The 144,179-nt window shown below is 38.2% G+C and overlaps 2 protein-coding genes across 3 annotated transcripts; both read right to left on the bottom strand.

Annotated features, from left to right (window-relative positions):
- Window positions 1-38,686: 38,686 nt before the first annotated feature.
- LOC120523897 (zinc finger X-chromosomal protein-like) lies at window positions 38,687-58,025 on the bottom strand. Of its 2 annotated transcripts, none has more exons than XM_039745597.1 (8): window positions 57,473-58,025; window positions 51,914-52,008; window positions 50,855-51,412; window positions 49,141-49,290; window positions 48,906-49,046; window positions 48,643-48,777; window positions 46,220-46,363; window positions 38,687-40,884 (listed from the first exon to the last, which is right to left on the bottom strand). In XM_039745597.1, the coding sequence occupies exons 2-8, from the start codon at window positions 51,978-51,980 to the stop codon at window positions 39,698-39,700; spliced, it is 2,382 nt and encodes a 793-aa protein (XP_039601531.1). In that variant the 5' UTR covers window positions 51,981-52,008; window positions 57,473-58,025; the 3' UTR covers window positions 38,687-39,697. The 2 variants fall into 2 exon arrangements, with proteins under 2 accessions (XP_039601531.1, XP_039601530.1); XM_039745596.1 differs by having other exon boundaries at window positions 57,478-58,025.
- Window positions 58,026-81,821: 23,796 nt separating this feature from the next.
- eif2s3 (eukaryotic translation initiation factor 2, subunit 3 gamma) lies at window positions 81,822-135,734 on the bottom strand. The gene is made up of 12 exons (XM_039745595.1): window positions 135,624-135,734; window positions 123,453-123,516; window positions 111,410-111,537; window positions 110,188-110,309; window positions 108,928-109,022; window positions 105,770-105,928; window positions 104,779-104,913; window positions 100,583-100,677; window positions 90,115-90,259; window positions 88,656-88,825; window positions 87,917-88,089; window positions 81,822-82,158 (listed from the first exon to the last, which is right to left on the bottom strand). The coding sequence occupies exons 1-12, from the start codon at window positions 135,690-135,692 to the stop codon at window positions 82,095-82,097; spliced, it is 1,419 nt and encodes a 472-aa protein (XP_039601529.1). The 5' UTR covers window positions 135,693-135,734; the 3' UTR covers window positions 81,822-82,094.
- Window positions 135,735-144,179: the final 8,445 nt, after the last annotated feature.

Genomic DNA, 144,179 nt, shown 5'->3' with positions numbered 1-144,179 from the left:
CACCAAGAAACGATGAAGTCAAACAAATTAACGCCAAAAATGTTGATCAGTTACAAGACAAATTGGTTAAATGCGTATCAATAGACTGTGCTGAAACAGCTGATGGTGATAGTGCGGGAAATGAAAACATCAACTTACAATATCCTGAAAAATAACTACAACCGTTAACACCGTTTGGTCTTCCTCTGCACGAATTAATGTAGAAAGAAGTATGTATGCAAGAAAAGTAATGTAGTACATCTTCAGGGGATAACATTAGATAACAAAGGAGATCTTGATATGCCATTCATATTAAAATGTTAACAGTTTCCCGTTAGAATAGCTTTTGCAAAGCCAATTAACAAATCTCAGAGACAAACATTCGAAAAAGTCAGTTTATTTAATAGAGAGAAAGAAATTAAATTCAATCACGGGCAGTTATACGTTGCGTTGTCACAATGAAAGTCCAAACACAACAATGTGATATTGACGAAAATTTTATTAAAAAAAAATTGTAAGTTTAAAAGGTTTTTGTGTGTTAATTTCACAGCCAAACAGAACAAAATCGCATTACTCAATAAATAACTTTAATGCAACATGAAACATAATTTACTTTCAAACTATTATGTTTTACTATTTTTTTAATATGGTTAATTACTCGCTGTAATGTAAAATAGTTAGTAAATTGTACATCCACATCCCCAGACACGAGCGGCAGAACGGCAAAGAGGCTAGCGTGTAGTGCAGGCAAGGGGGTTGGCAAGCAACAACAACATTTATTTATATAGCACATTTTCATACAAAAAAAATGTAGCTCAAAGTGCTTTACAAAATGAAGAACAGAAAAATAGACACAATAAAAAATAAACATAAGTCAACATTAATTAACATAGAATAAGAGTAAGGTCCGATGGCCAGGGTGGACAGAAAAACAAAAAAACTCCAAAGGCTGGAGAAAAAAATAAAATCTGTAGGGGTTCCAGACCACGAGACCGCCCAGTCCCCTCTGGGCAATCTACCTAACATAAATCAAACAGTCCTCTTTGTATTTAGCGTTTTCATCGAAGGACCTGATGATGATGGTCACGTAGACTTCTGGCTTTCAGTCCATCAATGTTGGAGCATCATGATGCTTTGAGTAGGTGGTGGTGGTGCAGGCCGCCACCACAAAGAAAACGGAAAAAGAAACAGAAGAGAGAGTTGGGGTCAGTACGGATTTTAGAGCCACCATGAATAATTATTATGAAGAATTGAACATACAGAGTATCAGGATTAAGTTAAAGTGAAGTTATGAGAAGGCCATGTTAAAGTAATGTGTTTTCAGCAGTGTTTTAAAGTGCTCTACTGTATTTGCCTGGCGAATTCCTATTGGCAGGCTATTCCAGATTTTAGGTGCATAACAGCAGAAGGCCGCCTCACCACTTCTTTTAAGTTTAGCTTTTGGAATTATAAGGAGACACTCATTTGAAGATCTATGGTTACGATTTGGAATATAATGTGTTTTTTAAGGCTTTATAAACCATAAGCAGTATTTTGTTGTAATGTGTTCAGATTTTCTTTTCATAGTTAGGATTCTAGCAGCTGCATTCTGCACTCGTTGCAAATGATTTATGTCTTTTTTGGGTAGTCCTGAGAGGAGTGCGTTACAGTAATCTAGTCGACTGAAAACAAAAGCTGTGAATTAATTTCTCAGCATCTTTCAGTGATATAAGAGGTCTAACTTTACTTATGTTTCTTAAGTGGAAAAATGCTGTCCTAGTGGTCTGATGAATATGTGATTTAAAATTCAGATTACAGTCAACAGTTACCCCTAAATTTTTTACTTCCGTCTTAACTTTTAATCCTAATGCATCAAGTTTATTTCTAATAACCTCATTGAATCCATTATTGCCAATTACTAAAATTTCAGTTTTCTCTTTATTTAGTTTGAGAAAATTACTATTCATCCATTCTGAGATACTAGTCAGACATTGTGTTAGTGAATCAAGAGAATCGGGGTCATCAGGTGCTCTTGATAAGTACAGCTGTGTGTCATCAGCATAGCTGTGGTAACTCACGTTGTAACCTGAGATAATCTGACCTAACGGAAGCATGTAGATTGAGAAGAGCAGCGGACCCAGGATAGAGCCTTGTAGAACACCATATTGGATATCATGTGTCTTCGAGTTGTAATTCCCACAACTCACAAAGAATTTTCTCCCTGCCAGGTAGGATTCAAACCAATTTAAGACACTGCCAGAGAGGCCCACCCATTGACTAAGGCGATTTCTAAGAATGTTGTGATCAATGGTGTCAAATGCAGCACTCAGATCTAAGAGGATGAGAACAGATAAATGGCCTCTGTCTGCATTTACCCGCAAGTCATTTACTACTTTAACGAGTGCAGTTTCTGTGCTGTGATTTGTTCTAAAACCTGACTGAAATTTATCAAGAATAGCATGTTTATTGAGGTGGTCATTTAACTGCATAATGACTGCCTTCTCTAGAACTTTACTTAAGAAGGGCAGGTTAGAGATGGGTCTAAAATTTTCAAGAGCTGAGGGGTCAAGATTATGTTTCTTAAGCAGGGGTTTAACTACAGCAGTCTTAAGACAGTCTGGGAAGACCCCAGTATCTAATGACCCTAATGACCGTATCAAAGCCCCCTAGTTTTTAATATTCTTCTGTAATTTCCACCGATTTTCTTTATTTGTTGGTTAATTATGTACTTGTACAGCATCTTTTTATTTACTTATACTCCATGTTTCTGGTGGGTGGAGGCGGGGCCACACTGATGTCACCTCTTCTGAACCCTCCTTCAGGTACTTAAACTGGCAGAGAAGGCTCAGAATGTGGGAACCGTTTGTCGTTTAAAGAATTGTTCTGGTTTGTAGATAGATAGATAGATAGATAGATAGATAGATAGATAGATAGATAGATAGATAGATAGATAGATAGATAGATAGATAGATGTGTTGATTAATTTTTTATTTTGAATACATTTGCAGAATTTCAAAAATTTCTTGATGTTTTTGTTTTGTCATTCTGGGGTATTAAGTGTTGTTTGCAGAAGTGTAAAATGACTTTAATTGATTTTAACACAAAACTGCAAGATTGCAAAATGATTGTAACTTTGAGGTGTGGTGAATATTTCAGATAAAGAAGATAGACTTTTCCAGGTAAAGCAGATATACTCATGAATCATATCAAGACGTATTGCCAGTTAATTAGCACATGCACTCTGTGCACGCGACAATGAGGACCCCAGGAACTCACAATATTCATATAAAATAGGGGCAGCTGATGAGTGTTGGCTCCATTTAGTACGTAATCAAACAAACAGTGCAATTCAAAGATATAAAAAATGACTTGCTTACTAATGATAATTCAAACATTTAGAATGAGCAGGACACAGCATATTGTTGTACAAGCTCAGGTGTCCATTACATTTGATCTTATCTTTTTGCTAACTGACCAAAAGAGGAGCTCACAATGATTAAGGCGGAAATTAGATGGACTGTAGAAAGTACTGACTAGAAAGTCCTGAAACTCACAATGTCTGTGCAAGAGGCAGAGCGGTCTGTAACTGTCTAAGTGGAAATAAAAGCCTTGTGAAAATATTTATTTGTTACTTAGAGTAAACAGCAAGCAGACATCTTAGTTTTTGTTATTTTGAAAAGGTCAGCCAAGGAGGATGTGATGTGCATTTGGAAATGAAGAGTGAAGTGAAATGTTCTGAAACTAAAAGAGCAATTGCTCTAAATTCAGGTTTCATGCGTCAAGAAGTCGATAATCTCCCAGTAGCTACAGGGGCTATTAAGGAGACATTCAATCAAGGCTAGTATTTAGAGTGAAGCAACAAAGTGTTTGGTAAGGATGGCAATTTCATGCAAAACGTTTTATGAAATAATAATGCCAAACAAAAAGAGTTAAGAAAGAACCTTATGAAGTACATAGAAATCCAGTGTATTATTTACATAATACCTTCAAAAACTGTGAAAAATATTTTTAGATAAGGATAAGTCAAAAAGTAAAAGCAAACTGAAAACTATGCAGTTACCACAATGGATAGAAGCTGACACAGTACAACATATTTGCAGTGGCTTATGGGTAGTTTGAACATTCACATTGAAGCTCTCTGCCAATACCCTGGTTGATGTCAAATTTTTCTGATGTTTGCACCACGCTTGTTTAGTTAAAAATGCCAGCAGCTTTTAGTTTGCAGGATGAAATTTGAAACAGATGAGATTATTTAGTAAATCGTGCAGTAGGAGCAATAAGCCAAGTGCCATTACACATTCAATTGCAAATGCCTCGGCGTGAACTCCTACACCTTTTCTCCTCATCATGCGTCTCACAATTGCACTTCCTCCCCGAAGCCAAGCTGACCAATCAGATTGCTCCGAGGGACTGGGCACACAAACAGACTTTAGTGTTTTATTATATATATATATATATATATATATATATATATATATATATATATATATATATACTGTATATTATATAGTAGATTTTGTGCAACAGAGGAAGCGATAAAAGCATACAATCATAGAGGTGCACATGATATTATTAATCTTAATACGGTCCCACATGGGAGACTATAGGCATCAAACTGAAAGAAGTGGAACTTCAGGGCATTATCTGTTTTTAGGTACAAATGTGGCCTAAACACAGGAAGGAAATGGTTATAGTGAGGGGTACTTTTTCAGAACAAGGCAATATTAAAACATTTTTGACTTTCTCACAACTTTAATCCTGTCTGCTTTTAAGGGCATCCGCACCAACACATGGAGTTAGACCACCTTGATCCCTCACACACAATTACGCACCCCAGTGTGCTAAAGAGGCAATCGGCCAAACTGTGTGTGTCTGCATGATACTCCACCAGGCTACCACACACCCGCATGCTCACCCCTGAGCTTAACAGCACTTAACAGCACATTTGCACCTCCACAGACCTCACCTCATGACATGGAAGAAAGTTTAGAGAATAGCAACTTGGCTGATTCCAGAACTAAGAGGGATGAGCCATGAGGGGAGACTGATGAGGTTGAACCTTTCCAGGGTAAGAAAACAAGAATTATGAAAGGAGTTACAGCAGTGGATGCCAGCCGCTGGTTTAAAATGACTTCTTCAAATTGGATGTGGATGCTGCTGAAGGGTAAAGTTTACACAAATGTTAGCATGTTTATCTTCACCCAAGGAACCATAAATGTGTGGAAGTATGGAGGTAAACAGTAGAACTTTAGGGATTTTCAAAGCTCTGCTTGACATGATTGTGAAGGTGGATAGGATTGACAAGCGTTACTTGGGGTGTAAAGCCTGTTCTGGTCAATTTGCTCTTGTCAATTGATCAGTGAAAATATAACTGATTTCACAGAAGTGCAGCATTGAAGGGCTTCTCCTTTTTACAGTACAACACTGCAAACTTCAAATTAGAGAACAATGCAAATTGAAAGCTGTCAGGCTGTCAAATGAAAGTTAAAATAAACTTTCCTGCTGCAGACATTTGTTGGTTGGTTTCTCTTGCAACACTCTCGCCTCCTAGGGCTCCGAGGTCGTCAGCCCAGTGCTCTTGGCTTTGTTACCTGTCACTGCGTAAGGGAAGAAAAAAGATTATGAAATGAATTTAAGGATGTGGATTATAGCAGTAAGTGAAAAAAAATAGATTAGTTTGAAATTATCTAATTAAGAAAGGTTTGTAATAAACATCAGTCCTTAAGTTCAAACGTATCCAAATATATTCCTAGATACAGTAGATAGATAGATAGATAGATAGATAGATAGATAGATAGATAGATAGATAGATAGATAGATAGATAGATATGAATAGTAATATATAATAGATAATGTATATTAATGATAGTGTGATAGATGATAGATAGATAGATAGATAGATAGATAGATAGATAGATAGATAGATAGATAGATAGATAGATACTTTATTCATCCCCCAAGGGAAACTGAAGAGTCCAGTAGCTCAAGCACATCACTAAACAATTGTTACAAATTATTAAAAAATGCAAGAAGAACAAAACACAAATAAATAAACATTAAAAAGTACAAATGATTCAGTTGTTACAGTGTTAGAAGATACAGTGATAACCAGGATGGAGAACCATGGATTATTTATATTGACAACAGCTTTACAAAATTGCATGGCAGTAGGAACAAATGATCTTCTAAGGCGTTCTGTTCTACAGCACAGTGAAAGAAGACGACTGCTGTGTTTACTTCACTGATCCACCAAAATGTTGTAGATAACATGACTGCTATTGTCAAAGATGGCCTGCACTTTCTTCCCCATACACATTTCCACCACAATTCCCAGTGAGTCTACAGTCCTGCCCAGTACCGAGCCAGCCTTCTTCACCAGCTTGTCCAGCCTCCTAGTGTTGTCATACTGCCTCCCCATCAAATGGTAGCAAAGTAGAGGATACTAGCAACAGCTGTCTGACAGAACAAAGACAGTATTTCGCTGCATACATTGAATGATCCAAGTCTTCTTCAGCCTGCTCTGCCCCTCCCTGTAGAGGATATACTGTGTTCACTGACCAGTCCAGTCTGTCATCAAGGTGGACACCTAGATATTTATAAGTCTGCACCACCTCAATGTCCTTCCCTTGGATGTTAACATACTAAAGGGGGAGCTGAGACCTGCAGATATCCACCGTCATCTCCTTGGTCTTTGTTGCGTTCAGAACCAGACATTTCTCATTGTTCCAGTCACCGAAAGCTCCAATCAGATCCCTATATTCCCCTTCCTGCCCATTCCTTATATAACTTTGCATATCACGTTGATCATACTCACACACACACATTCCTAAAATAAAATTTGAAGAGACAAAAAACCACCCAGAAGTTCATAATTTTTTCACACACTTGTAAAACTTGAAAATGAAAACTCTTGTGGATTTTGAGCTCAATCCGAAGCTGAAGTTTGGAGCTTTTAAAGATGAACATTTTCATACTGAGCAGTGCTACTGCTGGTCAGCCGATTCTTAAGACTGTGCCAGAAAGTGAATCTCGTAAGACCAAACCTGCACGATGTCTGATTGTGCACACATTGAGCTGCCATTGATTACATTTTTGAACCATGTTTTTTGGATCACAAAGAGACGGACATTATCCCGGTGATAAAGGACACATAGCACTCTATCATACACTAACTCGATTCAGCCTGACTCCATGTATGGTAGACAATGATGAGGCCAGAATTCATACCAGAACAATAACCAGTGCACCGCACCCTGATTTTCAAAATGCCATCTTAGCTTGTTGGGTGCAAATTTTGGCTCCAAATGTGCTGAATGTTGGCTCGTATTTTACTGAAGGCACAGAAACAAAGTCACATATCTGAATATTACTTATCAGATAAGAGCCCTTATTATTATCCTACAGCCATGTTTGTTTGTGATTTATGGTTATTTTTGAGTTACCATCTTTCATGTGCTTCTTGTATTTGTGTAAATTTTGTCCATTCATCCATTATCCAACCTACTATATCCTAACTACAGGATCACGGAGTCTGCTGGAGCCAATCCCAGCCAACACAGGGCGCAAGGCAGGAAACAAACCCCAGGCAGGGTGCCAGCCCACCACAGGGCAGTCAATTTTGTTCATATTATTATGTTTATTTATTATTTAGTAATAATGTACTGTGTATAACTTCGAATCCATCTGAACTAGTGTGGTTCTGAGGTGACACCCGTTAATGGCAGCACTCGAGTCCTAATCTGGGTTCCTGAGTTGATTTGTCATGTGCTGGGGGTATCCGCACGTTCACCTAACCTCTGTCTAACTTGTTTTCTTGTATTCCTTGTGTTCTGTGGATGGAACTCCCCAAGAGGTGGAGCCACACTGACATCACTACTGCTGGGACCCCCCACCACCCTTATATTCTGGTGGATAAGTTGGTCTCAGAAGAGATTCATTGAAGTTAGTGACTGCAGTGCTTTCATGTGACTATTGTTTGGGTTTCTTCCGGTTTTTAGAATTTTGCTTCTGTTTTTGTGGATATCAACAACTTAGGTATAGCATGTGAAGATCCTGACGCTCTGGAATCTCTGATGTCTAACTTGTATTTCTGAATTGATGAGTAGTGATTTCCTCAGGCTTAACAAGGAAAATGCAGAAATCATAGCTGTTGGCAAAAATGGAAATAGTGAGGGTCTTAGAAATAAACTTCATCCCTTAGTATTGTAAATCAATGAGACAATAAGTCATAAAGGATTGGGACACCTTGGTGATCCCTGTTTAAGTGGAAGATGGCAATTATTTTAAAAAAAATACAGACAGTAATTGTGGAGATGTCTTCTTCAAACGAAAGCCTTGATATGGCTGTGTAGAAGAGGGAGGAAGAGACGTCTATCAGACACGTGACATCAGACATGGAACGTCCATCAATCATCCAATCTGCAGAGGGAGAAAATGAAAAGACATTAAGCAACAGTGCCACCCTCTGGTTTGCAGTTCAATTACCAGTACCAAAGCCCTGAAGTTGTCTCCCATATGCACATGTGTGACAGAATTAAAATTCTAGGTTAGGCATAATCTTGCACTCTGACCTTAACTTTAAATTGCACATTTTCCAGATTACTAGGACTGTATTTTTTTTTTTCATTTTAGGAACATTGCAAAAGTTAAACCTCTTATACCATTGCAAGGTGCTGAGAAATCCATTCACCCTTTTGTGTTTAGTTGTCTAAATGACTGTAATGCCCTTTTAAGAGGACTACTTCAGAAAGACATCAAACAGGTGCCATTTGTACAGAATGCAGCAGCCAGAATCTTAACCAGAAAAAAGAAATTTGAGCACATCTCACCTGTCTTAGCATTGTTACATTGGTTATCCGTGTCATTTAGAATTGATTTTAAAATGCTCCTAATGGAATTTATAGCTTTAACAAATCTTGCCTGTTCATATACTTTGGAGCTCCTGCTCCCCTACATTCCAAGTCATAACCTTAGATATACCAATGGTGGTCTACTTATTATTCCAAGAGCTAAGCATACAGTAAAAGAGTGGTGAGGCGTCCATTTTGCTGTTATGCACCAAAAATCTGGAATCCTTCACTAATAGAGACACACCAGACTAATAGAGTGGTACATTTAAAAATACTGGTAAAGACCTGCTATTTTATTTTGATGTTGGATAGAAGTGTATCAATTCTTCTTCTAACTGACTATATGAAGTGAGACACAAAAATAACCGGATTGGTAAAAAAAATATATATTTATTGATGAATTACAGAATTCTAAACATTGTCAACTTCTACTGTATATACTCCTCTCCCGATCTCTACACCGCTCCATACGTATCTTCCATTGATTAAAACAGTGCTGGTAGTCTTCTTGCTTGTGGCTCTTCAACAAGCTTGCCGTTTTTGTCTTTACTTTATCCATTCAAGAAAAATGTGTTCTCTTCAGGCCAATTTTGTAAGTAAAAATCACAGGAAGCTAAAATGAGGCGAATAGGGAGGATGATTAAGGACAGGAATGTTTGTGTTAGTCAAAAACTGCTTTACGGAAAAAGCATTGGGCGCGGGAACATTGTCTTGGTGGAGCACCCAGCCCTCTCTCCTCCACAAATCAGTCCTTTCTTTCTTGGCTCTCTCTCTCGAAGGGTTTTTAGGACCTCCAAATAGTAAGCCTGATTGACAGTTTGCCCTTAAGGAACCCACTCTTGGTGGGTGATACCACGAATGTCAAAAAAGACAAACAGCATTTTCATTCTTGGTGATGTCTGGGTTTTCCAGTGCATGGACTGTCTTTTGGGTCGTATCGGAAAGTCCATGTCTCATCACATGTGATAACATTTTCCAAAAACTGTCAAAATGTCAGCACAGATGTTTTTCCAGCACTCTTTTTGTTCGGGTGGAAGAATTTTCGGCACCGGTTTTGTACAAAATTTTTTCATGTGAAGTTCTGATTCCCTGTCAATACCAGCCAACTCTGAGATAGGTTGAACACCTAGGCGGCAATCATTACGAACAATTTGATTCACCGTTTTGATGTTTTCATCCATCCGAGATGACCGTGGACAACCTGAGCGTTGAATGTCTTCCACATTTTCTTGTCCTTCCTTGAAACGTTGGTGCCACTCAAAAACTTGTGCGCGAGACAAACTGTTACCACTGTACACTGTTTTTATCATTTTATAAGTTTCTGTGGTCATTTTATTCAATTCCACGAGAAATCCGATGTTGATTTGCGGTTTGATTTTTTTCACCCGACATTATCACGGCCTAGCCAGTCGGTGGTTTGAGAGGGTGTGTAGGAGGGGATATAGTTCTATGATTCAAGTCCGGGCGACCTCCAGACCATTTTCCAGGAAAGCCCCAAGCCCAGTCCAGTCTTTTTTTGTGTCTCACTTCGTATATACATAAAAATGTGATATTCTTCATGAATTTTCAAAGATTATTAATCACTTTTCTGGAAAACATCACCACCACCTGATCAAAGTGCTGGCCAGTCGAATGATGGTGGATGCCCCAGCTGTCCACGAGACCCACTGTATGCAATAAGGATGACTTAAGTTCATTTATGTTAGGTAGAATGCCCAGTGAGGTCTGGGTGGTCTTTTGTCAATGGAACCCTGCAATTTTATTTTTTTCTCCAGGTTATCTATTTTTAATTTCCTTTCCTTAAAACCTTTTTTCTTCCACATCTTGTAAAGCACTATAAGCTATATTCTTTGTATGAAAATGCCTTCCAGAAGTAAATATTGTTATTAATATTTGGATTACGGTTTGGACTTGTTAGCTTTGGATTGCATTTGTAGACATATCTCTGTTACCCTGTCTTTGGTATTTTTGCCTCTTTTGCCAGTTTTGTTTTTCTTTTTGATATTAGTAAATCCAACATTTATAAAGATTCAGCACTGAACTTGTCTCTCAAGCCTGACGTTTTATGGATTTCCTCTCCCTTGAAGGGCACTTTTGGGTGTATAAAACATTTAAGTTATATTTTTAAAGGTTGAAAGGCAGACTCCATTTTGGGCCTGTGTAGGCCATTGCCTGCTTGTGGAGTTTGGGGTGAGGCTGCCTTTTGCGAGGCCTGTATTTAGGAATATCAGTGAAGATCCTGGCCTGGTTTGTGGTGGGTTTCTTGAAGACCTTTCACCCTTGTCACCATTTTGTGTTGCTGCTATTTTGTTACATTTATATTAACTAATAGGACTGGAACAGAGCAATGTGGCGATTAAACATGTTAAACCAGTGGTTCTCAATCTGTGTAGTGGGCCCCACTAGGAGGTCGCAAAGTAACAAAAAGGGGGGCACAAAGATATGAAAAAAAGAAAACTAGAATCAAAAATATGAAAAATACATCTATTGAAACCAAAACAAATTAAAAAAAATAAATATAGAGTTAGATAAATGTCGATAAAAGTTAAGTAGTGTTGCAGGTGGCTGGGTGTGGTAACCAATCAGCCACCTACTTAAGGAGCCGCCGCCTTGTAATCAAGGCTGGAGTCGGGTGAGGAGGAGGAGGAGGAGGAGGACAAGGCAGAGGAGGTGAGGAGAGGCCCGTGTGTGTGAAGAAAGTGGCTATTGAGAGCCTAGACTTTGGGGGGTTTGGTGGCGGTGCACTTGACTTTGTATATAATTGTGTAAATAAACGTGGGTGATGGAGCAAATGGTGTCCGTCTGTGTGTGTCCGGGCCGCTATCTTTCACAGTAGGTATAATATAATATGCATCTATGATGTATCATTAATTAAAAAAGAACAAATTGGTATTAGTGGGCTCCTTTCAAAAAAACGTTAGGGGGGCGCGATTAAAACTGTTATGAAAACTCGGGTCGCAAATACTTAAAGGTTCAGAAACGCTGAATTAGACAATCTACAAGTCTTAAAAACTTCACCCTGTTAGGCCAGACAAACTCTATGCGATTGACATGCTACACCATGAGTGATCAGACAAGGACAATTTTTCCCAATGACATTTTACAATAAATTCAATAAAAGTAATATGGTCACAGGTTTCTCAAATGCCAACACAGAAAAGAGCAGCAGCACTGAACATGTTAGATTTCAGCATAGGGTCCTCCCCTAGCTGGGGTTCACTGCCTTGTTTTGTGTCATTTATTTATGTTAATGTTATTTTTGTTAATTACCTGCTTTCTCCTATGCCTGTGTTATGTGTCTTGTGTCTTTGTGGTAGTTCCTCAAAAGGTGGGACTACCTGCTCATCACCGCCAGGGACTACCCTTGGCCCTAGTGGGCATTTTTAAGCATTTTTTGGGACACTCAAGTCATAACCAACTCTCGCTGTAGTGTGCTGTGAAACTACAAAGAAAAGAAAAAGGTGTAACTGGACATACGGATGGTTGAGGTGCAGAGAACGCAGTCTGTCGAATATGCAGAGAGAACTCGAGGTACAGCTTTATCTTCTTCATCTTTTCCTACTTCTGTGTCAGATTAATGAAGGTACATAATTTATATAATTTAACACTGTGTGGGTTTATTTCAGGTATTTCCACTTCTTCTTCTTCTTTCGGCTGCTCTCGTTAGGGGTTGCCACAGCGGATCATCTACGTTGTCTGCATATTGACTTGGTAAAATTTTATACCAGATGCCCTTCCTGACATAACCCTCCCTATTTATCCGAGCTTGGGACCGGCACAAAGAAACACACTGGTTTGTGCATCTCCTGTGGCTGGGTTTTTCAGGTATTTCCACTTAACCTGGAAATTCCTAAGATGCTTTTTTTATTGGCCATAATTAGCATTTTGAAATCAAAGAGGTTGATAAAGGCAATACCCAATGTACAATGTCCAGCTACTGCACTACAACCTGCTGAAATTCAATACCAGTCATTTTTCACGGCTTCTATAAACATCAAAGTCAGATTCAATATGGCATCTGGCCAACCTGTTGAAATAATGGTGGTCATTTCTTTTTATAACTGTGATATAGATGGGAGATATGAAAGGGTTTCCTCCAATGTCATTTGAGGACTTTGACCAACTTGTGGAAAATGTCACTCCTCAAATCCAGAAGCAGGACATCTAGGCATGAGGTTTGCTGCCAGCAGTCGGTTAATCTGGCCTCCATGTTCTGTCTATTGTTATTACTGTAGCCACATGCACAATCCCAGTGGCTGCTACACAATGAATTTCAGGAAGTTTGATGTCGACACCAGGAAACTGAGATTTCAGACTGCTCAAACTACAATACATCCGACTAACATTTCTTTTTTTTTTTTCTTTTTATTAATTTTATTAAAATCCATACAAATCAATCAAGTTTTTACAAAAAGAAAAATTGAGTTAAGAACAGATCGGTCCCCACCCTGAGAGAGAGAGCAAGCCAAAGGCGTAAAATTTAAGACCTGTAAACATACCTAAATTAATAAATTCTCTGTGCTTTATAAACTTATTTTAAAATATTACTGATTAGATCCTGCCATGTTTTGAAAAAGTCTGCACAGATCCTCTAACTGAGTATTTGATTTTTTCCAATTTCAAATAGTATAACACATCAGTTTCCCACTGACTTAAAAGAGGAGAGTTTGGGTTCTTCCAGTTTATCAGAATGAGTCTGTGTGCCAACAGTGTAGTGAATGCAATCACAATTTGTTTGTCCTTCTCCACTTTAAACCCATCTGGAAGAACCCCAAACACAGCTGTTAATGGGTTAGGAGGGATTGTGAGTCCAAGGCTGTCTGAGAGGTAATTAAAATTTTTGTCCAGAATAATGTTAATTTGGTGCAGGCCCAGAACATGTGACCTAGTGAGGCTGGGCTTGGTTGCAACGTTCGCAGGTTGGATCATGCCCTGGAAACATTTTGAGAGTTTTAGTCGAGACAGATGTGCTCGATATATAATTTTGAGTTGTATAATTGTATGCTTTGCATATGGAGCTCGAGTGAATTCTCTGCATTGCTACTTTCCACTCCTTTTCTGATATATTAATTGAGAGATCTTTTCCCAGTGTCCTCTTGGATCTTTGAAAGGAAGGGATTGTAAAATGATTTTATATATTGTAGAGATGGAGTCTAAGTCCTTGAGATTGAGCAATATTTTTTCCAGCATGGATGAGGGTGCAAGATGAGGAAAATCTGGAAGGTTCTGTTTAACAAAGTTCCTGATTTGAAGATAGTGAAAGAAATGTGTAGCTGGAATGTTAAATTTGGAATGTAATTGTTCATAGGATGCAAAGACGTTGTCTATATAAAGATCTCTAAGCAAGTTAATTCCAAATTTTTCCAGATATTAAAACTGCATATGTTTGTGAAGGTTGAAAGAGGTGGTTCTCTTGCAGGGTGCCACAGATAGAAGCTTCTCCGTCTTAAAATGCTTTCTACATTGGTTCCAGATTCTAAGTGAGTGGAGCACAATTGGGTTATTAGTGTATTGCCGATAACGTGTGTTTATTGGAGCACAGAGCAAGGAATACAAAGAAGTACTGCAGGATTTTACTTCTATTGCGGTCCAAGCCTGTGTATGTTCTTCTATTTGTGTCCAGGTTCTTATCGCCTGTATATTTGCTGCCCAGTAATAAAACTGGAAGTTAGGTAGAGCCATGCCGCCTTCTGCCTTTTGTCTTTGTAGGGTCGCTCTTTTGATGCGTGGATGTTTTGAATTCCAAATAAATGAGGTTATTGTTGAATCTAATTGCTTAAAGAATGATTTATTAATGTATATTGGATGTTTTGAAATAAAAAGGAGCTTAGGAAGAATATTCATCTTAACAGTGTTAATTCTTCCAGCTAGTGTGAGATGAAGGGTTGACCATCTATGCAAGTCTTGTTTAATTTTTTCCATGCAGACGAAATTTTGTTGATAAAGAGCTTTATGTTTACTTGTGATGTTTACCCGAGGTATTTAAACTGTTCTGCAATGATAAAAGGTAGGGTGTCTAATCTAATATTATATGCTTGAGAATTCACTGGAAAGAGTACACTTTTATTCAGATTAATTCTGAGACCAGAGATCTTTTGAAATTCTGTGAGTGCTGCTAAGACTGCAGGCACAGAATTTTCTGGGTCCGATATATACAGTACCATATCATCTGCATATAATGAGATTTTCTGTTCCAGTCCTTCTCTGCTAATCCCCTTTATCTGATCAGTATTTCGACAATGTATTGCCAGTGGTTCAATGGCAATTGCAAACAGCAGCAAGGGGCATCCTTGTCTAGTGCCACGTTCTAGTTTAAAGTAGTCTGAGCAAATGTTGTTGATGCAAACTGAAGCTTCTGGGTTAGTATACAGTAATTTAATCCATGCACAAATGTTCGGGCCAAACCCAAACTTCTTCAATGTAGTAAAAGGTATTTCCATTCAATCATGTCGAATGCTTTTTCTGCATCCAATGATAATAATATTTCTGGGGTGTTTGATTTAGTTGGTGAGTATATTACATTAAACAGGCTCGAAGATTTGAAGATAAGTGTCGGCCCCTAATAAATCCAGTTTGGTCTTGTGATATTACGAGGGAGCACTTTCTCCATCCTTCTAGCTATGATTTTAGAGAGTATTTTAACGTCGTTATTCAGAAGTGAAATTGGTCTGTATGATGCACATTGTAATAAGTCCTTATTTTGTTTTGGAAAGACAGTGATTAGTGCTTGGTAAAGGTTTGTGGAAGAGATTGGTTATCTCTGGCTTCTGTAAATGTTGCTAATAGGAGGGAGCTAGCTGAGCGGAGAATTTCTTGTAAAACTCTGCAGGGTAGCCATCAGGGCCTGCTGCTTTCCACCTTGGAGTGACTTTATAGCATCTAGTAATTCTGATAATGCCAGAGGTTTATCAAGTTCCTCCACACTAAAAGCGTCTATTTGTGGTATCTGTAATGTATCCAGAAATGCATTAGATTGTGTATTGTCTTCTTTAAACTCAGTAGTATATAGGGATTTATAGTAGTCTCTGAAAGTGTGCATTATATTTTTGTGTTCGATGATTTTATCTCCGTTCGTGTTAGTGATTACGAGATTGCGTTGCACTTCTTGCTTGTGAATTTGTTGAGCTAAAAGCTTATTAGCTTTCTCTCCATGTTCATAGTAATGATGTCTGGATTTGTAAATTAGTTGTTCAGTTTCTTTAGTTGTCAAGAGGTTTAATTCTGAATGTAGAGCCTGCCTCCTATGTAGAGTCTCGCTTGGTAGTCTGGCATGTTCTTCATCTATTTTAGTAATTTCGCTTTTATCTCTGCTACTTTCTTGGCTTCGATTTATTTCTGTGGGAAAGATATGAGATAATCTGTCCTCTTAAGAAGGCCTTAAGAGTTTCCCAGAGTATTCCTGCAGAGATCCTGGGGGATGTATTTGTCTCTAGAAAGAATTTGATTTGTTTGGATATAAATTCAGTACAATTCTCGTCAGCTAATAGAAGCGGGTTGAGGCGCCATCTGGGGTGAGTGTATGGGGCTTAGTAATTTTAGCTCCAAGATCATAGGTGCATGGTCAGAAATAACAATAGCATCGTATTTGCAAGATTTAATCTTAGGCAAGAAGTTATTGTCTATAAAGAAGTAATCAATCCTTGAGTAGCAATGATGTACTGGTGAGTAGAAAGAATATGTTCTTGAATTTGGGTTTAAAAACCTCCAGGGATCTGATAAGTTGTGATCAGTTATAAACTTTGTAATTATCTTTGCAGTGTTAGATGCCGTTCCCCCTGTGGAGGAAGTCCTATCTAAAAGTGGATTTAGAACACAATTAAAGTCCCCAGCCATTATAACTTTATGAGTGTTCAGATTGGGAATGGATGCAAATAAATTTTGTATAAATTCCTTATCATCAACATTAGGTGCATAAACATTTATCAAAATCATTTTACAGTTAGATAAGTCTCCCATGACCATTACATATCTCCCTTCAGGATCCAATACTACATCTGATGCTACAAATGGTACTGTTCTATGTATGAGAATTCCCACACCTCTAGTTTTCTTTGTAAAACTAGAATGGAACATTTGGCCAGTCCAGTCTTTTTGCAGCCGGAACTGATCCTTGCTTAGTAAGTGGGTTTCCTGTAAAAATACTATTTTAGCATTTAGACCTGTTAGGTGAGAGAGTACTTTCTTTCTCTTTAATTGTGATTCAGGCCTTTAACATTCCAGCTTACAAGTTAACTGTCCCATCATGTAGACACTGATTCTGAGTTTTTGATGTCATTTTATAGTCTTAACTGGAAGTGAGACAGTTTAGGTCTTAATTTCCTATTTCCCCTAGAGTTGTTGCCATGCAGCTTATTATTACGTTGGTAGTTATAATTATAAAGATTAGAGGATAGATTAGGTATAGATCAAGCCTGCTCTCTTTCTCTCCCCTTAACCCCCACCCTCCTTTTTGCCTCCCCAAGTGAGGCTAAAACCCACTTCACAGTCCCAGTCCTCTGACATACCCAGAGACAGAGCACGTCCAAAGCACAACAAGCCCCATGCAGCGCGCTTTAGGGTTAAAAGATAGAGATATCTATTACCAATATAGTTTAAAAAAAAAAAAAAATTTTGCACTTAAAATATATATATATCTTCAGCAATTTTAGTGCATTAAGATGATACACCCAGATAATAAACCCGGGATGGTGTTAAAATGTGTCCAGAATAAGCATAACAAGTCTTAATGCAGTAATAGCAATAACAATAAACCAAGGGTATGATATTGAACAGTCTCGTTTAGGGTAGAGATGAAATAATTAGAAAAGAAAAAGAAAATAAAAAAAGAAAAAAAAAAATAATTAAGCACAATAAAACATAAACAGATAGCGCCCTAGTAATACTAAGTAATAATGAGAATATATGAGATAAAACCCGTATTTTAAAACAAATAGATCAGACAGTAGATTATTAATCCTTGCTTTATCATTAACGGCCATGACTCACTATTATGTATCAGAATAGTCCCGGGATCAGCTTTCTTAATTCCTTTTCTGCTTCTTCCTTGCTAGCGAAGACATAGAATTGACCCTGCCATTCCACTTTCAGTTTTGCCGGATACAAGAGGCTGTATTTGACTGGCTTGCGTAACCGCTGTTTAATGTTGTAGAAGGCTGCACGTTTAGTAGCTGTTGCTGGAGAGAAGTCAGGGAAGATCGAATGTGGTTATTTTTATATATAATATCTTGCTTGTTTCTGAGGAGTGTCATCCCCTTTAGCTTAAATGATAATTTCAAAGCGAACTATAAAAGATCTGGGTCTAACGGTGTTTGATCCAGCGTCGCGTAAGCGCTGCTATCTCAGATTCTGCTTTAAAGTCCTCCCGATTATTTTAGAAAAAGTTCAGCTGCGAATTTCACAGGGTTTGAACTTTCTCGATTCTCAGGCAGACCTTCAATTCTGACATTATACCTTCTACTTCCATCTTCCAAAGCAGCCAGTCTGTCTCCAAGTTTTTTGCATTCGGAGCTGACATTTACTGCTTTTTCTTCGGCACTGGCAGCTAAATTTTCAGCTATTTCAATCCGAGTCATGAATGTCTCCTTGAGATCCTCCAATTGATCAGTAAGCGTGCTCAGTTTAGCCGAGTTTTCCTGAATGTGTTCTTCAATTTTACCCAGCACCTGTCGCAGCACCGGTTGCATTTCGTGTCACAGCTTTTCATTTGCCTGTTGCAGCATCAGCCGCTGCGTTTCGTTTACTTGTTGCAACTCCTGTTTCAATTCCTGTGTCAGTTTCTCATGTGCCTTTGCCCTTGCTTTCTCATTTGCCTTCTTGCTTTTCTTTATATCTTGCATGAGCTCAGCGAAACATCACCTGCAGTTTAGACATTTCAATTGTGCTTTCTTATACTGTCGGTGAAGTGGCAGGCTCTACTGTAGCCGGTGTCCCCGCTATTCCCGGCTCGCGTGGAGTAATTGAAGCCGCGGACTGCAAGGCCGTTTCCAGTTTCAGGTGTTCTTCACCGATCGGCAAGCTATCGAGATCTGCGCTCACGATTGTACATCCGCTCCCCTTTTCGCTCTCAGCCGGTGACGATGTAGCGGACCATGGTCCCGAGGAGTCTGTACTTTCGCCCATCTGATCCAGGTCTGTCTCTGAAAGGCCGTGTCTTGAACTAGGGCTTGCTGATCTTAGCTTGGGTGCAGCTTTAGCTTTCGATTCTTTCGAACCCCCTTTCTTGTTAGCCATGTTTAGATAGATAGATATATTTTATATGCTTACATATACTGTAGCAGTCTCCTTGGGTTGAATAGATACAGGATATCTCAGGATAATAAGCAAATAATATGAAAAATAACACCGCTGCTAGCGGAGCTCCACTTCAGACGTCCATCTCTCGCATCGGACGAGACCAAATCCAACTAACATTTCTAATATTACAAAAAATTCTTCTGATCGTACGACATCTCCATCATAAGATACAATTTGGCATCACAACCCCTCTCGTACTGCATGTGAATGGTAAAGAAAGGTGAAATTCGGGCTTAACATTGTGCCAAAAATGCCCAGCTAAAGAGACTTGGATGTTGGAAGTCATGTGGCAGTAATTGCTACTCATTGTGACTCTTCGTTTAAAAATGTGTTGGGATTTCTTCTGGGCACTCTGGCTTCATGGGAATGTGCCATTGATTAGCAAGTCCTAGTTCACCCAGAACAGAAATGATGGAGCGGGATGATAGGGTTAGTTTAAGGAAAGGCGTGATTTCGATAGGTGATGGCGGAGAGGCTGATAAGGAAACAGAACCCCACAGGTGACCACTTCTACTGCATATTCTTGGGGTACATACAGTGCATCCGGAAAGTATTCACAGCGCATCACTTTTTCCACATTTTATGTTACAGCCTTATTCCAAAATGGATTAAATTCATTTTTTTCCTCAGAATTCTACACACAACACCCCATAATGACAACGTGAAAAAAGTTTACTTGAATTTTTTCAAATTTATTAAAAATAAAAATATTGAGAAAGCACATGTACATAAGTATTCACAGCCTTTGCCATGAAGCTCAAAATTGAGCTCAGGTGCATCCTGTTTCCCCTGATCATCCTTGAAATGTTTCTGCAGCTTAATTGGAGTCCACATGTGGTAAATTCAGTTAATTGGACATAATTTGGAAAGGCACACACCTGTCTATATAAGGTCCCACCGTTGACAGTTCATGTCAGAGCACAAACCAAGCATGAAGTCAAAGGAATTATCTGTAGACCTCCGAGACAGGATTTCTGCTGCTTTGAAGGTCCCAACGAGCACAGTGGCCTCCGTCATCTGGAAGAAGTTCGAAACCACCAGGGGCCTCATGTATAACGCCGCGTGTAGAACTCGCACTATAACATGGCGTAAGCACAAAAGCCGAAATGTGTTTACGCACAGAAAAATCCAGATGCAGGAATCTGTGCGTACTCCATCTTCCACGTTCTTCCGCTACATAAATCCTGATCAGCGTGAAAACTAACACTCGTGCACGCGCATTATGTAACGCCCCAAATCCTCCCAGAATTACGCCATTTGAATATGCAAATCAATATAAATCGCCCTTAAGCGCAGCCTTCTGTGAAAAGACAATGGGAAAAGCACGGGGGGAAACATAAGAATTTCAGCGAATACCAAGTGGAGGCAAATGAAAAACATACTATTTGTTCAAATAAACCGTGGTATAATCAACAAAATGAAGTTGATCGAGTGACATAGCGTGTTGGAGAAACTTGAAAGCTCACATTCACAAATCGCACAGTGCCGGAAATAAAAAAGAAGTCACATATCAAAGTCGCCGTGAAAAGCCAAGTTGTAGCCCACTGTCTGAGTGTCATATGAAAGCTTATTAGGGTACAGAGAAAAAAAGGCACACAGTGGGGAAAAAGCACGAAATGTCAACTTCAATCTCGAAATTTTCACTTTAATCACGTAGTTTATTTTGTCATTAAAGTAGAACATCATAAACTTCATCTTAAAATCGTTTAATTAACCAGTTTCTCAAATCACATCGTAATTAAAGTAGCACGTTAAATGCTTTGTTTTGTATTTGATCTTCTACTCGTATGTGCTCTATGTGTGTGAATCACTACTTGCTTTTTAAACCGGCTCTCTTCCTCCAACTGGACACAGAATCCATTACATTCGTAATATTACAGTTCTCTGAATAACTAAAATACTGAGATGTATACGTGATATTATTTTCATGATGATAGGAGTTAAAGCACGTTATTAAACATGTTTCACTTCGATGAAATAATTTATTGCAGCAGTACTCAGAGGTGGCTCTAGGCTTGTGGTGGCACCGGGCAGAGGAAGAATCGGTGGCTCCTTCGCCCGCCTGTCAGTAAGGTAGCTAATGCACAGTGAATGGCTACGTCCGTTGCGGACACTGCATAGCCGCCTCGTGCTCATGACACAAGCATTTAACTTTTGCCGAAATTTGTCGCTGTGTTTTTAGCTGTGTTGTTATTTTCTTTCTGTTTTATATTCAATATATATTGGCGTAGCCGCCACTGCAGTCAGTGCTTTTCTTTTCCCAAGTAACCGATCGCCATACAATCAGCTCTGTAATAGACGTTAAGCCATCTGTAAGCTTAGCGCCGATTCTTCAAAACGTTTAAAGAACATTGAAATATCTTCGTAGTACATGTTTAATTATTCTATCCTTAACGACACTCCCAGTGAAGAATATAGATTATTTAAATGAAGTTAAAGTTTTATCTGTATAATTTAATAAACATATTTTGCTGAATTTCACCTGATAAATGATATCGTTTCTGTTTCTGAACCGCGAGGTCCATACAGGAAAGACTTTAAAACATTTTGCAGTGGCTGAGACAGCGTGTCTTTAAAGCTGTATACCGATAATTCCCTTTCCGATCAGCTGCTGCTGTGATTCACACTCAGATACAGTGATATAAATACTCTGAGTGGTGCAGTGAGAGAAATATTGAAAAAGATGATCCGCTGTGGCAACTCCTAACAAGAGGAACTGAAAGAAGAAGAAGAAGAAGAAGAAGTGAGAGTAACAACGCTAAAGCAGTTATGGTATTTGCAATACTATGGCTGTTCCCTCTACCATTATATTGTTACAAGTTAATTACAATCAGATGCATTACACTAATAAACAATATGCGGTTAGTTTCTGTGTATTTATAAAGCCGCGTCAGGAAAATAAGGTGTAACCACACAGGAACAGTAGCATTGCTTTGACGCTGGGTGCCGCCAGTCTGCAAAACCTAGCAGAGAACTTGTGTACGACAAGGTATGAGGTACCGTGGAAAAGTGCGTGGATTTACACCAAGTGTAGGTTTTATACATCGCGATTTGAACGTGGAAAGGTTCTTACGCAGCGTTTCTGTGCGTACACACCGTTTATACATGAGGCCCCAGGACTCTTCCTAGAGCTGGTCAGCCATCTAAACTGAGCGATCGGGGGAGAAGGGCCTTAGTCAGGTCCTCTGTGGAGAGAGGAGAACCTTCCAGAAGGACAACCATCTCTGCAGCAATCCACCAATCAGGCCTGTATGGTAGAGTGGCCAGACGGAAGCCACTCCTTAGTAAAAGGCACAGGGCAGCCCGCCTGGAGTTTGCCAAAAGGCACCTGAAGGACTCTCACACCATGAGAAACAAAATTCTCTGGTCTGATGAGACAAAGATTGAACTCTTTGGTGTGAATGCCTGGCGTCACGTTTGGAGGAAACCAGGCACCACTCATCACCAGACCAATACCACCATCCCTACAGTGAAGCATGGTGGTGGCAGCATCATGCTGTGGGGATGTTTTTCAGCGGCAGGAACTGGGAGACTAGTCAGGATAAAGGGAAAGATGACTGCAGCAATGTACAGAGACATTCTGGATGAAAACCTGCTCCAGAGCGCTCTTGACCTCAGACTGGGGCAACGGTTCATCTTTCAGCAGGACCACGACCCTAAGCACTCAGCCAAGATATCAAAGGAGTGGCTTCAGAACAACTCTGTGAATGTGCTTGAGTGGCCCAGCCAGAGCCCAGACTTGAATCCGATTGAACATCTCTGGAGAGATCTTAAAATGGCTGTGCACCGACGCTTCACATCCAACCTGATGGAGCTTGAGAGGTGCTGCAAAGAGGAATGGGCGAAACTGGCCAAGGATAGGTGTGCCAAGCTTGTGGCATCATATTCAAAAAGACTTGAGGCTGTAATTGCTGCCAAAGGTGCATCGACAAAGTATTGAGCAAAGACTGTGAATACTTATGTACATGGGATTTCTCAGTTATTTTATTTTTAATAAATTTGCAAAAACCTCAAGTAAACTTTTTTCACGTTGTCATTATGTCAAATGTGGAAAAAGTGATGTGCTGTGAATGCACTGTAAGTGAGTAGCAAAGCTGTGGAGATACAATGCTAAACTTTTATGTATTTCCAAAATAAATTTATCAACGTCTCTCACCTCTTCTGTGGATCTTAAGTGATGGTTGGTGTATTAAGACAGCCACCCATACATTTTTTCCACTGAAGTCAACATATACTTGCTTCAAATGACTTTAAACATCTACCCCATGTTACTCTCGTTTTGATCACAGCTGTCTTGACGTTTGACTATTGGACTTTTTGGGGTTATGGCTGTTTTCATCTGCAGAATTTTCTTAGGTTTAATCATTTGTGACCCATCTGTTCTGTCAAGTATGATGTACAGCAGATGCACACCATGATAGGAAGCATTAGACACTGCGTATTTGGGAGCAGCAATGGCTTCTGGCCAGACCTATATTGAACCCAGCTGTGTTGGCCTAAATCCCAGCTTTTAAAAAAATCCCAAAAGGACAATTTTAATATTTTTGTGTGCCCCCTTGTATGCACTGACTAAATAGCCCTACAAATGATGCTTTAGTTTTTATTTTTAAGAAGGGTGTGTTGTGTGGGTGTGTTTGTGTGTGTCCTGCGGTGGGTTGGCACCCTGCCCAGGATTGGTTCGTGCCCTGTGTTGGCTGGGATGGGCTCCCGTGACCCTGTGTTTGGATTCAGCATGTTGGAAAATGGATGGATGGATTACCACAGTGGATCGAGACTTGTATTCTAAAATGAGTTCATCAAGAACACGGAGACACAGTTGGAAACGTATTGAAATTTTTCTTCCCACGTAGACTAATCTACCAAGTAGTGTGATAGACTGTAGGACTTTAGGGACTTTTAAAACTTGACATGATTTTATTTTGGACAAATTAAATGGATAGGACTGGTAAGCTTTGTTGGGCAGAATTGCCTGGTCTCATCTAGAGTGTTCTAATATTCTAATGTCCTTGGTCAGTTTGCCTTTAAAGTTTGCTGTAAGGATAACAGGAACCTCCATAACTTTGCCTTGGTTGCCACCAGCCACGTTTGCTTCACGATATAAGCTTTCAATTAAGATCAAGATTAATTTTCTAGCTCCCATGGCAGGTGAGTAATTTAGCAACAGACAGGCGCAGCACTTAGCATTTTATATTCATACTAGCTGTGTCATCTTAGATGGGTTGAAATCTAAGTAAGTAATCTAAGTAATCCCCATAGACCTCAGTGCTAATGTTCGCAGTGCACCATACAATGCATACGTTCCTGATATACGCTGTTAGAGCATTCATGTAAATGAACAAGTGTAGTTTTAAAAATTGGTAAAACTGGTCTGTGCTTCCAGATGTGGTGGAGGAAGAGCTAGCCTGTGTACAGAATGCAGCGATAAAGACTATGAACGTGTCTTTTACAAACTGAGCTATAAGAATATTTGGTTATTGTTGTTCAAAATAAAGTTGATGAACTGTTAAAAGAAAGTAAAGCACAGGGTGTATCCCAAGGCCCACCAGAGCCGAATGATTAGTGAGTCATTCTGGGCCACTAATCATCCCCTGTTTCTAACTATCTCTCACCACTTCACCACCAAACAGCTCATGTGTGGTGAGAATACTGGCACAAAAATGGCTGCCATTGCATCATCCAAGAGGATGTTACACATTAATGGTGGTTGAAGTGGATTCCCACTCACTGAAGTGTCTGAATATTGAGAAAAGCGCCATATAAATGTTAGGAATTATTTCTTACTAGCCGAAGCCCGCCATAGCATACGGTGGTGTAAGAATAGGAACGTGAAATGGTGAGAAAGGAATTCAGTATAACAAAGGCTTAGGAAACCACCGTCGCAGTATAATGAAAACAGCAAGAAGCGAAACCAATGCCAATGGTCGAGAGAGTACCTTCCTGTAGCAGGCTACGGAAAACATAGACATATATAGATAGACGCCGCATTCACTGTGTTGCCCAGTCGACACGATAAGCCAGCGCGTCCGCCCTATTGCGAGAGATAAAAGTGCCATTTAAACTAATACAGGTAGACGTGGAAACCGGGTTTTCTGATGAAAAAACGTTTTATCGTTTAAAGCAGTATCATTTACATACAACAGATTTTGGCGAATCATTTACATGCAATTATTTATATCCATTTATTCACTAATAATGGCAATTAATAATAATAATAATAATTATTATTATTATTATTATTATTATAATTATTATTATTAATATTATTAAATAATTCCTCCCATATAAGTAACATTTCTTGGACTGCCTTCTTCCATCTCAGAAACATTTCTAGACTTCGTCCTGTTCTTACGCCACACAGTACTGAAGTATCGGTTAATGCCCAAGTCACCTCAGTTATAGATTACTGTAATGCTATGCTATCTGGCATCCCATAAAAACTTATCCATCGCTTACAATTTATTCAAAATTCTGCTGCCAGGATAATAACCTGCTGTTCTAAATCCACTGAACATATTACACCTACTCTCTCTCAACTTCACTGGCTCCCTGTTAACTACAGAATACAATACAAAATACCGCTCTGAACATTTAAAGCTCTCCACAACCTCACTCAAGCGTCTCTCCTAGTGCTCCTCAACTTGGGAATTCTCTTCCCTCTCATATTCATCAGCCCGATTCAATAACACATTTTAAAACTACCCTCAAAACTTATCTTTTCAAACTGGCAAACCAATTGTGAATTTTGCACTGTTACTGCCAGCTACCTTTGTTTGTTTGCTAATTATTGCTATTTGATCGAGAGCGATGGTGGACACGGAAGTAGGATTAGAAATGGCGGCCAGGGCTCTGTCGTGCGTATCCCATGACGCGATAGGAGGGTTAGAGTTGGCGAGCGGGGTTCTGCCGAGCGTATCTCATGGTCTTAGAGTTAGCGGGCGGGGTTCTGTCTTGCTTGCCCTTGGTGAATTATATATATAGATGATTATGCACCACCAGTCCTCCACGATGTACCACACAGTGATGCTAGCCGTGCCACATGTTCTCCCTGTCTGGAATTCTGTTTATAAATTGACTCTCTCTTGCACAAAGGCCTGTACGCAGACAGCCGCACCAACCTGTGCACTCTCTCCCTCTCTCTCTGTCTGTTCTTCCCTCCCTTCAGTAAGCATTTCTGGAAACCATTTACTTGGGCCTTACAAAACATGGAATGAATGCCGGCTCTTTAATAATTTTTTACCTTCTCCAAAGTTGCAGTAAAGCACAGGCTGCCATCTCCTCCTGACCCAAGGCCCATGTATTCCATGTAATACTCCATGAACCTCCAAACCTTGCATTTGCTCCTGTGCAGCCATGTAGCCATTGACTTACCGGAGTCCCAGTCGCACTTCCTTCTCTGCAATGTACTGTAAGGACTGTTTATTAAGGTCACGCAAAGTAATAAGTAGTTTTCATTCTTTGAAAAATACATTTTGTGATGCAACCCACGGGTCCACCATGACAATCAGCCGGGGGACCACCTTCTGTGTATTTATTCAAGGCATTGCAAGTATTTCTGTGACTTTTACACTTCTGCTTGTTGGATTTTACTATTGGTGTATTGGCTGAACTTGTTTGCCTTGGATTTTTTTTTTAATCTTACCTATTTGTCTTATTTTCTGCCCTACAAATTCTTGCTTCGCTATTGTTGTTCTTTTTTGTTTAATATAAATCTTTCATTAATAAAGATTCTTCATTAACCCTGTCTTTTAAGCCAGAGGTTTTATGATCCAGAGGCAGGGTCTTATGCCCAGGGTGCTATCCTGGAGAAGAGAGCAAGAGGCCAATAAGGAACCAAGGCCTCAATCCGGAAAATACCAAGCCAGAGGTCTGACACAAGCAGAGTGGTCCAGAAGGGAGCACAGAAACATCTTACACCATAGACATAGAATAACTAGATGCCTCATGACCAGCATAATCGTATATCAACGTCACCGCCATATTGCAAGTGGCACTGCTGTGAAGTGAAGTAATGGATGAAGATGCCACACGCATGTGCTGCTTGGGATTGTACAAACCTCTGTACGCTTCAAACCAGATCCCGGAGGATTACATTTCATAGGTAAGTCTGAACAAATGTTTTGGTTATATTTGGCCATTTGAAAATCCCGTTTTATAATCTTTACTTTAGCTACGCCAGGCTAAGCTAGCAAAGCTATGCATTTATGTGCTCAAGTGAGCCTCCAAACAACATTTTGGCAAAATGTATTTAATCACTAACTATGTAGATTGTTGTTAGCTGTTAACATTTCTCAAACTTGATGATGTGTTTTTTCTCAGGGAGCACATTGAGGAAACACAGTTTGAAATTCACAACCACCATTTTATGCTCATGTCTTTAATTGTGTCTGTCTTCCACAAACTAATGCTGCACCATATTGCCAGACTGAATACTCTCAAATTAAATCTGTAGGAGATCAGTGAGGTTGTGGAGAGCTTTAAATGTTCAGAGCGGTATTTTGTATTGCATTCTGTAGTTAACAGGGAGCCAGTGAAGTTGAGAGAGAGTGGGTGTAATATGTTCAGTGGATTTAGAACAGCAGGTTATTACCCTGCAGCAGAATTTTGAAGAACTTGTAAGCGATGGATACGTTTTTGTGGGATTCCAGATAAAATAGCATTACAGTAATCTATACGTGAGGTGACTCGGGTATTAACTAATACTTCAGTACTGAGTTGCGTAAGAACAGGACGAAGTCTAGAAATGTTTCGGAGATGGAAAGAAGGCAGCCCGATAAATTTTACTTATATGGGAGGAATTACTTAATAATAATAATTATCATTATTTAATAATTGCCATTATTTGTGTATAAATGGATATAAATAATTGCATTTAAACGATTCGCAAAATCTGTTGTATGTAAACGATACTGTTTTAAACGTTATTGTTTTTTCATCAGAAAGCCCGGTTTCCACTTCTACCTGTATTAGTTTAAATGGCACTTTTGCCACTCGCCATAGGGCGGACTCGCAGACGTATCGTGCCGACTGGGAAACACAGTGAATGCGGCGTCTATCTGTATATGGCTATGCCTTACACGGCTCAAAGTCCTAACCTAAAATACAGGGAGGACCAGCACAGAGACGAGCCCTGATGTCCTGCAGTGTTAAGGACAGCCAGTGAAGTACACAAATAAAGAATGCGACCAAGAGAAAGAGTTCAGAGTCAAACGGCTGCGGGACAAGGGTCAGGACCCCTTTCAAGTCTACAGGAAAGCAACCCCCAAAGGAATATTGTTGTTATTGTTGTTGAAGGGCATTTTTTAAATATATTTTGGACCTTTAGGATATTTTTGAACTTTAAAAGCCTGTTACCCATTTTTAAAGTGTGAACAGGCCAAGAAATGGCAGTAGAGCTTAGGGTTTGGCTGTCAGAGGCGAAGCCTATTTTGAGAGGCAGCCTGCAGTTTTATTCCAAGAAGTACAATTATGAATTATTCATTTAACTAAGTCTTGTTTTTCCAATTGAGGCTCATTCAGTTTCACAAATCAAAAATGTTTCTCATTAACTTGAGACAGGCTTCAGCAATCCATGATTATGCGCACGTGCGTGAGATTTCACAACATAGCTCAAAACACCCAGAGGAGAGTGCATTATTAAATGTTACTCAAATAAAAACTTTCCTCTCCGGTTTGATTTATTTTGTATACATCATACTTGAAACTCTTTAAAACAAGTAAGTATTCACTGGTAATTTGAAGTGAATTTAGCAGGAAATGATAGCTATCAACAAGATCATACTGTAGAATTACTGGAATAAACTGTACATTTACAGACGTGGACAAATGTGTTGGGCCATTTGCCTCCTGAAACGAGATGAAAGGAAAAGCAGTTGTTCCCTGTGTACCTGCACGCCTTAGAGATGTCATCGAGCAAAGCAAAGCAAGCGTGAAATGAGATCAAGCATCGCTTATTCTACAAAGAGATTCTAAAATGGCCTGGACACCTTTGTTGACACCCCTAGAAAAGATTACAAGTAGTAGGATTAGTGTAAGAGCCATTTTCCTGGTTCTATAAGATTCATAAATATCTTACTAGATGACAATGCATAAACTATGGAAGGTTCCGATAACCCCCCATAAGTAGAATTGTATTGGTATATTCTTGCCATTTCTAACAGCTTTGAGTAAACATTATTCTTCAGTTAGTGACAGCCTTGCCATGTGTAAGGTGTAGAGGCATACAGTTTTAAACCGTGCCTATGATCGTGCTTTATGGCCTACGGGCTCTTTGAGTGTGTGAAGTAACACGTAACGATAACGCGCTTATTTAAGCATGAAGCCGTACGCTTATAACGTACAGAAGAACCACCTTTAAGTATTGAAATAACTAAAGTTCCTCAAGAAAAGCTAAATTTAGACAAGATACATTTTTCTTTTTTGTTCCTTTTATTCTACGTGTGTAACTATTTTTTCTTTTATTCTTGTGTGGATTATTTGCTTTTAACTTTCACTAAATATTTTTTAAAACAAACTTTTGGACTGTGAGATTTCTTTTGGCACGTGTTTTGCCCGTGCTCAACTTCGCATTACGCTTCGGCAGCTACAATTAGAGTCATTTTCCAAACTAACTGCTTTCTTTAATTAGATTCACACGTCTTTAATTGAGCAGTCAGTCATTCAGCCTCTTTAAATGGAGAAAAGCAGTCACTCTGCTGTTTGGTATCCTTGTGCATCTCAAACTGAACTTGGACCAGGAAAGGCAAAGGAGAGAGCTGTCTGAGGAGATCAGAAAGAAAATTATTGACAAGCATGTTGAAGACAAAGGCTAGAAGACCATCTCCAAGCAGCTTGATGTTCATGTGATATCAGTTGTAAATATTATTAAGTTTAAGTTCCTTGGGACTGTAGTTAACCTCATTGGACACGGCCATAAACAGAAAATCGACCAGAGAATGGGCAGAAGGATAGTGAGAATGGTAAACAAAAAGCCAAGGACAACCTCCAAAGACGTACAAGCTGATCTCCAAGGTCCATCAATGTCTGTCGCTTTATGAGGTACAATGTGCTCAAAGGATGAAGACCCAGTAGGACCCCACTGTTGAAAGACAAACATAAAAAAGCCAGAGTGGAATTTGCTGAAATGCACATTGACAAGCCACAATGCTTCTAGGAGAATGTCCACTGGACAGACAGGACAATCTGGAGCTTTCTGGCACATCACAACGGCTCAATGTTCACAGATGAAAAAAATGAAGCTTTTAATGAAAAGATCACCATAGCTGCTGAGAAACATGGAGGAGGCTCGGCTATATTTTGGGGCTGCTTTGCTGAATGTAGTACAGGGGGGTGCCTTGAGTCTGTGTGGGGGAAACAATGAAATCTGAAGATCATCAAGCCATTCTGGAGCAAAACGTACTGCCCAGTGTCAGAAAGCTCAGTCTCAGTCGCAGGTCATGGATCCTCCAACAGGATAAGGACCCACAACACACAGCTAAAAGCACCCAAGAATGGCTATGGTTGGACTATTCAGAAGTGGCCTTCTTTGAGCCCTGATCTGAGTCCTATCGAGTAATTAAGGAAAGAAACGTGCAGTCTGGAGAAGGCGCCCCTCAAACCTGACACAGATGGAGCAGTTTGCTCAGGAAGAGTTGGCCAAACGACCAGCGGACAGGTGCAGAAGTCTCATGGAGAGCGCCAGGAATCGCTTGTGTGCACTGATTACCTTTAAAGGTTGTACAAAAATATTAGGTTAAGGGTCCCATCATTTTTGTCCATGCCACTTTCATTTGTCTGATTATCTGAGAACTCTAAAGCAAAGTCTGATTTCTGTTAAATACGGAATAAGCAATGATGGCTGCCAATTACTTTTGTCAGTTTCAAGAAATTTCAGAGACAATTGTGGGCTTTTCTGTTTTCATGGAGGGGTTATAACAAATCTGCCCACATCTGTATATGCAGACCTACTGTACAGTGCACATTTAGTAACTGCCCCAGTGTCACTCCTGCTGATTAGTTTGACTTATCAGAATGTCTGATTGCACAGTACGACTGGCCATGCACGTCAGTGTCACTTCAAAGGGCCGCACTGTGCTCTGATGCTGCAGAGCGATTCGTGTTTTACATAGTGAGCCTTTAATGAGCTCGCTGGAGCCATTATTCACACACAAGAGCAGTCTACTGCGTCTATAACGTATGGGAAACCTGGAGAACATTATCTAGTGGCACTGGTGTAACCTTCAATAAATGCATTTTACACTGATTGACTTATCCAAAAAAATCAAATTGATGCAAACAGTTTGCACAGAGGTCGGGCATTCGTTGTGGCAAGTTGACGTCCCAATATATGGCTTCCGCTGGTTTATACAATTCTACAGCCGTCAGGAAATGCCAAGAGGTCTGTGCTCTCTGCTTACAATTTTTTGTTCTAGACAGTCCAAGCTCCCTCGTTCACTGGACACTCCATGGACGACACTACAGGGCTATTGACACTTGACTTTTTATTCATTGAATGTAACTACAAACATCGGTTTTAAAATCATCATCACGAGTGCCAGACCAGGCCTGCTAATTTTTATAGTGAGTGTTTCTGTTTTACTGGTAGATCCCCAAATGCAAAACATTTTTAATGTCTTGGTTTAGTTGTTAAGACACAACTCTCAATAATTTTACTTCTTTCAATTATCTTGCCACTACTATTAAAAGTGATACAACTGTTCTTTATGAGCCATCTGTCTTTTGCCTAAATATTAAAATGCCTCACTTATTCGTGAATTTTCAGATTTATTATCATTACTAATTCCTACCTATAAGAGAATTATTATAGGTAGTGATTTTAATTTTCATGGAAAATAATGGCCACCAGGGGGTGCTGCAGCTCTCCAAACACCTGACAAAACAGGCTTGCACACAAGTTGCCGATAAACACAGAATTTTTATTTGTGTGAAACTCTTTCAGGGAAAAGCTTCCCACAGCAAACCCTCTTTGTCTTCTTCTCTCTTATCCTCCTCCACTCCTCCCAACAAGCTTCATCCTCTTCCTCCTCCTCCTCCTCCCAACTCTGGCTCCTTGAGATGAGGCCAGCAGCTTCTTTTATATAAAACCCGGGAGTACTTATGGTGTCCCATAATTATGGCCCTGGGAGCAACTCTGGGTTAGGCTGGAACCCGATAAAGTAGGGCTCACCAGTCCCCATCAATCCCCCTAGTAACACCAAGTGAACCCAACAGGGCTGAGCCAAAGAACTCCAATTCCCATGATGACCTGAGGCAATCCGAGTCACTGCCACAACCCAGGGGGGCTTCTATCTAGTGATCTGAGGGAAAATAATGCCCTGTGCTTCCAGACTGACAGCATCCCGGCCACGTAAGGTTCCTGCATGTACTTCACATTTTGGACTGCTTTGATTTTTATTCAGTATGGTATGGAGGATAAGACAAATCATGGTCACATGTTGGATCTACAGTGCCCTCCATAAAGTTAGGGACAAAGGCACATTTTCCCAGGATTTACAGCTCTGCTCCACAGTTTAAAATTACAAATCAGATAATTCAGATCTTGCCCTGCGGTGGGCTGGCGCCCTGCCCGGGGTTTGTTTCCTGCCTTGTGCCCTGTGTTGACTGGGATTGGCCCCAGCAGACCCCCATGACCCTGTAGTTAGGACATAGTGGGTTGGATAATGGATGGATGGATGAATAATTCAGATCTGCTTAAAGTGCACATGGCAGACTTTTATCTAAGGGGATTCGCATACATTACGGTCACACCATGTAGAAATGATGGCACTATTTCTGCATGTTCCTTCCATTTCAGGGCACCATAATGTTTGGGACAATTGGTGTCACAGGTGTTTGTGAGTTCCATGGCTTCATAAGATACCTAGGCTTGCTTCTACCCTTTGGAGCCTGTAGTTGCCATTGTTCAACATGAAGACAAGAGCTGTGCCAATGAAAGTCTAAGAAGCCATCATGAGGTGAAAAACAAGAATCGAACCATTAGAGACATTGGTAAGACCTTAGGATGAAGTAAATCAACTGGAATATCATGAAGAAGAAAGAATGCACTGGTGAGCTCAGTAATTGCAAAGGGACTGGTAGGCCAAGGAAGACCTAAAGAAAAAGACCTAAACGCCTGCTCGACAGATCAGAAACAGTCTTCAGGTGGCAGATGTGTATGTGTCAGAGACTACTATCTGCAGAAGACTTCACGGACAGTAAAAAAAGAGGCCACACTGTACTAGTTAGCTAAAGACAGGATGGACAGATTATTTTGTGAAATAGTACTTCAAAGAGCCTGCAGAATTCTGGAAAAAGGTTGTGTGGACAGACAAGACAAAGATGGACCTGACAAGAGAAAAGTGTGGAGACAAAAAGGAACATGACTAGGACCCAAAGCAGACCACCTCATCTATTAAATATGGCGGTGGGGGTCTTAACACTTGGGCATGCCCAGCTGCCACAGGTGCTGGAACTCTTATCTTCATTAATAATGTAACTGCTGATGGCAGTGGCACAACAAATTCTTTAGACATTGCTTCAGCCTACAACAAGATAATGTCCGAAATACACTCACCTAAAGGATTATTAGGAACACCTGTTCAATTTCTCATTAATGCAATTATCTAATCAACCAATCACATGGCAGTTGCTTCAATGCATTTAGGGATGTGGTCTTGGTCAAGACAATCTCCTGAACTCCAAACTGAATGTCAGAATGGGAAAGAAAGTTGATTTAAGCAATTCTGAGCGTGGCATGGTTGTTGGTGCCAGACGGGCCGGTCTGAGTATTTCACAATCTGCTCAGTTACTGGGATTTTCACGCACAACCATTTCTAGGGTTTACAAAGAATGGTGTGAAAAGGGAAAAACATCCAGTATGCGGCAGTCCTGTGGGCGAAAATGCCTTGTTGATGCTAGAGGTCAGAGGAGAATGGGCCGACTGATTCAAGCTGATAGAAGAGCAACTTTGACTGAAATAACCACTCGTTACAACCGAGGTATGCAGCAAAGCATTTGTGAAGCCACAACACACACAACCTTGAGGAGGATGGGCTACAACAGCAGAAGACCCCACCGGGTACCACTCATCTCCACTACAAATAGGAAAAAGAGGCTACAATTTGCACGAGCTCACCAAAATTGGACAGTTGAAGACTGGAAAAATGTTGCCTGGTCTGATGAGTCTCGATTTCTGTTGAGACATTCAAATGGTAGAGTCAGAATTTGGCGTAAACAGAATGAGAACATGGATCCATCATGCCTTGTTACCACTGTGCAGGCTGGTGGTGGTGGTGTAATGGTGTGGGGGATGTTTTCTTGGCACACTTTAGGCCCCTTAGTGCCAATTGGGCATCGTTTAAATGCCACGGCCTACCTGAGCATTGTTTCTGACCATGTCCATCCCTTCATGACCACCATGTACCCATCCTCTGATGACTACTTCCAGCAGGATAATGCACCATGTCACAAAGCTCGAATCATTTCAAATTGGTTTCTTGAACATGAAAATGAGTTCACTGTACTAGAATGGCCCCCACAGTCACCAGATCTCAACCCAATAGAGCATCTTTGGGATGTGGTGGAACGGGAGCTTCGTGCTCTGGATGTGCATCCCACAAATCTCCATCAACTGCAAGATGCTATCCTATCAATATGGGCCAACATTTCTAAAGAATGCTTTCAGCACCTTGTTGAATCAATGCCACGTAGAATTAAGGCAGTTCTGAAGGCGAAAGGGGGTCAAACACCGTATTAGTATGGTGTTCCTAATAATCCTTTAGGGGAGTGTACATTGCTAAGGTAACACAAGAGTTTTTCAAACCTTAAAAATGGAAAATTCTTGACTAGCCAAGACAATCCCCCTATTTGAATCCAATTGAGCAGGCCTTCCATATACTGAAGAGAAAACTTAACGGGACATTAAGCCTCCGAAACAAGCAGGAGCTGAAGATGGCTGCATTAGAGGATTGGCAGAGCACCACCAGAGATGTTCCTCAGCACCTGATGATGTTTATGAAGTTCAGACTTCAAGTAGTCATACAACAAACGTGCAACACAGTTCTAAATATGAGAGATATAATAGACCGGCCACTGCTGTGTCCCAAGCATTATGGTGCCCTGAAATGGGTGGGGGAACGACGACCATGTAGAAAAACTGTCATCATTTCTGCATGATGTGACTGAAACGCACGCAAATCCCCTTAAATGAAAGTCTGTAATGAGCACTTTCATCACGTCTGAATTGTTTTATAATTTTAAACTGTGGACCAGAGGCATAAATCAAGGAAAAAACATGTCTGTCTGAAACACCATGGAGGGCACTGTTGTCATATCAAAAGGCCATAATGTGGCTATGACACAGACTGGATACAAGCGTCTCTGATCTTTGTGTCTTCAATACAAGAAGGTCTAAAAAGAAACAGGAACATATTATTAAGAAAGTATTATTCACACTGAGTCAGATTTAAGTACACTTGTTGATCCTGGTAGTGATATATTTACAGCTATTGCTAAAATAAAATATCCAATCATTATTTGCAAAAAAAGGAGTGGGTTTTCACCAGTGTTTAATTTATTGTGCATGCTTTGTTGCTAATATTATTTCAGTGCCACTTTACTAGTCATCTGTCTTTATCATCCTATAGTGACTGACAAGGAAATCTTTGCATGAAGTTCATCATGCTCCATTTAAAGTTTGAAATGTGATACATAAACATGATATTAATATTATATATGCCTACAGTATTCATTTTACAACTTCCTCAGGAATCTGGAATTGTGTAAGCACATTCGGATATCTTGAGCTGCATACCAGGCAGCAAAATAAAATGTGAAAAATCCTTCTATATTATTATGTAATGTGACGCAGTGGTACCATGTTTAGTGCCACTGCCTCACAGCTCTGGAGGACTTGGTGAAAGTCGTCGTCTGTACTTGTGCCCTCTTCTTTAGGTTAACCCTAAAGTGACCTGGTATGAGTGTCAAAGCCAGACTTTGGCCTCTGCCTTCCACTCAGCAATGGACTTCAGGAGCCTCACTTCTAAAACGATGCATGGATTCAAGTGTGAAAATAGGTGCATGAGCTATGCATCCAATAAACTTCTTTCAGCACCACTCTGCTTCAAGTCAATTCAGAAGACTTTTTAATCTGCACAAGTCGTGCAAGCCTGTAGCGTTTTCTCAACAATCCTTTTGTAACTAGAGGGTGGCATTCCCTCATACCCACTTCAGTGGTGCTTCTGAACTAGCGCACATCTTTGGCTTTGTCTAGTCTCTCTCTCTCTCTCTCTCTCACACACACACACACAGAGTACCTAGCCATGAGCTTTAAATATCACTATCTATATAGACTGTTACTGACTGGGCCAATAAACTTGATAATTAAGTAAACATTTACATTATTACATCTTTGAATAAATGCAGGAACATGATTTTGTGAGTAAATATCTTCCATGTTAAATATATTAGTCATTTAGAAATTTTAGGCAGTGCAATGAGCATGGCCCTGTGTAAATAAAACACATTCTTATCTTTAACATAACATGCTCAGATACGTTGAAGTAAAGCATATGTGTGAATAGAAAATTGTTTTTTTTGTTTCCAGTTGACATTGCATTTTTGTTCGGCTTATAAATCTGAATTTATAAACATTTCACCATAGTTTTGTCAAAATTTGCTGTTTCAGCAACACAGATCCTCAAACATTATGATGCAATACGTATGCGTGGTCAGGTCAGAGAGCATACACTGGTACTGCACGTTGCTGCACCCACCACACGATGAAACAGCTTGGGATCCTGGTTGGCAGTCCCCCAGGCAGATACGTAGTACAGCCTCACCCTCCACAAATGACCCTCTATCTGCCACAGCCAGGTGTTAGATGGGTGTCATCTTGACCTGGTCCAGCCACTTGGGCCCTCAACAATGAGGATCATGCGAGCCGGATCACCATCAGGGAATCACACCACACGGATGCAATGCCATAATTGACACTCCCTCATAATTCAGGACTCCGTGAGCAACCACTCATTCGACACAAAGTCAAACCAGCAGTACCCCAGGATTTACTGGAGAGACTCAGTCATAAAGGAGTCCAGTCTTCATCTCAGGTCACTGGATAGCATCCATGTCTCGCAACCATATAGCAAGACAGGAAGCACCAGGACTCTAAAGACGTGGACCTTCGTCCTTTTGCACAGGTAATAGGAGCGCCACTGATAACTCATGCCCGATTTTCAAGGGCATTATGAAGGGATATTTCATACTGTTAATAATAAAAAGCATGAATTTCAATTGGTAACAGATTAAACAAGTCACAAAGTTAGAGCTGTCAGTTATCCATCCTGCAGTCATTGATTTCACATTATGTCCATTTTTATGAATTGTTTACTGGTATACTAAACTTGCTGTGTAAGCCTGTGCTGTAAAAAGCCCAGGGTTCTAGAAACTATTGAAATCGTCAGAAAAAAAAAATGAAATGTAGAGATGTCAGGTAATCGAAAGGAACTACTCTGGGCATCTCACTCCTAGGAGGATTGGTTTTGCAGACGTGTTCATTTCGCTTGTGCATCAGCGGCGGGAGGAAAAGTAAAAGGGATACCGTCTTGCCAATGTTGGTGGCTAAGCAACTTTGTCTGTCTTTCTTCTGAGGTTTCGTTTTGCTGATGTGCTGGACTCGCTCGTGTTATTAGCGGCTAAGTGAATTTTCTGTTTCCTCGGAGGCAGAGCCCTTACCCCGTCTCCACCTGTCACTTCCGGGCCAGACAGACACACACACTTCCACACGTAGACGTTTATATATAATATGAACAATCAAGCGTAGGATGTAGTTAAGATGTGTCACACTTACTATAAACAATGTATTCAGAACAATTAGATTACTCCAGATAAGTAAACTTCAGAGGTATATACATAAATATCAAAATATCATTCCATTTTCGGTTATCTTTCTCTCATTCGCCCAATGAAAAACAAGTGCCATATATTACAGTTGTTTAAGAATTAATTAATAAAGCATGTAAGCTGGAAACAATAAAAGCAAACAGCAAGAGTATATCATTAAGTGTGACACTGTCAAATGATTGTTAAAAATTTTTTTTTAAAAAAGTATATATATTTCAAGAAACCAAGACCGTTTATCGAACATAGTACAGCTTAGTGTTAGTCATGTGTTTCATCACAAAACTTAAGTTTTATGCAATGTAGAAGACTTTACTACACCACTATGATTGTTTTTTAATAAGCAAAAGAGCTTCTGATGCAGAGCCACATCTACATATTTACTGCATCTACTGCTGAATATTGTAATAATACTGATATTTTCCTAATTATCCAGGTTGATACCACAAACTACAATATACCAATGGCTGTCCCCTACAGTGTTGTGAATATGGGAGATCTTGCCAGTTTAGCTACGTTAATTTACATCAAGTATTTGCAATCAAACTCCAATGATATTATGAGGAGGAAAAAAAATCCTCCTCCCTGGTTATTTCTTCGGTACATTTTTTACAAACTTTGTGAATTCCATCACAATTCTAGAGAACTATTACATGGTATGCACCATCTTTTATAGAATACTATAAACGAATCTGCAAAATCACTCACACAAGTGAAGGAATGATTTTCTTTATTTAAGCTAGAATACCAAGCTAGCTGTTGCACAAAATGTAAATTACACGTAACTACATGAACAAGTACATTTGTTATATATACACACAAATAACAAAAGCAGTGCAAACAGAAAGCAGATTTTAAGTGCTAATACCAGGTGTTTGTTTTGACAGATCGCTCATTATTGTATTCTCATCTTTTTAAACTTTAATTGCATTTTGTATATGGATGTTTTTGGGTAAATAATCATTTTGTGCAGCAGATGGCAAGATACTCAACAGCACACAGAGAAAAGCAAACTATTATCATCTCTCAAATACAGCGGCCCAGTTTCACCACTTTATAGTCCACTTTGCACGGTAGTCAAGAAGTAGAAAAATGAGGGTGTAACAGAACAGAGTGTCATATGAGAAAAATTATTTCACTGAAAGCTTAACCACATGTCTAATAATCAAGAGAAAACAATTGGAAGATAAACCTGTATTTCACAATTTTTTAATGGTTTCTTAACACAGTACCTGTTTGACCATGGATGAGACATGTAAAACAGGTAAAACAAGAACTACTTTATCAATTTTAAAAGAAATTACTGTTTTTGCCAAACTTGTATGAATAAATACCCCGGCCCTAACTTACTCTTAAAAATAATTTATTACTGAACTTTTTTGCTAGGTTCTCCAAAGTTCACAATTCATTTATTTTACTGGAACATAAAGGATGATGTAAAAAAATAAAAAAGGGAGACAAGAAATAGCCCAGTGAAATAATAGCAACTCTTATGACTCCAAATTCTAGCTGTGCTCCAGACTGATTCAACTCAACATCATCTGTCATGAGGATTTTTTTGTTTGTTTAGAATTGCTTTTACATAGTAATAAAAGGAACTCGTGGCATGTGCTATATTTCCTTCCTGGCACAGAACCATCTTCTCTGCGTGAAATTAACAAACGACTAGAGGAGGTCAACGCGTCAGAATCCAAATCACTTTCTACAGCTGAGCCTAAGTCTTGTCATTCAGCTGACAACACATCTTTATGATGTCGCATGATGTGCTGGTTCTTTTCAGAAGGTCTACGGAAACCTTTTTTGCAGTATTCACAGCGGTGTGGATAATCCTTTGTGTGAATAGAAATAACATGTCGCTTGAAGCCAGAAGCATCTGCAGTACTATATTCACAGTATTGGCACTGGTACATTCGCCTTCCACGGTGAGTCTTCAGATGCTTTTTAAGTTCATTTCGCTGGGCAAAATGTCTTTTGCAGCGTTTACATGCAAAGGGCTGTTCTTTGGTGTGTACAGAAAGTATGTGACGACTAAGAGTGAATGGGTCAGAGATTTTAAAGTCGCAGTGCCTGCACTGATGTATTTTTTTGGTTTTGTGGGACATCTTATGCTTCTTGAGTTCAGATGGTCGATGAAAGCCTTTTTCACACACATCACATTTATGAGGATAGTCTTTTGTGTGAACAGAAATGATGTGCCTTTTTAAATCACTGGAGTTGGAGCTTTTGTGATCGCAGTGAGAACACTGGTGAGTTTTATTTTCTTCATGAGTAAAGTTGTGCTGCAGCAGCTCTTCAGCCTCTGAAAATGTCTGAAAGCAACGCTCACACTTGTATGGCATTTCTTTACTATGCTTAGTCTTTATATGGGTCTTAAGGTTTGATGAATCAGCAGATTTATATTCACAGTACATACAATGATACGGTTTTTCTCCAGTGTGTGTTCTCATGTGTTTTTTGAGCTCTGAAGGATGACGAAATCCCTTGTCACAATCTACACAAATGTGAGGAAAACTCTTGCTGTGTACTGCAAGAAGATGACGATTCAACAAACCTTGCTCTGCAGTTTCATAATCACAGAATTTACATTTGTACATCTTTGTAGATCCTTTATCCCTGTGGACCAACTTATGCGCAAACAACAAAGCAGCATTGGAAAATTCCTTTCCACATTCCTCACATTCACTGGTTTTCTCAGCTTTGTTCATCAGCTTGTGGCTCTCCATGTGATTATGCAAACTAATCTTCTTATTTGTAGTAAAATCACAATCTGTGCACTGATACTTCTTTCGATTCATAATTTCGGGATGATTTTTCATGTGCCTCTTTAGAAATCCTCTAGACTTAAACTTCTTCCCACATATTGCACAAGGGTAAACAGTCAATGGCTGCCCATAAGGACCAATTATAATTGCTGGAAAGAAAAAACAAAGTTTACAATGAATATATAAGGAATTTTCTAATATCTTTAAGTGGAAACTAGAATCAGAAAGTAGAACTGCAGTACATACAGGTAATATCTGTAAAAAATATTTTAAACCATAGCAGTAAAATTACATACACAAGAGATATAAAACAATCTACAGCATAACATTCTTAAACCTGATGAATCCAATCTAGTGTCATGGAGGGCCAGAACTAGGAGCAGGCATCAAGTCCATCCTAAGGCCCTCACACACACATCACCCAATAACCTATCACAAGTGTCCCTGAGATGTGGAAGGAAAACCAAACTGCCAAGAGAAAAACCCTTGCAAACTCAAAATGAGAATTAACTAAAGCTATGAAGAAAATTTACATAGCATAAAGTTTGGGGTATTAGAATTTTTACTGGTAGTACACATTTTTATTATTTTTTAAAAAATAAAATACGTAGCAGATTTCAAAAATCAGACCTAAACATTAGAAAATAAAATATGCAATTTTTAATTAAAAATGTTGTAAGCAGGAAAAATATTAAAACTATAAAAATACTAGAAAGTATTAAAAAATTACTGAACTGAAAAATAGTAATCATTTGTAATATTCAATTGATGAAAGTGCTGCCACCACCTGGACATTTGTGAAAAAATTAATCTATATGGAAATATACAGCCTTACTCCAAAATGGATTAAATTCATTTTTTTCCTCAGAATTCTACACACAACACACCATAATGACAACGTGTAAAAAGTTTACTTGGGGTTTTTGCAAATTTATTAAAAATAAAAAACTGAGAAATCACATGTACATAAGTATTCACAGCCTTTGCTCAATACTTTGTAGATGCACCTTTGGCATCAAATTTTTGAATATGATGCCTCAAGCTTGGCACACCTATCCTTGGTCAGTTTCGCCCATTCCTCTTTGCAGCACCTCTCAAGCTCCATCAGGTTGGATGGGAAGCATCAGTGCACAGCCATTTTAAGATCTCTCCAGAGATGTTCAATCGGAATCAAGTCTGGGCTCTGGCTGGGCCACTCAAGGACATTCACAGAGTTGTCCTGAAGCCACTTCTTTGATATCTTAGCTGTGTGCTTAGGGTCGTTGTCCTGCTGAAAGATGAACTGTCGCCCCAGTCTGAGGTCAAGAGTGCTCTGGAGCAGGTTTTCATCCAGGATGTCTCTGTACATTGCTGCAGTCATCTTTCCCTTTATCCTGACTAGTCTCCCAGTTCCTGCCGCTGAAAAACATCCTCATAGCATGATGCTGCCACCACCATGCTTCACTGTAGGGATTGTATTGGCCTGGTGATGAGCGGTGCCTGGTTTCCTCCAAATGTGACGCCTGGCATTCACACCAAACAGTTCAATCTTTATCTCATCCGACCAGAGAATTTTGTTTCTCATGGTCTGAGAGTCGTTCCGGTGCCTTTTGGCAAATTCCAGGTGGGCTGCCATGTGCCTTTTTACTAAGGAGTGCCTTCCATCTGGCCACTTTACCATACAGGCCTGATTGGTGGATTGCTGCAGAGATGGTTGTCCTTCTGGAAGGTTCTACTTTCTCCACAGAGGACCCCTGGAGCTCTGACAGAGCGACCATCGGGTTCTTGGTCACCATTCTGACTAAGGCTCTTCTCCCTGATCACTCAGTTTAGATGGCTGGCTAGCTCTAGGAAGAGTCCTGGTGGTTTCGAACTTCTTCCACTTACGGATGATGGAGGCCACTGTGCTCATTGGGACCTTCAAAGCAGCAGAAATTTTTTCTGTAACCTTCCCCAGTTTTTTGCCTCGAGACAATCCTGTCTCAGAGGTCTACAGACAATTCCTTTGACTTCATGCTTGGTTTGTGCTCTGACATGAACTGTCAACTGTGGGACCTTATATAAAAAGGTGTGTGCCTTTCCAAATCCTGTCCAATCAACTGAATTGACCACAGGTGGACTCCAATTAAGCTGCAGAAACATCTCAAGGATGATCTGGCGAAACAGGATGCACCTAAGCTCAATTTTGAGCTTCATGGCAAAGGCTGTGAATACTTATGTACATGTGCTTTTTCAATTTTTTTTTTTTTAAAAAAATTGCAAAAAATCTCAAGTAAACTTTTTTCACATTGTCATTATGGGGGGTTGTGTGTAGAATTCTCAGGAAAAAAATTAATTTAATTCATTTTGGAATAAGGCTGTAACATAACAAAATGTGGAAAAAGTGATGCGCTGTGAATACTTTCCGGATGCACTGTAAGCAAAATTTGTACTTCATAAACTTCTTCTGTTTCATATTTCAGTAGAAACATCTATCTGAACAAGATTATATAGTTAAATGTGTCCCTTAAAATAGAAGCTATACTAAAGCTGTATAGGGCACTTTCAGACATGCTCTTATCTAAAAATATTTTCTTATGTCATTTATTTCAAAATACAATTGTTTTCACCACAACTACTTTTGCTCTAGAAAGAGAAATACTTTCTATTTCCCTCTAGCTAAGGTAGGGTTTATGTTGAATGGTTTGCGAACAGCTACTTTCTTGAAGAGGTTTTACTGAGGTGTTGATTATGATTTTACTTCTATGGCTATGAGCCTTTAAAGTTTTCTTTCATTTTACAATCATGTTGTTTACTTCGTTATCTTCCGGATGCTCCTGTTAGGGGTTGCCACAGTGGGTCATCTTCTTCCATATCTTTCTATCCTATGAATCTTGTTCTGTTACACCCATCACCTGCATGTCTGTCCTCTCTCACCACATCCATAAACCTTCTCTTAGGCCTTCCTCTTTTTCTCTTGCCTGGCAGCTCTATCCTTAGCATCCTTCTCCCAATATACTCGGCATCTCTCCACTTCACATGTCCAAACCAACGCAATTTTGCCTCTCTAACTTTGCCTCCCAACCGTCCAACTGGAGCTGATCCTCTAATGTACTAATTTCTAATCCTATCCATCCTTGTCACACCCAATGCAAATCTCAGCATCTTTAACTCTGCTACCTCCAGCTCTGTCTCCTGCTTTCTGGTCAGTGCCGCCGTCTCCAACCCATATAACATAGCTGGACTCACTACCGTTCTGTAGACCTTCCATTTCACTCTTGCTGATATCTGTCTGTCACAAATCACTCCTGACAATCTTCTCCACTCATTCCACCCTGCCTACACTTTCTTTTTCACTTCTCTTCCACAATACCCATTACTCTGTACTGTTGATCTCAAGTATTTAAACTCATCCACTTTCGCCATCTATACTCCTTGCATCCTCACCATTCCACTGACCTCCCTCTCATTTACACACATGTATTCTGTCTTGTTCCTACTAACCTTCATTCATGTCCTTTCTAGAGCATATCTCCACCTCTCCAGGGTCTTCTCAACCTGCTCCCTATTATCGCTACAGATCACAATGTCATCAGCAAATATCACAGTCCACGGGGACTCCTGTCTAATCTCATCTGTCAACCTGTCCATCACCACTGCAAATAAGAAAGGGCTCAGAGCCAATCCCTGATGTAATTCCATCTACACCTTGAATGCATCCGTCACTCCTACCGCAGACCTCACCACGGTCACACTTCCCTCGTACATATCCTGTACAACTCTTACGTACTTCTCTGCCACTCCCGACTTCCTCATACAATACCACAGCTACTCTCGAGGCACCCTGCCATATGCTTTCTCCAGGTCCACAAAGACGCAATGCAACTCCTTCTGGCCTTCTCTATACTTCTCCATCAACACCCTCAGAGCAAATTTCTCATCTGTGGTGTTCTTTCTTGGCATGAAACCATACTGCTGCTCACTAATCATCACCTCACTTCTTAACCTAGCTTCCACTACTCTTTCCCATAACTTCATACTGTGGCTCATCAATTGTATCCCCCTGTAGTTACTACAGTCCTGCACATCCCCTTATTTTTAAATATCGGCAACAGTACACTTCTCCACTCCTCAGGCATCCTCTCGCTTTCCAAGATTCCATTATACAATCTGGTTAAAAACTCAACTGCATTCTCTCCTAAACACCTCAATGCTTGCACAGGTATGTCATCTGGACCAATGGCTTCTCCATTCTTAATCTTCTTCATAGCTCTCCTTACTTCCTCCTTGCTAATCCGTTGCACTTCCTGATTCACTATCTCCACATCATCTAACCTCTTCTCTCTCTCGTTCTCTTCATTCATCAGCCTCTCAAAGTACTCTTTCCATCTGCTCAACAAAACTCTCCTCGCTTGTGAGTACGTTTCCATCTTTATCCTTTATTACCCTAACCTGCTGCACATCTTTCCCAGCTCGGTCCCTCTGTCTGGCCAATCGGTACAGGTCCTTTTCTCCCTCCTTAATGTCTAATCTCTCAAAGTTCTCATCCTATACCTTTTCTTTAGCCTTCGCTACCTCTCTCTTCACCTTGCACCTTATCTCCTTGTACTCTTGTCTACTTACTGCATCTGACTATTCCACTTCTTATTTGCTATCCTTTTCCTATGTATACTCTCCTCTACTTCCCCATTCCACCACCAGGTTTCCTTTTCCTCCTTCCTCTGTCCAGATGTCACACCAAACACTCTTCTTGCTGTCACCCTTACTACATCTGCTGCAGTTTCCCAACTATGTGGTAATTCTTGACTACCACCCAGTGCCTGTCTCGCCTTCTCCCTAAACTCAACCTTGCAGTATTCCTTTTTCAACTTGCACCATTTTATCCTTGACTCTGCCCTCACTCTCTCCCTCTTCTTGATCTCCAACGTCATCCTACAAACCACAATCCTATGCTGCTTAACTACACTTTCCCCTGCCACCACTTTGCAGTCTTCAATCTCTTTCAGATTGACCCTTTTGCATAGGATGTAATTTACCTGAGTCTTGTACGTAACCCTATGTTCCTCCCTCTTTTTAAAATATGTATTCATCACAACCATGTCCATCCTTTTGGCAAAATCCAATATCCTCTGACCTTCTTCATTCCTCTCCTTGACACCATACCTACTCATCACCTCCTTTCACCAAAATGTCCACTGAAATCAGCTCCAATCACCACTTTCTGTCCCTTGGGTACACTGTTCATCACTTCATCCAACTCACTCCAAAAATCTTCTTTCTTTCATTGTACAGCCAACTTGTGGGGCAGCATATGCACTAACAACACTCATCATGACACCTCCAATTTCCAGCTTCATAATCATTACTCTGTCTGACACTCTTTTCACCTCCAAAACACTCTTGAGCAAAACATTTTTATATATTTAAAGGTCTTTGTTTTATATCTGTACTTAACACCATACTAAAACATTAAAATGTATATAGGATTTTATTATGAAATGAAATTTTAAAAAAATCCATAACTACCTGTCTGAAATTGTCTAGCATCCAGCCTTTTCCTCCTCTTTGCTTTTTGTTTTAAAAGCTTTTCACCATCATCTGATTCATCAATATGAAGTAGTACACTGGCAGCCCCATTTCCATTTTCTACAGTTTTGATATCTTCGTGGCCTTAAAAATAAACATTTTTATTTTTTTTAATGCTGCATATCAGTTCAAATTTCACATTTGAAAAAAAAACTTTATTTGCCGGATATATACCTTTACTGAACCAACAGCTTTCCATTCAGCAAATACAAACTACACCTTTTTTACTGTATGCATGATAGGTTACATCTCAAACATACTGAAAAATATGAGGTACCTGCCAATCTGTTTACTAAAACTTAATGAAGAAATATTAACATTTTCTAGATTTCTGTCTGTTTCTACCCCTCTCCATTTTCTAAATTTATGACGTGTCAAGTATACAGTACTGTACAGTGTATTGCATAAATAATAAATATGGACCCATAGTAGACTTTAAGACTGTTACAGAGAAGTGGTAATGAAATGTCCTGTGGAACAAAAGGAAGGTCATGGCAGGCCAATTTAGGCCCACGGTTTGAGTAGATATTTTATACTTTTCAGACTCGGTATGACACTTTGTAAAGTTGTTCTTTTTCCAAAATTATGGTTACCTGAATAAAAATGTAACATTTGTCTTTCACTTACCACTCATTACCATAGAACACATATTTGGCTTTTAAACAAATGTGTGATGACTGATGTGCAAATATTGTTTGCTTTTAGTTAACTTTTAAACTATCATGGGTTATTACATCTGTGAAAAATAACAACTTGTATCACAAAGCATAATTTCAGCCGAACATTTCTGCTTCATGGCATTCTCTTTCCCTCTCTCTTTCTCAACAAATTCTACTTACTGCCCTTGCTTTCAGCATCCACATCACCACTATATCTAAAAGCGCTAACTTACTGTCTCTAGTCTGTTTGAAATTTGACACTATTTAACTTCAAAGTGTAATGCTTCAAAAATAAGCTGATTTATCATTCAGCAAAATAAGCCTCAAATATCTGTTGAAATACCTCTTTAAGACATTAAACTGAACACTGTTATGAAGACCTCATGAGACAGCATAATTAATTAGTGTTAGAAGAAACATCCATTGGCTGAGCTTTCAAAGTAGAAACTTCCTTTGAATATATGACATGCCTTATGGAAACAGTAGTATTTCAGCAGTGATATTACGTTTATTGGATTAACAGAAAATTTGCAATATGCATCATAACACAATTAGACAGGTGCATAGATTTGGGCACCCCAACAGAGATATTACATCAGTACTCACTTGAGCCTCATTTTGCAAATATAACAGCCTATAGATGCCTCTTATAGCCTTTGATGAGTGTCTGGATGCTGGATTGAGGTATGTTTGATCATTCTTCCATACAGAACCTCTCTAGTTCAGTTAAATTTGATGGCTGCCGAGCATGGACAGCCTGCTTCAAATCATCCCATAGATTTTCAATGATATTCAAGTCAGGGGACTGTGACGGCCTTTCCAGAACATTGTACTTCTCCCTCTGTATGAATGCCTTTGTAGATTTCGAACCGTGCTTTGGGTCATTGTCTTGTTGGAATATCCAACCCCTGCGTAACTTCAGCTTTGTGACTAAAGCTTGAACATTATCCTGAACAATTTGTTGATATTGGGTTGAATTCATCTGATTCTTGACTTTAACAAGAGCCCCAGTCCCTGAACTGGCCACACAGCCCCACAGCATGATGGAACCTCCACCAAAATTGACAGTAGGTAGCAGGTGTTTTTCTTGGAATGTGGTGTTCTTCTTCCGCCATGCAAATCGCTTTTTATTATAACCAAATAACAATAAATAATTTTTGTCTCATCAGTCCAAAGCACTTTGTTCCAAAATGAATCTGGCTTGTCTAAATGAGCATTTGCATACAACAAGCGACTCTGTTTGTGGTGTGAGTGCAGAAAGGGCTTCCTTCTCATCACCCTGCCATACAGATGTTCTTTGTGCAAATTGCACTGAATTGTAAAATGATGTACAGATACACCATGTGCAGCAAGATGTTCTTGCAGGGCTTTGGAGGTGATCTATGGGTTGCCTGTAACCATTTTTTTTAGACCTTAATAGAAATACCCAGTTACCACTTAGTTTGAGAACCATTATTCAACACATATGCAAATACCACATACCTCTAATATAATTCTGTACTAAATGCAAAATTTGTAGAAACACAATCAAAAATACTTGAAGAATCACATTTTTTATAACTTTGTGATGAGTGGTTGCATTGAGTAACTCAAATTTATTTTTTCTCTTTTTGAAAGAATCATCACAATGAGTATCAACTTTAAAATAGATTTAAATTTATATAGCAATAGTCATAAATTAAAATTCATTGTCATAATACTAACCATAAGCAGCCGCCCAGGCTACGGGTATGTAGCCCTTATTGAGCACTGCTGCATCATGTTGCCTTTCTTGTACAACTGCCTCTTCTCCTCCAACAACCACTTCCATATACACCTGATCTGCTATTTCAGAAACATCTAAGAAAAATAAAAAGTTATGTTACTTTAAAAAAATTATCATCTCAACATTTTAAATATCAGTTAGTGGTCAGAATAAAAAAAAAAAAAACACACATGGTAATATTGTATGATGCTGGGATACATACTTAGTTCATCATCTTGCTGTGGTTCACCAACAGTCATATAAACCATTTTTTCTCTGCAAATTCTTCCAGTATCACCTTGATCTAGTAACCCAACCTCATGGTCATTCTCCCCTTCACTTTCTTCTATATCTACTGTACCTCCTTCAAAAACAAACAAACCAATAAATAAATAAACAGAAATAATGTATATGTTATTCTTAATACTAATACTATACAATACTAAGGCTTCCCTTACCAAGATCCTCATCCCCAGATTCAGCTTTAAAAATATAGACCTTAATAACCTCATGTCCATCTTCTTTTGAAAGATCTTTAGGTTCTGGAATTCCAGTGTCAGCAGAAACATCTTCATTTCCATGACGTACAATTTTATCTTCTTCATCCACTAAGAGAGTAAAAGGGCGATAAATGTTCTGTCAAAATGATAGCCACATAAATCTTAGGATTTAAAAGGATGTTGAAAATATTTTGTAGTACAAAAAGCCATTTTAAATCTGTTCAAAGATGCATCATCAAAAGAAAAATGCAATTGTCTAATATGTTCTACAGCACACTTATTTTACTTTCACTAGTTTTCCATCATTATTTTTCCCCCAATAGTCATTTAGTTAATGTTGATATTACATATAATAATTTAGAGTGTAAACAGCAAATTTAAACATATGATTTTACGTTTACTTTTTAAACAGAACAACATCTGCATTTTCTGCTTCATTATATATTTATATTAAAGAACATCAAGTAAAAAGCCAATCCTGACATATGAGCTAGATTCCTCATATAATACATATCTAAGAGTATTTCATAAGCATACTTTTTTCCCCCTGCCCAGAGTTGGTAATAGTATTTGTGTGTTTATATCTCTGACCCATGATTGTTACAGGCAATGTTAAACTGTACCAAAAATCTTAATTTTAATACATATGCAGAATACATGAAAATGAAACTCCATTACAGTAATCAAAACTGCAACAATGTACATATCCAATACTAATCCTGCATTGTCTTGGTTCAATGTGCTGATTATTTTACTTTGTGCAAAGTAAAATTCAATCCACTTCAAAGAAAAAACAAGTGTTTCATTATATTGTATTTCCACCATTATATTGAAGAATAAAATATTTTTACATAAAGTGATGCATCTACTGCTCATTAGTAATAAGTAAACATTAAATGGTTATAATTAAAATAAGGAAGCAGATTAGCATTTTTGCTTATTTTCAGATATCTCATGTACTTGTTAAAAAACAAACATTTAGTAAAGAATGAAGGGATATCTTTATAATAACACATATTACAATTTTAATTTAATATGTGGATTGAAGTAATCTAGTTTTTATATTATATCTATTAAAGGTTAACTTTTTTAATGTTCAATAGCTTACAATCAGCAAATGAACTATGTTTCACATGATAGTTTTGCAAATATGGGGCAGAGCTACTGCCAAATATTTGCATCGATGTCAATTTAACTTTAAAAAAAAAAAAACTTTGTTCAATGTCAAATTATTCATGCAGGGCAACAAGTAAACATGATTAGTACTGGTGCTGCAAAGAACACATTATGCAAAGTTTAATAAAATAGCAGCTCTTGTAAAAAATCTCAGTACTATAACAAATAATCAATATATTTATATATAATGGCAGAATTAACTTTAAAATCACGAATTTATATAAACTTGACTTGATTGTATGGAATGTTATTTTCTCCCAATAAAATTAAAAAAATAAAACGAATAAATAACATCACAAATTTCAACTGCTTTAATGTTCCAGTTAAATGTTGTGTAAAATACTGAACACTGATTTTGAGAAAAAAGGAAATCCTGGGTGGCATGTTGTTTTTGTTCAAACAAATGACAATGACAAAAAATAAGAAAACCTGCTGAAATTTGTTATTTTGGCCAAAGAGATATTGTAAATGCTAATTCACTACAGATAACACTTACAGGAAATCATGAGGTAATCTCCACAGTTACTTTGATAATCTGGCACTGGAATTCCATCAGCATCAATCACAGCTTCAGTGGCATTATTTGTCACCAGTACATCTGGGATAACATCAACCTGCAAAGCACTCACAGGAATTTCCATTTCATTGGTACTGTTATGTAAAATCTTCTCTGCAGATACAATCTCAGAGATGTGCAAATTCTGATCTACCAGTAATTCTCTCTGTGTGTCAGACAAAACCTCTGATGAAACATCTGGAGATAAAACATCTTCTGGAACAGTACAGTGATCCAAAGAAATCTCTGCTTTTATGTCAGTTCCAAGAACATCACCAGTATGTACAAAGTTTTCAGGATCATCAGCCTCTGAGCATTGCACATACTCTGCAACAACATCCTCAACTGCATCTTGTATAACAACAGCATCCAGATCTTCAGAGGTAAAATTATGCACTGTTACATCAGAACCAATGACATCAGAAACAAAAACGGTTTCTTGTAATTCCAGCACGATTTCATCTCCATTTAAATGGGCTCCAGAAGTTGCATCTGTGTCTAAAAATAAAGATTACATATAAAAACAGTTTAAAATAATTTACAGAAAAGCTGTCAAAATAAATGTGGAAATTTAATGGTAATATCTTTGATGATGTTCAGGTCTATTATTAGGCAACTATGTTTCTTACCTAGAATGACAGCTACAACAGATCTTAAAATATAATACAGGATATTTTCTGATTGATACTTCCTCAGTATAAACCACGTTATGTAACTGTAGCTTTTTTGCTTTAATTGGCTGCAGTCAAAATATATTTTGGAATGCACAAAAAAATAAAAACAGACAGATAAACAGACTGACTGAATATACAAAGTACGATAAGATACAGAGGAGTCCAAATCTCAGCCAGATCTGAGTAACCTGTTTGCCCCATTAAAATAGGTCAATCAAAACAGTCACCCCTTAAGAATGCACAGGCATAAAACCAACCATAATATTTATTAAAAACACCTCAATATTACTGAAGAAAAATTGTTTGTACACTACAAAATGCTCACCTGATGTGTCAAATATTATATTTGCCTCCGATGGATGCAATTCTAGTTCAGTCACATCCTCATCCATTGTCTTTATACCTCATCTGAGACCTTTCCTTTACATACATGAATAAAAAAATAAATTCAGTTATTTGATAAAAGACTTTAGCAGACTTTTAAAGATGCCATGACAGCTACATTGCATGGTAAGATAAATATGGAATCAATACAGCAATACTGATCCTAGATCATTCTAAGACCCATTTATGAGAGTTCTAGGTCTTAAAATTTCAATCTTTGTACACATCAAGATGTAGATAGTTTCCATACCAAATCTTTCAATTGAAATCCTTCAAAATATGACTTTTGAATTTGTAACTTAATATTGATCTAGACCAATGATTCTTAACCTCCATGGACCCCTTGAAGAATCTGATGAAAGCTATGGACCCTCTTCTCCAGAAATATTCACATAAACACAACTTTGCATGCAATGGACATAATGCACTTTATTTATCAAGATTTGATTGTCTTGTACATATGACACGCAAAGTATTATTAAACTTTAAAATAAGCAATCTAAAAAAAAACACTCCTCTTTTTGCAAAAAGTAATGGCCACTCGTTATAATTATGAAATACAATCCTAATTAAAATAGATCTACTACATTGGTTCACAAATGTTTTGGAACATGTACAAATCGGGTTACGACCAAAAAGTTTGAGAAACTTTTGCATCTGTTCACGACCACACACTCAGTATACAAACGAGTCAGTTTCCCTTTCGGTTTGTGAGCGACGATAATTTCCGCACGTGCTGCATTGTTCTCGGTCAGACGTGCGTGCTTGCACATCCGTGCGTGCTTTTGCTGTGAACTCTTTGTGCTCTACTTCGTTTCCCCTCCGGTTCATACACGCCAATTACTGTATTTAAGCACGTGTTCAGGCTCTCCCTGTGCATTGTTCTCCGTCAGACATGCATGCTTTCAATACAATCTCTTTTTACCCTACAGTATTTACGATTTTGACTAATCTAAAGCAGAAAGAGGCCATTAAAGCAGCTCATGTTGCAAAAAGAGTTACAGTGTTAACCAGGCAGAGGCCTCAAGTTCTGGAAGAGGCGGAAAAACTGTAACCTCCTCTCCACCCAGTTCCTCCTCACTTTCATGCCAGAACTCAACTCATGCAAGGTTATTTTTCTTGGTGATTTATTGTTAGTTTTCTATTATGGATTTTTCAAATGTTAATTTTTCGATTTGCAGCGTGAATTGTTGCAATGTAACTTTTCTTAGTGGTTTATTAAATTACGAATTTTTCAAATGTTCATTTTTTTCCCTGCGCTTAAAACTCATTAAAAAATAGTTTTTACAGTGAGCGGTTCGTAAGGCTATAGCGCAAACTCTTGCAATGTTAGTTTTCTCTGTTGTTCAAGGTTTTCTCAGTGTTATTCAATATTTTTACATTTAGTTTACTATTACGCTGTGCATTCTATGTTATGTACAACTATATTTGTGCTTAAAAATCTTTAAAAAAATATATATTTACATACAGTTCGTACAGTCTGGAACAGATTAATTGTATTTACATACAATCCTAGGGGGGAAATTACTTCGGGTCATGACCAGAGTTTTGGAACAAATTACAGTCGTGAACCGAGGTTCCACTGTACTATGTTTCTACTACCATTACTACTACTAATACTACAACATCTACTCTAAATCAACAGTACTGGGCTATACAGTGAATATATAAATGTTAATTTTTATCTGATCCTCACAGACCCCCTGAACCCATCACCTCAGGTTAAGAACCCCTGATCTAGACTATAAAAACAGAAAGCAATCCAGATCTACTGTAATATTTCTTAATGAGGCAACACACAATCAAAAAGAGCACAAACTGAATATAACAAAGTAGTTGTGTTTAAAAACAAAAAAAAACAAGAGAAACATGTCCAAAACTACCCTGCTAAGATTATGACAGGGCTACAAAGGATAAGAGACATTTTAAAATTACTGGTCTTTCCAAAATGAATCACTGATCAATCATAGATAGTAAATACTTCCAGATAGTTACACTTAAAGCAGAGAGGTATCGAGGATGATGTGTGTGTGTGAACAAGAGAGAGAGAATTTCAGAAAAAGAACAACAAAACTAAACTACACTTAGCAGCATGCTAATCACGCATATGTGGGAGATTTAAATTAGCTAAAGAATGTGGACTGTACTGAGAGCAAATGGGACACTAACGGAGCATTAAATTAGAACAACTAATGAAGCATCTAATAAATAAAGATTAGATGCAAAAACTATAAATTAAGGCATTCATCTAATTTTTGAACTCTAAGGCACGGTTACAAGAAGCAAATGATGTTTATTTGCAAGCACCCAGGAAAAACAGATTTTTCTGATTTTTTTTTCCCCTAAACATTGCTGCATTATTTTGTGTAACATTTTCTTTTCATTTAAAATCAAGTATAACAGAAATATGACAAAATTCAAGCAAGTACTGTCAATGTTCCACATAATTTGGAAAATTCTGTCCACAGGACAGAGCAGCACACATATGAATACTAAAGTTCACAGAAGAAACCACAATGGAGAAAATACTGAAATTTGGAAAAGAACATAAAAAGCAACAAAATTCATTTAAAGTTCTCATCTGTAATGGAAAAACACTTGCAACCAGTCAGTCGGTCTTGTTCTACTTCCTTTTAGCCAAAAAAAAAAAAAACATATTCGTGGCTGTTCGTTTGTCTGTCCAGAATTTTAATTCACCTATAGCTTGCAAACCATTTGATCTATTGACCTGAAATTTGGTACACATACAGTACAGGCCAAAAGTTTGGACACACCTCCTCATTCAATGCGTTTTCTTTATTTTCATTACCATTTACATTGGTAGATTCTCACTGAAGGCATCAAAACTATGAATGAACACATGTGGAGTTATGTACTTAACAAAAAAGGTGAAATAACTGAAAACATGTTTTATATTCTAGTTTCTTCAAAATAGCCACCCTCTGCTCTGATTACTACTTTGCACAGTCTTGGCATTCTCTCGATGAGCTTCAACAGGTAGTCACCTGAAGGTTAAGTACATAACTCCACATGTGTTCATTCATAGTTTTGATGCCTTCAATGTGAGAATCTACCAATGTAAATGGTCATGAAAATAAAGAAAACACATTAAATGAGGAGGGGTGTCCAAACTTTTGGCCTGTACTGTATATACTACATGATGTCTACTATCTGCTTTCGGGGTGATAATTGACCTTCAACGTTATTCCTCTTTTTCTTTTTATTTTACTTTATTGTAGAATCAACTCTCAGCAGAGAGAAGCAGGGAGATCGTGCGGCACATGAATACCGGCGCCATTCTCATCCCTACCACCTTCGCCGTCACTTCCCCTACCTCTTCATATCTCAAATCATTCTTGAGGCAGATTGAAAACTTAAGTGCCAGCTTAAGTGAAAAAATAAGGAAAAAGTACTAAGCAATTGCAACACAAACACTGACTTAATCAGTTTTAACAAGAAAAAGATGCAGACCAAAGAAGTGAAGTGGCAGGCCACTAGGGTGGACAAAAGAAGAGCTGCTCAGGAAGCAGCAAGCACATAGAGAGAAAGAGTATGAAAACAATGACTGCTCAAGTCAAGTGTATCCACTGCACGTTATCATGCAGTGCGCGGTTACTGGTGTAAGATATTGGGCAACAGTCACAGAGGAGGCTAGGACCATGGAGCCTGCAAATTCTGGAAATACTTTTGGCCGACAGCATCACTTTAGTCTTAATGGGACTCCTACGAGCTACTACATTGTAATAAACATTCACATACACAGACTTTGAAAGGGGACTCCCCCGCTCCAAGTCATTTACATTTATATGCACATCTGCTTACTTTGAACGCCCTGCCCTTCGCCACGGTGCTACAAAACTCTTTACATATACATTTACATCACTGGACTTAAGGGAGGCCCCATACAAATGACAAAAAACACAAAAAGAAATACTTGCATAAACATACATGGAAATTGAAATATATCTAATAATCATAATACATCCTCAGATGTTACATCATTCCTATAGATTATCCGTTTTGTTTCAAAAGAATACACTTTCCTGTATAAATGTATGTTTTCAATGCCCATCAATAAAAGCCAAGACAGTAGGAAAAGCAGGAATTACTGTAATGCATGGATAATTGGGCATAGTATGTTTAAGATTAAGCAGCTCCAGTGACCTAATAATATTATTACTTTTTTTGACTAGTTCCTTTATCCAAACAGACTTACAGCGTTTGAAATACAATTAGTTGATTCTTTTTGTCTGTCCTGTTTGAGTACACAGGCAGGTGAAGTGACTTCCTTGTGGTTACAATGTCTACCAGCATTTGAACCCACAACCTCAGTCTGAAATCCAAAGCCTTAACCACTAATAGGGCGGTCTTATAACAGCATCATGGGCCCCTGGGGCAAAGAAGTCTGCAGGGGCCCCTAGTTTTGCCAGCAAAACAGAAACATACATAGGCATCGGAAACATTGCGGGGCCCCCGGCCAGTGCCCATACCTTAAGACTGCCCTACCCCACTACACAGCACTGTCTACCAGCCATTATACTGGCATATAAATATTATACATCTGTAAATGATAATCTGCAGAAAGGCACTTAGTTACAAAGTACTTCTGGTAGACCTGGTTAACCAAAGGCAATCTAAGTGACACCCATTGTCTTATGCAACTTCCCAGGTAACAAAGATTGTGTAACAAACGTGTCACACATTTTCTGTTTTTTTTTTTTTTAATTACTATTGTAATGCCACCGTCAAAAAGGGTTAATCCTCGCAAATGGACTGAATACTTCAAATTCTATTCGTTTACTTGCATCCCAGCCAGCCAACAAAGGAATAGTAATTCTGCATCAGGGTAGCAAGCAGGTTTCTTGGTTCGAGCAGTGTGTAAAATAATAATAACTGGAAAAAAAAAAGACGAGCTCGTCCACTTAAACACGAAAACGTGGGACCTCAGCAAACTGCCGAGTGAAACATAGTAAAATTGAGTTATTCGAACACACAACCGCCGCACGAAAGAGCGGCACGTTTCTTGCTCCGCCCAATCTGTTTCACTTTTATTTTTGCCCCAATTGCGTAGTTCCTCCTTCTTTTCTGTGTAAGTTATTAAAACGCAATAAGAAGGAGCCAAGATGGCGTTTAATCCCTCCTACTTTTCGTAATTCCGTTTGAAAAAAAAATCGCCATTGTGTTAAACACAAGCACCCAAGACGTTTTAAAAATACCAATAAAGACAGTAAAACCGACGTTTCCATGCCCATCGCATTAGCCCCCACAGACCACAATACGTTATTACTGTGTATTAACTGTAAATTCGTTTATTTCACGTTAACAATGCACCCAACCCGAGGCCTACTTGCGGCCTCCTCACGGCCTGGGCCAGCACACAAAGCCTTAGGCCTACTAAGCGAACGCGCTGCACTTTTCAGATTTTAAATAAAATTACAACAACAAGACACAAGACAGAAGTGGCAGCTTTCCCAACTCGAGAAGTTCCGATTAAGCCCACCTTACCAGCCAGCCGCTTTCCTTGTTATCGCTCACCGGCAACTTTGTATGTTTATTTTGGATTTTTATTTTCCAACAAACCGCAGTGTTCAAGGCCGTTCGAATGCCCCCCAGTGTCGGGCCTGGCTCGATCGGGAGCTCGTCAGTGGCAGGGCGGGCCGCCGAGACGGGAGGGACCGGGGAGAGATACAGAGAGGGAGGGGCCGACAGCCTTTCCGAGCTGCACTGACACGCACAGAAAGACGAGCTAGCGGCCCCCAGCTCCTCCAGTGCCGAGCCCGCCGTCAGCGCGCCACGTCACAGCCACAGAGCCGCAGGAAAATGCGGAAGGAGGTTTAGCGTGAGCAGCTGTGCGGCGCTGCTCAGGCCGTGGGGCTTCTCGAGGCTGGCAGTGGCATCTCACGGACAAATTAATGCGGTTGGGACTTAGGGCTGCTGTGCCCCGTTCTTAGAAACGCATCGCGACAGTTGTATTGGGAGACATTTCTACCCGCTTGTTCGTTTGGCATCGTTAACGGCGGTTACATGTTAATAAGGCTCTTAGACTGACGTTGCCGCATTTTAGACGTCTGGCTCAAGAACTCCCATACTGCCGAAACTACAAATCAGCTTTGTTATTTTATTTTAAGGAAAAAAAAAATTAGATGATTTTGAACAGTAATATTTGTTAGAGCGCTAGACGGGCAGGTGAGAGCGGCATTATTCTCGATTAAAACACAAAAGTCATGTTTTTAATTGCAAAGTTAAGTAAACGCTCAGTTTCTTTTAGAATATTTAAAAACAATAACCATACCCTCGATATGGTCTAACAGTATCGATCAATCAATTTTTAAGTTCAAATAAATCACACAGCTGTGATGTGTAGAATTTAAACAAAAGATGGCTGAGGTGCTATTTCAAATTAAATGGATCAAAAAGATGTTGTTGCATAATGAGTCAAACTTGACCCCTATTCCAAAAATAATCTTTAAAATGATTACTTTTCTCCTTTGGTATGACCAACCCAGCTCACCTTTAATTTTATTATCCCTTACAGGGAAATTCATTTAGATTAGATACACTTCATTAATCCAAAGGGGACATTCGGATGCATATAGCAGCATAAACGAAAGGTACATACTTAAAAGACAAATAATACAATCAATCAATAAATAAATTTATAATTATTAAGTATAAACACTTAGTTTGGGATGTCAGGAAGAAGCACTGAATTGCCTGATAACAGTGGGCAGCAAGGATCCCCCATAGGCTAAGGGTACTCAGCTTTGATCTAGAGGTCTCCAGTGGCTGCAGGTTTTTGCTTTACCGATTTTTTTTTTTTTAAATTAGAAACCATTTATTCACTACTAAAGCAATATGTTTTCTTAGACTTAGTTTTAGTTAACTGGTTTATTATAATTCAGAATCCTTCGGTGCCTATTTTAATTTTACACAGTTGCATTAAAGCTTTAATTGTTGCCTGTTCCTGCTTTGTTCCCTATGTTAGCCAGTAGACCCATGAGACCCTGTCCAGGACTTAGCAGGTTAGAAAATGACAGACTGTTTTCTTAACCAGCCATCAGTTAAGTTAGCTGATAAATGAAAAAGAAGCCACCAGCTCTCCAGCTAATGTAATTCCATTGAAACATGTTATATTATGCATCATGAAGTATCTGTGTTAATAAAATATTTTGAAATAAGTGAATGAGAAAGGAAAGTCCAAGAGGTACAAATCTATTCCAGACCACAAAACATATGGATAATGTTCTAAGAAAAATGAAACTCTACAATGTGATAAAGATTTGTCTTGGAGGAATGAAAGCACTAACCACCCATATAATTAAATACCAAGTTTCATTATCTGCCAGGCCTAGATACTAATATCAAAACTGGTAAGAATGAAAACCTGCGGCCCACCAGGACTGGAGTTGAGTACCCTCGCCACAGGTGCTTTTTAGCACACCACAGAGCAGGGGTGGCAAACTCCAGGCCTGGAGTGCCGCAGTGGCTACAGGTTTTCATTCTAACCCTTTTCCTAATCAGTGACCAGTTTTCACTGCCAATTAACTTTTTCCCCATCACTTTAATAGCCCTGTTAGAAGAGTTCAGCCCTCTGACTTGATTCCTTTCTTCATTAAATGACAGCCAAGCAGAAATGAGATGTGAAACGAGCTGACAGATGACCAGCTAAACTGGGGCTTCAAACTCCAACCAGTTTCACTCCAATCACTTTCTTAATGAGAAGCCAATTCTTGCTGTTAATTAAACCTGTTATTTAATTCCATGGCTTGTTGTTGCTCTCATTCTGCCACAGCACAAATTTTGAAAACTGTTGTATTTCTGTTCTTTCTAAGAGTGCTTTCAAAATGTTTTGGTTACCTGAGAGATCAACCTTACCAAGACCATCACCTCTCTTTAATTTCAGATATTGTGTAATGACACAGGGGAGCTGGTCATGTGGTGGCTTGTTTTGTTTCTCATTGTTTGGCTGCTAATTAAAAAAAAGAAACAACTATGGGGCCTGAGTTAAGTTAATTAAAATAAGTAATCAGCAGAAAAAAACTGGTCACTAATTAAGAAGATGGTAAGAATGAAAACCTGCAGCCACTGCGGCACTCTAGGCCTGGAGTTCGCCACCCCTGCCATAGAGCAAGGGACTTCAGCTCCAGTCCTGTAGCGCTAGTGTGGCTGTAGGTTGTCATTCTAACCCCTTTCTTAATTAGAGACTCTTCTTTTTTACCTTAATTGTAATTGTCTTGGTATTTAAGGCTCAGAATCATCAATTGTTCCTTTTTTCTTAATTAGTGGCCAGACAAAAATGAGATACAAAATGAGCCGACAAAAACTACCTGCTAATTACAAAACTGGTTAGAGTGAGACCCCAATTTATCTGGTCATCTGTTGGCTCACTTCACATCTCATTTTTGTTTAGTTGCCATTTATGAAAAACAATAATCAATTCAGAGGACCATGTCTTAAAAAAGAAAACTATTACAGTAAAGAGAAAAGAAGTCAATTAATAGCAGAAACTGGTCACTGGTGAAGAAATTGGTTGGAAGGTAAACCTGCAGCCACTATATTGCATTCCAGGATCGGAATTTGACACCTCTGATCTATAAAATGGCTTATATGAATTTGCCATGTCAGTGATGGACGTGTATTGCAGTTACCTGTTCTCATTAAAGAGACCAGCTGCTGATGGTAGAAACCTGTCTTTTATGTGGAAGTTTTTATTTGACATTCTAAAAATCTGTTTTAATGCCACAGAGCTGAAATTAAATTTACTATGTAGTATGCATGTGGGATCACTGAGGATTTGATAGAGCTCTGTAGGAAGCAGGACCTCATACAGCTGTTGCGCTGATTTTTTTTTTCACCCCAGTGACCCTACTCACTGCTTTAATGAGGCGCTGAAGTTTGACTTTGCCTCAGGCATCCATGTTGAAAAAGACGCAGATTAAGCCAAAAGAAAGAAAGCTCCACAGAACAGATAAGTAAAGCATATGGTAAATGTGACAGTTCACACTAAAGTTGTTCAATTTATGCAAGAAATCAACCTTTTCTGGAATTTTTTAGCTGTATCCAAAAAACTTTCTTTGATGCATAAGTGTCTTCAGTCTTCAGCGTTAAATATGTGTAAGATGTGACTCGTTCTACCAGTTTGCTATTTATTTCTATAGATGTGGCCTCATCTTTATTTTCCTACAATCAAGGATCATCCTTTTGGCTTTTTTTTGCATTCATTTACAGGTCATTTGTCAGATTTATTCTGAAGCATAAGGGCAGCACATAACTAATTGTTCACCAAATAAATTGACATTTGGAATAATAGATTTATTTTGGATTAAATTAGTCTTTATTTGTTAGAAGCTGGTGTTAAAAACAATGTTATTTTTATTTTAGGTTTATTTTGACATTGATGGCAATATTAGATTATCACAAGTTTATATCAAAATATGATTTCTATGTATATTTTCTAGAATTTATTTAGTTTTAAATGTTATTCCAGTGAACTTGTTGTATTTATGTAAGCGTTATCACACAAATGTATTGGCACTTTACCTATTTTGGAACAAAAATGCAATAATACATTTATCAGGATTCATATCCCTTTATTAAATGAGATTAATCCATTATCATATAGTTTATAAGATGGCAATTATTAAAGGAAAAATGAATTGGCAGAAAACCTGGTTAACTGCTAAGAATTATCCTCTGTTACACTGTGAAATCCAGTATAAAGCTCTTCATTAAATTTACCCAGTTATTGCTGATATAAGTAACATGTTTGCAGATGTAGGTATTAATTGCATAATTACAACCACAAACAGTTCAGCAACTTTTTTGATAGTCCCATCTCCAGAAATTGTTTTTTTCTTCTGTTTTTTAATAAAATATATTATATTATGAGAATAACTCTATGAATTATACCACTTCATTTCTGATCATTTTTTATTATTGGGGAAATATTTAATTCATAAATGTAAATCTATCAGATGCAGCCCTTTGTTTAACCTGGATGTTTAGTATATGTAAAGCTTCTTGATTTAATTAAGCGTTACAAAGTTAAGAAGTCTGGTTAAAGTATTTATGTCTTTTATTCAATGATTTCTATTCTTATGAGAATATTATTGTTCGTGTCTTTTTTTGTGTTCATAAGAAGTACTTAGGAGTGCTTTGAAATAACTTCAATTTTATTTTGTCCAATGCCTGCAGAGTCACCAGTAAGAGAAAGTCTCCATGTATGATAATATCATTCAACTCGTCTTGTTGTTTAGTTATGTAAAATGTTGCTTTTTGGGGTTCCCCCATATTTTTGACCATTTAGACCCCCCCAAAAACCTAATGTTTAGGTCATTTTTAGAGCATATTTTGTGCAGGAAATGACACCCTTATGATAAAGTGTAAACATATAGGTGTCTTCAGCAAAAGTGATCAGAAAGACATGAAGATGTACACGCCACATCGATAAACCCCAAATAGGATATGAGAGGTCAAAGTCAGTCTTTTTCACAAAACTTGGCGAAAAAATGGGAATCTGTAATATATGAATGTGGAGTGAATTTTCATGCCATTTTATGGTTACTGACCTTGAATATTGCATCTTTTATATTTGGTTCTTTACCGGTAGTCCTGTCCCTTTAATAGCCAGTCCTAGAAGGTTAAAAATGATGACTTTCAAACATAAATCTGTGGGGTATGGTTTCAGATTATTTCAATTGCCAGTGATTATGAATATAATGTTACTTTTGATGCTTTATATGGGATGTAGCTATCTATGTACCTCTATCAGAGGGTGAACAATGACAAATTTAAATTATAATCAAGAATATTTAGGCTGTGAACATTTAAAGCACACATTTCAATATTTAAAATAATTGACACAACTATCCTTGTTTATTATGTATTTCTACCCCATGAAGTAAACTATTACATCTCTCATGAAGAACCTAAATTAAGGCGGCTTATGGTGATTCAGACTTTTCTTTGTTTACTTTATTTGACTTTAATTATTGAATATATTATTTGTATTGTTATATATATATATTAAAATGTTTTTATAATGTTGCATGTACAACTTGATTATTCAACTAAAGAATTAAAAAGATAATAATAATAACCAGCATAGTAGATGATCTTTAATTACAACTTTCAGTAATGTAAGTGAATGCTAATACAGCTAAAGAAGAATTAGCCTTGAAATTCTGTAACCGTTTGTTATCTGTGCTGACTAAAACTTGCAGTTTTGATCGGCAATAAGAATAAAAATAAGATCAATCCACATGACATTAACAGAGGCCTTTTGGCTAACCATCACCGGTTTACTTCATACTTTATGGAGACAGTCATTTTACCCAATAACTTAACAACAACAACAACACCCTACAAACAAGAGCACACATCACAGGTGAACTTCAAACAAAAATACTGACATGGGTACAAAATTGAAACAAGGACAGTTTTTTTTAAAAAAGCTTAAACAATTTAAATTAGGATTAAGTCTTTACTACTTTCATATTTTTACATTCTAAAATAGTCTGTGAATAGGCTGTCATATCCATTTTAAAATGTTTGGTGTGTTTTCAATCTGTGTATATTTTAATGTGTCAATATAATACGTTAATTACAAATTACTTTTTTATTTTCAGTGGGGTGGTAGTTACTTTATATATTTCTTCAAAACCAATATTCACATTAGTCTTTTTTTAGTGTAAGTTTGTAACTCTGTCCAGAAGGGACATGAACAAAATAAATGCTAAATAGTTTCAGCAAGAATGCTGTTGCAAAAAGTATTGTTATCATCCAAATTTAAATTTAAATCAATTTGATAAATTATCGCGTATGTGAGCTCTGTAACTTTATTACGTATGTAGTATTTACTGTGTATCATTCATTTTTCCAATCAAAGAATTTCAATATACTGTAGCAGCAAGTATGAGGTTATCTTGCAATAATGACCTTAAAAAGAGATCATTACATCCATAATGCAAATATCATTTCTCTGTAACTTAATACAAGCTGTAAATCTTTAAATATTTTAATTAGACTATCAGCACCATTTTTTAAAAGTCATTATTTCTCAAGGAATTGTATTTATTACAGTACAATATCATCAAGATCAGCACGAATATTATATTTTAAAATAAACTTATTATAATTATATAAATCACCATTATCATTTAGTATTTCTTAACCAAAATGATACCATTTTTAACCAAATTTTCAAAAAATGAAGGTTTATTTCTAATTTTAATAAAGCTGTTGTTCCAAATAGTAAATTTACAAGGGAAAATTGTTTCCAATGTCAAAATTCCATTTAAGTAGAAATTGTATACCACTGACTTTTTTTAAATACTAGATTATGAATTATATGTGTTATGTGATGCTTTTCTACTATATAATGTAATGCTGAGGTTTGTGTGTGTGGCTTGTCCTTTCATGCAGTCTGATTGGTCAGTTTGGCAACGTGAACAAAAGAAGAAATACAAGTGTAGGATACACAAGGAGGAGTAAAGGTGTAGGAGGCACGCCGAGAGCTGCTTTCAAAGGCGGCAAGTATAAAACCGGACAGGAGATGAGCAAGGCACATCGAAATGACAGAGTCGGAGAAGCAGGCCTTATGGGAACACACCATCAAGAGAAGGACTGCCAGTTTATACTATTACCTGTCTTTGACAGGTAACATGGTCTAATTTTTCAAATAATTTAATTCAATTTTATTTTAAAAATAACAATTGCAGTTTTAATGTCTAATTCACTGTACTCAGAAACTAGTGTGCCAAATTTTAGGCTTGCATCACCATTAGTGTCTGAGATATGAAGGCTTTAAAAAGGGGACATGGCACTAATTTTACTGTAAAAGTGATTGCTACTAAAAAATGACAATGCTCCACAAGTCATAACTTATAAACTTTTAATGCTAGATGCATGGCATTTTTTTTGAGATTGCTCATTTTTATTAGATGTCTTTAATGGCTAAAATAATTGGGACAGTGACATTAAAATTGAAGATTGTCAGTCAGGAACATTTTCTAAAATTTGTTGATTTGATGCAGATTGACTCAATATGAGTTGTTTGATGCATATTTAAATATAATAGATCTTATAGAAATATAGAACTAAGTTGAATTCTACATTCTAGTGTAAAATCAACCATTTAACAAACTTAATGAGTTTTGTAGTCTCACCCACTTTTATATTAATAATAATAATTAATTACATTTATATAGTACTTTTTTAACCTACTCAAAGCACTTTACATAGGGATTGGTGGGTGTGGGGGTTGCATTTCAACCACCACCTGGATGATGCAATGGCAGCCACTCTCATGTCAGTACAATCACTACACACTACCTATTAGACGGTGAATGGGAGAGAGATCATTAGCCAATTAAAGACAAGGGGCATCGAGGTACACCCTACAATTAGATGAATGCCCAGGGTTCTTTTATGACCGCAGAGAGTCAGGACGTCAGTTTTATGTCTCATCTGAAGGGCAGTGCCAGTTTTTACAGCACAGTGGCCCCTGTTACTGCACTGGGGCTTTGAGATCCACACACAGGCTACAGGGTAAGTGCCCCCAATGGCCTCAGCAATGTCTCTTTCAGCACCAACCCAAGCTTTCCTTGTTGGTCTCCCATCCTTTCTGCATGTATACAGGCGGTGCCCTAACCAGAACAGTACCTGAGATAGGCTCAGACGCAGAGCCGGTCAATCCGTTAGATGTCATTGGCCGAACACCACCCTACCTGACTACACTCTGTACACCTGCCTAGTGCTCCATACTGTATGAGCTTTGATCAGCAGTGCTCAGGTGCCTCATAATCCTGTATGAATGTTATGTCTTAAATAGCACATAACAATTTTAAAAATGTAACAGATCTTACTAGCTGCATGAATAAGTCATAATTTATTTATTTAACTCTGAAAAAAAAACAAGATACAAATGAGCTGGAGCCAGTCCCTTCAGAAATTGACCTGAATATGAACATATTGTTTGAACCATATCATTTAACTTTTACACAAGGCTCTGGATTTAATAAAGCTGCCATTGTTGAACTTTTAGATATTCATAATCACAAAGCTTTGTGTGTTTACACAGCAGGCAGCATAGTGGTTAGTCCTGTTGCTTTATACCTCCTGGGGCCTAGGCTTGGTTTCGAGCCCAGCCACTGTCTGTCAGTGTGTGTTTTCTCAGTGTGCTCTGCTTTCCTCTTACATCGTGCATGAGCATGTCAGGTTAGTGTTTGTGAGTGTGCATGGCAGTGTTCTGCTTCCCATAATATAAAGCATTCATTTTTGCCTGTCTCCTGTTACTGCTGTGGTAATCTCCAGTTTATCATTATGCCATACTAAAGTAAGAGGGCTTGGAAGATGGCTAGATAGGTGGCAGTCCCGTCACACACCTATCCAATTGAAAAGTCATGTCTACGCTCTGGTGTAAAATGTTAATCCAACTTGCTCTTTCCTTGTTCTTTTTCCTTCACTTCAAAACATCTCTGTGTTTGACTAAAATCACATTCATTATTTTTAGCATTGCTTAAAATATTCACAAGGAAAAAGTATGTATGATGTAATATAAAAAGGATGAGATAGTCTTTCACAATTGCTTTTTTTGTGAAGAAATGTGTTTAATAAGCATAAGGTAATGTTCATATGCCATATGGACTGTGACAGTGTTGGGAAATGAACACTGGGGCTGTGAGACAGAGGCACTAGCCACTTAGCTGTTGTGCTGCACTACGCAACAAAGACCATTTTAATGCTGTGGCAGATGGCCAGGGCCCTTACCCAGCTGGGAGAGGGCTTATTTTGGAGACTATCTCCCCTGGAATGCTAGATGGCAGCCCCCCTGGCTTGCAGCGGGGTCACGGGTTTGGAGCATAGAAGCTCAACCCTGCTGAGGCGTGGCCACCGCCAAGGAGTGTTTGAACATTTGCCAAGCCCTGTTCGGCAGCAAATCCGCCACACCCAGAAGTGCTGCTGGAAGACGCTCATTGGACACCTGGAGTGCTTCTGGGTGTCCTATAAAAGGGGCCGGCCGCCACTACTTGAGAAGCCAGACGAAGCTTGCTGGGAGAGGAGTGGAGATGGCAAGACAAGAAGAAGAGGAGAGTTTTGTGCTGGACTGTGCACTTGGTGCTTTCTGTACTGCTGTACTGTGGTGAGTTATAGGAAAGCGCTTCCCCATGTGAATAAACATGTGCTGTGTGGCAAACTCATGTCTCTGCCTGTCTGTGTCGTAGTTGGGGTGGCTGGAGCGCCCCTGGGTTTCACAATGCTCATCTACATCGTATTTATTAAAATTTTACTTATTATAGTACTGAGTCACTCTTGGTGCTAGTCCATCACATGGCCAATTTAAAGATGGCAATTTACCTTCAGATATTTAAGTTTCTGGGAGAAAGACAGAGTACCTGCGGAGAAAGAAAAAATAAAACACAACTGGAGAACATCAGAACTCCATTTTGATCGCATTTGTGACAGAATTTAAACTGAGGATTCTAAACCTACAGGTTTCCATTATAAAACCTATCCTAACATCAGACACAAAGTGTGAAATAACTCCAGAGGGACCACAAGACTGTGTTAGTGTTTAACATTTTCTTCACTGTAAATCACTCTCTACACAGGTCAAGTGGGCAGCTTTTTATACATGATGCTATTTATTGTAATAAACATCACCTGAAGTATTCTGCATGAGTATATTGCATTCATAAGAATTACTTATGAACACTTTGAAATCACTTCAGATGTTTTATTCAGCACCCACGCCTCCTGATGCTTCCTGACTTACCGATATGAAAAAAACCCCAAATGATATACCGTTTGATGCATCTTATGCCGAGTGACAAGCTTTTTGGATTTCCCACTATTATTGGCCATCTAATTAAAAAAAAACAACAAATTTTTGGACCATATTTTGTGTAGGAAATTATGCACTTCTGATAAAGATCAAAGCAATAGGTTTCTCCAGCTAAAATGAACAGAAGGACTTAAAGCTGTGCAGGCCACATCAACCAATCCACGAGAAGTCAAAGTTACTCTTTTTCATAAAACTTAGATAAAAAATGTCGATCAGTAATAGAGGCATGTGGAGTGTCATTTTATGCTATTTCAAAGTTGCTGATCACAAATCATGAGCATGAGATATACTATCTATGGTCTAGTGACCCACGTCCTGCTTACAGAGGAATCAAAGCATTATGCACATCTTAATCTGTTCCTCGGAGAGTCGCAGTCAGGGCAGCGGATGGAACGGTCCTTACGGATGACACTGCAGTTGTGACCCGCTGGGCTGGCTACTTTGAGCAGTTGTTCAAAATTGATTCCCCTGCTAGGATGTTGGATATATCTGGGTCTACAGTTCTAGAAGCTGATCCTCCAATTAGCTGTGAACCACCCAATCTCACTGAGATTGCACAGGTGGTGAACCAGCTGAGGGGGGGAAAGGCTGCAGGGATCTGTGAAATCCAGGATGAACTTCTCCAGGCTGGTGGTAAGTCTGTCCTCCTGGCATTGCAAGCAATCTTTGCTTCCATTTGGGAGAGTGGCATCATCTGAACTGACTGGAAAACGGGACTGGTCGTCCCTCTCTGGAAAGGGAAGGGTGATTGCCTGGATTGCAGCAAATTCAGGGGGATAACACTGCTCTCGGTGCTGGGTAAGGCCCTTGCTAGGGTCGTCCTCAATAGGATCCGTGATCACTTGCTCACCTAACAGCGACTGGAACAGTCTGTTTTTTATGCCCAAGAAGTCTACCATCTACCGCATCCTGGCACTAAGGATTCTCATGGAGCGCAAACGCAAATATCGGCAGAGTTTCTTTGCAGCCAATTGTCAATTTTTGTAAACAGTTTGACTCAGTTCATCAGGCTGCCCTGTGGGACATCCTGAGGGTTCACGGGATCCCTTCGAGGTTGCTGGATATCATGGCCGGCCTGTACACTGGTAATGTGAGTGCTGTGCAGCGTGGAGGCAGGACCTCTGTGTTTTTTCCAGTTGATTCTGGGGTTCATCAGGGGTATGTTGTTGCTCCTACTCTGTTCAATGCTTGTATGGACTGGGTGTTGGGCAAGGTCGTGGGGTCCAGTGGTTGTGGGGCATCTGTTGGTGAAGAAAGATTCACAGATCTTGACTTTGCTGACGATGCTGTGATCTTCACTGAGTCAATGGAGGCCCTCAAGAGACTGAGCGAGGAGTCTGAGTGTCTGGGCTTGTAAGTGTCCTGGGTAAAAACCAAGATCCAGGCCTTTAATGACCTCTTGGGTACAGCCATCAGCAGTGTGTCTGTTTGCAGAGAGAGTGTCGACCTTGTCGAGAGGTTTACTTACCTCGGCAGTGACATTCATGTCTCTGGTGACTCTTCTTATGAAGTCAGTAGATGGATTGGGAGAGCATGGGGGGTCATGAGGTCGCTTGAAAAGGGTGTGTGGCGCTCCCGATATCTATGCAAAAGAACAAAGTTACAAGTCTTTAGAGTCCTGGTGCTTCCTGTCTTGCTATATGGTTGTGAGACATGGACGCTATCCAGTGACCTCAGACAAAGACTGGACTCCTTTGGTACCGTGTCTCTCTGGAAAATCCTTGGGTACCATTGGTTTGACTTTGTGTCGAATGGGCGGTTGCTCGTGAAGTCCCGAATGAGGCACATTACCTGCATTGTGAGGGAGCATCAGTTACGGCACTACAGCCATGTGGCGCGTTTCCCCAAGGGTGATCCAGCTCGTAAGATCCTCATTGTTGGGGACCCGAGTGGCTGGACCAGGCCAAGGGATTGCCCATGTAACACCTGGCTGCAGCAGATAGAGGGTCATTTCCAGAGGCTGGGACTGGACCGCGTGTCTGCCTGGGTGGTTGCCAACCGGGATCCTGAGTTGTTTCGTCGTGTTGTGGGTCCGCAATGCACTCTACCAGTACATGCTCCCCGATTTTACTTGACTTGATCACAAATATATTTGATATTTGAGGTCCTGGCCCTCTAAGAGCCACTCCAAGATGGTTAAAAATGACACATTTCAAACATAACTATGTGGGATATAATTTTAGACTATTTCAGGGTCAGTGATTGCGAATATGGTGTTATTTTTGATCCTTTGCTTAGCATCTAACCGTGTAAGGACCTCTATCCGTGGGTGAAAAAATAACAAATTTCAAATGCAATCAAGAATATTGAGATTTTAAATGTTTAAATTGAAGCACACATTTTAGTATTTCAAATATTTGACACAACTATTCTTGTTTATTATTTACCTCTACCTCACAAAGTAAATCATTACATTTCTTATGAGCTCTCCAAATTAGGGTCATTCATGCAAATTCTGACTTTTTAATTATTGGGTCTTCAGTCCGCTCATTTCTTTTTGGTTCCGAGCTTAAACTTCAAGGGGCACTATCAGGATGAAGTGCTGGGCTGTTGTTGCAGGGCATGTTAAAATCATTAACAGTCTCACTCTAAAAAATGTAGAATTGTTAATTGGCCTAACTGCACAAATGTGAAATGAGGGGGCAAATCTATAAATGCAAGAATGAGAATATTCTGCACAGAATATGTCCAGCTAGTTACTAAATTGAGATCTGCAGGATTTAGGGACACCCCAAACACTGTGAATTACTACTGCAGTGCTTGATCTGGTGGATTTGTGATTAGTTTTGCATCATTTAAAATGAAAAATAACAGGTTTTGTTAATCCAGTGGCGTTAGTTATAGGGCTGCTTTGGTGTGCATCTGCAGTGTGTTTGAGAAGTATGCAGGCACTGTAGCTCTCAGTGAACTGAGTTCAGTAGGTGGGTTCTAGAATCTTCTCAATCCATTTCAGGGTTGTGGGAACCAAAGGCTATCTTGCCAGGATTGGATGAAAGGCTGAAAACAGGACTGGACAGGACCTGAGTCCATCACAAGGACCACTCCAACTCAGACAGGCCTGTAACCACACACATTACCAGTTAACTTAACCTAAATTAAAAACAAAATGTAATAAATTCCTTCTTTGCTTGAGTATTTCTGACCATTGTAATTTTCATGAAATGGGACTTGCAAAGCTATTGAGGTATGTCAAATATTACAGAATAACAGAAGTGAAAGGCAAAGTTTATTACAGTAGTTGACCGTTATGAATATCAGGTGAATGCAAAATTAAGGGTCACCAGCCTCTGATGTTGCGCCACTGTAGCTGGTTCACTTATGTGAAAGGGTGAAGATCGGAGTGTTACATTCATAGGTATGAATCGAAATTTGATTATTTGGATGGGCTACCTATCAGGTAGCGCTTGTGGTTGGTCAGCCAGTCGTTAAATATCTGATCATAGATATGTGATACAGTACATACATACGTTTTGTTTTCCTTGCTTGCACTTTATAATCTTACGGTTAGGAAGATCATTCAGCTTACCTGCTACAAGTTAAAGCACTGGGAGGACTGAGATGCTGATGCACTGCTCCTTTTCTCCTTGTGTTCAATCAGCCAGTGGCAACGACTTCCTACCCACACACGCAGTCAGCAGGCGTTTCATGAACTTGTATTGATGGTCTGTTAGCAGTCATGAGCTGCTGTTGGAGATGAAAAACAGCAGCATGTTTAAGTTGGTGTAACTGCTTTCTCGATTAAAATTAAAACAATAAACTAATTTGTAGTTGAAGTGGCATAGAATGTTACTTCGTTTTAAGTTAGACAAGTACACAAATTCGTTGATGCTCTTCAATGGGAGATTTTGAAACTTTATAAATGTGTACAGTGCTATCTGTTTAAGATAATATCAACAAAAGTTGAACTGTCTTGTCAAATTTCTTTGAAGAATAAGTGGGCCATGTTTCAACAAAATTGGTCCATGGAGGGTTGGAGGAATGTGGGTTGCTTCATGCTGACAGACAGATGTGGGCTATTACAATATGGGCAAACACACCTACAAAGATAAAAGTTATTCCTACGCTGAAAAGGAAAGAAGGTCAAAGACACTTATTAAAGATAAAGAAGCAATATAGGACCTCTTTAATGCTGAGAAGCTTTTATTTGTTGCTCCTATATACACTGATCAGTCACAACATTAAGTCCACTTGCCTAATATTGTGTACGTCCCCTTCTTGCCCCAGAAACAGCTCTGACCCGTTGAGGCATGGACTCCACAAGCCCTCTGAAGAAATTTGCAGCAGACCCTTTTAAGTCCTGCAAGATGGGGCCTCCATGGTTACCACTGATATTCCCAGCACATCCCATAGATGCTTGATTGGATTAAGATCTGGGGAATTTGGAGGCCAAGTCATTACCTTTGTCATGTTCCTCAAACCATTCCTGAACAACCAGCACAGTGTGGCAGAGCGCATCATCCTGCTGAAAGAGGCCACTGCCATTAGTGAATATTGTTGCCAAGAAGCAGTGTTATGTGGTCTGCAACAATCTTTAGATTGGTGGTACGTGTCAAAATAGCAGCCACATGAGTGCCAGGACCCATGGTATTCCAGCAGGACATTGCCCAGAACATCACACTGACTCCAATGGCTTGCCTTCATACCATAGCTTAACCTGCTTCCATCTCCTGACCATATAAATGATGTACAAACTCTCAGCTGTCAGCTGTTCATCACAGCAGGCCACCTTCTTTTGTTCCTCCACGGCCAGTTCTGACGCTCACATGCCCATTGCAGGTGCTTTCAGTGGTAAGCAAGGGTTAGCATGGGCAGTCTGCTGCTACAATTCATTGTATATTCTGACACCTTTTTCTCATGACCACCGTTGTTTCAGCAATTTATGCTACAAAGTTAGAGAGATGAGATTAAATATGTGCAGAGGAGAGATGCTGGGTATATTTTGAGAAGGATGTTAAGGATGGAGCTGCCAGGCAAGAGGAAAAGAGGAAGGCCTAAGAGGAGGTTTATGGATGTGGTGAGAGAGGACATGCAGGTGATGGATGAAACAGAACAAGATGCAGAGGACAGAAAGATATGGAGAAGAATGATCCGCTATGGCGATCCCTAACGGGAGCAGCCAAAAGAAGAAGAAGATGCTATGGTAGTTCTGTGGGATTTGACCAGAAAGGCTAGCCATCGCTCCTTACACGCTTCAGTGAGCCGTAGGCACCCAAGACCCTGTCGCTAGTTCACCAGTTGTCCTTTCTTGAGCAAATCTTGATTGGTACTAATCACTGTATGCCAGGAACACCGCTCAAGAGCTGTCTTTTTGGAGTTGTTCCCACCTAGTCCAGGGCCATCTTAACAGCATTATAGGCCTCCAGGCAAGGCAGTGCACTGGGGCCCCTACCTGCACAACCACTCACAGAAATAAAAATGTAAATGGTCGATAAAATTAAACATATATTTATTGTAATGATACTTCCAACAAAATCAGTGTTTAAACATGCTGTACAGCAAAGATTAATGAACACAAACATTTCAACATATAAATGAGACTCAATTGGTAAACCATATAGATGGCACAGTATGAAATTACTATGAATTATTTATTATTATTCAAGTGTTCAACACAAACATTTGCGAAATTTCTTTGCAGAGAATTGAATTGAAATGACGTTAATATATATGCTTTTACTTTATGTAGTGTGTGAGATCTGTACACTGTCAAACATGTGCGCATGGGAGGTAGCTAAAGGGTCGAAGAGTAATTCCACACCAGACCAGGGGGTGGCAGAGTGGACTGACCTCTTTTCTTACTTTCCTGCAGACCGTTCACGGGAAATCCCGCCTGCCCCTTATGATGTGACTTCCGGTTTCTGGGCCCTTGGTATCACTTATGGTGGAAAAAAAAAAAACACACATGACTGAAAAGATCACGGGTGCGAACCTATGGAAGAGGACCCTTCCGCCCTTGATGACTTCACTTCCTTTTCTGGCCTTTAAAGCCGCCATATTTGACTAACCTAATCATTTCTGTTTTTTTTACTCCATTCTGAGCACATCAGTGCTAGTAATTTACCCATTTGCAGCCAGGGAATATTATACGGGTGGCTGCCCCAAACCTTTTTATGACTCTTGAGTCTGTTTTTTGTGACGACACATACATGCATGTGAGGTTGCAGAGGTGACCATGATACTAAATCAGGCGAATGCCAATGTCCACTTGTAACACAATAACAAATTTATAGTTTAGTATAGTATTTATACACTGCTCAAAAAAATTAAAGGAACACTTTGAAAACACATCAGATCTCAATGGGAAAAAGAAATCCTCCGGATATCTATACTGATATAGACTGGGTAATGTGTTAGGAACGAAAGGATGCCACATCGTTTGATGGAAATGAAAATGATCAACCTACAGAGCCCTGAATTCAAAGACGCCCCAAAAATCAGAGTGAAAAATTATGTGGCAGGCTAGTCCATTTTGCCAAAATTTAATTGCAGCAACTCAAAATTGTACGCAGCACTTTGTATGGCCCCTGTGTTCTTGTATACATGCCTGACAACATCGGTGCATGCTTCTAATGAGATGACAGATGGTGTTGTGGGGGATCTCCTCCCAGATCTGGACCAGGGCATCACTGAGCTCCTGGACAGTCTGAGGTGCAACCTGGTGGCATTGGATGGACCATAATGTCCCAGAGGTGTTCTATTGGATTAAGGTCAGGAAAGTGTGGTGGCCAGTCAATGGTATCAATTCCTTCATCCTCCAGGAACTGCCTGCATACTCTCACCACATGAGGCCAGGAATTGTCGTGCACCAGGAGCCACTGCACCAGCATAGGGTCTGACAATGGGTCCAAGGATTTCATCCTGATACCTAATGGCAGCCAAGGTGCCTTTGTCAAGCCTGTAGCGGTCTGTGTGACCCTCCATGGATATGCCTCCCCAGACAATCATTAACCCACCACCAAACTGCTCATGCTGAATGATGTTACAGGCAGCATAATGTTCTCCATGGCTTCTCCAGACTCTTTCACTTCTGTCATGTGCTCAGGGTGAACCTGCTCTCATCTGTAAAAAGCACAGGGCACCAGTGGTGCATCTGCCAATTCTGGTATTCTATGGCGAATGCCAATCGAGCTGCATGCTGCTGGGCAGTGAGCTCAGGGCCCATTAGAGGACATGGGGCCCTTGGGTCACCCTCATGAAGTCTTTCTGGTTGTTTGGTCAGAGACATTCACACCAGTGGCCTGCTGGAGGTCATTTTGTAGGGCTCTGGCAGTGCTCCTGTTCCTCCTTGCCCAAAGGAGCAGATACTGGTCCTGCTGATGGGTTATGGACCTTCTATGGCCCTCTCCAGCTCTCCTAGAGTAACTGCTTGTCTCCTAGAATCTCCCCCATGCCCTTAAGACTGTGCAGGGAGACACAGCAAACCTTCTGGCAATGACACGTATTGATGTGCCATCCTGGAGAAGTTGGACTACCTGTGCAACCTCTGTAGGGTCCAGGTATCGCCTCATGCTACCAGTAGTGACACTGACTGTAGCCAAATGCAAAACTAGTGAAGAAACAGTCAGAAAAGATGAGGAGGGAAAAATGTCAGTGGCCTCCACCTGTTAAACCATTCCTGTTTTGGGGGTCATCTCATTGTTGCCCCTCTAGTGCATCTGTTGTTAATTTCATTAACACCACAGCAGCTGAAACTGATTAACAACCCCCTCTGCTACTTAACTGACCAGATTGATATCCCATAAGTTTCATTGACTTTATGCTATACTCTGATTAAAAAGTGTTCCTTTAATTCTTTTGAGCAGTATATATTGACAGCAAGTCACAACATACATAGATTAGCAACTGCCCAGCGTGCCCATGCGCTAAGACGGCCCTAACCCGTTCATCTAACAACCACAATTTGTCTTTGTCAAAGTCACTCAGATACTTACTCTTGCCTATTTTTCCTGCTACCTGCACTTGACCTTCTAGAACTGACGGTTCACTTGCTGCCTAATATATCCCACCCTTCGGGTGCCATTGTAGCAAAATGATCAAAGGTCTTCATTTCACCTGTCCATAGTTTTAATATTGTAGCTGATAAGTGTATATTGTAGTAACATATTCGACCGTCTTTAATCCATTCAGTATTCAACCTCTGGAAAATATCTGAGACAGTTGACATTTAGAAACCTGTATATTCATAATGTATTTGTATCCTTTGAACAATTGTGCTTCCAGGTTAACACTTCCAGGTATACACTTTTTTCCCTAAGGTGATATCGCCTAGTCTGGATTAAGATTAAGACAGCATTTTTAAGGTTTATCAAAATATTTCCAGGAATTTACCCTTTAATTATGCTAGACAGTATTGGGAAAAGGGATCTCTCAAATAAAAGTTCAGAGAAGGATTCATAAAATACATTTTAGCTCAATATGTTATATGCATGGCATAATTCAATTACGTTTTTTATTGATCATCTATATCTCGTTTAAAATTTTCAAAAACATAACTAGGCCAATATCCCAATTATGAGTGTTACCATCACTAGAGCACATGTTTCGAGAATGTCCTTAATTTAAACCATTTTGAGCAAACATTTTTGCCCATCTCTTGAATAGCCTTGGATTTAATATCATCTGTAACGCATTAATGGAGGTATTAGATAGACTACTAGATAGGAAAAAAATGTGCTTTGTAAAATCAGTTGTAATGCTGCACTACTAGCATGCAGAGATTACTCAACTGTAAGAATCACAATCCAGAGAGAAAGCAACATATCATGTTACCTGAACTTGGAATAAAAATCAAAATCTCTTTAAGATGGATCGGTTCAGAAACCTTTTCAAACTGTGGCAAGAACTTGTTAATATGATCTTAAAATTGGCACTCTGGGCCAGTGCTTACCTTCCCTTGCCATTATATCATATATAGTTACATGAAAAAGTATTTTTCCCTCTTCCCAATTTCCTCCATTTTTTGCATATATGAAGCACTTAATTGCTTCTAATCCCCAAACAAATTTAGCAAAATACAAAAGACCATCTGAGTAAACACAGTTTTAATGTAAATGATCATTTGATTTATTAAAGGAAAAAAGTTCACCAATACCCTTTAATGATGCCATTTGAAAAAGTAATTGCCCCCATTAAACACTTGGCTGTGCCACCTATAGCAGCAACAACTGCAATCAAACACTTCCGGTGACAGGAGATCAGTCTTTGGCATTGCTGTGAAGAAATGCTGGCCCTGTTTTCTCTACTACAACTTTTATTATTAATTCAGCCACATTGAATGTGCAATTCATAATTGAAAACCCTCCAAGGTCCCACCACACCATCTCCATAGAGTTTAAGTCAGAACTTTGACTAGGCCACTGTAAAACCTTCATCTTTTTTTTTTTTTCCCTCAAGCCATTCAGAGGTGGGCTTACTCTTGTCCTTCAGATTGTTGTGCTGCTACATAACCCAATAACGCTTGAGCTTCAGATCACAGATTGATGACCAAGCATTCTCCTTCAGTACTTTCTGGTAGTGAGCAGAATTCATGCTTCCCTCAGTTATGGTAAATCATCATGGCCCTGAAGCAGAAAAGCATTCCGACATCAAACTACCACCACCATGTTTGACTATGGGCACGATGTTCTTAATGGAAAATTGTGTTAGGTTCACACAAGATGTAACAGGACTATTTCTTCCAAAACATTTAACTTTTGACTCATCAGTCCACAGACTATTTTAGAGGTAATCAACGAGTTTCTTGGCAAATGTTAGACATGTCTTTATGTTACTTTTCTTTAGCAGTGGTTTATGCCTTGCAACTCTCCCAGAGATACCATTTTTGTCCAGTCTCTTTCTAATGGTGGGTTCACGACGCTGAAATTAAGTAAGCCGAGAGAGGCTTGCAGTTCTTTAAATGTTTGTCTCCGTTCTTCTGTGACTTCCAGGATGACTCTTCTATGCACTCTTTTTGCTAGGCCAGCCATTTCTGTGCAGATTTACCACTATCCCAAGTTTTCTCCAGTTGTAGACGAGGACTATCATGGTGGTTTGCTGGAATGCCTAGGTTTTAGAAGTTTTTGTAACCTTTTCCTGACTGGTATATTTCAGTAACTTTCTCTCTCAGGTTTTATGGAATTTCTTTGGATTGAGGTACATCCAAATCTGTTACTTGGAGGGTCGCAAATAGGGTGAGTGATGGAATGGCGCTTATGGATGACACTGCAGTTGTGACCCACTGGGCTGGCTTCTTTGAGCAGCTATTTCAAGCTGATCCTCCAGCAAGGATGTTGGACATCTGTGGGTTCATGACGCTGAAGCTCCAATTAGCTGTGAACTGTGCAGTCTTGCTGAAACTGCACAGGTGGACAACCAGTTTAGGGTAGGGAAGACTGCAGGGATCTGTGGTATCCAGGGGCAAACTTCTCCAGGCTGGTGGAAAGGATGTTCACTGGACATTAAAAGCAATCTGCTTTGATTTGGGCATCAACACATCAGACTGGAAAATGGGACTGGTCATCCCCATCTGGAAAGGGAAGGGATATTGCCTAGATTGTGGCAACTACACAGGGTAACACTGCTCTTGGTATCGGGCAAGGTCCTTACTAGGGTGGTCCTCAATAGGAGCTGTGATCACTTGCTTATCTACCAGCGACTGGAGCAGTCTGGATTTACTCCTAAGAAGTCTACCACTGACTGCATCCTGGTACTGAGGGGATTATCATTGTAAAATATTGGTGGTTTCCTTACAGCCTTTGGTGATTTTCATAAAGCATTTGACTCAAATATGTGGGGGGATATCCCGAGTCTTTGCAGGATTCCCCTGAAGTTGTTGCATATCATGTCTGACCTCTACAAATGGTACTGTGCAGAACCTCTGGTTTTCCCCACTTAATTCTGGGGTTCGTCAGGGGTGTGTTCTTCCTCATACACTGTTTAATGTTTGCATGGGCTGGGTGTTGGGCAGAGTCATGGTGTGCAGCGGCTGTGTGGCATCTGTTGAAGAGAGATTCACAGATCTTGACTTTGCTAACGATGCTGTGATCATTTAAAGTCAATGGAGGCTCTGATCAGGGCGATTGAGAGACTGAACGAGGAGTCCGAGGGTCTGGGCTTCTAAATGACCTGGATAAAAACCAAGATTCAGATGAACTTTTTCCTTCACAAAACAATTTAAAAACACTATTGAGTTTACTCAGATTGTCTTTTACAGTATGTTAGCAACATCCAGCTAACACATTACTTTACCTCATTTTCACAAGTGCTGTTGCATTTGTGGTTAGTAACTGCACATTCAAATATATTTGGGAAGAGTATGCAATGGAAGTAATCTGACTTTATCCATTTTCTAACATTCTCACTGCAAGAAAGCTATATCTACATAAAGACTTGCAATTGATGTATGAATATTTTGAATTAAATGTGTGTATAGAGAATGTTTTGTACAGAAACACTAAAACAATAAAATTTCAGTAAAATGCTATTGAATGCAAGTAAACCAAACTCAACAGGTACAATACAAACGTTCTACTGCTGTTGTGAAGCAAATAGAAACAAAGAGAAAACAAAAGCGAGGCCACCTGCTAACAATTAGAATTATGAGTTAAGACAGATTTCCAAACCTATTTAATCCAATTAAACTTTGCAAGGAGCCAGACCCTATATCAGTAAGACAGGAAAATCTCATGGCGAAAAAATGAAAACATCTCACTGTACCAAAATACATCCATCACCTAACTAACAAGTTATTGTTTTAGTATTGGACTATAGACTCTTTCCACTCAAGAGATACAGATAATCTCTCTCCTCTAAATTTCAATCTCTGTTACATTCACTGCTTACGTTCACCTCCAAGCAGCACATAATTTGTGCTCTGGCCCTTACCGGGTGTAGATTGAATTTTCCTCCTGGGTTTGTTTCTACAATCCAAAGCCATACTGATGGTCAGCATGCAAACACTGAATTGGCCTGACATGTTCAGCATCCCATTCGAGAAGTGCCTTGTAACCTCCAAACCGGGGACACATCACATGCTTCTCTAGGATCAAAGCAGAATACAGAAAAGACCACAGAATATATTTGGATGCTATAGATGCAACATGCAAGGGAAAAGTATGACAAATTTTCATATTTACTCAATGGCACAGTTTCACATCTTTCACCCAGTATATAAAAAAAAAAAACTTTTTAAGACATCCCCCTGTCCTCAACAGTGCTGGTAGAAAATCTCATTCACATGTTGTGTAAAGGAAAGAAGCACAACCATTCAGCCATAGAGCCTTCATGGCAGACCACTCAACTTTCCAGTCCTTCCATTTCTTTAGCATGTAAAATAACCTCTACCTGTTGTATTCCCCCAGTTTTCACAGGTTTGTTCTGATGACAAATTTGGAAGTTTGGTAATAAGTCTGAGTGAATGCAATTTAAGATAAAAAAAAAAAAGTGTATTCAAGTTTAACATGCAGGAATTTTTATAACAGATATACAAATAAAATGGTTTCTCATTTAAAAAGTAAACAAACTATAGAACAATGCAGCAGATCTTTATTTTACATATACTGTTCATTAAAGCAATGAATCACACTTTGAATGCATTTTTTATGTAACATTTAATCTCTAATTACCAAAGTTCTTGTGACTGTAAAGATTTGTAAATATAGTGACTTACAAGTGGTTAAATACAGAAAATAATTTGTTGCCAGGTTTGTTACAGTAAGCAGTATCAAAATGGACAGGACAAACAATGATTAATATAATGCCTTAGACATTTTTCCTCACAAGATTTTTAAAGAAAAGGAAAAAACTGTCTTTTATAGAATGCACAACTTCTTGCACAGTGTCATTTACCGTGAGCAATATTAATGCCACTGTGCAAAAAAGTTTTAATTTCAAAGACAGACTACGTAAAGTCCTGTAAAAAGCAATTTAACACAAAAACACACACCCAGTAAAGGTCATTCACAGAAGACACTATTAAAAGGCACTGGCCCCCACCCCTCAGGTCCCATCCCAGAAAATCGTCAGATCAAGAAAAAAAAAAAATGTAACAGTGCCAACTTATGCTTGGATTCATTCAAGGTCTTGCTATTTGGAAAGGACAGGTATAGTCTCTGCAAACAAATCATTTACATACCTCACTTAAATATCCCATGTTACTGTCTCTTAACAGAAAAGGTACACAACTTCCTTAAAGGTTCAATTCAATGATGTTAACAATTACATTTTTCACTTATCTAAAACACCCATCAGTTCATTATTAACTGTAAATAAACAAATAGACAAGGGAGATCTTCTGTTGATTACCCATGAAATAGCACATAGCTGGGCAGTGAAGTACATAACCAGAGTAGAGTTTAGACTGAAAAAGAGAAACTGACACACACAAAGGTCAGTGAAGGATTAACTTGAAGGATAATGAACTGGTAAATCTTAAATTAATACTTAAAAAAAAAAAAAATTCAAAGTTAACTCAAACAAGGGAAGTACATGGGGGGAAGGGGCTCACCATAAAAGTAACCCCAAATATTGAACAAAAAATTAATTTTTTTTTTAAAAATGTCTTCTACGTTAACTATAATACTGCTGGCGTAGACCTCTTTTTTATTACTACATGCTTTTCTATTAACGAGAAAGCAAAATTAATTTTGCCGGATTCAAATTTAGAAGGAAAGGAATTGCAGCATGAGGTGGTCTTGAGTTCAGAAAGGTGATCACCACATCCATTTCTGCAGCAAAATGTCAATGATCTAACCTTTTTGCCCTACAAATATTATTAAGGTCTATTTACTGCTTGTGGAGATTTTTTTTTTTTTTTAAACATTAAAAGCCATATTTTTACTGTTTAATATTTGACATATACAGTATTAGAAAGACAACTCACCTGAACATGTATGTATTTCCATTGAAATTAATTTCTACTGCATTCTTAAATATTCCACAGGGTGGCTACTTCAAGAGTGAATACCCAAAGTGTTTTTTTTTTTTTATTTAAAACAAATACACCAAAAATGAAGACAAAGCCTACAAATTTGTTGAAAACATTTTAATAGGTATTCCTTGACAAGTGTGACAGGTCTATCAAATGTCCACGGTGATGTCAAAAGTATTTTGAATATAAATTAGACCAACTGGTAAATTGAAGATATGGTAACTTCTTTAAAATGAAAAAAATTTGGTTCCAGGTCAAATTGCAATTGTATAAATCTTTGTTGCACTAATAGGACTGATATGGCAGCAAAACCATACACAAAACCAAATGCAGGCAACGTAGGACTCTCCATTGTTTTTTCTTTATGGGGGATTAATCGTCATCCACAGTTGGCTTAATTGTCACACCTCTTCTTATTTGACCCCAACCAATCAGTCTAAATAAAAGACAAAAATATACATAAACAAAAATAAGACTCACCTAAAGACATCAAGATTAAATGTTTAAAACAATTTTATACAACTCAGAATCAACCATGGAGAAATGTAATTTTGCTTATAAAAATCTAAATTAAAACATACACACACAAGTATGCATTGTTAATACTAAGTTTACCTCCCACAGAGAGAGGTATAGGAATTAATACAAGTTAAAAAGCGATATTTGTCTCAGCTAAACGAGATGGCCAAAAAAAGCTGTAAACTAAAATGTGCCATACACTGCCAAGTTTTACATCTCTAGAAGGGCTTAGACTGTTACACTGTTAACATAAATAGTTCCAGTTTTGCAACATTACTTTTGAATTGTAACCATTTTGAAAGTGGAAGAGTTTAGTTATAAAATATTCTCAAACACATTTAATTCAGGGAAGTGGAAAGCCTAGGCCTATTTCACCAACATCAGGCACAAGATAAGAACCAAAGAAACAATTTAAAATCGTTTGTTAACATACACACACATTTTGTGTTTACCGATATCATCCCCCACTGGTTTAGAGACACTTCGGAGTGAATGTAGTTCTTGATGTTGGGTAGGTCCACAACTGATCACATTATATCCTGTCAGTCTATGGAGGCTGTATCAGAGTTTCAAGAGAAACACTAAATGCATTTCAATTATATACTGCTAATTTGCCAACGTAAACAAATTCATATGGATTTCTACCGATTATAAAACTGGCTTTGAATGAGCGGTGGAATCAGTTTGCCATTTGACTTGATATGACCCTTCAGCATGCTACATGTTCTATTACATCAACATGGCCAAAAATCTTAATACTACTAAACTAGATTTAAAATTCTTGTTTCACTTTGCACACACATTTCCCAAATCAGCAGTAGTAATACACACAAACTTGGAAACATTTAAAATTGATGAATATTTTTCTCTATACTGTAATTAGCAGCAAAAACTGATCACTAACTATGGAGATGATTAGAATGAAAACCTGCACCCACTGCGGCCCTCCAGGACCGGAGTCCGACACCCCTGATTTAACATGATTATTGAAATGTTGTCTACAAAAAAAAAAACCTAGCTTGAAATGGGTTTTTCCATACTATTTTTGTCTTTGGTTTAACTGACATGACTCAGACCCCTTAGTTGTTTCTTTTCCCTTAAGTAGCAGCCAAACAATGAGACACAAAACAAGCCACTACATGGCCAGCTAACCTGTGCCCATCACACAATAGCTGAAAATAAAGAAAGGTGAAAGTCTCCGTAAAACAGAAAATCAACAGTTTTGGAAATGTCTGCTGTGGCAGAATGAAAGCAGCAACAAGCTATGGAATAAAATGACAAGTTTAATTAACAAGAATCAGCATCTCATTAAGAAACTGGTTGGAGTGAAATTGGTTGGAGTTTGAATCCCCAGTTTAATTGTTCATCTGTTGGCTCGTTTTATGTCTCACACCTGTTTGGCTGTCATTTAATAAAGAAAAATCAATCCAGGGGACTGAAGCCTTAAAAACAGGGCTAAAGAAAAGAAGTTAATTAGCAGTGAAAACTGGTTATTTATTACGAAAAGGGTTAGAATGAAAACCTGTTGCCACTGCGGCCCTCCAGGGCTGCAGTTCGACACCCCTGTGTTAAATACTGATGCATGAGTGTTTGAAGAATTGTTAAGTAGAAACAGTATTGGTAAAGAAAGTACTGAAACCACAAGGAGTGCTCTAAATGCCTAAAGGAGATGGATCCATGGTCTCAAGGTGGAGGTTGAAAGATGACCTGAAGAGGGTACAAGAGGGCACTATGGCTGTTCTAAGGTAGAGGCTGTAGAAGTGAAAATGCAACTTTCATTTCTAGCATACACTACTTTAATTTCCTTGGAACTGGTTAACATTTCTCTTTGACTAACATTCATATGATACAACAACATTTATTTATATAGCACATTTTCATACAAAAAGTAGCTCAAAGTGCTTTACATAATGATGAATAGAAAAATAAAAGACACAGTAAGAAAATAAAATAAGTCAACATTAATTAACATAGAATAAAAGTAAGGTCCAATGGCCAGGGTAGACATAACTGTTAACAGGAGTACAGCTTGAACTGAACAGGAATTTTCTTATCTGTAATATATGGAATGCTTCCAAAAGCCTAAAGGTAATAAGGAGATGTTAACATGCTTTATACACATTTGCAAACTGACTAAATACCATTCAAGTGTAGAAAATACTTGTCTGCAACATGTCCATCCTTGTTCTTTCTATACTACAGCTCATGGTTCAGTTTTCATAAAGTTGTATTAACCCTTAAACCGCCACAAACTTGGGGGTTAATGCACCCCTGGACGCCAAATACTTTTTTGCTGCACTGTTTAAGTAAAGGTCACAATTCACAAAGAAAATGTAAAATTTTAATGGAACACATTTTCTTTCATGCAAGGAGCATCACAATTACTGTAACACTGATCATTTTACACACTGTCAATGAACGGTAAAAAAACCCACTGCAACAACCAATTATTATATGTACAAGGTGCAACTGATGCCATTGATGAAATTCAGTAAATCACCGAGCCATCTGCACTTGAACTGGCTGCAACACAAGCACACAGAGGTAAACACTGATGCTTGCAGTCTAGTCTAGTGCAGCTGCTAAATCCAAGGGACAGTGATGCTGCAGGGCTGGCAGTGGTCATGAGCTGGCTGCTCAATGAATATATGGCTCTGACTGATCAGCTCCGATGTGCTGGCAAATTGCTCTTTGAAGAGACTATAGCTGGTTGCAGCATTCAATGAATATATGTCGCCGAATATACTTGGCTCCAGCATGCAGACAAATTGCTCTGGGAAACAAGTTTAGCCAATTGCAGAGTTAAATGACTGTACATCGCTGAATGTTTGTCGCCAAATATACTCGGCTCTGGTGTGCTTCCAAACTGCACTGGAAACCGACTTCAACTGGGTGCGGCGTTCAACGAATATACTTTGCCGAATATACTCGACTCCAGCGTGCTGGCAAACTGCATTGGGAACCGAGTATAGCTGGTTCCGGCGGTTTAAGGGTTAACCGAGAATGGAGATTGGCTCAATACCTACTAATGCAATTTAAAGGAATTTACAATTGCTAAAGTTTTTATTTATTTTTTTTAACTTGTATATCCTTGGTCACTAATGGTATTAGTTACTCATAATTAGAAGTCCAATGCAGCCTTATAAAACAACATCTACAGTGTACCCGGAAAGTATTCACAGCACATCACTTTTTCCACATTTTGTTATGTTACAGCCTTTTTCCAAAATGGATTAAATTCATTTTTTTCCTCAGAATTCTACACATAACACCCCATAATGACATGAAAAAAGTTTAAGGTTTTTGCAAATTTACTAAAAATAAAAAACTGAGAAATCACATGTATATAATTATTCACAGCCTTTGCTCAATACTTTGTCGATGCACCTTTGGCAGCAATTACAGCCTCAAGTCTTTTTGAATATGATGCCACAAGCTTGGCACACCTATCCTTGGCCAGTTTCGCCCATTCCTCTTTGCAGCACCTCTCAAGCTCCATCAGGTTGGATGGGAAGCATCGGTGCACTGCCATTTTAAGATCTCTCCAGAGATGTTCAAATCGGATTCAAGTCTGAGCTCTGTCTGGGCCACTCAAGGACATTCACAGAGTTGTCCTGAAGCCACTCCTTTGATATCTTGGCTGTGTGCTTAGGGTCGTTGTCCTGCCGAAAGATGAACCGTCACCCCAGTCTGAGGTCAAGAGCACTCTGGAGCAGGTTTTCATCCAGGATGTCTCTGTACATTGCTGCAGTCATCTTTCCCTTTATCCTAACTAGTCTCCCAGTTTCTGCCACTGAAAAACACCCATACAGCATGATGCTGCCACCACCATGCTTCATTGTAGGGATGGTATTGGCCTGGTGATGAGCGGTGCCTGGTTTCCTCCAAATGTGACGCCTGGCATTCACACCAGAGTTCAATCTTTGTCTCATCAGACTAGAGAATTTTGTTCCTCATGGTCTGAGAGTCCTTCAGGTGCCTTTTGGCAAACTCCAGACGGGCTGCCATGTGCCTTTTACTAAGGAGTGGCTTCCGTCTGGCCACTTTACCATACAGGCCCGATTGGTGGATTGCTGCAGAGATGGTTGTCCTTCTGGAAGGTTCTCCTCTCTCCACAGAGGACCTGACTAAGGCCCTTCTCCCCCAATCACTCAGTTTAGATGGCCGGCCAGCTCTAGGAAGAGTCCTGGTGGTTTTGAACTTCTTCCAGATGATGGAGGCCACTGTGCTCGTTGGGACCTTCAAAGCAGCAGAAATTTTTCTGTAACCTTCCCCAGATTTGTGCCTCGAGACAATCCTGTCTCGGAGGTCTACAGACAATTCCTTTGACGTCATGCTTGGTTTGTGCTCTGACATGAACTGTCAACTGTGGGACCTTATATAGACAGGTGTGTGCCTTTCCAAATCATGTCCAATCAACTGAATTTACCTCAGATGGACTCCAATTAAGCTGCAGAAACATTTCAAGGATGATCTGGGGAAACAGGATGCACCTGAGCTCAATTTTGAGCTTCATGGCAAAGGCTGTGAATACTTATGTACATGAGCTCTCAATATTTTTATTTTTAATAAATTTGCAAAAACTTTTTTCAAGTTGTCATTATGGGGAGTTGTGTAGAACTGTGAGGAAAAAAAATGAATTTAATCCATTTTGGAATAAGGCTGTAACATAACAAAATGTGGAAAAAGTGATACGCTGTGAATACTTTCCGGATGCATTGTATATATGCACAGTCAAATTAAAATGGTATAGTAAAAAAATACTTTTCCAATTTTATAACTTTAGTACCAATCAGGTGCTAAAGTTATAAAATGGCACACTAAAATATGAATAATTCAAAGTATGTTTTCCTCACTTGTCACCCTGCTGCTGTTTAAGCAGCTGTACTCAGAAGCTCTTGATACAGGTGACTGTTGAACTTTCACTCCACCCTCAGACACTGTAATATGTAGATGTGTTGTTTAGATGAGGATATTGCTAAAGTTGTGCTTTTCTATGCAATGATTGGGATGCATTATTCGGTCTCTTGTTCTCAACTTATCCACCGGGCTAGAAGAATGCCCAAATGCTTAGTTTTTGCACTTGTTTATATATACTATATTATATAATATATTATAATATATAAATAAATAAATATAAAAACAGTTCCAGCTATGCTGGGTTTAAAACTGTTTCACTGGCTCTGACAGAACTTTGCTAAAGAAAAAGAAGCAGGATTATATCTATCTGTGGGGAGTAGGGAATATTTATGACTCAGCAAGAATGCAGTATGTGGTTTCAACTAAGTTGTTGGAATTTGAATATCAGATTTGCTGTGATCAATTATTTCCAATTATTAACTGTTATTATTTAATAGGTAACCCAGAGCAAGCCACTTAACGATCTTTGAAAAAACATCTCAACAATTGTCCTTTACGCTATGAGGGTCTCTCCACAGATTAAAAGATAAACCAAACACTGTTTACCACTTATTTGCCCCCATTATTAAAATATCTTCTGATTTGGATCACAATTAAAAACATTAGCGTGGGTACAACTGTTAAAATTTAATTTATTTATTTAAATAGCAGCCAGTTCTAGTACAACAGTGCTATAGTATTCTCTATTTCGACCAAAAAAAGTGAGGGAGGGGAGAAAAACCAAAACAAAACAAAAAAAAAAAAAAAAATATTACCGCCAATGTTTTTCCACTCTTCTGCTGAGGGCAATCTTTTCTCCTACTTCAGTGCAGACTGGGTTTGTGAGGACAATCTTTCCCAAATCGGCTTTGACTGCACTTACTCTACCACCAGTTGATAATGAGCCTATATTTACCATCAGTACTTCATTCTTTGACAGCTTTTGTACCTATAGAATAAATTGGAGAAATATTTCATTAGAGGGGTCAAGTTTACAATATTTCGAAACAAAAGAAAGTAGTTAAGAAATCGAAGCGGCATCTATAATGTTGCTAACTTTAGAACTTAAGGAAACAGTTCAACATTTGACAAGAAAAAACAATTGGTTATGGATAAATATTTTCAGTGTCTCTTTTTGATTAGTATTTTGAATACAGGCACCAATAACTCGTCATTAAAAGTGGGTTGCCGTTAAGAATAAAATAATTTTAAGCTCTTTTGTGGTCTATACACATTCACTGTTTAGCATCAGACAATAATTTTCACAAATTCCATACTTCACTTAAACTGAACTCTTACCTTTCCAATAATAGAAAAAATTAGCAAAAGATGATAAATGTATTTGATTTTCCTGCCTATTCTTTAATAAAATGAACCAACTAAATCACTCCATATCAAATCACGTTTATTATAAAATTTCAGTACTGTGATATATAAAGTTTGAATTAGCAAATTAAATCAACTTCTCACATTTGAATCATTCAGAGACAAAGAGATTCAGTTTTAATCACAAACCTTTGCTGCCTTCTTGTCACCTTCTGTACGAACACCAAGAAGTCGTCTGAGAAGAAAGTAGGAAATTTCTAACTCTGTAAAAATCTCTGGCAATGCTCCAACTGCCCCTAAAACCTGCCCCACCATACGATCTGCACGGCAGAGAGTAGGATCAATCTTTGTCCCGACACCTAGACACAAAATGTGACATTTACTTTTATCAGATGATTAAATCACCCACAAAAAAAAAAAAAGCATCAAATATGAAAAACATTAAGTGATTAAAACCATAATTATGTTCCAACCTTTGTAACAATTTGCACTCTTAACATATTTGTAATAAAAAGCGCATGGCAGAGCACCACCAGGGAATATACTCAGCACCCAGTGAGGGCTGAGTATTGCAGACTTCAAGCAGTCACTGCAGGCATAAATGTAACTTCTTTAATACACCTACAATTGCTATCTCAAACATTATTAAAGACCATGTATAAAAAGTGTTGTAATTTGTACATGGTGAAACAGAAATAATTGCAAATACATTAAAGTCTACAATGTGCCCTCTAAGAACATCTGCATTGTTTGACTAGTAATTTTAAATTGTGGAGCAGAGTGGTAAATCAAGGAAAAATGTGTATTTGTCCCAAAAATTAGGGAAGGCACTGTAAGGCACATTTTTTTTTTTTTTAAATACAGATGTTGAGGGAAAATAAAATCCTAACAAAGAGAAGCAACAACTCAAATCTCACTAAGCATCCAAGATATTTTAAGGAATTCAAACGGGTTATCATTTTTCTTACTTTAACTGTAAATGGTATCTGATAAGACAAAAAATTGACATATCACATCATAGAACTGACTTCTTACATTAGTACAAGACAGAAGGCAACAGATGATAGATAATCTTACAGTAAATGGTTACAGCATTCCATTTTTTGCATATTGGAATGTATTATAACCATAACACAAACAGCTTTTTAATGTGGGACAATGATTAACATGATTAACACTAGGTCACAATGGGAGTTTAGCTCCCTGCCCTGAACTGACTTATTTAAGTATTTAATGAAAATGTATTCTTAATTTTCAGTTGTATTTCAAGTAATCAATTTTATTTATTTAGTAACATATTTTACTGCAAATGCACTGTTGAGCTGCAAGGAGTCAACATTGTGTTGTTTTTTTTTTTCTCCTGGTAGAGATTTGAGTGATTTGATAATGAAGGAGCCAACATTAGTTTATAATTAACAAGGTCCTTAACCTGAAAATTGCTCCAGGGACTGTGTACAACAGCTGAAGTAAATGATAGCAACACTACATTTTTACAGTGCCTGTGCAATGACCCTACTCTCTGACACTAAAAAACAGTTATGCCAAAAAAATAAAACTTCACACAATAGTGTTTGTTTTATGACAAGAAATAAAAACAAAATTTCATGCAAAACAAAAAATAGCACAGCTGAAGTATATTGCCTCTTACCAATAAGGCCACCAGGTGCACCATACAAAAGATCATTGTGTTCTGCAAACAATGACACAATCTTGGAGAATATTGGTTTACACATAAGCTTGCCTTCATGGTCCTTTGAGACAATACCAGGCCTAACTTCGATTTCTTGTCCAACCTTAAAATTAGAAGAATTTAATTAATATGGTCTGCATAACATTTTAAAATCATACTCGATACAAAAGGTACAGTATATACAGATAATAACATAATGAACATAATAGTGAAAATAAATGTAGATAATTACAACTTTTTACAGATCTACTAAACTGTAAATAATAGTTAAGCAAAGGTCTATTAACACAGCTCACTAATTAAAACTGATATAAATAAGTAATAAGCACTATTAATAAAATCTAAAGTGCTTAACATTCTAAAATATTAAATTTCAAAAGTATTTTTAAATGTGTTCTATCAAAGCAAAACACTGTACTTTAAAGCTGCATCAACAATAGCACCGAAGTATGCACACTGCTCCTACTTGATAGGGACAATTTTAGAAGGTGCAGAAATAGTGGTAGTATTATGGTTAAGTTGCTGAATATAGTTGGGTAAATTCAACCCTGGACGATCACTAAGGCTGTAATTTTTTTGTGGACAAACTCATAATTAACACTTGATTGGAACCAGTGATGCAACTCCTAGCTTATTTCAACCACCCATTTACAGACTTATATCACAGACTATTTTTTTCTACAGAAAACAACATACTTGTGCCTCTAGGTTTCAGTCAAATATCTGCTGCAAGTAGAGCTGGCACCAGTATTGATAATGGGAAGTATAATACCACGAAAAAATAAAAAAGCTGCATATAGGATTTTTCCCATGTAAGCCCTAGTGTCATTTACAGTTGACTCACATCTTGGAATTTCGCACAGATTGGAATATCCTTAGACAACTCCTTACACTGACCCTTTTTAAACACTGTTTAATTTCTACCCATCAATAAGTATCTTATATAAATACACTAGTCACTTCATTTATGAATATGCATCAGTAGTTAAAAATACAATGCCCTGTGTACTGTAACATTTTATTGTGACTTGGGCTACATGCAGGGAGCCAGAGCTGAGCCAGGCACACCATCTTGCTTCAGTTCAATATACAGTAAGTAGAGCACCGTTTAACAAAAATGACAGTCTGTTGACATCTAGACATGAAAAGATACACAGTGAGCAAGACTGAGGAACTACATGTGCCACATTATGTTAAATGGTTGGGAACATGAGAGGTTCGGGTCTCATTCCAACTGCAATTTATTCAGCGGTGTGAAAGATAGGGATACAACAGGCAGACAACTTGCTTGTTTGTACACCAGAATGAGGGAGAGCACAAGGGCACACAAGGATCACACATTTCTCCTTTTTGTCTTACTGTACACTTACTTGGTCTTGTCCGTAGTAAGAGCAGATTTCGCTTTACCTCACACCCTCGTGTACAACAGAGAATGACAGAGAGCTAAATTGGCTTTGGCAGCATATTTTACTCTCTCTCGTGCCAACATACAGTATGTCACAATGCATAAATCACAGTGGGAGTATTTGGAATACTTTTTTGCATTGATGGTGGGATCTGAGAGTACCCAGTGGGCGTTTCCTTCTGCCTGGCACCATATGTTATATTTTGCACATTGAGAAAGTTATGCAGCAGTGACTGAAACAGATCGACACAACTAAGAGGTTCCTCTTGCATGATATAACAAAAGCAAAACAAAATAATGCACCTGTGTGCTGCATTATTTTTGCATTCTTTTCCTTCAATTTTAATTTTTGTATTCTGCACCACCTAGCATAAAGTTACATTTTCATAAGTTAACACTAGAATTACCAGAGCCTACGAAAAAAACTCGTAATTCCGTCCCACCTTAAACTGCTTCTTAAATCCCTTCACACCTCTCCGCCAGCGTCCTTTGTTCTCTAAATGTACTGATAAAGAGAAGCTAGGAGAAGCCGGCTATTCCATCCCCCCACCAATTTAGAACGTGCACGAACTTCTCTCAGCTCATGCCTTGATTGAGTATCTGGGAGTGAAGTGGAGTTTTAGAGTGGAAATAATAGATCGTTGTTTGGAACACACGCATTTCATGTCTGTTCCGTTTCTACAGTAATCTGTGTCAACACATTGTTAAAACAGAAACTTTTTTTATATTCTAGTAGTAGATGACAAAATGTAGGCATAAACTATATAATGTATGAAGCCTGAAGTCCAAATAGCAAAGAAACATTTTCACAAGAATAACACAATTGCACTTTTATTCAAACATATAACTGCAGAAAGAAAAAGCCGCCTTAACATGCGACATTGACACCAGTTTATATACTGACTCTGTGGTTCAATAGATACAGCCCCGCTTGGGAATCAAGGAGTCACGGGTTCGATCCTGCGCCCCTCCCTTTTGAGAAGTAAACTGTTCTTAGTCTTACTGTTTTAGAATAAAAACATACATTTGATTTCAGTCTGTAACAGCCGGTGCAATTTATGATCTTTGTAAAGGTTAGCTTTTTTTTATTCACTTTTCACTCTCTCAGTCGCGTTCAGAATCAATCCATACAACCCCATCTGACACGGCTGTTTTCACTAAAGACGCGCTATAGCTCTGCAGTGTACCACGATGCATACTAACGCCCCCCCCCCGGTTCTGCACACAAGCTGCCTTCTTCGTATCTCACCGTCACTTGCTTTTCTTTTTATTCAGTTTTATTGAGTGTTCCTGCCAGTCCCGCATGTTGCTGTATGCTTTTCTTTTGCACCCAGGACATGCAGAAGAAAGAATGGTAAAGACCAACTTCGGCGCTATATGCAATCATCAGACACTCCCCATCTGCCCGTGTCGTTCAAACACAGGAACATATATTGGTGTAAAAGTATAACAAAAGTGCACTTTTATTCAAGTGCACTTTTTCCATCGCCTTTTCCTGTAAGAAGCAGTGTACACACTTCTCTCTATGCTGTGGTTTCTATTACACACCTGAAAGAAAGAGACAATACATATGAACATATCCAGCATACAGCAACATGCGGGACTGGCAGGAACACTCAATAAAACTGAATAAAAAGAAAATCAAGTGACGGTGAGATACGAAGAAGACAGCTTCGCCAGCGTCTGTGTGTCAGAACCGGTGGGGGCGTTAGTATGCATCGTGGTACAGCACAGAGCTATAGCGCTGCTGTATTCTGTTTCTTTTGTACTCCAGGGCACGCAGAGGAGAGAATAGTAAAGAGCAGTAAGTTCGGCGCTATATGCAATCATCAGACACTCCCATCTGCCCGTTGTTTTGTTATACTTTTCAATACTTTTATACTGCTCAAGCGGGCATGCTCAAAAATACACGTGTAATGCCACGAAAAGTGCACGCAGACACTTCATTTCGCAAACAAAACAAGTGCACTTTTATTCAAGACTACCTGTATAACCGAAGAAAAAAGAAAGCAAGATACAGTAGGCGATTGATCGACATCTTGCATGGTGCAATGCTAAGAAGTGAAGATTTTCATTCCGTGCTATATAAAATCATCACATTCAAATATTAACAGTTCCCACACACCCAAGGACCGTCCTTCCTACATTTACGACACGTGTACTTGTTGCCGTGTACACACCTCTCTGTGCTATGGTTTCTATTACACTGAATGAGCACCTGACACTGTACTTTCTTCCCTGGGGAAGGTCCCGATCAGAGAATTTCCAGTTCCTGCATAAATTCACACCGATCTGGCGCTGTTCGTTTTCAAATAATATTGCATTAGTGCGATTATATTTTCACATATATTGTCTCTTTCTTTCAGGTGTGTAATAGAAACCACAGCATAGAGAGAAGTGTGTACACTGCTTCTTACAGGAAAAGGCGATGGAAAAAGTGCACTTGAATAAAAGTGCACTTTTGTTATACTTTTACACCAATATATGTTCCTGTGTTTGAACGACACGGGCAGATGGGGAGTGTCTGATGATTGCATATAGCGCCGAAGTTACTGGTCTTTACCATTCTTTCTTCTGCATGTCCTGGGTGCAAAAGAAAAAGCATACAGCAACATCGGGGACTGGCAGGAACACTCAATAAAACTGAATAAAAAGAAAAGCAAGTGACGGTGAGATACGAAGAAGGCAGCTTCGCCAGCGTTTGTGTGTCAGAACCGGGGGGTTAGGCGTTAGTATGCATCGTGGTACACTGCAGAGCTATAGCGCGTCTTTAGTGAAAACAGCCGTGTCAGATGGGGTTGTATGGATTGATTCTGAACGCGACTGAGAGAGTGAAAAGTGAATAAAAAAAAAAGCTAACCTTTACAAAGATCATAAATTGCACCGGCTGTTACAGACTGAAATCAAATGTATGTTTTCATTCTAAAACAGTAAGACTAAGAACAGTTTACTTCTCAAAAGGGAGGCGCAGGATCGAACCCGTGACCCTTGATTCCCAAGCGGGGCTGATCTATTGAACCACAGAGTCAGTTATAGTAAACTGGTGTCAATGTCGCATGTTAAGGCGGCTTTTTCTTTCTGTAGTTATATGTTTGAATAAAAGTGCAATTGTGTTATTCTTGTGAAAATGTTTCTTTGCTATTTGGACTTCAGGCTTCATACATTATATAGTTTATGCCTACATTTTGTCATCTACTACTAGAATATAAAAAACGTTTCTGTTTTAACAATGTGTTGACACAGATTACTGTAGAAACGGAACAGACATGAAATGCGTGTGTTCCAAACAACGATCTATTATTTCCACTCTAAAACTCCACTTCACTCCCAGATACTCAATCAAGGCATGAGCTGAGAGAAGTTCGTGCACGTTCTAAATTGGTGGGGGGATGGAATAGCCGGCTGCTTCTAGCTTCTCTTTATCAGCACATTTAGAGAACAAAGGACGCTGGCGGAGAGGTGTGAAGGGATTTAAGAAGCAGTTTAAGGTGGGACGGAATTACGAGTTTTTTCGTAGGCTCTGGTAATTCTAGTGTTAACTTGCCACAAATTGAGGTTTTACTAAACTTTACCCATTGCCTGCATTACTCCCACTCCTGTTGTCACAAACATAGGACACTCCACCAAAACAAAATTCTGCAGTATCCCTGCAACTTGTTTGGAGCCTGACCTTTCTGCCAACCTACTGTTCCTTCTTTAAACCATTCACTCATTCATATTTCTGCACTCCTTTAAAACTTGCAAATAAACCCACACACACCAAGCCTCTGCTCAGTAGAAACAGGTTATTTCGCAGAAAAGCAAGAAACTAAAATTAGCCATTTCTTATCTGAAGATCAAAAATAAAAAACTTTGGACAGACACATTCATGAGTAACTTAAACCTATAGATACTTGGGTCTTCCACAACTGTTACCAACAAGATAGGGACAGACATCCGAGCCCTTATTCCACTAATATCAGCAGCCATGACTATAATGTTGACGTGGAAAAGTGTTTTTTTCATAAATAAAAAACACAAACACCCATACAGCACAATGTGGAAAAAAAGTTCCTACACTGATCACCTATATTGAATAGTTGTTCATAGTGTTGTCAAGTCAGGTTGAGTGCAGAGCTGTTCAAACAGAATGAACTTTGAACGGGTAAGGGGGACTACAATTTTATTAGCTGTATGACAAATTGTCCTGAAACCAAAAGGCGCATCTCAGCCATGCACTGCGTTTTTTTTTTTTAACCAAAGTAAAAATTACTAAACAAATGATAAAATTAAAGCATTAAAATAGGTCTACAAGTTACACTCAACCATCTCCAATTTAAATGGGAGGCTAATATTTTGTCATATACACTTGGTAGGGTACCTGGAAATTAGGGATGTTAAAATCCAAGATATGTACTAAATGCCTGGCCTAAAGAACCAATATTGTGTAACAATATAAACAGAATTCTGAGCTTAATGTCAAATTACAGCTGCTCAATATTTGCAGATTTTTTTTTTAGTATGTTTGTGTATATTATGGTGTTTGCTGGAAGACCATTCCAGGTACTTCATGTTTTATGCTTATTTAGCTGGCTGATGCTTAAATGTTGGGAGGTGTGCTTTCAAATGTGCAGCATGTGTTCTTCTGTTTGCTATTACTATACTTTTCTTAACCAACAATCCCTCTCTCTTTTTTGCTTGTTCTCTCTCTCTCTCTCAGTTGCTCCATACCGGAAGTCACCAACACGGCAAACACTTAAGTGGAGGCTTGTGAGTCACCTGTAGATTGTCGGTTATTTTTTATGCCCTTAAAAATCATTTCAGCTTGTTAAAAAGGTAACAAAGTAAAAAGGAATTTGAATGGTGGTTTGAGATATACCTTATTAAAACTAAAGAAGACATATTTACACAACACAGAATACACCAGCTTTTAGTTCACACACCTTGCATTACAGCAAACTTGAAGTAATAAGTGACCTATGTAAGCAAGGGCTACACTTACAAATATATTATTCTAAAGCTATTGCACAGGGAAATTTGCTTATCGAACAAGGGAACAAAAACTAATCATCATAAAAACACATTAGGAAATCTAAAGGAGAGCAATTCGCCAAAATGCAAGAAATAAACAAACCTGTAAAACTAAACGCGTCATTTAATATGCTTTTGCTAATTTACTATCTGTAACACAACATTAATGCTTTTTTTTAATATATAAAGTAAAAAGAATGTAGGGTTTTGAAAGCAGTCAAAGTAAGTGTAGAATTACAATAAGCAGTTTAATTTCCTTTAATAGCGTAAACACGAAAAACACTCACAGGCAGAGAAGTGCAACTCTGCTAGTAACAATATGTGAACGAAAACTGAAGGAGTACAAACGCTTCAGATTTAGATGCAATGCTCAAAAATAAATAAATATATACACTACTCTGTGCACCATCAACCTAATCTTAAACAGAAAATGCAGCCTGGCTGCAAGCCAAGCTATCAGTGGTTAAAACTGGAACAACTCATGGACATCAACAACTGCTACAGGATAATAAAGTAATGATAAACTTTCAACATGTTAGCATGCGCTTCAATAAATTACTTATTCATAGAAACCAGATTTATAAAATTCCATGTAAACTCTTATTCTGGTTAGAGAAATCAGAAACCAGTGTAAAAGAAGTACTGTAGATTTCTCTAGTAATATCCCAATTATATTGTCAAGTAAACACTTAATTGGGTTATTGTTAAGAATTCTGTAGTACATGCATGTCCGTTGCACTCGGTCAGCGTGCACATGTATTTTCTTTTAAAAAAAAAAAAAAACCCTTAATCTTTACTGAAATACTATACAATGCTAAACTCAGCAAAACAATCTTGAGAGCAGTAGGGTAAAATATTAAAAGAACGATGCATTATACGGTCTGATTACTTTTTAAAGTAACTGTAAGTAATTACTTATCTTACTGAAGTAAAAATCCCTGCATTACTAACATCCAAACAGCACTAGGTGCAAGGCAAAAAGCACATACTAGGTTGTTTGAAAGGCTCGCTCAAGCAGCCAAGCAGAAAAGAGTGCTGTGCGCATTCTGCAAACAGAAAGCTATTGTCAAATTGACATTTTGTTTAAACACATTTATAAAAACACAAGAAATCTGAGGTCTCATGCTTATTTCGAGATTCATGGTGGCCAATTACAACATTTACCTTTTGGTTTTTTTTTTTTGGATGCAGTTTAATGATGTTGGTGCATTGTTGACAAAGGACAACTCAAGAAGACTACTTGTTCATGTAAAGATGGATTTTTAAAAAAGGCTTCTGCAGTAACTGGGTTATTCACCTTAATCCAGTTGTGTGTGCACACAAGTAAATCACTCATTGTCTGCATCGAAAAGATTTGAAAATTTTCTTAGTGTGCCCATAGTACTCGCTCCAATAACTCAAACAGCGAGTGTACAAAGTACAGCCCCTCATGGACCCCGTGATCATCAGAGGTGACAATGTGCAGAGGTTACAGACCTATAAATACCTGGGAGTGCAGTTGGATGATAAATTGGACTGGACTGCCAATACTGATGCCCTGTGTAAGAAAGGTCAGAGCCGACTATACTTCCTAAGAAGGTTGGTGTCCTTCAACATCTGCAATAAGATGCTGCAGATGTTCTAACAGACAGTTGTGGCGAGTGCCCTCTTCTACACGGTGGTGTGCTGGGGAGGCAACATAAAGAAGGAGGACACCTCACACCTGGACAAACTTGTGAGGAAGGCAGGCTCTACTGTAGGAATGAAGCTGGACAGTTTAACATCTGTGGCAGAGCGACGGGCGCCGAGTAAGCTCCTGTCAATCATGGAGAATCCACTGCATCCACTGAACAGTGTCATCTCCAGGCAGAGGAGCAGCTTTAGTGATCGTTCCTCCCCCCACACTCTTCAATTCCACCCGGCGGGGTAAACGCTAACATTATTCAAAAGTTATTGTCCGTTTTTACCTGCATTTGTATTACTCTTTAATATTGTTTTTTGTATCAGTATGCTGCTGCTGGATTATGTGAATTTCCCCTTGGCATTAATAAAGTATCTATATATTATTCTTTATTACAGATTCTTCATGTTTTGCTGTGTGTTTCATGGATTAAAAATGATCAATCAGTTGTATTTTAACATTTTTGGCAGATGCAAACTCCAAGAAATCAGATGTACTTTGCCATCTTCCTTTTAGTGTATTCTGAAGTACATTAACTTTGCATGTTCTTTTAAGCAATTGGAAAACTGACCAAATGCTCACGAGCCACCACAGGCCGTTAAACTTCAAAATGTGAAAAAGGGCCATATCCTTAGAGCACCTTCTCTAAACCAATGCAAATTTGTGTAAATTAAAAGCCATATGAAAATTTATACAATCAGAAATATACTTCCAAATGCCAGGTAATTAATGGCAAAGAACATTTCTAAATACGTGGTTGTTTTTACTCAACAAAACTGTAGTCTTGTGGCCATACATAAAATTTTAAAGGTACATTTAGTTTATTGATTTACTGCCTCTGGAAAGACTCAATTAGTGCTTAACTTCTCCCAATTATAGAAATGAATTCCTACAACACCTGTTTTGATGGTAAAATTTGTAAAAAGTACATCATTTTTCTGTGAAAGCTACTCTTTCAGTCTGCACCTGGAATATTTCCTTTAATGATATCACATAAATTACATATCTTGGTGTGACAATTACTTAAATCTTCAAGTATCTACTATTCCAAATAAAAGTATTTTTTTTTAATTATTTGTTAAGTTCTTACATAAAAGCACCACCACATAACTCTCTGGGCAGGTACATGAGCTTTGTGATTCTGGAGTGAGTAACACTACTTTGTATAAGAAAACATTATTGTTATATCAAATGGAATCTAGTTAGCCTTTCTCCTTGCGTTCTCATGTGGTACCCAAACAAATAAAAGAGAAGTTAATTAAAACCATTGGTTTAGTCACAGAAACAGCCCAGCCTCTAATTAATAGAGTAGCTACAAGTGAGATTTGCAGAAACAAAGAACCCCCTTATCGAGTACAGAGTATCAATTCCTTAAAGCAACTGTAGTAATTGTAAAATGCTTGTGGTTGAGAATTCACTGAACATCTATCTTCAGTGCATAGTGGCTAATTTTCAGTCTTACAATCAATTTCACCAACATATGGCAAATTTAAAAAAAACCCAAAAACACACACACACACACACACAATTGATCCTCTTCTATTATTAAGTTTCTCTTCTTAGTAACCTGTTGAACCACTTGGAAATACTATTTTGTCATGCTACTGCTCTTGCAAATGGAATGAACACTCACAGCAATTTTACAACCTTGGAATTCAATTGATCTTGATGCAACATCAGATCTCCTGTATGTACAGTTGTAGAGATTCGTACATGTCTATAATGGAGAATACCTTAAGGGAGGCAGCTAGTTGGCATGCATCAGCAAAAACGGTGACCAGTCATAATCAATAACCAGAAATACTGTACTTTTAACTGGAGCTTTAATGTTCTATTGCCAATTGGTAATGCTAATTTTTTCTTTTTTCAGAACTTAATTTACCGAAACAATTTCACCTCTATTTTTACAATTTGTTTCTGTGTGTGTGTATTTTATTTATATATATATATATATATATATATATATATATATATATATATATATATATATATATATATATATATATATATATATATATATTTTAGATGTTGTAAAGTTTTGTACTTATAACTGCAATGTATTAGTGTAAGGTTCCACATTTAATGGAAATACCCCATTGCCAACACAAACAGGCTAGGGTTTTTTAATATCTTTCTTAGAGATTTAAGTTTAAGTTTACTGTAATATGTACAGCAAGATTCTTACTTGCAAGTCTGACGTCAAGACTTTTGCTACTTAGTATGTAGTAAATTAAGAGCTTTTTTAAAATTACTACTAACTCCAAGTTTTTTTTTTTTCTAGTAAATAAACAGTTACTTAAAACTTGAGATTTCTACTTTACTGGGTAAAGAAAGCTTTAATGTAGTCTTACCTTAAGAACACCTTTCAAAATACTGCCTCCTGCTACACCCCCTTTAAGGTCATCAACCTCACACCCAGGTTTGTTAACATCAAAAGATCGAATTACTATAAGAGAACATTAAAAAAAAAAAAATTACATAATCATACATTGGTGTAAAATAGACCTACTGAATATTTATTGCTATCAATGCAAGCATGTCTCAAGGAGGATTTATTGTACTCTTGCTTGAAAAACCAAGGGCAGAGGTAGTATAAATATATATTTTCTTTACTTCATCTATCAAGGCTACATTCAATAGTAATCAGCATTAGACCAGTAAATCTGGGAGGTGGTTTTCCCTTCCTTAAGAGTTAGAAAAACAAATTTAAAAATTGTTTTGTCAAAGCCATAAATGGGAAAAACTATAGGAATGTTAACATATTTCTGCCAAAATAAGATTTTTAGGCTTGTAGCCAAAAATGACAGACAGCTGAAAATCATTCAATTTTAATTTCCTAGCAATATACAAGCTGAACAGAAAGTTATTTTACCTGTACTTCAGGCCTAATCTGCTTAATTCACATATTTCTGTATTGTAAGCTAAGTTGTACAGTTAGCTAAGAATTTGGACTTATTTCATAAAAAAACAACAACATGGACATACAGCTGACAAGTATCCTTCTGCACACCAATGAAGCATTAATTTACACCATTGTGCCACATTGTTTTAATTTCACAAGTCATTACCAAAAACTTTTAGTATGACCACATTCTTCAGTATCACATCAAGATGTCAGGTATAGGAGGAATTTCCAGCAGCTAATAATAAATCATTTAACGTTGTTTATCCACAGTATACCTGAATTAACGTATGGATTCAAGTAAGTAAGTTAAATTTTTATAGAGTTCCATGTAAAAGCTGGGACACTCATGGCCAAATCACCTATTTGGTTGACATCTTAAGTGAAATAAGTAAATACAACTTTGACAAACAAATTAAAAATAATTTCATTAAGAAAATGTTACTATATATTTACAATTTATTTTCTATTGTTTACTTCAAATGTCAACAAAATAAGTAAATTTGGCTAGGGTGTCCATACTTTTGTTTGGAAATTTAAGCTTAATGATTTCAAACTGCTTACATAAAAATTTCTTGTACACTGTTAAAATGGTCCTCTGTAACTCACAGCTCTGAGTAAAAGACAGATAGAGACTGCTAACAGCCTTGTGTGTCTTCTACACCACACAGAACATAATATAGAAAGTGCTGGATGAGATATGGGGCTACATCAATGAGCTACATTATCTGCTTCTTAAAGCCAGTGAGCTTCAGCAACCTTGATATGTCTAACAGCTATAAGCAATCTAAAGACAAAGTTAAGGAAGGGTAAAGTAGGACCTATCCTAAAAGTCAGCATTACTGTCTTTGCTGAGAGAAAAGCAATAAATCTCACTTTCCACACAATTTCTTAAACCTTTTCATTAAAAATAAATAAATTCAAGTTTCAAATAAATAGACTTACATTAATTCAGGGGTGTCAAACTCCAGGCCCATGGGCCAGATCCTGCCACTGGACCTCTTTAATCCAGCCAGCATCATCAATGTTCAAAATATGTTACAAATGGCCCATCATGACCATTGGTTTTCTCTAAAAAATGCCTTTAGTAGACATATTTAGTAGAAATTATGTCCGCAATTGACATTTACATTTGGTTTTCAAATACTTCCAAGTGGCTGTCGCTTTTATGCACAGCACAACACACCACTAACCAGTAGTTACAATGAAAGACTGCTCATAACAACCCAACATGAACAAGTGAAAAGAAGGTGATGGTACAGTGCCATGAAAAAACTTTACTCGTTTAACAAGATGCAAAAGATTTGGCCATCTCATGAAGGAAATGTGAACTTACAGGATGCTGCATTCACTTTTTAAAATGGCACAGGGGTCAATGCTGGCTGCTGGTCCTTCCACTGCTTACCTGACTGCTACCACCACCTAACAATTCCTTTGTCTTTTCTTCCTCCCGATTGCTATATGTGGATTGAAATTGCATTTGCATTCTCACGTGTTAAATGTGATCAAAAACGGTTTCTGACCAACTCTGAATGGGGTCTGTGTGCCGCACCACTGGCACATTTGGAGTACATCAGTGTTCTAACAAGGTCAGGTGCCATCGCTTGTGATGCATAGAACAATGCTGACATAAACAGGTGTACTTTGCTTTTGTAGTAGTAGTAAGGCGTTATACCGCACTAGCTATTATGGGTGAAATGAGAAGTCAAGCAAAATTACACCTTTCAAATCGGCTAACCAAAAAGATTACAATATGCACGCTTTCATGGAAGCTCAGGCACCTTCTTCAGGCAAGACGCAATCAATTCTCGTCTGTGTCCAGGCTGCCACACTCTCTTGACTGTATGTTCTGACCAGGACACCCTTTACAAGTGGTCTTCCAGATTCCATGGAGCAATGGTACTAGGCTTCACAGAGGCACTCTTTAGCTGAACATTCTTCATTTTTTCCAGGTGCAAGTCTGTGGTTTTATTTTTGTTTTACTACAGTATACTTTTTAGCATGCGTGTCCTTTACCTTCTCATCTACCCTTTAATCATTGGCTTGATATAAATTTTGGATACATAAAGGAGGAAACATCTATGTTCTGTATTTTATTTTATTATTTATTTATTTGGGTGTTTTTTTTTTTTTTTAACCACAGTGAACCTCCAATAGGAGTGGTTTTAGGATTTATGTGCCCATTATAAATCCTCAAAATACTCTAAGGCTGTGGAGTCCTATCGGATAACTGAACTTGACAGCATACACTTTACAACTTTAGCATTTCTTGAACTGCACATTTAATACATGTATATTACTCCTATATTATCATCATTTTTAATATTTTTATTATATATCTTAGTATTAATTTGAGCAATTAGTGAAATTAATGAAAATTATACAAAACTCTTGACAGCATTGCCATCACAGGTCTCCTTTCTAATTAAACTTTTACTTTAAAAAGCTGGTATTCTGCTTGTAAAATGGAACTACAATCAAATAACCTACCTATTATGTTACATCGTTATATTCATATTTTATTCACAATTATATATTATGTAAATAATACTCATTTGTTAAAATGCCAAGTCAAATTTATATTTACCTAATATATTCAGTAAAATTATACTTTTTCTTAAGTATCAATTATTAATTTATAGCTTCGCCCAGGGCAACAAGAGAACTGGCACTGCAGCTGGTGTCATTTTGTGCACTCAATGCAGATTTTGGTCTAATGGCCACTTGTATCTTTTCTAATGCAATGCAAAGTCAAAGGAAGGAAAAGGTGATAAAGACGGCCATGAGGCAGAATATATGATTGTGATGAACACATAGGTTCCACTGTGACTTCTAATTCTAAATTGTCCTTGAATTGAGATGGTACAGTCATTCCTCAAAGTCCTCAGCTTTCGCATACTGAAAAAAAACTGTAAATGAATTCTGCTTAAACAATGTTTATATCAGGGTTAGCAGAATGCATTATAGTAATCAAATGTAATTAAATTAAAAATTATATACAGAAAGTAGATGGCTAACTAAAGTACCTCCAGAACTCCTAACATTTTACAACATTGCAAAAATTAGAAGTCCAACATCTCATATTCAAACATCACTTCTTGTAGTGAAGGGACTCTTCGTGTTGTTTTTTTTTGTATAGCTACACTACCTTTCAAACAGATTAGTCAGCCAAAATATGAATTTCGCCTCAGAGAAGAGCTTAAATCTTAAAGCAAGACCAATTTTAACAGCTATGATGCATTTTTTCACTATTTTTAATATTTTGCTGTACAGTAATATGATTATAATATGTAGTTGAATGTTCAACTAATTTGATAAAGAGCATCTCAATAACCGATCAACTGGACATAAATCGAAACATTACAAATTTGAACAAAATAAAAATGCTTGGATAGTAAAGCATTGCACATAAATATAAATATTTCAGCTCCAAAGTCAAATATGAGAAGTTTCATAATTTCTGAGGTGCAACAAATTCATGATTTTAAAAGTAGTATACCAAAAATAAAAAGTAAGGTAAGTGATTATAAATAATCTGATAGTCAAGCATGCCTTATATTTATATATCTTTGAAATATTGCATAAAATGTACCACAGAAGAACTTTAGTGGATATCAGTTCTGAAGGATAATGCAGCTTTCTTACCAATGAGTCTTGGCTCAGAAGTGAAGTCACGAATTGGAACTGGAATTTTCTTAACAATGTATTCACAAACCACCTCAATGTTATATTTCAGCTGGGCAGAGATTGGGATAATTGGAGCACCTTCTGCAACTGTACCTGTTTAAAAAAAAAAACATGTTATGAGCAATTCAATGAATAATAATGATAAAAACAACAAAAACTTTTAACAAATGAGCCAAAACAAACCACAAATGAAAGTGACCATGAATAAAACGTTAATATATCTAGGTTTAATGAATTTAATGTAATTAACAACAGTTAAAATGACTTCATGTTCATAGAACTTCATGCTTTTGTTTCATGACATTTTGTTAAAGTAGTTTAGGGTATATTCTATGTCTGTAAAAATGTATTATACTAAAAATGTCCAGAACACAGTAAACATCTTCCTTCAATAAACCACTTTGATTTGATGATCTAAAAATTTACTTCAGGATAAATGTAGAAAAACAGTCTTATACACATTAATATTTCAGTGGGTATAAAGGATATAGATATTTTTTTTCCCCCCCCAACTGAAGATGGATTAGACAATAAAAGCAGGACTAATCCAGTCTATAAATTTATAGAGTTTAAATCATTCTAGGAATACCTTTACATTATTTGCAAAGTATTAGAAATGCACTAAATCGTATATTCGACATATTCTTTAAAAAAAAAGTACACATGATCTTAAGTACAACTTACATTAATTCTTATTAAGTTTGACTGCAAACAATCACTATCCTAATTAAGCCAGAAGAGAAGTAAAATGTTAAATAACACCATCACACAGCATGATAAAAGGGTACAGGACTGTACTTTACACAACAAACACCTCTCCCTAACAACTGTAAAGCAGTTCATCTATAAACACTTAAACCAAGGTGTTAACATTATTGTGAAAAACAGGCATGAAAATTTTGTAGTCCAAAAAGAACACCACTACTAAAGTAACAAACCAAAGACATACCTTGTACAAATGCAAGAATCTGCTCATACTGTTCTTTTGCTTGGCTCTCTTTTACCAAATCAATTTTATTTTGCAATATCAATATATGTTTCAGCTTCATGATTTCAATGGCAGCCAAATGTTCAGATGTCTGAGGCTGTGGGCAAGACTCATTACCAGCTGAAACGGTAAAGAAAAGAAGACTATCCTACAATTACTTGTATATAAATTCAGATTTAAAAAAGAAAAATTAAACAACTAATAGAAAAAATATTTTAAATTATTTACTCGCATTCAGGCAACAAACAAAACAGGATTTAAATCAGAAGCAAGTTTGGAGGAAGTCAAAGTGAATGTTGACCTATAATAGCTGAATTTTAAATTCAAAGTTATAAATTAAATACTCCATCCATCCATCCTCTTCCGATTATCTGAGATCAGGTCGCAGGGGCAGCAGCTTGAGCAGATACACCCAGACTTCACTCTCCCCAGCCACCACTTCTAGCCCTTCCGGGGGAATCCCGAGGCGTTCCCAGGCCACCCGGGAGACATAGTCCCTCTAGCGTGTCCTGGGTCTCCCCCGGGGCCTCCACCTGGTTAGATGTGCCCGGAAGACCTCACCAGGGAGGCGTCCAGGAGGCATCCTGATCAGATGCCTGAGCCACCTCATCGGACTCCTCCTGATGCGAAGCAGCAGTGGCTGTATTCCCGGATGACTGAGCTTCTCACCCTATCTTTAAGGAAAAGCCCAGACACCCTGCGGAGGAAACTCATTTCGGCCACTTGTATTCGCGATCTCATTCTTTCGGTTACTGCCCATAGCTCATGACCATAGGTGAGGGTAGGAACATCGATCAACTGGTAAATTGAGAGCTTTGCCTTACGGCCCAGCTCCTCTTTCACCAAGACAGACCAATGCAGAGCTCGCATCACTGTAAATTAAATACATCACTGTAAATTAAATACATATATATATATACATATATATATATATATATATATATACATATATATATACATATATATATATATATATATATATATATATATATATATATATATATATATATATATATATATATATATATATAATATATATATATATATATATATATATATATATATATATATATATATATATATATATATATATATATTGTGAATCTATGATTTAAGTCCAAACAGCTATGCTCAGACTTGAACCTTTAACATCAATGTAAAATAAAAAAAAAACAAGACAGAGATGCATTCTTGATGTGAATATATAGTATATGAAGGTTAACAGAACATGTACAAATTTTCGTGCAAGGATATATTTTACACGCACACACGAAATTTAAATATATTCTAAAGCATTCTTTCATACTTCTGAAGTGTTTTTCTCAGTGCACAGAGTTTGGAAAGTGGTTAAATAAAGTTATATGGGTATATTTTGCTGTATTATAGTCAAAGCACAGTATCACTTGAATAACCAGACTCTGAAATATTTAGGCTACTTCTTGCATGCACTTATTAAATTGTGGTTCACTCAAGTAGTTGCATTAAACATATTTCTTGTCATCTCTGTATTTTGTTTTCAGAAAATCTTTTTTGACCCTGCAACTTATAAATGACAGTTTAATGGGGGGATATTTTGCAAGGGAAGCATACACGCCTGTAGAAATGAAATGTTAACACCAGCAGTATTTAAACTTCTATTGTAAGATGTCATATTGTACACAGATTCCTGTGCTACAAAAAAAGACTGCTTTTTAAAATACTTTATGAAAAGACTGGCAGTGCACTTCAACAGTAAGAGAACACACATCCCAATAACTAATCACCAATAAAAATGCCATATGATAGTAAAGGGTTCTATAAAGCTTCAGTCCTGAGAATGAGATTTAACCTCCTTAGCATTAGACTCAAGCTGTAAAAACAGCGCTAAAAGTGTTAGTCCCAAATGTCACTCGGGCAACAGTATAGGTGTGTCTTGCATAAGCGTCAGGCCTGAGCATTACCCAAGCAATGGCGTAGGTGCATCTTCTCTTAGCCTCCTAATGGTGTCTCATAAGAAAGGCCTGTCATCAGCAGTGATGACAAGGTGAAGCTGTCTTCAGGCAGCGAAACTGAAATGGTCAGTGAAACCAAAAGCTGATTCTGATGAAATCAAAAGTGATGCTTGCATCACTCACACATGTGCAGTGCCCAGCTCATTTTATTATTATTATTCATTATTAGTATTAAAAGAAAAAGTATAATGATACACATCTGACTGTGTTTTGTTATACAGTTGACAGATGAGATTTAACCCTTAAATATTCGTACTATTTCTCATAAGTACTTGCTCAGTGTACTTTATGCACCAATGTTAAAATGGCTATTTATATGCCCGCTATGAGGTTGTAATATAAATAACAATAATTTATATTGTACATGTTTTTAATGTAATTTAATACCAAATTACTCAATAGTTTAGGACTATCAGAAAATACACCTGAACCACTTCTCCAGTGCTCATTCGTCACTGGTCACACTTTCATCCACTGCAGGATTTGCACATATATCACATTTCACTTCAGTTATTGAATGTTCTTTGCAGACATTGTTGTCATGCATACTTAAGTACCTGCACGGCATACCAAATGCACCATATGGAAATTGCAATTGTGCATCCACTCATAAAACCAGCGAGGGGCACATTGGAGAGTAAATGTACTTGTAGTGAGTCAAGTTGAGGACAGATGGCAGATGCTGCCAGTAGGTTCAAGTAAAAGGATGTTAGACAAAAATAACCAAGATTGGTGTACAAAATACACCAGTGCAAGTAGCTAAGGGTTAATAAAAACGTAATTTGTCAATACAATAAAAGCAAGACCTAAATAAAAATCCCAAAAAAATGCTTGGGGACTCTATGTTAATTATTTCAATGGTATCATACCATGACACTAATTATTTGCTACAAGAAATCAAAACCAAATTTGAGAGATTACTAGAAAAAAAAATCTATTTTTTAGCACAATAAAGCTAGTCAAGTCTAAATATGAACATTTCAATCATAACAAAACTAAAGTCCACACCAACTTTTTGTAACTGTACTAATCATCTTTTGTTCTGCTGAAATGGAATAATATATCTTTAGACTATTCTTACACCATGACAAACTGCTGTTAGAAGAAAAACAACATATTATACATTACCTATTAGTAGTAGAGCAGCATCCATTACTGCGGCACCGTTTAACATGGTAGCCATCAAAATGTCATGGCCAGGACAATCCACAAAGGACACATGTCTAAAAGGGATGAGAAAAATGCAGATTTTTTTGCTTTTAAGAAATTTATAATAAAACAAAATAATATATATATGTGTGTGTATATTACATACATACATACATACATACATATTATATAAATTTTCCCCACCAAACTGTTAAACGTTATATCCACCCCCCCACCCCTTAACCTTGTAAAACTAAATTAATTTTTAGATAATCAAAATAAGGTGGAAAGCTAATAGTATAGTAAAAGATTATGAAAATTTCACTGTAACACTACTACATGACAAACAAACAAGAAGCTGACATTTCACTGAAAAGGGCTATTTAGAAGGTAAGGATTTATGAGGAGTCTAAATGTGATCAACAAATATGCATAGCTTTCAAATTGAACATTAGGTCAAGGAGAAAGAGTGAGATTGCAAGCATCACATTTTATTTACAGTTGTGAACTGAATTAACTCTTGTCTGGCACTGATTGAGAAAGAAAAATGTGTTATTTACATGTCTGATAGAGATCTCATTCCTAATGTATTACATTATCCAATGTTTAATTTTAATGGAAGGACTGGGATATATTTCACCTAGTTACCGTACTGCTGGATCAATTTCACAGAAATATGTAAAATTAAACATAAAAGAAGTTTAATAAATTGAGTAATACAGATTCAAGTAAAAGCCCAGCTCACAATTAAGTAATTTCTTTTAGCTTTACCAAAATGTCTATTAATACCATATGCAACTGGACTCAGCCGATGCCTTTATGCAAGGCGACTTACAACATTTATGATGCAATTGGTTACATTTCATTTGGTTTTCCAATTGGAGCAGAGCAAGGTCAAGTGACTTGCTCATGGCCACACAGTGTCAGTGGTTAAGGCTTTGGACTTCACACATTGAGGTTCAAGTCCTGCTGCTAAGCCACACTGCCTGTGGCCTGCCAGTACATCACAGTACATAGATTTAAATTAAAGAGTGATTGTCTTCTCTTTAAGAAACCAGTCTGATTATGTGGTACAAGGGATGGCAATTTTTTTCAATTGTACTGACAAACGTCTTTGCCAATATCCTGGCATCTATGGTTAAAAGTAAGTACGGACTAAAAGGTTCACAGCTAAAAATAAAGATTGAGATAGCAAAGTACACTATTATTAATGTACAGTTAAATTTCTTATCCAGGTACCTGACCAGCTTAAAATTTCCTTTAGTGCCAGGAATGTCTGTAGGGAATTCATCAGGTGTGCTGCTTCCACATGATCTATAGCACTCTGGTCTGGGACAGCCGAGGTCGTCTAGTTTGTACACCTGTGCAATAGTTAAAAGTAAATTAGTGAAATTAATGGAAAGCAATCAAAACACTGTTCCAACAGATTACCTGGAAACACTGCAAAGGATTTGTAAATACAATAACTTGTTTGTACATGACTGTATTGTGGATGGAGATACACTCAAAGTCCAACACAATTTCTAGTAAATAAAATCAAAACTATGATTAAAGGAGACCGATTTAAATATTGTTCAAGAGGTACAAAGCTGGCCTACTTACGGTACAATAGGTAGCTGCTCCCTTTTACAAAAAAATAATTTTTTTTTGCTGAACAAAGTTCAAAACCATCTGGTAATATACTAACCATGTGGGGACAGAACCGAATGATTACACTTTTCCATGCAGGTTTAAAATTTTGCATAGTAAATAAAGTGTTTTAAAATCAGGATTGTTGAATGTATCATAAATTAAAAGAACAAATCTAAAAACATCCATCCTTGTGTGTACCAAAAGGTCCTGTTTCACAATCTAGCACTAATACTCATCCCTATAAATATTTTGTTTTTCCATAATTATGCACTCATGAAACTCTACTGGAGGCATCAATGCCTTTACAGCAGACAACGCAACCAGATTCTGCTTGAGGAAAAAGTTGTTTAGTACAGACTAACTTAGCCTGCTGGCCAAAACAAAAACAAGCACACAGATGAGGGGCCTTTGTTCCTGCAAAACTTTGTAATATGTATACAAGTTGTGATTTGCTCCAAGAACATCCATTAACGAAAACAGAATAAAATGCATTTTTGCCATTATTAAAAAAAAAAAAATCTAAAATTACTTACAAGTATGTTCCAATACTCGGCTAAACTGCACACTCTCCATCAAAATGTCTACCTGTGACAGAACTTGTAGTGTAGCTATTAGTTGCATTAGAAAGCAAAAATGCTTGAAAATGGTGGCAAAGACTACAGTGTGCAGGGGTTATTTCATATTATATATAAACAGTTGAAATTCAACTGAAAGGAAAAAAATTCTAGGATTTTATGTGATTACTTGTATCTGTGGAACCCAAGACCCAGCTGTATCCATTTGCCTTTTTGGCTTTTCTTTTGGTAAATTAGCCAGCACTGCAACTCACCTTGGCATTAGCATAGCCGAGTTTAATGGTAATATTTCTCTCAAGTTCATTTTTAAACCGGACAGTGTGGACACCAGAGATAGCTTTCACTACTGTAGATTTGCCATGAGCTACATGACCAATTGTACCTGAAAAAAGAGGAAAAAAATGCAAATTTAAACATGAAACCGTCATGAATAGGAGGCTTCCTTTAAAACTCTGCGGGTAGCAGACATTAAGTGACTTGTATACAATGCATAATAAAAAGGAAACATTAACATCAGGTCACATTTTACATAAATATTTACTGAGGAAGAACATTGGATATGGAATAAAACATCAGGCCATTAGACAGAACGCCATCATCAAGAAATGAAACAAAATAGTTTAACAATAAAATAACCCCACCAAAAACCCAAATTTATGGATTATATTGCATTTACATATAACTTACATAACTTTTTAGAACTTGCTCTAATAAAACAGTTTTTAAAACATCTACTTTAACCCCAAGAATGCAGAACGGAAAATACATAAAATGTACAATTACAAAGTATATTTCTTTTAACTCTTTAACAAAATTAATTCTTAAGCTCACTTAAAAGACTACTTTTCAACATAAAAACCAAACATAATGAAATCAACTTAGTCCTATTCAGGTTCAAATGAGGCAGTCCAATCCCAGGCAGCACATAGCACAAAGCAGGATCCATCCTGTTCCAAGTTCGATTTCCATCTAGTACTCCATGCTGCCAGTACTGGCATTAGCTCCTTTTGAATGGCTTTACAAAATATGCATGTATACTGTATATGTTGCCTACTTCTACAAATAAGGAATAATTTACATATCTATTATAATAAAAATATCCTGCGACGAGACAAGAGTTTTGGAAGATTTTTTCAAGTCCAGCAAATTGAGACCTTGGCCATGAGAGTTTTTCCAGTCATGCCCTCCTGTCAACCATTTTCAACCATACCTCTCACTTGTGTGAATGCTTTTGACAGACACAGTATCTGCTCTCTCAGCTCTTATACAGGTGCTGGTCATAAAATTAGAATATAATGACTAAGTTGATTTCAGTAATTCCATTCAAAAAGTGAAACTTGTATATTAGATTCATTCATTACACACAGACTAATGTATTTCAAATGTTTCTTTTAATTTTGATTAAAATTAATTTTGAAATAAATCAACTTTGTCATGATATTCTAATTTTATGACCAGCACCTGTAAATTAACATTTTCTTTACTTTAAGTTCCCAATTAAAGATGATGTCCATCCATCCTCTTCCGCTTATCCGAGGTCGGGTCGCGAGACTTCCCTCTCCCCGGCGACTTCTTCCAGCTCTTCCGGGAGAATCCCAAGGCATTGCCAGGCCAGCCGGGAGACATAGTCCCTCCAGCGTGTCCTGGGTCTTGTCCTGGGTCTTCTCCGGGGCCTCCTCCCGGGTTGGACGTGCCCAGAACACCTCACCAGTGAGGCGTCCAGGAGGCATCCTGATCAGATGCCCGAGTCACCTCATCTGACTCCTCTCGATGCGGAGGAGGAGCGGCTCTACTCTGAGCCCCTCCCGGATGAATGAGCTTCTCACCCTCTCTTTAAGGGAAAGCCCAGACACCCTGCGGAGGAAACTCATTTCAGCCGCTTGTATTCGCGATCTCGTTCTTTCGGTCACTACCCATAGCTCATGACCATAGGTGAGGGTAGGAGCGTAGATCGATTGGTAAATTGAGAGCTTTGACAGACCGATGCAGAGGCCGCATCACTGCGGATGCCGCACCGATCCGCCTGTCGATATCACGCTCCATTCTTCCCTCACTCGTGAGCAAGACCCAGAGATACTTGAACTCCTCCACTTGGGGCAGGATCTCTCCCCCAACCCTGAGAGGGCACTCCACTCTTTTCCGGCCGAGGACCATGGTCTCGGATTTGGAGGTGCTGATTCTCATCCCAGCCGCTTCACACTCAGCTGTGAACCGATCCAGAGAGAGCTGAAGATCACGGCCTGAAGAAGCAAACAGGATATCATCATCTGCAAAAAGCAGTGACCCAATCCTGAGTCCACCAAACCGGACCCCTTCAACACCCTGGCTGCGCCTACAAATTCTGTCCATAAAAGTTATGAACAGAATCGGTGACAAAGGGGAGCCCTGGCGGAGTCCAACTCTCACTGGAAACGGGCTCGACTTACTGCCGGCAATGCGGACCAGGCTCTGACACCGGTTGTACAGGGACAAAACAGCCCTTATCAGGGGGTCTGGTACACCATACTCCCAGGGCACCCCCCACAGGATTCCCCGAGGGGCACGGTCGAACGCCTTTTCCAAGTGCACAAAACTTGTAGACATGGTTGGGCAAACTCCCATGCACCCTCCAGGACTCTGCTAAGGGTGAAGAGCTGGTCCACTGTTCCACGACCAAGACGAAAACCACACTGTTCCTCCTGAATCCGAGATTCGACTATCCGACGGACCCTCCTATCCAGAACTCGGATCTCATCCACTCCCGGGGCCCTGCCACCAAGAAGTTTTTTTGACCACCTCGGTGACTTCAGTCCCAGAGATGGGAGAGCCCACCTCAGAGTCCCCAGGCTCTACTTCCTCATTGGAAAGCATGTTAGTGGGATTGAGGTCTTCTTCGAAGTACTCCCCCCACCAACCCACAACGTCCCGAGTCGAGGTCAGCAGCGCACCATCCCCACCCTATACAGTGTTGACACTGCACTGCTTCCCCCTCCTGAGACACTGGACGGTGGACCAGAATCTCCTCGAAGCCGTCCCGAAAGTTGTTCTCCGTGGCCTCTCCAAACTCCTCCCAGTTTTTGCCGCAGCAACAACCGAAGCCGCATTCCGCTTGGCCTGCCGGTACCTATCAGCTGCCTCCAGAGACCCACAGGACAAAAAAGTCCTATAGGACTCCTTCAGCTTGATGGCATTCCTCACCGCGGGTGTCCACCAACGGCCACCTTGCGGCCACAGCTCTGGTCAGCCGCCTCGATAGAGGCACGGAACATGGCCCATTCGGACTCAGTGTCCCCCACCTCCCTCGGGACATGGTTGAAGTTCTGCCGGAGGTGGGAGTTGAAGCTACTTCTGACAGGGGACTCTGCTAGCTGTTCCCAGCAGACCCTCACAACACGTTTGGGCCTACCAGGACTGACCAGCATCTTCCTCTACCATCAAAGCCAACTCACCACTAGGTGGTGATCAGTTGACAGCTCCGCCCCTCTCTTCACCCGAGTGTCCAAGACATATGGCCGCAAATCCGACGACACAACCACAAAGTCGATCATCGACCTGAGGCCTAGGGTGTCCTGGTGCCAAGTGCACATATGAACACCCTTATGCTTGAACATGGTGTTCGTTATGGACAATCCGTGACAAGCACAAAAGTCCAATAACAAAACACCGTTCGGGTTCATATCAGGGGGGTCATTCCTCCCAATCACGCTCTTCCAGGTCTCACTGTCATTGACCACGTGAGCATTGAAGTCTCCCAGTAAAATGAGGGAATCCCCAGAAGGTATGCCCTCTAGCACCCCCTCCAGAGACTCGACTCCAAAAAAGGTGGATACTCCAAACTACTCTTCGGTGCATACGCGCAAACAACAATCAGGACACTTCTCTCCCCCCCACCAACCCGAAGGCGGAGGGAAGCCACCCCTCTCGTCCACCGGGGTAAACCCCAATGCACAGGCTCCGAGTCGGGGGGGAATAAGTATGTTCACACCTGCTCGGCGCCTCTCACCGGGGGCAACTCCGGAAGAGAGTCCAGCCCCTGTCTAGGAGATTGGTTCCAGAGTCCAAGCTGTGCGTCAAGGCGAGTCCGACTATATCTAGCCGGAACCTCTCGACCTCGTGCACTAGCTCAGGCTCCTTCCCCTTCAGAGAGGTGACATTCCTCCATAAAGAAGATGTATTACGTCCAAATCTTACTGCATTTCATCACAAAGGGTTGTCAACATAAAAAAGGAGTACATGAACAATACTAGCAGTGAGAAACAAAGTCAAACAAATTAATACCAAAAATGTTGATTGGTTACACGGTAAATTGGTTTAATGCGTATCAATACACTAAGCTGAAACAGTTGGTGGTGATCGTGTGGAATATGAAAACATAAACTTACAATATTCCAAGGAATAAATACAACCATTAACACTGTCCGGTCTTCCACCGCCCAAATTATTGTAGAAAGTAGGATGTATCCATTAAAGGTAATGTAGTACATCTTCATGGATAACAGACAACACAAGGAGATCTTGATATGCCATTTGTATTAAATCATTAACAGTTTCTCGTAAGAATAGCTTTTGCAAAGACAATTAACAAATCTCAGAGCCAAACATTCAAAAAGTAGTTTTATTTAATAGAGAGAAATGAAATCATGGGCAGTTATAAGTGGCTTTGTCACGATGAAAGTCCAAACACAGAATCAAAATTAAATGTAAGATTGATGAAAATTTTATTTAAAAATTGTTTTTACTAAAGTTTTACAGCAAAAGTGTAAGTTTAAAAAATATTTGTGTGTTAATTTCAAAGCCAAACAGAACGAAATTGTATTATAACTAATAACTCCCGCAACATGAAACAATTTACTTTCAAATTATTACGTTTTACTATTTTTTAATATGGTTAATTACTCGCTGTAGTGCCAGCAAAGCAGTTGGTCCAGGAGGAGTATTACCACGACTGCTGAAGGCCCGTGCGCTGGAGCTGGGGAGTCCTCTACAGCGCATCTTCAACAGGGGAGAGTCCCGAGGCTTTGGAAAACATCTTGCATCACCCCAGTCCCAAAAGGTATCACTTCCTAGTGAGCTGAATGACTTCCGGCCTGTCACTCTCACATCACATTCGATGAAGACCATGAAGCAGCTTGCTGCTTCACCACCTGAGGCCACAGGTCCGTGACGCCCTCGACCCTCTGCAGTTTGCATACCAGGAGAAGGTGGGAGCAGAGGATGCCATCATCTTGTATTCAGTCTAGACCAGACAGCTGGATAAGCAAGTGCTTGTTAGGACAGTGAACCGTAATTCCTGAAGAGTCACACATATGCACTAGGGCTGCGCAGCATATGGACACACATACATATACATATACATATGGGGATTTCTGTACAGGAAATAAACCGTAGTGTAGAACTACTATGAGTTGCCACATAATTGTGCATTAAAATTACAAAAAGTTCATTCAAATGTGAATTGTTTGCCAAGTGAATTGCCCTCCAATATTTATCATACTTTTTATTACAGCAGTATATGAAAACAATGCTATTGAAATACAGTATTATGGAGCACTTTCATTTCTGTGGCACAAAAATGTTAAATGTTTTCCTCACCTTCCATCCCAGAAGCCATGAAACAGTCGCTCTGAGAGAACTGACAGCAAAGACAGATAGTGGGAGACAGAGGAAGAAATGACAGACTAGTATGTAAGGTGAAGACACTGTGGTACTAAATTCAAATGTCAAAATGAAAACAGGTATGGTGCAAGGATGAGACAATTATTTGCCTGTTATTAAGGGCGAGTGAACTGGTTGGAAGGGTGTACATTTGTGTCAGTGTTATACACAAAACAGTTTGAATGGCAATGAATAACTCATCTGTACCTAACTGCATGATCGCCGTTATGGAATAAATTGAATCCAAAGCTGCAGCAGAGGTACAAATGACCATTTTGAATTAACTTTAACAAGTCCCAGCGAAGAAAAATTCCTTCATGTCACACTGTTAGAAAGTGGTCTAAAAAGTCTCCATCTACTGGTATTCTGAAGTGTGTACCAATGTATAAATTTTGCTTTGTTACCTAACATTACTTTTATTATTTTTGCTTTTTCAGCTGCTGGATGTGTTCACAGCATGAAGCATATTTGACTTGTGCATTGTAAAGTGAATAGTGAACCCTCCAATGAAAAGTGATGCTTGAAAACAAATCTTAACAAAAATAGGATTTCTGTACACACTAGCGTTGGACCAGTACTAAAATTTTGACTTTGGTATTGATACCAGCTTTCGGACTTCTGTATCAGTACTGAAGCAAAATATCTCCCGACCATATTCCTCCTTCCCCTTTAAAAGGCACTGGAGTCTGGTTCATACAATGGTTGGATTAAAGGTGGGGTGTAGGGAACATACATATGTGAGTAAATTTTTTATAGACATTTTCTTTTCACAGTACAGTTAGCTATCTATTGATAATAATTCTCAAAAAATAAATATATAGAAAGTGACCGGACATTCTCTTTCCTGAAAATGTCCTCTTTTTGGGGGCCGATACAGTTGTCTGGCTGATGTACAATATAAAATGCAAAAAATTGCCTGGATTTTTGTCTTAAATGGTGTAAGCAAACAATAGACCTACAACAGCTTTTGTCCAATCCATTTGCAACACGTACATATTCTGTAGTCAGTGTTACTAACATGCAGTGCAGGGTCTGTTTGGGGTGGAAAAACAAAGCACATATTGCCGACTGACTCAAGCGATAGCTTGGAGGACAAGGCAGAGCCTTATTCCTATTCAATTCCAATGCAAAATAAGAAAGGTGCCCAATAAACTACAGTACACATTGCAAACAAGTAAAATAATAATAGTGCCACCACCCCTAATGTTTCAATAGGGCATAACTAGTGGGAAGTCAAACGTGCAATCAGAAGAGCAACTTACACTTCACATTTGCTTTCTTTGCACAAACCTGCTTTAAAGTTATAGTGCTCATCAGCATATCCAAGGGTCGATAGATAACTATCTTTTATTCAGGGGTGAGAATGTAGCTGTGATCCCTTTTCAAAAGTGTAGGAAAGGTATCTCTGGCGAAGCGGAAGGGAAGTACGCTTGAACGTCAAATGTTACCACTGTATCTGATCATGTTTAGCTCTTAACGGGAGAGTGTCCCTCACGTGGAGAGAACAGCATGTGGCTGTGATATATCTGCCAATCAGCAGTTACCCCCTAAAACACATGTAGCTGTGATCTCCCTTTCAAAAAAGGCAAACGTTAATCTGTAACAATCTCTAGATGATAATGTCTGCTGAAAAAACTGGCATTGCTAGCTAAGTGGAGGCAAGGTACACTCCAACACGTGGCGAGAGGTAGATCGACTCGAATGGAGGCTGGCACGTGAGTGGGGACAGCCCTACCCGACTCCCTACTCCGGAGGTCCCACCTTCCCCTCCCTTTGGGGCACAGCCTGTCTCTCAGATTTGCACAAATTGGCACTGCAACCGAACTATGATACTTCGCACAATGAAAGAAGTTGCAAAATCAACCGGAATGTTCAAGCAAATTACAGAAAAAACCCAATCTAAATCTGTGAAGTAGTTCTCTTGTGAAAAGCAGACAGACAGGAAAAAAAAAACCCAAAACAAAAACACCCCTTTAAGGACCCTGCAAGTCCCAAAACAGTTTAGACAGCAATTGAATATAAAGACATTAAAAATGACCAAATTGTTTGATTAAAAAAATAAATAAATAAATAAAAAAAATGAATAATGACCCAATGAATATAAAGATGTGAAGTTTTGATTATATCCCTGTCACTTTTAAAAAGAAATTTGGTCATCCTTACAGAGATGTTACATACCTCTAAGTCAAGCAATTAAATATATGCAATTCATTCACGCACATCCAAGATTAGAGCCAATCTCTGCTCATCCGACCATGCTGCTAAGCCTGAACACATGAAGGTAAGGCAACACATATGAAGGTATCAAACACCAGCACTCCAACCAGTAATCACTATGGTCCACATACCCTAACATAACAGACACGTTATCTTTTCAAATTGTATATGATTTCTCAGTGAAGCCATATACACTCACCTAAAGGATTATTAGGAACACCTGTTCAATTTCTCATTAATGCAATTATCTAATCAACCAATCACATGGCAGTTGCTTCAATGCATTTAGGGGTGTGGTCCTGGTCAAGACAATCTCCTGAACTCCAAACTGAATGTCAGAATGGGAAAGAAAGGTGATTTAAGCAATTTTGAGCGTGGCATGGTTCTTGGTACCAGACGGGCGGGTCTGAGTATTTCACAATCTGCTCAGTTACTGGGATTTTCACGCACAACCATTTCTAGGGTTTACAAAGAATGGTGTGAAAAGGGAAAAACATCCAGTATGCGGCAGTCCTGTGGGCGAAAATGCCTTGTTGATGCTAGAGGTCAGAGGAGAATGGGCCGACTGATTCAAGCTGATAGAAGAGCAACTTTGACTGAAATAACCACTCGTTACAACCGAGGTATGCAGCAAAGCATTTGTGAAGCCACAAGCAGCACAACCTTGAGACGGAAGGGCTACAACAGCAGAAGACCCCACCGGGTACCACTCATCTCCACTACAAACAGGAAAAGAGGCTACAATTTGCACGAGCTCACCAAAATTGGCAGTTCAAGACTGCAAAAATGTTGCCCGGTTTGAAGAGTCTCGATTTCTGTTGAGACATTCAAATGGTAGAGAATTTGGCGTAAACAGAATGAGAACATGGATCCATCATGCCTTGTTACCACTGTGCAGGCTGGTGGTGGGTGTGGTGTAATGGTGTGGGGGATGTTTTCTTGGCACACTTTAGGCCCCTTAGTGCCAATTGGGCATCGTTTAAATGCCTACCTGAGCATTGTTTCTGACCATGTTCATCCCTTCATGACCACCATGTACTCATCCTCTGATGGCTACTTCCAGCAGGATAATGCACCATGTCACAAAGCTCGAATCATTACAAATTGGTTTCTTGAACATGACAATGAGTTCACTGTACTAAAATGGCCCCACAGTCACCAGATCTCAACCCAATAGAGCATCTTTGAGATGTGGTGGAACGGGAGCTTCGTGCCCTGGATGTGCATCCCACAAATCTCGATCAACTGCAAGATGCTATCCTATCAATATGGGCCAACATTTCTAAAGAATGCTTTCAGCACTTTGTTGAATCAATGCCACGTAGAATTAAGGCAGTTCTGAAGGCGAAAGGGGGTCAAACACCGTATTAGTATGGTGTTCCTAATAATCCTTTAGGTGAGTGTAGATAAGAATGATAAATCATATTAGAATTTAATTGTTGTTCATCAAAACTGACTGTACGTTCAGCACCACAGGAAAGAAAGTCAACTTGTCCACTTGTGTTCAATACTGTTACATTTTAGTCCAATATCCAGAGGAATGCAAACCTCTAGTCTACAGGGCCAATACAGCACATGTGAAAGCTGAAGACAAGCCAAGCATAAAGTTACTCTACTTCCACTTACAAAAGTATTGAACTGCTGGTACCACAGAGTTTTAAAAATTGGGATTTTCGGTATGCCACTCAATCCTAGTGTATACAAAAGTGACATGAACAAAGTAAAACTAGATTCACACTACCTGCGCGGCACATATGAAGTCCAGACAAAAATTACTCAAAATTAAACAAACACACTAAATGCAGTTATTTTATTCTTCCCCCAACTAAGAAACTTTTTGGTCACTGTGGCCAGAAGACATGAACTCACTGTCCTTTTAGCTTTATACAAACGGAGGCACTGCCAGTCTATAGTCTTCATTATCTTTATTTGGTATATGTCTTTATTCACAGCACCTTAAATGCTGTAAAATGAGTATGGGGGTTTACCAGGGAACTACTAAGTTAACAAATGATAAAGAAGCAACATTTTTAAGCAAACCACAAGGGGCATAGGATATAGTTATTAAAAAATAAACAATGCAGCTGGTATAAAGTTAATAGGGTGTGTTGATCCGATTAAATAAGTTTGTAGTGCAGAAGGATATCAGTTGAATGCTATGGGGATGAGCACACCAACAATGAACAACAGATGGGATTCAACCAAATGAGGTAATTCCCATCCTTTATAAATAAAGCAAAAATGTAAACCTTAATATTTTTAATCATATCTCATTGTTTTAGGTATTATGGATCAAGTCAACAGTCACACAAGACAGAAATCAATCGTCTGACACCACATACTGGCTGAGGCAGTTAAGTATTCATTGTTGACAGTAAAAAGGCTTGTTTTTCACCCGATTATTAGGATAATGACACTTCTTTTCCATTTGCATTATTAAGAATATCTAAGCACAACACAGTCAGTCAATCTTAGTTTAAGAGCAAATTGGGATAGGATCAGATTTAGAATAATACTTGTAGCATACCAGAAAAAAGGGAAAAAGAAAGCATGAAGGTAGGGAAAAAAAAAGCCCAAAACATTATTGTAATAAGAACCATTCAAAAGGCTGATTATGGAAGTGATGTGCAAAACAGGTCTGCAAAATAAAGCAGAACATAGTGTTTGGAGTAACACAAGGACAAAAATAGTACAAGTAAAAGCAAACAACCATTGTTTTACAAACAAGTGTCAGCTTTTGCCTTAAAATAAGACCTTTTTAAAATACTATAAATATGAATTATATCCAAATTGTGTCATCTGATCCGACAGCCCTATTACTCAACTCTCAGGAAATATGATCAAGTCACCACTTTATAAATACTTTAATATTTAATTGTTTTCTGTATTTGCTCTGCAGAGTACAAGATCATGAGGACAAGATTAACATTATCCTTGCCAAATAAGTAACTCGCTTTACTTCACACATGTTTATAAAGCTATGTCCATTAATAAATACTCCAATATGTAAATATGCTCCCATACAAAACATATAGAAAACGGTTGACAGTTTTAACCAATAATACAAATGTGATGTGTTATACATCAGAGAACTCCTGTGAGAGATGGGATAATCACTAGGGGCCATTCAAGCATACAAAAGGGCTACTGGCAAAAAAAAAAAAAAAAAAAAAGAAAGGCTCAAACAGCAAGCAGCTGACACAAGAAAACATGAAAGCGACTGAATAGCTGGTCAGACAAATGACTAAATGAGGCTGCATGGTAAGTGAACATTTTTGAATGAAAAATGATGACAAGTCAATGTTAAGGTGTCTCCTCAATAACAATGGTGACTAATCACCAATTTATTATAATACACTATTTAGAATATTTTAAGTGTTCAACTTGTTAAATAGAAACACCCAGTGACGAAACATATATATAGTAGAGGCTAGCAATGACATTGTGTGTTCTAGCCTCTGGCATCAACTAAAACGGTGACTGAATAAAGCGTTTTAACACTCAGTGGAGTTTTCAGAGGTTCAACTACAAAAGATTCCTGCAACATCTCTATGTAGGATAGGCTTGGAATTGCTTTGCTACTTCAGAGCCTGGACATTTCACCATCACTAAAGGAGCCATGAATTCTTATCCATATCACAGACAACTCTAAAAAAGTATTGGGTCTTCTGTCCATAAGTTGAAAGGCAGCTAGGTCTTGTAGCAACACAATGATACATAACATACACAATATTAGGTTTATGTTTTAGAATGACCTAGACCAAGTCCAGACATATCTCAGAGATGTTGTTCACATAATAAAAAAAATAAATAGTTGATTTCACCCGATGACCTTCAGGAAAACTTGTGCTGTATGAAACTGAATTGTTACGTTTTGAAATGAAAGGTAATGTTTTATAGTAGAGGTCCTTAAAATGGAATGGAGTCTGGAATTTAATCTCCCCTATGTGTAGTAGCATTAAAAGTCTGGAATAACCATTACTTGTTACTTACAGTCACAATAGTGAGGCAAATGCTAAAAAATACCTGCAATTAAATCAAAACCCTGGGTTTGAAAGCTAAATAGATTGTTATATTACTAGCACCCCCTAGCAACCATTTTTTTCTTCCTTTGACAGTCATTTTATGAAAATATTGTTTTATTCATACATACTAGTAACTGGTTAGTTATAGTTGTACATATTCAATGATAACATGAAATGCAGTGCTCTAAGTTTGAGGTATTGAAAAGAATGAGATAATCTGAGCTTTTCAGTTTCTCTAATTGCAATATTATATGTTCATTGTATTAATCATACTAAAATCAGCAGATTTTGGTTTGTGGTTTAAAAATAAAATATAAATGGAAACCTATAAAAAAACATGGCTTTAAATTTGATCAGGCAAAGTTAAATAGAATTTGATGCCAGGCACTTGACCTGTTTGAAGAAGGAAAAAGCAACTTACCAATATTAATTGTGGCCTGCCTACTGATGACTTCTGGAGAAAGAGGAGTCAGTTTAGTCACATCCTTAAGAGAAAGGGGAAAAAAAGACATTCACTAAATTTCAAACATAAGACATGGCTTAGCAGATCAAAAAAACGATGCTAAATTTAAAAACATTAAGTAGATTAGAGCTTCTCAAACCTTTCACTACTAGAGCTTATTATAAATGCCAGTACTTATGTAGGGCTGATAAAGTAAAACATCTGTAGTTGTATATATTAACAGCAATACAATTCAAGCAAATAAGACACCTTGATAAGAAAGAAAAAAAAATCTATGAAAAGTGGCAAAAAATAAATTGTAAAACAGTAATAACTTTCATACACAGTTATCTGGATTTGATAAGTATTGACAAACTGCATTTCAGCAGAGAGATCCTAATACATGCTGTACTTCAGACATTAAAGTTGTTTAATTTTCACATAGTGTATGTAATGCAATACAGAAACATATACTAACATTTTCAGTACATGGCTCAAACAAAAGCCATTTTTTTGGGAGTACTGCCATAACGGATGATGTCAATGCTGCAAATGTTTAAATTTAATAGGGTATCTCCCCTCAGTTTAATGTGCTTTGCTGACTTTTGTTTTGCTTCTTTCACTTAACAATGCTGCTCTGGTCAGTAATGTTCCTCATAAATAATGGGAACATCCACTTGCCCATATAATTAAAGCAATCCAGGCACCTTCAAATAGCTGCACCACTTTACTTTCCATAGCCTGATTCAATAATCCATATAACCAAAAAGATGGCAACTGGTTGGTTATGTAAAATTTTAAAAGAAAAAAGGAATAAATCTAACTCAACTAAGCTAATTCAATTAGGTACCCAGCTCTGCAAAATAATATTTATTCATTATTTACGCAATAAGATCAACTGCCATAAATAAGGGGAAAAATAGGAACTGCTCTTGTAAACTTGTCAAAAATATTACATACTTCAGTATTTTTGTGGTTAAAATACCTTGCATGTAAGGGCAAATAAATAGCAATAACTAAGAACATAAGGAAGATAGACAGGACAATACAGGACATGTCTATTTTTTATACATCTTCTTACGATCTTGAGGATAGAATCACAATGACAGTAAATTAATGGTTTTCAATAGCTGCATGATCAGAGACAAAACCACTTAAAATATTCTAGTTAAGTATTTAAGATACGATTGTACTTGATACGTTTAAAACTGAGAATTGAACACTGTAAAAAATTTGTTATTTTCTTCAAATGGCATTACTATTATATACAGTGATCCATATTCGATCGCGGGGGTTGTGTTCCAGAACTCCCCGCGAAAGGTGAAAATCCGCGAAGTAAAAACCATAATTTATTTTTATATTGTCATGCTTGGGTCACAGATTTGCACAAAAAAAACACAGGAGGTTGTAGAGACCGTGACTTTAAAACACTGCAAACAAACATTTGTCTCTTTTTCAAAAGTTTAAACTGTGCTCCATGACAAGACAGAGATGACAGCTCCATCTCACAATTAATAAAATCCAAACATATCTTCCTCTTCAAAGGAGTGCGCGTCAGGAGCAGAGAATGTCAGAGAGTGAGAGAGAGAGAGAGAGACAGAGAGAGAAAAGCAAACAATCAAAAATCAATACGTGCTTTTAAGTATGCACCGCATATTTCATCCTGTGGTGGGTGTAGCAACACTCTGTACCCGTGCATGTTCCTCAACCTGACCTGACCAGTAAAGGGGTGTACATGCAGGAGTGCGATTTAGGATGAATAAAGCTAAATGGTGCAATTTAAGTCATATTGTCACTTTCAGAAACAATTAACATGCAAACTGTTTACTTCTTGTAAAAGATGATGTTGATATAAAAATGATGACTATTTTTGGATTTATTATCTAGTCTGCTACCTCATTTAATTAGGTTAAACACTCCTGTATACCTTCAAATATATTTAAAACTGTTAAAAACCTTAGGATATTAATCGTCCCTTAGGTTTAAAACTAATAGAGCAATAGGTGTGCTACTAGGCTTCAGTCCTGGGCTGTATTATTATTTACAAAAACCAGGCTACACTAACAGCTAATAACCCCGAGTGTCAAGTGAACAAGTAGACAGCGTATGTCCATAAACAGGGCACCATTCCCAACCTCTTGGTCAGAAAACTGTATATTTAATAAAGTGGTTTGCATAAGCACCAATTTGCACACATAGTTAAATGCTTTCCTTGGAGAAAGTCTGAACCATCTTTAAGCCAACTGGGGGCTTGAAAACTGAAGGATGAGTCAAGTACCCTTTACATATCAAGTTTTTCATACTGAAAAGACAATATTTCACTCTTGGTGACTCCAATTTCTTTTCACATCTGTGTCAAACTGCCAATATCAAATACAGATTGGTGGTGCAGCTGCATTATTTTTTCCTCAAATGTGCCACTGCTCATGGGGTATGAGCATCTCCTTATCTGTAACTTTGGGAGAGTCGTACAGTACCCACATGTGGCATACCAATGATCAACAATACATAAAATTACAGGTTCACATACTGGTTTGGTATCTAAAAAAAAAACAACAAATTCCAGAACACACCAAGCCCCAAGAGCATGTTTTGGTGGCCATATATATATTCAATGGCTTCGCACACTGGTAGTACTCCAATGAATTGCTGTATTATGAATGTATTCCATAAAATACAATTTTATTTAAATCTTCAAATAATATACATGCTTCTTCCGGTTATTTGAAATGCTTTGATTACAAAGAAAAACTTTTGCTCAAAACATCAATCAACAAAAATATCTATATATAATCTTATGACCAAGCTGTGCGCTGAGCTTACTCTTCTTGAGCATGCAATGTACAGTTGGCCATGTAAACAGTAATCTTGTTTCAAATCTCACAGCTTGGATTGCTGCTGTCGGTTTGAGTTTCATGATTTGTTTCAATTACAACAGTATTTGTAGGACTTGTGTTGAAGAGACATTCGGCATCTGTCAAGCGTTGTAAGTATACAACCGGTTTCATTGATAACTTCACATCCAGCTTTTGAGAGTTTAAACATTCATAAACATCAAAGTGTCCACTACTCAAATCGACACCTGTCAATCTATGTTTAAGAGGCATTGGCAGTTGTCGAAATGTGTAAAATATTTGGCCATTTCGGTACACTTGAAAGCGACAACCGAACAATTCAGCGGCAGCCATCAACTCACATGCAGATGCATAGGTGAAGGGCTTAAGCATTTCACTCTTATAGTGCTCCTGTGTAGAATAATTATCTCCTGTACCGTCATCAGTCCACACCTTGAACCTGTCCCAGTGATTTAATACATAAAACACAATGTTTCTCCGGATATCAAGAGTGAGCCTGATATGGCCGTGCAATATGCAACAAAGAGAATGGAAAAGGTTAAGTGCCATCTCCGGGCATGGAAACCACTCAGGTAAGTGACAGTTCTTTGATCGATGGTGATCACCTCGATAGACTTGTTAATGGGGGTACGGTTGGAATGATAAAGGAAATGGGTACCTGAACAATGTAAAGTAAGTCTAAAATACCTACACAATAACTATAATCGTAATAAATGAACAATAAAACAGCAGAGAAGCCGTGGATTAAATAAAAAGGCTGTAGTTATCAGCAGGGAGACGTGAATCCCGTGGCGAAGCAAGAAAGGAAATGTAGAGACTGGAGAGACGGACGGCCTTATATAGGCAGGCAGCCAACAACGTGGGAGGCGTTGGGATGAGGGACCCAACGCCGCCCCACACGGTGACCGAGCTGCAGGCTATGGACATACATACATATATACACACACACATACATGTAAGTAGGATTCAGTTACCGTTGGGAATCCGCGTACCAAATTTCTTAAAGATGGGCCCATAAGTTAACAAAGACCGTTGAAAAGTTCAATATGGCGGCCGACAGTGGCATCATACCACCGAAATAAGTACCAGATTTCAGCCTTCTGCCTACAAGGAAAGTTGGAGAATTAGTGACGTTGGAAAGTTCAATATGGCGGCTGACAGTGGCGTCATACCACTGAAATAAGTACGTACATTGGTTTCGGTTAGCGCAGGGAAGCCGCCTACCAAATTTCATGAAGATGGGGCCATGAATAAGAAAGTTCAACATGGCGGACGTTGTTGACCGTTATCGACCGTTGCGTGTAGAATTTCGAAATGAAACCTGCTTAACTTTTATAAGTAAGCTGTAAGGAATAAGCCTGCCAAATTTCAGCCTTCTACCTACACGGGAAGCTGGAGAATTAGTGATGAGTCACTGAGTGAGGGCTTTGCCTTTTATTAGTATAGATAATCTTCGTTTGGATCTTGATCTTTGTTTGTCCACGAATGAATTAGAAGCAGCACTAGATGGCAGTAGAGAGACAGCTAAAACATAGGCATTGCATTAAAAATCTCCTCCATGCTTATACTACTGAAGACTTTAGTACGCCAGTCACAACTCAAAACACAGACATTCGAACTAAACAAATTGTTGTGCTTTAAATTAACTAAAGAGATCTTCATTTAGATCTTGATCTTTGTCCGCGAATTCCACGCATGCGTAGACCTCCTTCCAGTTCAGTACGTTGTTGTTACTCACGGATGTCAACAATGTGCCGGAATAACGAAAGGGGTGGTGGACAGTGTTACGCTGGTTAGTTCCTGAGGCCTGGTTAGAGAATGAGATTGCCGAAGATAAAAGGTACGTGCCTACGTAATATATGAATGAAAGAAAGACAGTGGGTAAAATGAATGACAACGTAACAGCATGTTCCGGAAATTATTATTGTTACGTTGTAGCCGGCAAGTGCTGCGCGTCTCACAGTTGTACCGTGGCTTGCTCACATGTCAGTGAAGTGATCCCTATTTATGCTTTAAAGAGCCTGGATATCTATGTGTCTCCCTTTTATAACCATTTCTCCGTGTATATTGCCTTACTCTTTGGATTGTCACAAAGCAACCTGCGAGATTGGAGAAAGGTTGAGAAGAGATCGTGAGAGGAAACAACAGCGTCGTGAAAACGAGACGGACTGTGAACAGACAGAAGCGGAAATGCTCCTGCACCACCACATAATTACGATTCAGACAGTGACTCCGAGTAGGCAGTTCCAATCGAATCAATATCCAAGGGTTATCTTTTGTAATTTTGCTTCCCTTATAAAAAAATCATAATGCCGTGCGACGAAGGGCCCAGTTCACAACTGGCAGCCGCGTTTAAACAGGGATCCCTTCACAGACAACTTTAACACGCGCAATGTAGTTGGGCGCACGTGGCTAGTTTCTAAATAATGTCCAATGCTTTGCTGCAGAAATGCACATTCCCAGAAGGCAAGAAATGTGAACACTTGTGAACTATTACAATAAAACCCAGGAAACCCATCTATGTCAATTCGGGTTAACTGGAGGCTGGAAATGACACTAGACAGGGAGCCTGTTTATTATATAAAATATACATATGCACGTAACGTTCAAACGCCTAAGGGCAATTTTATCATCATTTCACTTAAAGTAAATGCATTTTGATATGGGATTGCTTGGGATGGTATTAAAAAAAAAAAACAACAAGGTGTGACACTTAATGCCAAATATTTCCAACAGTAATTGACACCAAAGTATCAAGTTATGGCATGCCACCACAAACCACATATGTGATAAAACTATGCTGGACTTATCAGGAGCTAGCTCCAAGAGACCAGTTAAACTAACGCCTCAAGCACGAAGATACTGAATTTGAGAAGGAAGTAGTTCATGTGCATCATAATAGTGAACTGCAAAAAGAAAAAAAAAAAAAAGTTTTGTTTGTTAAACATTAAGGTTATAAGCCACAGATTTAGAGGTCTAACCGTTTTCAGTGTTTTATGATAATGGACTGAAACAAATGATGCCTTTGAGTGGCAAGTAGGAGATCCGACGTCCTTGGCACGTGGTTAACCTCTTGGTCAGAGTTTCAGTAGATCCAGCTGCCACTATCCACATGGTAACATGTAATATGTATAAGTACAGGCAGAGCAGAACTATCAATGTGACACAAATATTGCTCAGATGTTTGCGTTAGATAAAGGGGCAAACATTTATGAGACCAGTACTGCCAAAATGGGGTACATCAGAAACGAATGGGCAATGATACATTGGGAAGTATTATGAATAGTTTAATTGAGGACTGTAAATTTAAATAAGTGTGGTTAGGGAGGTTAAGAAAGGGCAGATTAAAAAGTCATGAAAGGTGGAATAGAGTAAAAAAAATATAAGTGAAGACTATGACCATATCTGCTTCAAAGGGGTAATGACCCTCATCTTAGGGAGGATATCTGGATTAGATGAAAAGACGCAGTAGAAAGCATAGTGGCCTAAAGCTGCAAGTGTATTATAGATAAAAGTGTCAATTTGAAACTTAACAATATCCAAAACTTTACATGTTAATATCAACAGTATTTACAAAGCAGGAAAAATTAGTCATGAAATTAAAGAGAACTACAACATCCCAAACTGTTTAATGATAACACCCTCTCATGAAAGCAAATGTAAAATAGCTTTCATAATTCTAATGTTCCTTTTATAAGAACAATTTAATACCCCAATTGTAAAGTGCCTCGTCACCAAACTCGCCTGGTCCCACAATTAGTCTACATCTTATGTGCCTTCCAGTTTGAGATATAGTGCCTAAAAAAAACACAAGGTGTAATTAAACATATTCAGGCCATCTTTATTAAAATATTGCTGCATTGGTAAAAAAAAAAAAAAAGAAAAATGACAAATTGTATGAACTCTGACCCATTTCTCTGGGAGAGTCCAGCTATTTATTTTAAATGTGACTACCCACTGAAAACTTTGGAAATAGTCAAATTGAAGGCAGACTTGTTCTCTCTCTGGCTTGCTCACTCTTCTCAACTTTTCACTGCCTTGCTAACTAAATCGGTACTCCTTGATGTAAAACATCACAATACGTTTACACCGCAGGACCAATGCAAAAGTGTCATGTGTGCTTGAAGATTTGCAGATGCACACTTTTTTTTTTTTTTAATGTAGCAAAGCATCCTACCAGTACAAGTTGCACATATACATTTCAACTTCTTTCCATGGATGCTTTTTTGGCTCGCTGTCCTGAGAAAAACGTTTGCACCCAGCTGTCAGCAGTCTGATGGGTGTAGATTGGCCACGCATGTGCTTAAAATTTGATGGCTCTTATATTTAAATAACAGTTGCCTAGTATGGTTAGGATTCCCTCTTTCCTTTTTGCTAGTGCAGCCAGCACCATAATATTTTTTTTTTTTTTAAAAAAAACAAGTACATGCAACATCAATAAATATTACCCCAAGTTTGAATATTAACATTTTTTATATGAATGTTCTTATTTTTTGACTAACTTGACAGGTTTAACGAACAGTAATACTTGGTGTGATTAATGATATACAGCATACGTGGATATGAACAGTAACAGATAAGATGCTAACAATAGTTACACACTATGTTCTGAACAAACCATCCATCCATCCAGAATGACTAAAAGAGAAGAAAATTACAAAGAAAAAAAAAAAACTTATGACTTAGCAGTCACAAACTGACATTATGCAGGCACACTGCCACCGATATAAAGGAGCCCCAGCAGCATTTCTAGGCACTCATCTGAATAATTTGTTGACTGAAAGTACTCAGTGTTAGCTTGTTTGAGTAGGCACATGCATCAAAGTTAATAATGGCACTCAATTTTGTTTTAATTTTGTCCTTCATTACTACCAGGAGGTCCAGAGTGTGTCATATACAGTAACTGAGCCTGTACTTTTTATTAGTTTGTTGATTCAGTGGGTGTAGAAAATCGCACAGGCCATCACAGTGTAGGAGATGTGAAGAGTGTCATTACCGATGTTAAAGGAATGTGGTCTCCTATTTTGACAAAAAACAGCCAATTCTGCCTTTTCTTATATAGATGCTCTTGTTACCTTGTTACGAGACTAGTCCAACCTGTCGTTGAAGCAGACCCCCTCAACTACTGGTACAAGCGCACCTCATCTACAGCCACTCGAATGGTGTTCGGACATGGAGGCTCTTTGTTTCAGTGAAAGTCAATAACGAGGGCCTTGATTTTGCTGATGTTAAGTTGCAGACAATTCTCTCTGCACCAAGAGAGAAACAGATCTACAGAACTCTGTCTCATCCCTCTTAACAATACACCACATAGATCTGAGGGTTAACTGGATATAAAAAATATAAACATAACTAAATTTGTCAGGTTTGCCAATGACAAACACAGTGGTATGGCAGTTATCCTATAGTCAATACAATCAATCGGATCTAGACAAAATTTTGACATGAGAAAATATGCGCAAGATTAAACTTAATGCAAATAAAATTAAAGTGTTAAACTCAGGAAGTTAAATATTATGCATGGAGGGAATGGTTTACCATTATGAAAACTACTCTGGGTTGAATGGTCACTGTCACTGTACATGACAGTGTATTTTACAATTAGGGAGGCTAATGGGATGTTGGGTTAGGTCACACACTTAAGAACAGATCATGGGAGGTTAATCTTGTAATGAATTCAATGAATTAGTTAGGCCTCATCTGGATTGTGATCAACTTGGGTCTCTATATTACCATTTAAAATAAAACAAAAAACACACCAGAGAGGTAGACAGAGTCCAGAAAACAGCAAAAGTTAGAACTGCGAGCAAAGGATTTGAATCTCTTGTCTAAATAAAGATAATACATTTATATAGCACCTTTCCCACAATCAAAGTGTTTCACAGAAATACAGAAAGAACAACAGGGCCTGTACAACACTGTATACAAATAAACTAAATAAAGATAAACACAGGATACACAAAGCTTTGAGTTAGAATCAAACAGAAAAAATACAAATAACAGAAAACCTTCAACAAAAACAATTTGTGATAAAAATACACGTCACCCTAAGCATCTGGACAAAAATGGTAAACTAAAGAAGGGTGTCCGATTGTCAGGGTACGCTGAATGTCTTCCTGAATAAAGGAATTTCAAGTTGTTGTTTTAAAAGAATGATCTGAATCAGTAGATTTAATTATTTTAAGGAGGTTAATCCAAAGTCTGGGTGCAATAGAGCTGAAAGCTCTATCACCCACAGAGCACAGGTTAGTTTGGGGCACGACAAGACTGGTAGAAATCAGTGGACCTTGTGGGTAGAATAAGAATGGGAAGAGTCAAAAAAAAAAAAAAAAAAAAAAAAAAAGGATATTTATGATTTCTAGCAAAAGTAGAGGTGACCTCATCACTAAGAGTGACTGAAAAGGAGCTAGCGCTGCCACAATTAAATCGCTGTAAAATCGACTAGAAATTTCAATCAAATGATATTTTCTTATTCAACAAGTTACCTGTCCCTATCCCTGCCCCTCCCTCACACTACATGCTGCAGTGACACTCTGTACTGTTTTTGAATAAACTAATCATGACTGCGGGTGCACAACATTTAACAGAAACAAAATCCTGCAAATATCAGGCAAATTTCACCACTGTGTGGGAGTATTTCTCCCAAAAATATGTGAAAATGGTTATAAATAGTGTAAAAAAAAACACCACAAGCTCTGTGCGTGCACCTGAAAAGAAAGCTTGCCAAAGAATAACAAACAAGCCAACAAATATCTTACGTAAACTTCCACCGACATTACACCCTTCAGAACAAAGTGAGAGTAAGTCCACTCTTCCAGAGATGTGGTATCCATTTCCTGCAATTTTACTTTTACTTATACCATACAAACATTACTGTTTCTCTATGCTAAATATGCCTATTACACATCTCCATTTAAGACAGACTTTTAAAATAATACATGTAAAAAGAGCATTAGCATGACTAAGAAAAACATTTTCATAAACACAATGCATCTCAAAGTCCTTTGCAAGATGTCAAAGAAAGTTTATAAAATAAAAAAATCCAGTCCACTTCAATAAAAGCATAAGTGCCGGTCATTCCAAAGACATTACAAATATTAACACTGCTTTTACAAATCCCATACCAAATGGCATATAACACAGACATGCATTGCAATGGTTCACTGCAAACGTTAATGCTGAGGTCTACATTGATTATGTAGCTTTCAACCCAGCTTAGACAGGTAACACAGCTACTTAGTTATAATAAAAAAAAAAGAAAAAATCAATACAAGCTTACAAAACACAGATATACAATTATATTCTAGGTCTCTGAAGAGGAGTTCCATAATAAGGTCAGACAGCCATGAGTACAGAAAAAAACAAAACTGGGTGGAGGGGGCGTAATGCAGGAGTTCCAAAGTAAAAAGACCACCCAGCCCCCACTGGACAACCTACCTAAAACAAATGTCCTTAAGTCATTTCTCTTTGTTTCCAGGATCCATTGTAACACAGAAGTCTAAAAGAACCCAAAAGCCTAATTATTTTCTTGTTTAAAGTTGCACTACTGACGTCAAGTTATCTTAATGAATATATTATTAATTAATATCACTATGGTTTTTATGGTTAACATCAGCAATGTTGACTTGTCTTCTTGGAGTTATTTTAGTTGTGTTTTTTCATATCCTGATGCTTTCAAATTTTATATATCTCAAATTATTCAGTATTTAATTAAAGGACATATTCATATGCCTGGTCAAAGTTTGCCATTTGGTTAATCAAATAACCAATAAAGTAGCCGATTGATTTATTATTTTGTAAATATTTGTGGCAGCCCTAACAGGAGTGAATATTCTTAAGCAAAGCTTTAGTGTCAATTAGCATGACTTTTTGTTACAGTTTTATTTTTTAAAGACGGATATTCCTTCGAGATTTTAAGATTTCGCTAAGGCAAGCTGAAAAAGCTGACTGAACTTTTACTTTTAACACCGTAGTGAGAAGTCAAGTAAAATGACACCTCGAAAGCTTGAATATTGTTACATCTTGCCTGAAGGGGCCCAAGTTGCCTCGAAAGCTTGCATATTGTAATCTTTTTAGTTAGCCAATAAACGGTGTCATTTTGCTTGACTTCTCACTACATTCGTAATGGCTAACACGGTACAACACCCTAGTACTACTTTTAACAATAAAACTGATCAGATTATCATCTGCATAAACATAACAAACCAGACCAAAGCTACGAATGCTATGGCCAAGATGAACCAAGTAGACAACAGAAGAGCAGAGGGCAGATCCTTGCCATAGTCTTTGGATAACTAGCGCTGAACTGGAGCTGCTGTGGCCACGAAAAACAAACTCTTGCCTATCAGTCAGACAAGACTTAAACCACTGGAAGCAGCGAAATGGAGATGTTTAAAGTTAAAAAGAAAATTAGTATGACACACACCAAACGTAAATTTAAAATGATTTCTTCGTGTAGAACATTGGCGTTGAGGGATCAAATATAGCAAGCTTTGGGCAAAACGTTTGACATGTTTTGCCCTCGCACAGTAAACATATGTGGAAAAATTTCCTCAATAGTGAATTAGGCATTAGTTATTTGTGAACCTTAAACTCGATTTGACAACAAGCTAGACAGATGAACAAGTGCTGACGAACTACGATAACCTAACAGCCTGTTCTGGCCAAAATTGTTCCTACGACTGCAACTGGTCAATTAGGGATTCAAAACATTTCACAATGAAAGACGAATATGATTAACAAACAGATCTTCATGACGTTGCAGATCACATGGAGAAGCAGCGTTTTCACTGTTGTTACATTCTGGTTAAGTGTCCATCTTTTAATCACAACACATCTTTTGACACGTATAACAATCCACGCTAAACAAATATTTCAAGAGTAACAACATAAACGTATACCACAACAGAGCCCTTAAAGGGAAAATAAGTCAGAATTTTAACCACGGAGGAGTTACTCAGAAAGTGTGTGATTAAAGTGCCACGTAAAAGGTTAACTACGTTCTTCGCCACGGTTATTCTGCTAGGTTTACGCAAACTGCCAAATGAACGGTCAAATTCATGCAACAGCCGAACAGCTAGTTTTTGCCAGTCGTCGTGCTTTTTCTTTCATTCATACACGAACCTTCCCTACACATGCTGCTTTCATGGGCTGTCCGGGGTCCTTTCCGCTCTTCTCATACGCAACGCAACGCCACTCACCGGCTTTTCCCGGCACCGCATAAACCAAGTCTAAAACCCTTCACATAATACTAGAAATGTAGTAGTATCTTTCTGCAATACCAAAAACCACTTACCAAAGTGCTAAGATCTTGCTTTGAAAGATGAGGTTGTCCCAACGTTACTCCTAACTCGTCACCCGCCATCTTGGCTTTAAAAAAGAGGTATTTAGTATTCCATCACGAGCGCCTGAGACCTGGTATTTTTATCAAGAACCCCTGCACGAGTGACGGGAAAAATAAATACGATTTTTTTTCAATGTAAAAATTCCTCGACCTATTAACTAGCTCATAACTTCCCACATTTCAAATCGATTTTTGTTACAAATTTTTCAACGGAGGCCGTCTAAAAGTCGAGGTCCTTGCATGTAAGATGATGCAATTGTCGTTTGTGCGGAAGTCCCGTCGCACTTCACCTTCAGTTAGGCGCCTTCGGAAAACGTTAGGGTAACGGCTGCGCTAACTGTATCCGTTATACTGGAAATGAGTCAAGACTGGATTCTTCTGTATGGCAACCACCAACACACATAGGCAAATTAAGAAAGATTTTCCTGGCGTGAAAGAGAATTAACACTTTAATGTTTCGGGTAGTTTTCCGTTCGCTCAGAATCCAAAATTTTAGTTTCCAGTACAAGTTCACTTTGTGCTATAGATAAAAGCAAGGAGGAGCACGTACTTAAGAAAAGATAAAGAAATGAAGTGCTTACATATATTTAGGAAATGGTTTGAGATCCGGGGGGTGGCACAGTGGCCATAACGAGTAGACTCGACACCCGCCCATGCAGGTAAGGTGCATTGCCATTGCTAAATGGTCTCCTGATGTGGATGGGTCGGTGGGTGTTCTGCCTGCAGTGGGCTGGCGCCACTGTCCAGGTGGTGTTCCTGTCATGTGCCCGGTGATTGCTGGGGTAGGCTCCACGCACCAGCTGCCTGAAACCGTGCCCTCGATAAGCAGGTTAGGAAAATGAACGAAGGATGATTTGAGAACATATTTCACGTTACTTGCAGTTAAGTAGTACATAAATTAAGAAGCAAGGTAACAGCTACACTAAAACATTTCGACAGAATCTTTGTATTTTAACAGTTAATAATTTTAGATGAACAATATAATAGACAGTTAAGATGTACAGTATATTCTCTAATAATATTGCACCTACTAGTAGACATTTTGAAATTGAATTTTTGCAGAAACAAAGTGTGTTTAATGTTGTAATCTGGTCAGGTTTGGGAGCATGCACCACATCATGAAACTTACAGGATCCCATTTGGCAACCAGGGGCAAGCCACAATCGAGTCGCACCATCTGGAAATGACCATCTATTTGCCGTAGCCAGGTGTTATGTGAGTGTCCCAATCGCATCACATGACCGTAGTACCATAACTGACGCTCCCTCTCAATGTAGGTAATGTGCCTAATTTGGGACTCCTTAAGCAACCACTCATTTGACACAAAGTCAAGCCAGAGGTACCCAAGGACTCTCCGAAGAGACAAAGTACCAAAGGAGTCCAGCCTTCATCTCAGGTCACTGAATAGTGTCCAGTCTCGCAACCATATAGCAAAACAGGAAGCACCAGAACTCTAGACTTGGACCTTTGTCCTTTTGCAGTGGTATTGAGAGGGCCACACACCCCATTCCAGTGACCTCATCACCTCAAATGCTCTCCCTATCCATCTACTGACTTCCTGGGAAGAGTCACAAGAGACATGTATGTCGCTGCCGAAGTAAGTGAACCTCTCAACAAGGTTGACACTCTCCCTGGAGACAGACATACCGCAGATGCCTGTGCTCAAGAGGTCACTAAAGGCCTGAATCTTGGTTTTTATCCAGGACATTCGCAAACCCAGACACTCAGTCTCTCAAGAGCCCCGATCAGAGTCTCCATTGACTCCGTGAAGATCACAGCATCTTCAGCAAAGTCAAGTTCAGTGAATCTCTCTTCAGCAACAGATCTCCCATAGTCACTGGACCCCATGACCCTGCCTATGGTGAACTTTTTGGCCACTCCTCTATGCAAAATTCCTTCAGTTGCAAGATGTTTCGTGATTTTCTTTCATTTACTGCTTGTTTCAAATTCCACTACAATATTTCAATAGGAGCAAAATTACAGCTTTGACTAGGAGGAGGAGGAGTAGGTTGGAAGCATGCACTGATTATAGCGTGTTGCCATACCTACCAGAAAACAGATCACCCGGATTGGGACCCCAATGCAGTTAGTCCATAAACATCCATTTTTTCTTTTTGAAATGTTCCTTGATGAAAGAACCAATTCATGTTCAACTTTAAATTTTGGACAGATGGCCTCACATTTTTCTCAAGAAAAGTTTGATATGATGCAGAACTTGTAATTGATGTAATAACTGCAAGTTTCCTTGGCCCTGAGGCACCAATGCAAACAATAACCTTTCCACTACCATGCCTAACAGTAGGATTTTCTTCTCTGAAAGTGCAGTATTTGATTTGCGGCAAACATGTATGCTGTTACTGGGACCAGGCAAATCTTTGATTTATCTGTCCACAGCGCATTATTCCACAAGGCCAAGTCTTTTCCTGTATAGTATGTTCAATGGAAAACTGTGTTCTTGCTCTTATGATCTTTTTGAACTGTAAAAGCTTTTTCCTGGTGCACCTCACATGCAAGTCAAATTTGCGCAACCTCTTTCTGATTGTAGATGCATGAACTTTGACACCACTTTCTGCAAGAGTTACCTGAAGATACCCCAATTAAATGTATGGGTTCTTGGAGACTTCTTTAAGTATAAAATGATCAGCTCTTGGGCTGAATTTGATGGGCAAGACAGTCCAGAACAAATATTACCAGTCATTTGACATCTGTACTACTTGTAGATGACTTTCCTTACAGTAGAATGATTGATTTCAGATAATTTGGTGATCATTTTAAATCCCTTCCCACACTCGTAGGCATCCATAACCTACTTTCAGAGGGACTTAGAGAGAGAGTTAGTTCTTTTGATCTTGGCATAATGACACCACTCACATTATTAGTGAAAAGAATACCAGACCCTAGATATCTGTGTTTCAAATAAGGCATTATGTCAAAACATGAGGATAATTAAAACTTGTGAACTTTGAAGAATTTAATTTATTTTGAAATGAATAATTCTGGTCTGTTTATAACTTGGTTAGTTTTAATTAAGTACTTGAATCCTCTGAATGTGCTATATTGTTTTGTTTAATTTTTAATAAAAAATGTTAAAAGTCTATACCAGCAAGCTGTATCTAGTGGACTAAGTCCCCCACCCCACTGCTATAGGAATTCTTGATGACCAGTTTCTTAACTTTTAACCAACCTTTAATGGTACAGTGGAAAGCATGCACCTGCAATTCCAGGTGGCATCAGATTCATACAAGTGTTTATTTTCCTTTTTTGAGAAATTGAAAAGTGTATACAGTATAGTGTATCAGTGTTTATTTGTAGTAATCTGTCCTCAACCTTTTTGTCTTATTTTTCCATGTAATTTATTCACATTACTGACCACTTTATTATGAACACATGGTTAAAAGTGGTGTCATGTTTTTCTGCTGCTCTGTTATCTATCAAATTATTTATTAATTGGCAGCTGACAAAGTAAAGAAAAAAATTAAGAGTTCACATTCTAGCAGCAAGTGAAAGAAAATTAAACATCTTAAGTTTAGAGAGAAGTAAAATGCACACTCTTTAGTTCAACTGCTTTTAGACTGCAGCAACAGCCATCCAATTAAATTAGGGCTTTTAATTAAAATATCAATTTCAATGAAAAGTAGCAGTCACAGTACCTGTCTGGAAAATGAAATAAGAACCACAGAATTCAGGGTTAAAAATAAATAGGTTTAAAAAAAAGTGAAAATGCCTCATTTTGACAAAGAAAGAATGGTACATGTTATAGAGTGAAACCTACAGGCAAACTAAGATAACAACACATCAGTGTGACCAGGACATCTGATGATTGTCCATATCTGTGTAAAATGCAAAGGAGTAGCGAACTGAAACTTTTTTGCAAGATGTTTGGTGATTCATCATTGCAAGATACTGTATTGCTAATCTTTTAGTAAATCTGTATTAGGAACACACTAAACAGAAAGTGTCTTACCCTGTAGTTGCATTTTAAGTTTACTGAACTTCAGAAATATGACTGCATACTTGGTGCTTGTTAATTTAATTTATACTTGACCTTTTCACATTTATTTAAAGAAATAGTAATAGGCTAATAAAAATAAGGAATATGAGAAACAACATTTTAGTAAAAGAAGCCAATTTTAAGAATAAAACAGGAAAAATGAACCTTGGGCAACAAAGAAAAGAAATACAAAACAACTGTGTATAAGGATCCTGAACAAAAATCATCCTACAACATAATATGGTATATGCTTTGATTCATAACAATAGCATGATCATGTGATAGTCTATCTGCCTTTTGTTGATGCTAAAGATTCTATTGCTATCTTATATAGTAATTATATAGTAGTATTATGTAGTAGTTATATAGTAATATCAAGTGCCACAGCAGGGTATCATGAAAATATAAAGAAATGAAAGTGGTTCGCTTCCCGGGTCCTCCCTGCGTGGAGTTTGCATGATCTCTCTGTGACTGCGTGGGTTTCCTCCGGGTACTTCGGTTTCCTCTCACAGTCCAAAGATGTGCAGGTTAGGTGCATTGCAGATTCTAAATTGTGCTTGGTGTGTGGGTGTGTGTGTATGCCCTGCGGTGGGCTGGCGCCCTGCCCAGGGTTTGTTTCCTGCCTTGCGCCCTGTGTTGGCTGGGATTCGGATATAAGGGGTTGGATAATGGATGGATGGATGGAAAGCGGTTTGCAACAATTACCATACTTCCTAGAATGAACTCCTACAATTTTTCTTTTTTTCAGAAGTACTAGGGTGTTGTACCGTGTTAGCTGTTATAAATGTAGAAAAAAGCCAAGCAAAATGACACCTTTTATTGGCTAACTAAAAAGATTACAATATGCAAGCTTTCGAGGCAACTCAGGCCCCTTCTTCAGGAGTATTACATCTTGTAATATTGTAATCATATTGTAATCTTTTTAGTTAGCCAATAAAAGGTGTCATCTTGCTTGGCTTTTCTCTCTTTTTTTCAGATATTTTTAGTACTCAAATCATGTGAAAGACCCTAAACACAGTGTGCTTTCAATTTAGCATTTCCTTAACTTAACTGTATTGTTAGGCTCTTGTATTTAATATGCATTACTTGAATACATAAGCTAGTGAGGAGCCAAATGTAATGTCAAAACTGCGGTTTAAATTGATGTTATCATGGGAACATAATATATATAAAATCTCCAGTGACGATGGAAGAAAGAAAAATAAAGTTATTATAGATTAGAAGTTTATAAATATATATTCATATCTAATGGATTAACTGACATTAGTGCAATGATAATGAAAAGTTATATAACAGAACACGTCTAGAAAGCTGTAAGTAATTTTGATCTAGGCTGTGCAACTAATGAAGATGTGAATAACAGTAATGTACTAAACAAGCCAATTTATTAAACAGGGAGCACAATTAAATTAAGTAAGCTGCTTTATATTAATACATTTAAATTAATAACAGCAGATATGTCAGGTTAGACTGTCATAGATAAACACATGAACATCTAATGCTAATATCTGCAACATGGACTTTAGCTTTAAAGAATACTAAAAACTATCTTCTATTGATATAATATGGAATGATAAAAATAAATGCATTTAAGACAAAAAAAACAGGAAGTACACTAGAGTGGGCTGTTACCTTAAGGTTATCTGAGTTTCTAACTCTGCCTCTTTTTGTGGTATCAGATAAGTAAAACCAGAGTAACTTGAGTATTCATGGCTTTCAATTTGTTACAAGGAGAAGCACATTTTTCATATGTTCAGCATTTTATTTTAATATATAAAAGGTATGTCAGAATGAGCTATTGACAAATGATACAACTGGTATGAAAATCTGTTACAAACTTAAATAAGAATATGTTCAAGATAGTAGTGTGAGTGAAAATGACAAAGAACATGCGGCTGTAATACAGACTTTTTGAGGTGAAAAAAGAAGATTCTTGATAATGGAACCTTTAGAATGCTGCTTTACACCAGCAGTCAATACAGGCTTTCAATTTGTGGTTAGTAAGAAAGACTCATGGTAACAGAGGCATACTTTAACTATTGCAGGACTAAATCAAATGCAATGTTAGCAAGACTAGCAAATATATTTATAGTAATACTGTATTTCAAATGTTTTAAAAAAAATAATCTTAATATTTTCAGAATATGTTAACTCTTGTAGCCAACAATAAACTAATGGCAGTAATGAAAAATGCACATTATATTTTTGTACCGTGTACATAAGCAAGTAAATGATATTTCATAAGTGTGTAGGACATGCTTTTCAATGGGCAACATTATTTGTTATAACTGGCTATATAAAATTGGAATGGCAAAAGAGAACCTGAAAAGAACATATTAATGTTGGAAAGCCACATCTTACATACATAGTGCAATGGAATTTTTACATAGATGTCTCCCATACACTAGACATAGACAATAAATCCAACATCATAGATTGAAAACTACATCAAATGATATGCTGTAAGTCAGTTCACGAGGCTGTTGAGGAGCCTTATGACCTGTCCTTAAAACTGTCCCTGTATCTAGTGGTGTGAATGCTAATGGCCCTACTGTTTGCCAGAACAGACAAGAGTGGGACGTAACTGTAAAACATGACTACATTCTTTAATAATACTGTATGCCTTTCTGAAGCAGTATGTGCTATATACTTACTGAACAGATCGGAGTGGCAAACCAGTAATGTTATATGGTGACTTTACCACCCTCTTTAGTTATTTGCAGTCCTGAGCAGGACAGGCACTGCACCAGTGAGAGTGGATTCCACAGTACACATGTAGAAGTCAGATCCATTGGAATGAAAAATCAAAAAAGAGATATCCTTAATTATCTTTAAGATTTCTCCTAGACAACAGTGAGATCACAAAAAAATGCACATATTTTCTTTTGTATCCTGCTTCTCAGATTTTCTCCTGATAAAAAACACCCCGGTATTCTCATTCTCAAGTGTCTCATCTTGAGTTTCAACAGAGATCGCAGCAAAGTCACACAATGGGCTCAAATTCTCCAGCCAGTATCTTGATATGTTTTTGCAATTTGAAAGTATTTGCATTGTGTGCGCAGTAACATATGATGACATGAATGGGTAGTTGTAGTAATAAATACTTTACTGTGATTACAGAAATGTAAGTCCTTGCTTCTGAATAATACTATTAGTTGCTCTAATTTATATCGCCATGCTCAAATTAGATCATTCCCCTTCTGGAAGAAAAGGCACTCAGAGTAGCATAGTGGTTAAGCCTTTGAACCTCAAACCCTGTGGATGTTGGTTCAAATTCTACTACTGACACTGTGTGATCACTAGCAAGTCACTTCACCTGTCTGTTCTTCAACTGGAAAAAACAAAATAAATGTATGTCAAATGTTGTAAGTCACCTTGAATAAAGGCAGAAGTCCAATAATAAGTAAAAATACAAGGTTAGAAAGAAGTCTCACAAGATATAGCATATGTTTTAAACCAAATTCTCAATTTTGAATTCTGTGAAGGTGATAAATAAAATGAATTGTCATATTTATTACAATGGATGACATACCTCAAAAATTAAAACTGCTTGCTAGGCTTTATATTTCAAATCCTCATTCCATTTTTAACATTATGCATTTGGGCCCAATATGGATTTCACTGTCTTACAACAAAACATAGCATAAAGCACAAAATGTGCCAGAACTGTCATATTAAAATCATGTTTTGGTAAACTACAAATTAGTCTCCAACTGACAGAAAGCAGATTTATGCAAACAACTGATAAAACTTACTTGAAAGTGTTTGTCATTTACAAACTCCTCTGGATGCTATGTTTGCTCCCATTCTGTCTGGTTAAAGTTCATCTACGAAAGAGCGTCAATAAAGCTATGTGAGTAGCAGAAAAAGAAGTTAATTCCTGAAAAAGTAAGTGTGTGAATGATATCAAAAGGTACTTTTACATTCGCCTAAATGAAATATAGATATACAATATGTGGCCCCAAGGATTTTAAATGTAAATATATATTCATACACTATTTTAAAAAAGAGTATTCTAGTATGCTATCAATTGACAAAGTACTACACACAAAACGTCTCATTTCATAAGTTCTCAATCAGAAAAGAGATTAAAAAAATCTTCTAATGTGTGTGTGCACTATGTACTATAACTGAATATTCTCAGTCTTACTCTACAAAATACTTATGGTCACACAGGAGTGCTTGGCAGACAACTTAAAGGCTCATATAAATGTAATTACATGCCTAACCAGGGTTTGGCGCTAATGCCTAATGCCCTTTCTCTTCCTCCCACTGCAGAAGTGATTGATGGTTGCATCCTCAATGACATCACTTCTGGTTCCCGACCAGCTGAACCTGCCTCTTCCTGTTTTCCCAAGTTAAAAAGTCTTGGGTGGATGAAGTACATCTTTATGACTCATTTATTTTGACTTTCTATTTAATTTATGGACTGCATATTATATGAGGATCACCACGGTGCCCCAACACTTTATCTGTGTTCCTTTTTCCTTATTACATCAGATGCTTAAATTCAGTTT

The sequence above is a fragment of the Polypterus senegalus genome, chromosome 2 (genome assembly GCF_016835505.1).
Source record: "Polypterus senegalus isolate Bchr_013 chromosome 2, ASM1683550v1, whole genome shotgun sequence".
Lineage (NCBI taxonomy): Eukaryota > Metazoa > Chordata > Cladistia > Polypteriformes > Polypteridae > Polypterus > Polypterus senegalus.
Note: the sequence above shows the minus strand (reverse complement) of the source record. Positions and strands in the feature narration are given on the sequence as shown.

What these genes read in the sequence shown, in the direction of transcription:
- LOC120523897 (XM_039745597.1), bottom strand. Translation starts at nt 51,980, where the DNA reads ATGGATGAGGATGTGACTGAACTAGAATTGCATCCATCGGAGGCAAAT. An exon ending in TATAATATTTGACACATCAG is followed by an intron (nt 51,413 to 51,913) that starts GTGAGCATTTTG and finishes CTTTATTTTTAG; the next exon opens with ACACAGATGCAACTTCTGGA. An exon ending in AGATTACCTCATGATTTCCT is followed by an intron (nt 49,291 to 50,854) that starts GTAAGTGTTATC and finishes TTACTCTCTTAG; the next exon opens with TGGATGAAGAAGATAAAATT.
- eif2s3 (XM_039745595.1), bottom strand. Translation starts at nt 135,692, where the DNA reads ATGGCGGGTGACGAGTTAGGAGTAACGTTGGGACAACCTCATCTTTCA. An exon ending in TCGGCTATGCTAATGCCAAG is followed by an intron (nt 110,310 to 111,409) that starts GTGAGTTGCAGT and finishes ACTATTGCACAG; the next exon opens with GTGTACAAACTAGACGACCT. An exon ending in TTTTGAAAGGTGTTCTTAAG is followed by an intron (nt 90,260 to 100,582) that starts GTAAGACTACAT and finishes TCTAATTTTAAG; the next exon opens with GTTGGACAAGAAATCGAAGT.